This window comes from Oxyura jamaicensis, chromosome 5, assembly GCF_011077185.1.
Source record: "Oxyura jamaicensis isolate SHBP4307 breed ruddy duck chromosome 5, BPBGC_Ojam_1.0, whole genome shotgun sequence".
Classification (NCBI taxonomy): domain Eukaryota; kingdom Metazoa; phylum Chordata; class Aves; order Anseriformes; family Anatidae; genus Oxyura; species Oxyura jamaicensis.
This window is the reverse complement of record NC_048897.1, coordinates 61,566,298-61,682,347: the sequence shown is the minus strand read 5'-3', so window position 1 is coordinate 61,682,347 and position 116,050 is coordinate 61,566,298. Positions and strand designations below refer to the sequence as shown.

Here is a 116,050-nt window from a genome sequence, read left to right as displayed (position 1 = left end):
GGGGGGGGGGAGCGCGCGGGGAGCCGTTGGTGGGGCGCGCGGCGGCCGTTAACGACCTGCGGGGGCGGCCGTTGGCGGGCAGGTGCGGGCCGCGCCGGGCACCGGTCTCCTCAGCGGGGCTGCCGCGCTCGGCGGCCGCTGCCCCGGGACCCCGCACCGGCAGCGCTCTGCGCGCACCTGAGGGCGCGGAGCCGCCGCCCCGGTGCCTCGCCGCGGTTCCCGCGGCCGCCAGGAGTTAGAGGGACGCGAACGCTTTCTGCAGCCGGCAGCTGCCGCGGCACCTCGGGGCGCGCGTTGTGGCTGAGGGAGAGGTGAATGCAGTGATTGTAACCGGGAGAGGTGCTGGCCAGAAAGCCATCCCCGCTGCTCGAAGTGGCCGACGATCGAAGTCGTCACCTTGTGGCGATACTCCCGCAATTCATCCGGCTACTTTAGGAGCCGCTTTCTGGACCTGTGTGGGGTGCTGCTTCTGCAACTCGCCCTCTTCGTTGGCCGCTGGAAATCTTTCTGTTTCTGCATTTGAACTCTCCCCTGCTGAATGAAAGACTTCTGCTGCCCGTAACTTCTCTCCCTCCTCTTCTGTCTATGCCTCTTCGTCTCCAGGACTTCTTCCTATTGGTGTTTCTCTTTCCCCTCACTTCCTCTGCTCTGAAGCTTCCGCATGGATTTTTTCCTTCGGTGTGCTGTGCTATGTGATGGCTGGCCAGGTGACTTGGCAATGCTGCTCAACAGATGTTATTTTTGTATTTAAAAATAATAATAAAAGAGGCATTGTTAATAGGTTACACATCCATTTAATGGTAAGTCAGTCTTTTAATGTGTTGGGGGTTGGTGACTTGGAAACTTCATTATTTCTGTAAACTCCCCTTGTTAGTTTCAGAAACATTGCGCTTCCTAAGGGTGATACTGTGGATGTGATCGGGATCTCTTTCGGTATTAGTTTTGTTAACCAGAAAGATGAACAGTGTCTCTTCTCTCCTCAATAGTTCTGCAAAGAGATATACTCATAGCTCCTTCTGGGGTAGACAAATCTCTGTAAAACTTCATCGGCTAAATCTTATGGGGGGTCTAGCCCATAATAGATTAATGTAGATGCATTTATAAGTGAGCACAAAAGCTTTGTACAAGCTTATCTGAATTGCATACGGATATATTCATGTGCAGGTACAGCCATTGTACAGGTTTAAGTCTAGATACCTTGTCTGCGTGTTTTTGTCTTGGATTGCAAAGTGATGATACGTGTGCGCTTGTAGCCCTTTACCATCTAGTCTGTGAAACATACAGGACTTATGCCCTATTCTCCATCTTCTGGCATCCTTTTTTGAATTTGGTGTCTTCTCACAGATGTGGATGAATGTGCCCTGGGGCTTGATGACTGCCATCCAGATGCTATATGTCAAAATACCCCGAAGCTGTACAAGTGCATGTGCAAAGTGGGTTACACTGGCGAAGGGAAGAAATGTGAAGGTAAAATGATAGAATTGCTCTGCTCTGCTTTGTCTCAGTAGTTGCACCTCCATGCCTTCCTGCAAGGTCCTGAAGTGTTCTTTGGAACTGATGGAATTAGCATGGGAAGGGCAGGCCCATAGGAGGAACAGTTTCTTGTCTCTGTAAAGCAAAGATAAAGGCAAATGTCAGCTAGGATACTGGGACTGAAATCTTGCTTTCATAAAAATGTTCAGGAGGTCCCACGTGCTACTGTGCATGAGATAGGCTGGTCAGCACCAAGCGTCCCTCACCTTGGCCAGCTTGGGACAAGGCCTTGGCCAAGTATATGGGACTCATTCAACTTCTGTTTGCAGCTAGATTGGTACCCAGAAATAGGAGGCTTTGATGCTTTACTGTAGTCCTTACTTGCTGCTTATGACTTTGGGTTTTACAGTATACCAGGTACTGGTGAAGGTGCTGACCTGCAGGTTTAGGAGCTGCTCACAATGTAATTGCTGGAGGAACACAGGGACGACATTACGAGGTTGAAACAGTGATATGTTGTTATTATCAATTTCTAATCCCCTCTAGCAAGCTAAAGAGGGGGAAAGAAATATTGTAATATGCAAATGTGTAGCCACTGAAAAATTTCCTGCCAGCAGCATAGAGGTGGAACATGGTCTTTATGAGCAATTTCCCAAATGGTGCCATATTTTCTTCTTTAATTTTTTGCTGTTCTGAAGTGGATTACCCAAGTTACATGTATCTTAGATGTTTTTTGACTACTTCAAAGATCTTGGTGTGAGCGATACCAGGCAGCACAGAGTTCTACAGAAGAATTGTGTGAAGGTGTTCATATGGGCTTTTAGTCAACTTGAATTCTGCCTTGACAAGGCCAGACAATGACCTGTTGATACTAACTTTCTTATTTTTACTTCGTGTGCTTTTGTACTGTCACCTTTTGATCATGTCATCTTACTTTTGTCTGTTGCAGAGAACCTAAAAAAATAATCTGTGACTACTGACTGACTGTTTTTAGACAGGAGCTTTACCACCACCCCTCCCACATCATGTGGTGGCCTTTTAAGGATGGTATCACTAAAATTTAACGGGATATTACATGTGAAAACATGAGATATTTCTGAGAAGACAAAGCAGAAAAATAAGAAGTAATGCCTTAAAGCATAGGGGACGATTTGTTTTTCAGGCTGATCTTAAAATCAAAACATCTGATTGATTTTCTCAGTTAAAAAATCAAAAGAGAAACAATTGCATGGCTTTTCACCTAGTAATACCACTTGGTCTAATCATTAGTTTGTTTAATCAGCAGCCTTAAAAACCTTAGGCTGTAAGGTAAAGCTATGTGGGAATCTCAGGGTATTTTGTCACTCTTTGGAAACATTTAGCAAGCAGTGCGTTAAGTGTTGCCTATTTGCAAGACAATGACGATCGAGGACAACAGTTGCTGTTCACAGTTACACGCTCTCATCACGCAGTGTCTATAACACTCAAGCAAGCATCCATCATGTTGACTTTTGCTTTATTCCTTAGACATTGATGAATGTGATAACGACTTCAATGGAGGCTGTGTCCACGAGTGTTTCAACATTCCGGGAAATTACCGCTGCACTTGCTACGACGGCTTTATGTTGGCTCACGACGGCCACAACTGCTTGGGTAAGTGTGCTTGTGAACGTTGCGAGCGGGAATGCTGTAACATTTGAACTGCGTTCCTGGGAAATGCGTGGTCATCTCTTGCGCTTAACCAACTCGGCTGCAGGAGAAGGTCACCTATGAGACGGGGAATTCCAGGCGCCGATGCGCCACCCCAGTGTGATGCTTTCCCCATCTGAGTGAGGGTCGTTGCGCTTTCACCGTTTGAGGGCAGTTGTGCTACTCTGTTTCCATTAAGTGCTTTGGATTAAAATGTGTGAAGTGGCGCCTATTATTATACTAAATGGCTTTCCCTAAAAGAACATGTGCTGTCACTGTCTTTTCTGTTCCGAAATTAGCTTAGAGTCAATTCTCTCGTGTGTTTCTTTACCTAGAAATCTTTTCTCTTGCATGTCGAGGTCTAGAAAGTGTGGGCTTCTCACTCTTTCCATGTCTGAGACCTTCCTGACATGCAAGCTATAAGGAAAGGGCGCACAATTAGGGCTGTGCAGTTGCTGTGTATGACAGAGGGGCGTTGACGTTCAGAGGGCCTAAACAAAATGCTCAGGGTTTCCCTGGGTAGTTAATGCGAAGCAAAGTACACAACCCTGGAAACACGTTCACTCTGGGCAGCGCTCCCTTGACCCTGCACGCTCTCTCTCTACACCATGGGGTGAGGGGAAAGAAACTGTCACGTTTGATTTTTCAGAGATAGCTCACTTTTTTCTCCTCTTCTGCACATCGTGTGTGGCAGACTTCCATGCCAGTATCAGTCAGAGGAAACTTGCTCCCACAGCAGAATTTTAAGACTCCCGTTGGCTTGGCTGGGTTATTTCCCACTAGTGTACGGCAGACAGGGAGGGGGGCAGACCATCCCTGGGCTCTATCTTCTTCTGGGTCAGATTAGAAAAGCTCTGGAGTCTCCAATGGGGATCGTGTTGTTTTACCTGCTGTGAGCCTGGTGCATGCTCACAGATTAACTTTGTTATGGTGTAGATGGAGGAGAGATTGAAGTCACCAAGTTCCAAGTATTTCACTGAAGAAAATAGAGAGGGAAGCAAACTATTTGCTGATGCTTTAACATATTGAGGACATCTTATTTTTACTCTGGTGCCTTTGTGTGATCACACAGTGGAGTTCAGCTGAGGTTATTAGGAAGTGAAGCTAACACACTGCCTCTTATAATGCCACCAAAGGGTGCGTTAACTTAGTATCCAGTAGCCCCTCTAGAACATAATTCCACTGACTTGTTTGGGATCAGTAAGACAGACCGAACATAGACCAAAATCTACCACCTGTTACATTACAGGGAAGCTACTCAGTATTACATGGCAGACTTTTTAAAATAAAATATCATTGACATACAGTGAAGTTTTTACTACTGACCAGCCATTTTTTGAGATATGACGTAAACTTTAAATAAATATTTTGGTATGCAGCAGCAAATGGGATCACATCTTCTCTTAATCTGTTTATTTACTGTCTTCACACCACGGTTGCTCTCCTTTCACACTCATTTTTGAAGATCTCAGCTGTGTGCCTGGGTTTTAGCCAAATAGACAATTACTTGTTGGAAAGAGATGATATTTTGTAATCTTTCCAAGGTCCGCAAGGCAGAAACATCTGCTGGAGTTCAAATCTGTAGTACTGAAGGCTCATGGTGGCTGTTTATTCACGATTGTTTGCACATTCACATCACTGTAGCTCTGTAAAATACTCAGCTTCTCTGTGATGGAGATATGTCAGCCGCTCTTGTTGCTATGAGCAGGTCACATTCTTTTGCATCCCATTGGCTTACTCATTGCCTCCAGTAGAAATTAAATCTGGTGTAATGCCACATTATGCTTTTTACTAAAAGCCTTTCTTTTTCCCTATTTTTTGGAAGGCAGCTGTTTTATGCCACAAATGCTAAAGTGTTAAATTAAAAACATTGTACTGTTATCACAGGAACAATGAACAGAACAGGGAGCAAATATAGTGTTCCATTTGAACTTGCAAATGAGACTAGTGCTTTCCCTAAGCAATGTTTTGTCTTGCTTAATTTTTTTCTAAGGTACTGAGCATTTTTGCTTCCTGTTCAAACTGGCATTTGAAACACTGGAGAATTAGGGTAAGAAAATTATTTGCTGGTAGAGGTTACAAAAGTCTGCAGCAATTGAAGGATAAAATTCAGAAGAACTGGAGGTTGGGATGAACGTCCTGTGTTCAGAGGCATACCTGAAGGTTTTTCTACTCTTTGTTTTTCTTGGCTATCTTGAAAATTGAACGTTTCTATATTCTCTGGTATTGTGGAAGCTCTACATATTGCAAAATCAACACTGAACCTATTTCCAGAACTCCTGCTCTTGTCCTTTACTGTGGTCAAGCAACATGACAGCAGCCTTGATGGTAAGTGATGATGACCTAGAGTTGAGGGAGGAGGAGAATAAATCAAACCGAGCATCAGGACATGTGATGTATGACTTGCGACTAGAGCAAAAGCAAGGAGGAAGAGGAGGAAGGTTTTATATTTAAGCCAAACTTATTGTGAACTTGGTGTTTTTCTTGTTCCAACCTTGCTTCGGAATGGGGATCTTACTGAAAGACACCATATATTGCTTGGGTGGGTTTGGAACCAAAGCTGTATACCATGGAGCAAGACAGGACCAGGCATGGATGCTCAACCTAGATGTAAATGCACTAGGTTGCTTAGTGGTAGTACTCTCTGGCTGCTCTGAGAGGCAGTGTATGTTTTCCTATGTGGAGTAGGGAGCTGAGGCAGTGTGTGTTCTCCTACATGGAGCGTGGGCCTAGTGCAGGTACCCTGCTTCTGTCTTCCCTGAAGTTGCTCTGCCTTCTTGTTTAGTTGGCCAGAATTTTCTGGGAGCCCTGCGACTGACTGGGCAAACTGCAAACAGGGGAAGAGGGGGGAGCAAAAATACACTTCTTCGAGGCTGACAGAACGACGGGCTAGCCCAGGCTGAGCTGCCTGGGTGGTTACCTGCTGGGCAGGGACCTGTGGGCTGTACTGTATATTGAGCAGCTAGCACAAATAGCTAGCTGTCTTGGTGTCAATTTGTAGTGGTGATTTTCATATGGGGCAGGTACAAAGCTGATCTCGTTCTCTGTCTTTCAGATACAGATGAATGCACGTTCAACAATGGTGGTTGCCAGCACATTTGTGTCAACACTGTGGGGAGCTATGAATGTCGCTGTAAGGAAGGATTCTTTCTAAGTGACAACCAGCACACATGCATCCACCGCTCAGAAGGTACTGGCTGCTTCCCTCCAGGCACCAAGCAGGAGTTTTTGACAGAAGCTCACTGCAAACTCTCTATAGCAGATTCAAAAGTATTTTTAGTTTGATTTTTTTGAGGCTGTGAAGTATCTTGAAGTCCTCTTTTAAAAGGAACAGTGTGTCAGGATCTTCTAAGTGACTTTGAAGACTCTTTGCATCCCTTCTGCCCCTTTGATCCCACCTGTATGTCTGCAGCGTTATGCTTTTTAAAGGCTGTGCTGCTATACTCCCAGTGTACTTTATGCTCTGTTGTGCAGCTGACCTGTGTCCTGACCCAGGAAATGGCAATAAACTGAGGGACAGTGAGCTCTGACAATTTCCACTGACTTCAGTTACAAGGCAATACCTACATTACCTCTAGGTACCTTTTAGATTCCCTGTGCAATGTTTAGGTTTCAGCTAAGAGATTTATTGTTTGTCAGCCCCAAAGGTATTCAAATAGTGCTCTTTGTTTTGAGTGAAACCTTTATGAAACGACCTTTAAAAGATCTGAGAGCCTTGGATGTCTAATTAGACATTGGGTTGAACAACATTATTTTGGATGCCCTTGGGGAATACTTTAAAGTGGTTACTCAGATCAGGGAGTTGTCCATTGAGCTGTACAGTGAATATCTTACTAAGAAGTATTTAAGGCTGCAAAGCTTTCTTTAATCTAAGGCTTATCGTTGGCATGACTATAAGAGGAATCTGAGCATGAATAAACAAATCTCACTTTAAAATTCCCCATACTGAAGAGATCAGCATTTATAGACATATATGGCCATCCAGAGATGAGTGCACTGAGGTGGCTGTCATCTGACGTAGCTGAACTGATCTTTTGTTTGAATTATGAATCTGTATTCTCAGCTTCTCTGGTACTGTGCTTGGTCTCATGGAGATCTGGTGATACATGGTGATTTCTCAGGCTGTTGCTCAGCTTGCTACTGCAGCAGGCTGCAATGGCAGGGCAAGGTTTTTCCCTTCATGTTTCCTTGCCAGCAGTGATGTGTGTTTGTGTGCATGGATGATGAATCCAAGAAAGAAGATCAGTTGTTTTAACTTCTCGTCTTGTCTGATGCCAAGGGAAGAAAAGCTTCCAACTCTTCTCATTTGCTACTTCTTGTGTACGCTAAACTCTCCTGAACTAACAGCAGCAGCATATCCTGTTATTAATAATTATACCTTTGGAGTTCTTGATACTGAAATACAGAAGTCTTGTTTGTGTTTTTTAAAGCCATTTTTTTCGTGTCATCGCTCTGTTTGTTTACCTCCCTCCCCTTCCCACATTACTGTGAAGAAGCACTTCATGGAATTCCCCACTTTTTTTTTTTTTTTTTTTTTTTTTTTCTTGGTGAGCAGGTCTGTTTTAAGCCAAATCTCATTGTTGTCTCTTTCCCCTCACTTTGTTCTCCTCTTTTCTGATCCTTGCTAGGTCTCTGACTAAGTACTTATCTCTCTGTATATCCCTTAAGTCCTCTCTCAAGGCATCACAGCATGGATCTAAACATTGCTGCCTAGCCCACCTATTGGGTTTAATTTTTTATCTGTAATATAAGGCAGAATTTCCTTCCCTGTCTCTCAGCTCAGTTAAGAGTGCACACTCTTCTTAGTGGTCTGCAATATTGGCCTTTACGTGCACAGAAAAAGAGTGAGCTGGAGTTGGGATTGGAAAAATACAGAGGCTTGAGGATGTTGTATTCCTTCAGATGACCGGTGTAACAGGGAAGTCTCTGACTCACCTGCCCTTCCAAGTCTATTTACTCTTATTTTCTGAGTTCTCTGTCACCTACTCCAGGACAGTAATGTAGGACTCAAGGTGAGGTAGCTATTAGAGGAGAGTTTGATAATTAAAGCTGATTTTCATTTGATATGATTGTGTTGGTCTGGAGCACAAGGATCCTCTGAGGTTCTTGGTGGTTCTGCCTAGCTTTTGCTTGAATCACATGAACTCTGTGTCTGTGCACAACCATAATCTTTCCTGGACTGTCTGCTTTGAATGAGCTATTTTTCATCTCTATGTGGGAAAATGGATTAACTTCGGGATGCTGTTGATCTGGCTGACAGGGCAGCATTGCACATCTTGTTTCATTTTCAGCATATAAGAGAATTTGGACAATTTGAATGAAAATGTAGAATTTTCACTAGTAAATTTGCAGCACATCTTGTAGCTGCTATTGCTATCGATGACGAATCTTGCCACTTTTTCCTGTGGTATTTCACAGGGTCATAGCTATCTACTTTTTGTGCTGAGTCAGTGGGGGTTAATTGGACCTGTGTTTTGAAGGCCACATCTGAAACCACTGTACAGACCTGAAAGCTTGTGCACAAGTGACCATGTTAGCTATTGCTTTTAGGTCCCTTCTTTCTGTGGAGAGGCAGTGATAATTAGAAAGTTTTTTGGAAATTTCTGCCTTAATGCAGAGCTGTAGAAAGCATGCAAATGGTCAAAAACATGCCTGGGAGGTCCTGTTCTGTCTGTGCTGATGCTTTTTGCAGTTCTAGGGGACTGCCTCTGAGAATCAGGTTGTTCTTCATACAGTTGCCTCCCCTCCCATCCCCACTCTGTCCTACTGAGTGTCTTCCTGGAATTGCCCTAAATGGAGCCTTAGTGTTCTTAGCAAATTGGTGCTGATGTCCAACATTTACTGTGAAGAAGAATACAAAGATGTAAACGATGATACATGTAAGCAATGAATTTAATGTGCCCCGACAGAAAAATACTGAACGGGCTTTTTGCCTGTGTGTTGCTAATGATAGAAATGCTCCTGTTTCATGGAGGTTTGCTGGGTAACATTCCAAATGTCCCGGTATCTAGAAGGACTGCTCCGGCTTGGGGTCCAGACAGGCACTGGATTCTGTTGTCTTGTCAAAGCACAAGATGAGATTTGACCAAAATTGCTTTGAGGTTTGGGTCTGTACCATGATCTGCCATTAGAACAGCTCTGGAACAGTGTGGCCCAGGAGACCTTGTGTCTGTGACAGAGTTTGAAGTCAATCAGCACTTATGGTTTTACGGCCATTTCTGTAGTAGATCGTTATAAAATGGGGCCAAATGGAAGGTACAATTTTCTACTAGCCCTGGAAATATGCAGCAAGCTTCATAGTAAACGCTAAAAGGTATGAATGTATTGCTCTCTATGAAATGCTCTCTTTCAGGTCATCTGGATTTTGATGGGTTTGGTCACGTACTTTGTTACACAATAGGTACTCTGTTACTTTAATAACATGCCCTCATTTGGAAAGTGCATTTTTAGCTTTCTGTGGAGACCTGATGGAACTCTGCTTATTCAGAACTGATCATTTCATCATGTTCATCACTGAACAACTCACCATTTACACCATTTGTCTGATGTCAGTGAACTTTACCAAAGTACCTGCTTGAACGGTTTTCCCTTTGGTAGCTCAATAGACACAGACAAACAAACAACAAACTTTAACAGAAACTAAGCTGCTAATTCTCTTAATGCTGTCGAACAATGCTGAGCTAACAGACCAAATCATACTGCATATGTAAGAACAGAAAAGTCACAAAAACACAAGAGTTAATAAGGCTAATTTGTAGTCTCATGGGTTGTCCCATTCCTTGACTGACAGCACAATAGTGGATGACAGCTTTCATGTGGGCTCCTTGGGCTGTGTCTGTGTGCTGCAGGATCTGCAGCGTTCTTGTTCTGTTAGACTTCTACAGGGTCCTCACTGTGGGAAAGGAATGGAAAAGACAGTAGAGCAGAATGATTCAGGTTCTGCAACATCTATTCTTTTGCTACTTAAATCTTTCTTAACAGAGAAAGGGTACTGTAATTTGTGCTTCAGATAGCCAAAACAGCTGTGTGCAGAGCAAGAACCTAACTGAAGTGTAATGGAATAATGGTTAGGAGCTGACCTCTGATTGCCACTGACTGCCGACACAATGTTTCCTGTTTCCTTTAGGTATGAGGCTGCAAAAGGTGCTGCATAAATTCTAAAAATATGTAGGCTATGAAATTGTTCATGCTGACCATTTCTGGCAACATGTTCACCCTTTTCATTTCTCTGGTAGTGCATTTGATCGTGAGTAGAAGTCCCCTGAGTTAATGTGGTATCGGACCTTCAGTGGGATAAGCCCTAGCAGCTGAAGTATGCACTGAGTCTTCTCCAAGTGTTCTTGCCAAGAAAAAAGAACATTTTGGTGTAATGTGTTGTCTTATAAAAGCTAAATACACCAAGGCAGAACATTTGATGCATTTGGTGGCAAAAATGTGTTCTCAGAATAACCAAGGAGAGTATTCATTTTTTTTCCTCTCATTTGTGCAGCAACATAGAAAATTTCAGCAAAACTCCGATGTTCTGGTAACTCAGCCAGCTGACATGTAGTTTTAAGTTGTGGGCATACAAAATGGGTTACAATCTTGCCAATGGCCCTGGCATTGATTTAGCTGACCGAGGGTTAAGGTGAAAAAGCCTTTGCAATAGTTCTAGGAACACTTCCTACCTGTTTAATTGACTTGAACCTTTTGCAGAGGCCAGACAAAACGCTATGGCAGTCACTGAGAGCTAGTGCATGAACAGCTTGTAACTGTCAGAGACAAAAATGGTGCAATGTTTTTTATGAGGTGCACCAAAAGGAAGAAAGTCACTAGTGGTGCCTTGCTTTTTCTTTTGGTTTCAGCAGACACCGGCACCGAGTTCTGTCCAGCTGAGAGGTGCGCAGAAGTACAGAACAGTGTGTTAATTCCCAGTGGGGTTATTTTGAAAGAGATTTGTTGAAATCTGAAAAACATGAAAACAAAATAGTTGACAAGAAAGACCTGACATACAGCATAGGTACCACTTACATGTTTACCTGGTCCTTACTTGGTGATTGCTGAGGTAGATTGTGACTTTGACAATCTGCTTTGTAGACCAGTAATTGAAATGGGGATGCCATTTTTTTCTGTCATCCTAGACATTCCTGTGTCTGGTGGATAAGCAGAGAATTAATGTCACTTTAAGCTTTCATCTTGTCAGGTACCAGCCAGCTTGTGTTTTTTATAAAAGGTTTTATAAATACTGATATAAAATGAGAGCATGGGATGAGAATGCAGATGCTCTAGAAATCTATTGATGTTGCTTTTTGAGCTTGCAGTCAAAGAACGTGGGCACAGAAAAGATTATAGCTGGAGAAGCCTTGGGGGCCACTGGCTTTGCAGGATGGGGCTTTCTGCGTTTCTAGTCTTTAAGCTCATACATTTTATTCTAATGCTGTGGAGCCTTCCCAGAAGTAGCAGGCTGTTGGCTGTGTGTATATTGGACTAATCTTATTTGACTGTTGCCTGCCCACAGAGATGCCGAGGATGCTGATGCTCTTGCACTTGTCCTGTTTTGCAGAAGGCATGAGCTGCATGAATAAAGATCATGGCTGTGCCCACATCTGCAGAGAAACACCCAAAGGAGGGGTTGCCTGTGAATGCCGACCAGGATTTGAGCTGTCCAAGAACCAGAGGAGCTGCATTTGTATGCAATGTTCTGCATATGCTTATGGTTTCCAAAAGTGAACAAATAGTGCTCTGTTTGCAGTGATATGGGATTTGATATGTTACAACTAAGCTGGGATGACATGCCTAAACTCTGAGCATTTGAGCCAAACTAGAATCAATGACTTTGCAGGACACTATTGCACAGATCTGCTGTTTGTTTAAAAAAATAAAAAAATCTGTACTCCAGGAGTTGTACCATTATTTGGAAGCTCAGCTTCCCAAGAGAGCAGTGCATTGTTTCAGTCTCTCAGAATTTCTGAGGAAGGGGATGTGATAGGAAAGTGTATTGGGTAGCCAAATGGAGACAAAATTGGACACTTTCTTTCAAAGATGCTAGAAGTACTTGTGAGATCTAACATATATTTTCTTCCTAGTAACATGTAATCATGGAAATGGTGGCTGTCAACATACATGTGATGATGCTGATAATGGACCTATTTGTGGGTGTCACCCCAAGTACATCATGCATATGGATGGGAAAACCTGTCTGGGTCAGTACGCAGAGTAGTAGTTTTCTGTTGATGACTAACTTGAGTGTGGTTTGACATTGCTGTGTGTGTATGACTAATACTCCTCTTAATAGCAGAGCTAGAAAACACCAAGGAATCCCAAACTAAGAAACCTCCTAGTACACAAGTGAGTTTGCTGGGTCCAGATGACTTATGCTTCCATATATAGGTATCTACCTCATACTACTGCAGCCTGTAATTAGTGCTGGTCCCTCTGAAGCACAAGGCTTGTAACCAACCAAAGAATATTTCCTTCTTTCTAGGACATTTTAGATTCAGTTTTTTGTATAGCATGAGCCAGAGAGTGTAACCAAGCAGTGCATGCATTAAAACCAGAACTCTGAATTCAATTAGAGTGCAGTTTTTGTAAGGCAGTTACCCAGTAAAGAAAGCACTTAAGACTTATAAACTCTTCCAGTCTCTGGAAGACTTTGTTGCCTGATGATTGAAATCAAATGCTCAGGCATAACTGCCTGTCCTTGCATTAGTCTGTGATAGATGATGACAGTGTGCTCTTAACAGAGCAGTTTATGACAGTTCAATTAGTTCTTTCATCTTGTTACTCTTCACCACATCAGTAGTGCATTTTCTGTTTCATTAATCTTGAGAATATTGAAACGAGTAGGAGTTGTAAGGAAGCAACAAAAGCAAAATATTCTCATGGTTTTGACTGAAGGTTCTTCGTGGCTTTCTTTTTTCCTTTTCTTTTTAAATTTTATTTCTGCCTAGTTAGCTCCAACTGTCTCTGATAATTTAGTGCATGATGTATCTGTTTGCATTTCTGTATATACTGAATATCAGATGAGATTTCTGGTCAAGGCACCTTTGCTCATTTTCTTTTTTCATGTTCCTTACAGAGAGGGAAGAGGCTGCTGTTGAAATTCCTGAGGGAAACACTACAGCAGGAGCTGATGTGGACAAGAGGGTGAAGCGACGGTTGCTCATGGGTAAAAGTGCTTATCCAAAATAATTTTGCTGTTTGCTCAAACCTTTTACATTGAAGAATTATTTTTTAATATAACCATCGTAGTTCTGGACTGAATTCTTCCTGAGATGCCCCACTCCCTTTTTGGGAAAGAATATTATTCCATAATGTATAAGAAACTGCATGTTGCTTGTGATTTTTCAGTAATTGTGGAAAGCATGAGGAACTTGTCCTCAAAGTACCATGTTTCCATGGTTCTACTTCATGTTTCATGGTTCTACAGTACAATCGTTTCTGTACTACAGCTTTATCTGAGTGACTGTGGAGGAAATAGAATTTTACCTGCTTCTCTTGAACTGAAAGTACACTTGTGCATGGAAGAGAACTGGCTCCAGTGATGGGTTACACCTAGAAGAGCATAGTGAGCATAGGCCCATTTTGCCAACGCATGTATTTAGCAGTTGCTCATGTATATCAGGCTAAATGTGGCAGAACAGTGTGCTTGGAACTGTACCTTGTATCATCATGTGATGTTTCTTACCATTACAATGTCTCTGAGTGAACTTTACATATTTATTGTTGGCTAGAAACATGTGCAGTTAATAATGGTGGCTGTGATCGTACGTGTAAGGATACATCTACTGGAGTTCACTGCAGCTGTCCTGTTGGATTCACACTCCAGTTTGATGGGAAGACATGTAAAGGTGAGTTTTGTACTCATGGACACGTGTGTTGTAGCACCGTGCTGTAAGGTACTCATCTCCTAATGAAAGTAACGCAGTGTTCAGAGGAAAGCTGGTATGCGTAATGTGATCTGAGAAGCAGTGCAGCCAGGAGAGATGCATGGCTTCCTTGTAAGAACGTTCCGGTGTATCATATGCAGAAATCTCTGCTACTCTGCCCTCCCTCCTCACCACTTTCCATTCCCTCACCAAGATGGTCTCATTTTTGAGAGCTGAGAAGAAGCAATACAAGTAGGGCTGTGGTGTAGTAGAGTTCAGTACCGGGAAATGTAGGCTTGTCGTTTCTTAAAAGCATGCACTCCCATATTTGACTATATTACCCCCAGTCAACTGGGTGCTATAGATATTTGTAAGTAAATATCAGAATGTAATTCAGAGAATACTGAGTAGAATTATTTACGCTGGTCCAAGCAGCTCTAAGGGTAATTAGAGTACTGGCAAGGAGAAAAGGGATGTTTAGGTAATACATTAGAACATATTTTCCTATAATTAAATATTCAGACTGTTCTGCTAGGCAAAAATGATGGAATCCCCATGCCTGAGTCAATTAATATTAGATAACTCATTTTAATGTTGGCATGAAAAGGACAGGATAGTTCAGGAAGTCTATTCTGTCTGAGATTTCTTCAGGTCTTAGGAAGAGGGAACTCAGATTTTTTTTTTTTTTAAAAAAAACCTAAAGCTTCTTAGAGAATGTTGAAGTCAAAATGTTTCCAAACAAAACTTAGGGAAAAGGTCTTGTGTGAATACTCAAATGTAGATGAAAGCAAATGAGCACAATCATGGGGTAGAATGGGCCAGATCATTCTTAAGATCTAGACCTGAACTTCCTCAAGATTTGTAGCAGACTTGTTATGTTTTGTTTCTGGGATTCTCCAGCCAATTGGGGATGATTATTTTCTGTCTTTATCAGTGAAAGTATGTTGAATATATTTTGTTTACTCACTGAAGTTTTATTATTATTTTTACAGATATTGACGAATGTCAATCTAATAATGGAGGCTGCGATCATTTCTGTAAAAACACTGTTGGCAGTTTTGATTGCAGCTGCAGAAAAGGATTTAAATTATTAACAGATGAGAAGTCTTGTCAAGGTATGTGCACTGGAGAGGCAATAAAAGGAGAACAAATCAGCATGGCTTGGACATCTACTACAATGATGAAGTGATAATGGACTCCAGAATTTCCATGCCTTGTGTTTTTGTGTGTGTGTTTATTTCTGAAGCAGCTGTTAAGTTAATACAGTTGTCTTGATACTATTGTAGGAGGTGTGTTTAGTGTCATAGTGGGATATTAATCTGGAAGCAATGCAGATAGCATCATATTAAAAATCTCTTGATGAAGATAATGCTTTTCCCCCCCCCCTTCTATTAATGATCTTAAAATAACTTACAGGGAGAAATGGAACTAATATCTCTACATCCATCTTAATGACTATTTCACCATTGCAGCAAAATTATTTTTTGCTTAATGGGACATTTAAATGCTACAGGTTCTTTATTTAAAGAAAAAAAGTAAGACAAGTCATCTGATCTGTGAAGTCAGAGGCTTGTAGGCATAGACCAGAATAACTATTTCCTAGACCATTATAGAAACATTTGATCTTTAGGAAGACATAAATTTCTACTGTGAGATTTACAGAACATATTTGCTTTCTTGTATAATAGTGTGTACATACAGATTGAGCAGCCTTGTTTAGGCTGGTTAAGTACATTAAAAAGTAATGATTGAAATGGTCTCTGTGGCTTTGGCAAAGCTACAGTATGAAACAACGTAAAATGGATCTGTGAGCTGGGCAAATGAATAATTCTGGTTCTGTTTCCTAGACAACTATTTGACATTTGATGATTACTTTCAGAAAACTGAACTGAGCAACAGAAAAGAAATTTCATCTGGATTTTTGGCATGTTCTTGTCCTTTTTAGGTTAGATATAGGACATACCAAACTTACTATAAAACTAAAGGATTTTCAAGATTTTTTTAAATGGAATTGGTTATGAGTTTATTTTAAAGATTTATATCTCCCTTTTGTTTCTGTCACTCCTGTAACTTTCCCTAGATTGTTTCAAAAGCGGTACCTTGAAGTGCACCCTAGACCTTAATGAAAAAAAGTGTGACGTTATGTGTCAATGATGTTGATAGGAACTTTTTTTATATCTGGGAACATTCCTATATAGCATGTTGAATGTACTGTCACAGAAGTTTTAGGTGCTTTTAATGATAAGCCAACTTTTATTAAAGAAATAAGAGTTTCTGGCAGCATTTTTTTTCCTTCAAAGCAGAGAAGTAATGTCTTTTAAACATAATAGTAAAAACGCAGCAGTAGTTTTCATATTTGCCAAGAGAAAGCTTGTTTGGCAAACTAATTGGTCTCTTAGAAGTTGTCATTTCTTATGTTGCATTATTTGCTTCAAAAGAATTTGCTTAGTTTACTTAAACCTGCACATCTCTCTGTTCAACTTTATCTCATAAGTGCTTCCTTTTTAGGCTGAAAGATACTAATGCATCCCTTTAAAACTTGCAGACATTGATGAATGCTCTTTTGAACGGACATGTGATCACACGTGCATCAATCATCCAGGCACTTTTGAGTGTACTTGTAACAAAGGATACGCTCTCTATGGCTTCACACACTGTGGAGGTGAGTTATAAAACAATACTGCAGGCCACACTGGTAGAGTGCTATTGCCACAGGTCTAGTTAGTGTCTGTGTAGGACATGAGCCTATGTATATGCATAAGGTGTTTACAGTAAATTTAACTCTACTGTAATAAGGAGACACAGCAAAAGTGAAAACTAACCCAGCTCACTTCTGTCTTTGCTCAAATTATTTTCCCTTCCCAGCTGGCATTCAGAAAGCACCTGTGACTATTAGAACAAACAGATGCATTTTGCACCTAGATGTGAAAGGCGTGATTTGACCGATTTTTTCATGTGCAAAAGTCTCATTGACTTCAATGAATAGTGAGTTGAATAGGACTTTAAGAACAGGATGCTCTGGATGATTTTGAAAATTACAGTTCTGCACGTTATCCTTGTGCATATTGCAGATTGTTATATGATATAGATGGGAGCTTTATCTGATGCAGTACCATTAGTTTACATTGGCCAAGAATGATATTCCTAAATATTTTACTACTTTACTACACAAAAAGTTCAAGAAAAGAGAGGAAAAAAAGAGGAAGATATTGACAGAAGCTTAGTGCGTGTCAAGTGTTAATATTTCTGTAACAAATTCCCAGATTTACCCCAAGGAAGTATGAATAACTGGACATTAAATAGAAATAAATCTATTTTATATAAGCTCTAGGCAAGACCTTGCTGTTTGCATATGCTCATTTAATTCTAAGACCAATTTATTTCTTAGGCAAAATGAGCGCACTTGAATTTGCAGATAACAATTCAGAGGTCTCTGCATGCCTGATCTGTTCTAACGTCTGCCTCTAGAAAGCCTGAGGAGAAGATTAAAGGGCTACATCATCACTGTGTTTTGTACTACTAAACAGGGAAACCTATCTGAGTGAATAGGGAGTAACACTGTTCATGTGTTCCACTTGCCAAAGGAAGTATTCCTGAATTTCTTTTGGTCACCAATGAGGGAACAGAACTGCAATTTATCTTTTGGGTGCTAATTTTCTCTTCGTACCATATTCTTGTTCAGATGTTAATCCTTATACCACAGTAACTCCTTCATTTGCTGACAATTGTCACAGCTGGTAGGTGTACTGAGCATACACTTTCTGAGCTATATGGAAGAAGGCACTAAGTACTGGAGATAATAGGATGCTATTGCCTGCATAATCCTACCAAAAAGTCAGTTAAAATTAAGGATTCGAGCTGATTTTGTAGTATCTTAGGCAGTAGTACCAATTTTAATGTGTTCCCTTCTTTTTTCATCATTCTTCTGTTGCTCATTCCTACTCCTGCTATCTCAGTTCTGCTAGTAGCATGTTTTTTCTCCTGAAACCAGCTCAATTTTGTTGTCTATTTCACAGCATTTTCTCCAAATGATTATCTATGTCAAGGGGGCAAAAAGTTGTAGGAGAAAGCACTGACAAGTACTCCAATTACCTCTGAGAAAAGCGTACATAAAATGGGATACCTTCAGTTGCACAAACTTTCTGGGACTCGCTGAGTCTCATAAGGGCTTCCTTGGTGGTAGCTTTGTAGGTTTACATGTAATTGCCATAAAGCTGACGGAGACAAGCAGCTATCAGGGTGGATCTGGGAAGCAGAGACATTGAACTTTGCATTTCCCTTTGTTGACATTCATGAGATTCCTGTCACCCTATTTCTCCAGCCTGTCGAGGTCCCTCTGAATAGTGGAACAAACATCTGGTGTATCAGCCACTCCTCCCAGTTTTGTATCAGCTGCAAACTTGCTGAGGATGAACTCTTGTTCCATCATCCAGGTTTAATGAAAAGGATAAATAGCCTTGGCCCCAGCATTGACCCCTGTGGTACACCATTGGTGAATGGCCTGCAGTTGGACTTTGCGTTACTGTTTACAACGCTTTCACCCCAGAAATTCAGTCAAAGATCCGAAAGTTTTCCTGGAAGTAGTAAGGGAGGGAACTGCCATTTATTGCTGTTCAGCAGAGCTCGGGCTGGCACAGTGGAAAGTGTATTCTGCATCAGCAAACGAGAGTGCACCAAAGGCAGTATGTTGTGTTGTTGGTAGTTTCTCCACCTCTTGGCGATTACTGGGCTAGGCTAGGCCTATGAAATTGGATAATTGACTATGGGATTGTGGTGATTCAGTGGTGTTATTTGCACGCTTGCACACTTACTGTTCTATAATAGACGTATCTACCTGAGCATTTTAGAGGGTTGGTCATTGTAAATCTTGTCCACATCACCTGTCTTTATTTCAAAATGGAAATATTAATTAACTAGATGCAGTTCAATGCAGACTTGATTTGGTGGTCTTTTCTTTAACTTGTTAACATATTGTTGAGGCTGGAGATTTTTTTTCTAATACGTCATTCAAGGACATACCTAACATCTCCTTTCCCACAACATTTGATTTTGACACTCCTTGAAGGATTTCCATGGAAAACAAAACTATTTCAAGGTGGGTTTCCAGATGGCATTCCAAAGACCTTTTCTAGACCCTAAGAGGTATTTTTGTACAAATTTATCTAGTTGTATTAGTCAGAATGCAGAACTTTGTTAAAAGTTACTTTTTAAAACTATTTTTACCTTTCCTCTATAGACATTAATGAATGTAGCATCAACAATGGTGGTTGCCAACAGCTGTGTGTGAACACACTGGGAGACTATGAATGCCTGTGTCACTCTAACTACAAATTACACTGGAATAAAAAGGATTGTGTTGGTAAGGTACCTAGCAGATACATTACTACTCCTAAAGTGTTTGAAGGTCACATGGTTGTACTCAAATTTGAAACCTTGATCTGTCCAGTTAAGTGGTATGAGTCAATGTTCTCTGTATTCTGCTTTACTTTTTAATCAGACATGATGGTACTGAAGTTTAAACTGGTAAAAACAAACCAAAACCAAAAAAAAAAAAAACAAAAACAAAAAAACAGGAGATACTTTGAGGGACTTTGATGTTCTTTCCTCTGCTTTTATCTATGTCTTTTTGTTTCCCTGCATGAGAGTTTGCTGATGATCATGGTGGGATCCTCCAGTGGTTTGATTTTGCTTCCTTTTCTGTCTAAAGAGCATATTAATTGCATGGGTGCTCTCTGGTACCATCTACATAAGAAGCTGCATGACATTTTCTTAGTATTGCATATGTAGATGTTTTATTTCTCCCATGAGTATTTGTTTTATCCTATTTAGAAATAAAGGGGCCTTTGCCTGCTAATGTGTCACCCAAGGTATTGCTGCAGTGTATTAAGAGTGGTGGGAGTGATAGATGCCTCTTAAGCTGCCCTTCGGATGTTCAGGTAGTTTCTGGTAAGTCAAAAAACCCACAGCCTACAACCAAACCAAAACGAACAACAACATCCCAAACCCAACAACAAATCAGAAAAACAAAACCAAACCCGTGAGCATTTGATTCCATAGAGAGTGCAAGAGTAGCAAAGCTTGTAACCCTTGTGGAAGCCCCAAGAAGTAGACAATCAACAGGGCCATTCCTCTTTCACTATACATAAAGAACCATATCCCTGTCAGAATTCCAGGAAGCCCCCCTTTTCATATCCTTTATAGACACTCTACCCTCAGATTCCCTTCTCATGACAACTGTCTTTTTGAAGCTGGAGAGGACAGGGCAGAATTCTCTGTGCTCCTTGGGCCATTCCTTAATTGGCCCTGAGAGCTGCTGCTGAATGGCACGAAGGCATTCCAGCCCTGCATGGGGTCTGAGCTTCTGCCTGCACAGCCTTTCCACCCCTCAGGATACAGCATGCAGATTCATCTGGTGCTTCTTAGACAGATGATTCTTTTCTTCCTGAACCCTTTAGATTGCTTATGAAAAGACAAACTTGAATGTGGAGTACTTTATGAATAACATAATTGAAAAAGGTGAAGATGATGCAGATCAACAAATGAATGTCTTTTAAACTACGGGGATCTTCAGTCTGTACACAAAGCCTATGTCTTTACTGTCTGTATGGTCTGTCTGTTAGGAACACAAGATGCTTACACCCTCACCTGTGGCAGCTCATCTCAACTTAAGAAAAATCAGCAAAATACAAATGCATCTACTTGGCTGGGTAATTAGATTTACTGTTGCATGATTTGACTGATTTCTTTCATTGGATAACTGTGAAATAAGGGTATCCTGTTGGCTTTCCTTCTATTTTTCCTCCCCATTTTACTCCCTCTGTTTTTCCTTCCTCTTTTTCATGATTACAGCAGAAAATTCCCCTTGTACTGCTTCATCAGCATCACCCAGACTAAAACTTAAGAATAATGGAAGAGAAAAGGATCAGTAGTGAGATGAACAGCAAGACTAGGAGTGTCATGACTCATTTTAGACATCCAAATTGGGCAGTGTTGGCAACTTACAGGTTCTATGTTGAGTTGTTGGTCAGTGGAGTTTAGAAAGCATTTGAAGCTAAAGAGATAAAAGGTACTATTTTATATAAACGTAAGCCACTTTTCTGAATCTTCTTGACGTGAAGTATCTCTTTTGATTTCAGCCAACATTTATTTGATTTTACACAGAAGCACATCTGGATTTGATCTCTGTCCATATTTGAAATCTATCACACTTTGTTCCCATTCCAATTGTGAACTAACTTCACACCAGGAAGCTGGCATCTCTTTAGGTCTCCTGTGATGACCACTTTTCACTTGTATATATACACATTTTTTGGATAACATCATTATGATGTCATATTAGTGTAATCCAATTTTTCTACTCCTTTTTTAACATAACATTTCATTGTTTCTTCCTGAAGATATTTCAGCCATCAAGATAAGCGTAACCTTTAAATTAAATGAAGGAAAATGTAGTTTGAAAAAGACTGAGATGTTTCAAGAAGGTCTGGAACAGATGATACCAGGTATGAATATAAAAATGCAGGTAAGCAGGTTAGAGCCATAGCTCAGGGGTTATAAAGTGCTTTCCTGATATGAAGTGTACCATAAATAAAGCTTAGAGAGCTGCAGACTTTCTTCCCCTTATTAGCCTCATGAATCATACTCCTTCCCAGCCATGGTTCCTGTAGTACTTGCTTCAGGTGACAGGACTTCCCTGTGACAACCTAAGAGTTTGCTACGAAGGTCCTTTTTATTTTTATTTATTTGTATGACTGCCAGTAAATTCTCAGTAAAATCAAATGTACTTTTTGTTCTTTTCAATTCTTTCTCTCTCTCTCTCTCTCTCTCTCTCTCTCTCTCTCTCTCTCTCTCTGGGCCTCTTATGATGCCTTGTTGCTAAAGGGTTATTCATCTTTTCTGTTCTCTTCCTCTTATACTTCAGCAGCCCCAGATGGTGAGGTCAGCATCTGTTCCAAGACAAAGTATAGTCTGAGAATTTACAAAGTCAGCAGGAAAGGAGGAATATACTTGAAAAAAAAAAGTTACTAAATAATACTGTGAATCAGCATGTCAGTTTGTTTGTCCTTAGAAGAGTAACCGTGATAAACTATGCTAGATACTCCAAAGAGTATATGATCCAGAACCAGAGCTTATTCTGGATCTTTGTTGGGTTTTCTGTTTGTTTGTTTTTCCAATTTTTTTCCAAATTGTTTCCTCATTGAAACCCTGAAAATGGTCTCCAAATGTCCTTTAGGTGCAGCCATGACTTAATTTAAACACCCTTATAAGATAACGTGTTTTTAACGTGGTTTGTATGAATGCAGGTTTTTTTCCCTCAGGTGGTCTGTCTGGTGCAGGCAGCATCATGATTTTAAGATGCTTTGCATAGTGCGGATGCGATTCAGTGGCAGCTAGCAAAATCCAGGAGAAGCAGGCTGAGCACTGCAGCCAAGCTCTAATCCTAGCAGCAAATCATGCCTCTGACCCACTGCAGCTGCAGGGTTTTCACCTGACAGTACGTCCATAGGTGCACTGGAATCATGATTCTATGCGAGGGTACACAAGCTGAGAAACTGGACAAACTGTTTACTGGCAAGTGGAGTGAATCGCTTGCTCCCCTTGACATTTCTGTGACAAAATATGCACTGAATACTAGTGAATATCTAATAACGTAGCTGGCCAAGCTTTTGCTTCCTTTAATTTTGTTCATACAGAGAGACATAATTCACTAATGGAGAGCTTCCACTATGTAAACCTAACATGCAGCTCCGGCAAGAAAGTTCATGGAGCCGTCAGTAGACTGCCAGCAACTAGAGAGATTTTTATCACTGTGGACTTTGAGCTTGAAACAAACCAAAAGGAGGTGACAGGTTGGTTGGAAAATAATCCAAGGTGCGCTTTGAAGCTTCTTACCGTTTGCTCTTTTCTGTATTTTTCACTTCTTCATTTATGCAAAATTATAATAAAAAGTATCTCCTGTTTTGGAAGTTAATTTTGCTGCTTCAAAAAGAGTTGAGAGATGGGAAAATTTTCTAAGATGTAATATATGTCTAAGAAGTAATATATGTCTATAATGTCTATGGATTAAAGTCTTCCGGTCTGATGAATTTTCTTGAAGCCTGATAGTGTTGTCATTAAGGATTTCTGACTTGTCCAAAGAAGTTACTTTCTCACTGATTGGCACTGACATTTTGCATTGGGCAGACTTTTGTGTATGGTCACTAATAGCAGATTTCACCCTTGGTACTTTTCAGATACATGTGATGTACGCTGTGCACGAAAAAAGACTGAAAAGAGATTTCGTAAAACCATTCGAACTTTACGGAAGACAGTCAACAGGGACCAATTCCGTGTTCGTGTCTCTGGCATGGACCACGAAGTGGCCAGAAAATCTCTCAAGCTGTCAGAGCCACAGCAGTCATGTGGTGTAGGACAGATGCATGTGGGCAACAGATGTGGTAAGTAAATGTAAATTAGGAACAAACCATCACGTGTTTTGGTTTTGCTCAGGTCTGGTGAGCATGGAGGGGATCATGGGAAGCTTCTCCAGGAGAGAGGAGGGCTGTGTGTGATGGAATTGAGTTAGCTGTTTGCGCTACTGGTATGTGCCTCTCTCTATTTTTGACAATTGCTGTATTATAATACAGCAGAGTAGAATAAGGGCTCAGTAAGCACTTTGATATGGGTGACACAAAGTGTAAAGTAAACTCAAAGGCAGAAAACTTGGGGTGTTAACATCAGACATCACTGCCTTGAGATCACCACATTTAATATCTAGTGTAACACTGTGCTTCTGAACTCGTGAACGTTTCTTTCTTGCTTGTTCCAAATAAAAAGCTAAGCAGAATTTGATATGGTCACAATTCTCTTTACTGATTGAGCTCTGAGTCTTCATGATAAAGTTCTAACTTCATGCAGAGAAGGGATTTTCTAGGCCAGTACAGAGGAAAATCTTAATTATCATGGCACTAAAGTGCACCACCATAGTGCAGCCCACAATAAACCCATCTAAATCACAAAAGTTAAGGAGAAGGGTCAGATGTTATCTTAACCAGGGACCTAACAACCGTGACAGCTAATTCAGGCTGCACAGGGTATGTAGCATGTAAGTGGTTTTGTGAATCGGCAAGCCTTTAAAATGCTTGTCAGGGTGAATTAGTACATCTTCCAGCAGCAACACATTGAGGCTTAGAATAGATTTTCAAATTCTGTTTTGTTAACTCTAGAAACTTGGATTCATAAAACAGAAAAATGAATGTTTGAAACATCTGTGCGAGCAAGCAGGCATAAGGAATTATTCAGGAATTCTGTCAGAAAAAGCTGTAAGTTTTTATATTTTTTGTAGCATAATAAGTCTACAAAACTTCAGAGATTTCATGAAGCTGTGTTTACATTGGTATTTTCAAACTGTTGTATCTGCTGTTGAAGGAGTTGTCTGAAAAATGTTATCTCAGTCCATTGTACAGAGCACAGTATGCTTTCAAGCCCATTTGTAATTTTGAAAAAAACAGCAATGAGTAAGCTAAAAAATAGTACAGGTAAAGGAGACAATTTTTTCTCTGGGTCTATTTGCTTTCATTGTCAACTAATGTGAGTTGCAATTAGGAAATGGACCAACAAGAAAATGATGAAAAATATTTTTAGGTAGCCACAGAGCCAATTTATTCTCTTATTACAAATGAACAGCTTATGTGGCATTTTTGTCTAGTTCAGAGAGAAAGACAGCTTTTGGAGAATGCCTGGAAAGCTTGAAGGTCAGCACAAATAACCTGTCTATGGCAGAAGCGATCAGAGACACTGAGCGTATGAAGAGAACTGTTTGGAAGAGAAACTTGTAAAAGTCCAGATTCTTCTTTTGCTGAGATGGGTGCCACAGTTGACCCTAAACATCTTAACAAGTACTGGTGGGAGCAGTGGATCTAGTAAGCTATGATTACCAGCGGGTATCATGCCTTGTGGTTCGACTTGCTTATGGCTGAAAAGATGTAATTGCCAAATGAGGCTTAATTTTTTTAGCTGAAGTATTAAGACTATATCCTAGGGCAGGTTTGCTGTGATCAAACAGGATGGAACTTCCACCACACTTCTTACTTGCATAGATGCTAACGTCTTTCTCCTCCACTTTAATGTTCCTCACTTATTTGCATTAAACTTACAGAAACTTAATACCTTTAAAACTTCTGTACATCCTTTGTCAAATTGCTGGAAGCTGGATAGAAAGTTCACTGGTTGCTGAGGGCACATAAAAGTACACATAGAAGCAGCACGATTACATACGCCTCATTTCGTTAGAAAAACTGATTGTCCCAGTGTGTATGGTAAAGGCAGCACCGGGTGGCTGCTGCTGCTGCTCTGACTGCTAGTCAGAAGGAGCTAAGAAATAGACTGGGGAGATGAGAGTGGAGTGGGAACAGTGGAAGAAGAGGAAGAAGCTAGCTCAGGGATGTGTGTGGAAGAGCAGGACTTTTTCGTTTTGTTTTGATCTGATTGTTTTGCAGAGCTGCTGAAAACTTCTGGACAGGTGTGGCCTTGTTTATCTAGACTTGCTAATGATTCTGGTGAGAAAGACTCCATAGCAAGATATACCAGGTCAGCATATGGACTCAGTGCAGCTGGTGGATGTGGGCTCAGGACAGGCAGAGAACTGTGGCAAAAGGATTTTGCTCAGTCTGACCAGAGGAGCAGAAAACAGTGAGAGGGAAAAAGTAAGTCTAAGAACTTACAAATCTTCTGTGATGCAGATAGTAGGTGAAGTGCAGGTTTCAGTCTACTTTTTTCAAGTATGTTTTTTAAAGCAAAATACTTGGAATTTAGCTAGGTTAGGTATAGTTTTATTGATTCAGACAGTCTTGGACAGACCCTCTTTCTGTGGTGGACTTCTACTGGTACAGCACTGTCTGAAACGTTAGTTGTATTTTAGCAGTGTAAAAGGAGAAGTCTTGCACATGCTCTAACAGCTTTTATATAAATAACTGGCCTGAAATCGAAGCAGGAAGCTAAACTGCATTTGGTTTGCACTTTTGGTGAAGTAGTATTTTTCCTGATTTCCCTGCTTTAACTCCTAGTGACTACAGTGGGACACACCGCTGAATAAAAGATCTAGAGAGGCAGCAGGACCAGATTAGGCATGATTTCATCAGTTAGGCAGTTCATCGTCCTGCATAGGCTGAATGGTTGCAATGCGTGTCTGCTGTTCTTTAAGCATTTGTTGATAGTAAAAGGGAATTCACAGTGGATTCCAAGCAGTGGTGTATTTTATTTCAAGTTTGCTGTTTACCGTAAAGTTCTGTATGAAATTTTCTGATGCCTTTGAGGTCCAAATGTTGTATTTGCCTACCTTGTGATGTGTGAACTCCATGCCAATACATTTAGTATTGGCTCACATTGTTTCATTCTCTGAAGTCCTGAGAATGACTTCCATGGAGCAGCTTGCAGTAGCTCTCTATTAATGTATATCACAGGAAATGCATGCAGCAAAATGGAAACTTCATCAACCTTTCCAGAGAATTCTGGATTCTTATAGCAGGGATATGATCTTTCCACACTGAAATAAATCTTATCTTAAAAAATACGCATATTTAGAATGATGATGCTTCAAGGCTGGGCCATCTGAGGATGCTGGAAAATCTATGTGCTACTTTGAGAGGAGAAGATTTATCTTGGGGAGAATGCAATTTCATTCATTAATCTTGTCTACAGGTAGTCATTCTCCAGTATGAGCTAGACTTTAGACAGGTATAACAGCCAAAGACCAACTGTTTAAATACTGACAATTCCTTTTCAGAATCTGCTTTACTACTAACATACATGTTGAAAGAGGAGAAATAGATACCTACTGGGGCCCTTTGCCCACAGACATTTGCCACTAAGGGAGAAGCAACAAGCAAGTTGTGTGCATCACTTAAAATGCTGTCATATGTTGATCATGCCTCAGGGAGCTGAAAGTACACCTTGCTCTGTTCGGTATTTTTTGTGTTAGATACATGAATATTTTAATACATGAAGGGAGGCAAACAGAAATAACATTCTCTGAACTTGCTGTATACAAAGGCATACGAGCATGCCCTTGCTGCAGAGTTACAAATGGATTCATCCATTCATGGAGCTGTAATTTACGAGAACAATAAACAGAAGAGCAGCAATAGTATAGGTGCTGCTCTGATGTAAATGCTGAGCAGTTTTACCTTGTGTGAGAGGTGTTGATGCATTTCATTGCTCAGTAGTTATCCCCTTAGTTTAGAGGATGCAAATAAAATATTAATATTCCATACAAACTAGTCTTATTAAAGTTTAGATATGGTATGATACTGGCGTTACAGAAGTACATAAAAACATACTGAAACAGAAAATCAAAATGCTGCCAGGCTTTGCAATTCTCACAATTAGTTGTATTTCCACACAACAGAGAACTGTAAGTCACATTTTTTGTTTTTATAAAACTGACAAGAAAAAATAAATTATCAAATGGGAGAGGGTGCTATCTGTATGATACTGTGCTTGCAGCCATGGATTTAAGACACAAATCCTTAAGATGTGTAACCATAACATGTAATCTGAGTGTGTGAACTGCTAAAATACAGTAACTTAAAGGACACTGCTTCAGAATTGTTTTGCATGAGTTGTTGGTCATTATCCTTATAAAGTCAAGGCATGAATCTTAAGAAAATGGTAAAATGGTGGATCTTGACCTCTTTTATAACGTTCACCTTCTTAGCCACCGTGATACTACAGCATTTGTCTAGAGGAGCAAATACTCAAAGGCTACTGTGTTGAAAGGAGAGGAAGAGCCTTTAAGTGTCTTTGTAACTGTTAATCCTTGTTCCCTGTGCCCCCTTCTTTTCTTTTCTTGTTTTTGCATCAGAAAAGCTTTCACTTTTTTCCTCTTTTTTCTAAAACAGCTGCATGAGATTCAAGACTTTTTTTTTTTTTTTTTTTTTTTTTTTAATGGACAATGAAGACAGACAAAGACAGTGGCAGCAGAAATCAAGTCTACTAGAGGCAATTGGTTCTTTTGTTCATTTGGAGAAAAACAATCAGGTTTCTGAAAAAAGAGCCAAGACAGCCAGTGGAATTCTGATTTAATGATTATTTGCAAAACTTCAGATCTTGTTTTGAGTGGGTATTTCCCATGTGTCAAGAAAGACCAGTTTCTAGTTTTTTGAAACAAGGCCCATAAACATTTTTAGTTTCGCTTAACCAAGTGCTGTGACAGAAGTTTGAACTCTTAAGGTTTTGGTGGTGGTGGTTTTGTTTGTTTGTTCTGTTTTTATTATGCTGTAACTGTTGTTTTGTTTTCTGAGAGGGTTCATTTGTGTCGTTCTAATTTCATGCACAATCCTATGGCTTTCTGTGGGATGATTTCTGCCTTTACGCTGTCCCTATAATTAATGGTAATATAACTGAGCCTATTGGCACAGTAATTGAGCCTAACACAAGGTCTGTTTGTTATGATAAACTGGGTCCTGGTGGGTGCTGTGAGCTTTTAAACATGCTTTCCTCATTACCTCTGCTCTGTGCTTGAGTTGGGATTATAGATGAGCAGTCTGTGTTTGGAACTTCTCTAAGTCCCCTCTCTGGAGAAGAACTGGGAGCCGTTTACAGGGAATGTGTTTTTGGCTCAAATTGTACTGCTTAGAAAAGCTTGGTGATGTAGTCATGTAAAAGAAACCAACATATTTCTTTGTTGTTTATACGAGATCTGTATCCTACAAACCAAAAGCCCATGGACACACAGGCCAATTGCTTGTCTACTTGGACTCCTCTGCTAGTCTGGTTTGCCTCCTGCAGGCTGCTGCTGCCTGAACACAGATTCTTACTTTTAAGCAGTAATTCCTGCTGAAAGAGACAGGTAGACATCACATGGCTTTGTTTCTATGTTGGACCAGCCTGTTCTTTCCTCCCCATAATCCTTTACTACTGGGCTTCTCTCTCTTCAAGCTAGTTTACAACTGTAGGCCACCGCTCTACAAAGCTTATTAAAGTTGGTTTTGGATACCCCATTACAGTGTTGGTGGGGTACCTTAGCTGGACTTCTCTTTTTCCCTTGCTGTTTTCTTTTGGGAGTTGGCACCTTTTAGGAAAATCAAAATTAAATTCTTGAATTGATCTGTACAGGTCAAACAGAAACATTTTATTTTGGCCCAGGCTGACTTTATGCAGGTCTGCCTTTCACTGTCTTGTTCCTGTGTTTCTTTGTGGGCACTGTCACAGTCACAGATACAGTTCCTGCTGAACTGGCACAGTGCACCACAGGGGCACCCTGTGCAGGTTAAAGATAGCAGGGAAGCAGCTTAAGTGTAGCTCCTGTGCTGCTTAATGGGCCTGAGGTTAACACCAACAAAGCTGAAATGAAATGTCAGCCTTCTTTGTGCCACAGAAACTGCCAAATTGCAGAAGTTCTGACACCTGGTCATCTGTAATGCCTTATGCAAATGTAGTCCTTGTATCACCTTGTACTTCAGGTAGTAGTTTAGCTGCTTGACCACCTAATTTGGCTTTGAGCCCACAAACTCAAAATGTTAGTGACCCGATATTTTTTCTTGTTGCTAGTTAGCTGCAGTGTGGGATCATACTATGATGGGGAACGAGAAAGCTGTGTTTTATGCCCTAATGGAACTTACCAGGATGAGGAAGGACAAATAACTTGTGACTCTTGCCCCAGTCCTCAGAATCCTGGAAACCAAAAATTAGCTGGAGCTCACAGTGTGTCTCAATGTGGAGGTAAGGCACAGAAACAGACCATCCGATGCTTCTGCCCCTTCTTTCTCTTGCTCTTAGAGTTCAGTTGCACAATGCCTGAAAAAATACCCCATGTTCAGTGTCTGAGTGATGTCCTAGTAGAACTTCTAGTGCTTGTCTACTTGATGTGAATTTCCAAAAATTGCAGATTTTGCAAAATAATTCTAAAACATTTAGATCACTTCAATTTTATTCCACAGGGAGCTTTTCAATTTTACAACATGAGCTTTCAAGGCAAGTGAGATGCAGATGGTAAAGCAGTCGAGAGATCTGATGGCATAGATTCTCAAATGTAACATTTTCACATAATGGTGATTAAAATGATGGGGGAAAAGGTTAAGTGAGCAGAGCAAAGGGCAGACAGCCCCTAGTGAGGCCACTTGGAGGATCAATTGACCATAGCTCTTTTGCGGGGAAGGAGATTTGCACTGATCTTTTTGTTGCTTCTAGGTTCCTAAAATAGGTAGCTGCCTTTCAGAATCACCTCTACTAACCTTGATTGTGTTTCCTTGTTGCAGAATTGTAAACAGTCTTTCTTTAGTTTACTAGGATTGCTACAGTGAAAGCCTTAATTCGTTCATGTTTGTCAAGTTGCACAAACAGTACAGAGATGAGTGTTCTGTAGAAATGTTTATAAAATGAAGAAAGACTTGAAAAGCTTGGGAGCAAATGAATGTGTGTACTTCTGAAAGCAAAAGTGATGTGTGGTGGAAAAAGTTAGAATCAAGAGCTAAGATGGTCTCATTCCTCACTAGCTGTCATTGATAAGCTACAGAACATTGCTTAATTCAGCTGTATTTTATTTTTAAGTTGAGGAGGAACACTCACTATTCCACTCAGTGGATCAGCAGTAAACAAACTTCTTCATCATTGATCATGGCCGGTAGTTAATACCCTGCTTGTTGTTAGTCATATGTCCTGAAATGAAGCCAAGGCCAATTTAGCTTCCTAACAAAACAGCTATTCACTGGGTGATTTATTGGAGCTATAAACTAAAACTAACAGTTTATTATCGTAACAGGTCTTTAAAAGGACAGAATTTTTCAGTGCAGCTGAACAACTGCAACACTATTTTGTACTTTCCAGAGCAGGGCAATTATTAAATATTGGCACTGAAATTAGTTCTTTTGTGAATAGTTTGAAAAACAGATATTTTTTTCAGATATCCATAAATACCCCTGGGTTTGTTAGTTAATATTAGGGTGTGCTGAAGTAAAACCAATCTGAATGAGTTAATGCTATCCGTGCACCATACAGAACACAGTAATCTAGCGCACGGATAATCGTTATCCAAGACTGGGAGAAATGGCAAGAATATTTTTGCTTTAAAGGTCTTGGAGATATGCTTGATGTTTATTGAGTTTGCACAGTTCCTTGTGACTGAAGTCTTAGGACAATTCAGTAACATTAATGGCTATGAAGTATGACGATTCACCAATTACTAAGATTAAAATACTTGTAGAATTTTGGAAGTACACTTTTGATGACTTAATTTCAGTACTTTTTTTTTTTTTTTTTTTTCTTGGGGGGGGGGGGGAGAGGGCAAGAGTTATTTAGCTAGAAAGAGGAGCTAATCACTACATTTCCACTCTGTACAGATTAACAGAGAGTACTTGACAGGCTTTGTGTCCAGTGCATCCTTGCAATAAAGTGTGAAATCCATTCCAGTTGACAGAAGAGCTCACCAGCACTAGAGGTTATCAGTACTTATTTAAAGTTTACGGAGTGCAGTGTATTTATCTATTTATCAGAGTTATGTATTTATCAGAGTTTTATCTGTTGTTTGCATTCAGTTCTGAAACCCAGGCCCACGCTTCCCAAATAAAGAAGAAATCATTTGCATCATGGGGTTTTAGGTCCTGTGCAGGCTTGCTAACATATCTTCACATATAATGTACATGTTGAAGCAAGTGTGTTCTTCCTCCTCTAGATCAGTGCTCACCAGGTGAATATTCCCCTGATGGCTTTAAACCCTGTCTGCCATGTCCCCTTGGAACATTCCAGCCTGAAGCTGGTCGAGTATCCTGCTTTCCCTGTGGAGGAGGACTAATGACAAAACACACCAGTGCATCCTTGTTTCAGGACTGCGAGACCAGAGGTAAGATCATGAACTGTAAGATCATGAACATGTAAAGATATGATGAACTGTAATGCTCTGAGGGAAAAGCTGCTTCTGCTGCTACAAGTGGGGTGTTCTAAGGGTTGTTTTCCTTCCCAGGGTCTCCTTCCAGGGGTGTAATAGTTGGCTGGCCTGGCCCAGCTGCAAGGAAGCTCAATAAAGCCTCAAGTCTTTTTCTAACTGATTTTTGTATAATTCTTAAGGAGGGACTGAGAGATGCATAGAAGATGTTCAGTGAAGTGATTGATCTGTGAAGAGCTATGTAAAGGAATGACAAGGGAAAAAAAGTCTCAAGAAAAAATCAATGGCTTCTTCATGTTCATAATGGTTTGAAGCCTAAAAACTAAGTAAAAAAACATCATTTAATTTAACTGTGCAGTACCTCAGATGGTCCTCTAAACTTGACTGCAATAGATCTCTGGTCAACCAGCTCCAAAGGTTTTCCTCACAGAAGTGAAAATCAGGAGGGGAAATGAGACCTCTAAGAATGAAGAAATTTCTTGTTAACATTTTAATTATCTAAGAAGAAAAAAAAAAGAAAGAGCTATGAAGCTGTGTTTGAAAACACTGATAAAGTATGTGCCAATGGAGAGAGAGGAAGTGTTAATCAGTATAGGGGTTTACTCAATGTATTAAAGCATGGATAAATAATATCTCATATCAAAATAACCATGCAGAAAAAGTAAAGTGTTAATAGAAAATCTATTGTGATCAAGTAGAAATAAAGGATAAAAATAAGATCATGATGCAAGCATTTGGTGGTGATTTGGATAAAGAGATCTCTCTCATGTCAGTATGTCTATTATTGAGAATCACAATATAATAGACAAATCTTGCCGTATGCTTGAAGAATTTATACTACTGGTAGTAACGTGGTAGTTAGCAGGTTTCTTCAGCAAAGAGTCACTGAATCCACAAATAGTTAATACTTTCATACTTAATTTTGTGAAGTTACAGTGCTAAAAATGGTCAAAAAACCCTTGGATCAAGATAAGAGGAACTGATTTCAGTTTCACTTAACACAAACGAATATAGGTCTGTAAATGAGGTTCAGTTTTCAAATAAGAATTGAGAATCAAGGAATTTTTTGTATTAACTGGAATGAATAGCTCAGGGATTTGCTGTGTAAGAGGCCAAATGAGATCTGAAATCACAGGTGCAAGAACAATTTGGAATTTGTATCTGAAGTGTTTGGATTAGGTGGCGGGGGTGGAGCATGTAGGGAAGGACTCCAGACTGAGCTAGGTAAATACAAATCTTAACAACAGTACTTATTTGGGAGTAAGCAGAGACTGAAGGGGATAGGGGGGAAAGAAGGGACTGTACAACGTAAAAACAATGTAGAAAACTACATTTGAAAGGTAACGTAGTATATCATTTAGAAATCAAGCTGAGAATGGTAAAGTTGCCAAGCAAGGTAGAAGGAATAGGAAAAGATTTTCATTAGTTCCACAAAGAAACTAGGTGGGGATAGAGTTGAGAGCAAAGGTAATATATGGCTCTTGCTCTTGACTCCTTTCTGTTAGGTATCAGTACAAATGATGATGGTCTTAGGATAGCTAAGCAAAATTAAGTGAGAAGAGCGTACTAGGGACATAAGGAAGGTGTCTGGAGTTCTGTATTCTTATACTGCAGTGAGAGGAGAAAAGCTTCCTACCTGTGTTCTGGGGAACAAGAATAAGGAGTTGCAAGTCTGTTAGGAAGGACTTTTTTCCCTAACTCATGTCTAAAACCCCCATGCAATCTTTTACATTTATAAAAGCATTTGTAAATCAGAGTGGGGTCTAATTTTGGTGATGCAGGAGGTACTTGCAGGTCTGGGTGATATCTTACATGTCTAGGTTTTGTGATGATTTGAGTGACGTGATGAAATAAAGTAACAAGAGATCTGGTGGAGGTGGCTGTACCCTGAGTCATGACCTGCTGTTGTAAGACAGTGTAATCATGCAAGGGGAAGGCAAGATACCTGTATAGTCGCTGCTATTGATGCAACAAGCCAGCTGTAGAGGGCAAAAGTTTTCAGCCTCTGCTTTTGGTGAACTGATCACAGTGGTACACTGGCATGTGGCTGCAATGCCAGTGCTGCTTGGCGTAAGTAGCGATGAAGAAAGGATGAACCTGCTGTTCATCTTACATGTAAATATTGGTGTCTAGACCATTTGGTAAGACGCTATTTTGCATAGTGTTATGCTTTCAAAATCATGCTGGTTATACTCAGTCCCCCATACCCCTATATCTTTTGTTACTGCTTCCACACAGAACTACTCTACAGTACTGCATTTGGGATGTTTGGACTTGCACAGAGTGACCGTGTAAATTAAAATCTGTTCATTTACCTCTGCTTTACTGCTCTAGTAGTTTAAAAATATGAGAACTCTGTTATTAAAATTAGAATAGGTCCTATAGAAATGCATAAAATTACTTTGTAATATATTACTGCCACTTTTTTTTTTTTTTTTTTTTTTTAACTGTGCTGCCTGTTTGAATACCCTTCAGTTCAGTGTTCACCTGGCCATTTTTATAATACTACAACTCATCGGTGTATTCGCTGTATAGTTGGGACGTACCAACCTGAATTTGGACAAAATTTCTGCATTTCGTGCCCTGGAAACACCACTACAGATTTTGATGGGTCCACAAATATAACACAGTGCAAAAGTAAGTATAGCAAGATGATCATGATCATTTGTTATAAATGAAAAGACCGGGCCATTAATATTCCAAGTGGCCCTAAGGGCAAAATTTAGCTTTGCTCCAGGGAGCTTGGAGAGAAGGCAGTGTGCTGCCCACTTGCATCTCATCCCACATGACTTATTGAAGTTCATGGGAGACCATTTCTGCAAACTGGTTTCATCATTCTTTTTAAGGTAAGTGATGATTGTGTCTTGCCAGTTGGTACTCAGTCACTCTGGTCTTGCTATTAAATCCTCTCTTCAGAGATATAGCAGACCAATTTGTGTTCTCAGCATCCTAATTTCTTTCCTTTCTATAAAAGGAATTGAAGTTGGTTCACAAAACTTTACTACGTCTAGTGAGCATTTCCTGTTAATAACAACCTCTGAAAGAGGCAATTACAAAAAGAGCCACTGTTCTAGGTTATGGTAGCTGTAGTATGGGAAGTTGAGGGTAAATTAGAAAGGGAGGCAGAGAAGCAACTTCTCAGAAGAACCTCAGACATGTATAAACACACATATATATACACTTACATGCACATATTTATACATGTTTCTGGGGGCGGCATGTGTCTCTTGTAGAGACTCTGCTCCCTGAGCATGTCACACCCACACACTGCTGCTAGGATTCTGTAGTGCTTAGACCCGTGTGGCCACACAGAGTTGGGGAGTGCAGGAAAAGAACCCTGCATGGGGCACAGCCTCTCTAACTGCTGGGGTGCTGATCTGTGAAAGGAAAAGGCCTGCTCTACTCCCTGTTTGTGTTGCTGCAGACATGGTACTTGAGCATTACACAGCAGACTCCAGTTAGACTTCAGCTGATACTTTTACAAACAAACAAAAACACACACACAAAACCCAAAACCCATCCTGTCTGGTACAAGCAAGTGGACCATCCTTGCTTGACCACTTTTATGACATTTTACAAGTGCTCTGCTACTTGGCTATGGCTTGGTTGACCTGCTGTGTTAACAGGGAATAATTTATATTTTTATTTCTTAAAGTTGATTAAACCATAAAGGCAGAAGCAGGCAGCAATGTGAATTGAAACTGGCAAAGTACCTGCCTCAGATGCAAATAGAAGTTTGTGTGCATGTACTATTTCTCACAGTGTCTGTAGAAAGAGCTGAAGGATACCCTCACTTTGCCTAGTCCTGTATATTGTATTGCTTTTTTAGATAGGCAGTGTGGAGGTGAACTGGGAGATTACACTGGATATATTGAATCACCAAACTATCCTGGGGACTATCCTGCAAACGCTGAATGTACCTGGAACATTAACCCACCCCCAAAACGCCGTATTCTAATTGTGGTTCCTGAGATATTTCTACCAATAGAAGATGAGTGTGGAGACTACTTGGTGATGCGAAAAAGCTGTAAGTGTAAAATACCTACTGAGGCATATGGTTTCTATCTCAATATTCAACACAGGCTTCTCGTATGCATTGCTCTTTGCAAAAACTAAATGTACCACAGCTGTCCTGTGCTTAAGAGTAGCGATTTCTTTTAATGCCAAATTGAGAAATTCTGTTTGGCAATGCTGCTCAGTTGAAACGAGGTTGCAAGGCTATAATGTGTCAGTGAACTCTGAGAGAAATGTTCTTAAGGACTGGTCGAAGGTTCAAGTGAACTAGTCATGAATTACATGAAGCAATGCTAGCCTGGATTAGGAAAGAAGGAATGCTTGCTAGTCTGTACAGGTGTTTGGTCTGTGAATAAACAGCTTCAGTTTCTAGTATAAGCACATCTTTCAAGCAGTAGACTGTTTTCTAGAGTAAGGGAAATATTCAGGGACCGAAAAGTCAGTCGTTGATGTCCTGCCATCTACTGATGGCCTGCCACATTGAGGAGTTTTTCCTTTTTTTTTTTTTTTTTTCTTTAAAAAAAAAAAGAGCATGTATTTCTTGTTGCACTAGTTTAACATATTTTCTAAATATTAATTAGTGTGAAGTATTGTCAGATAACTGCCTATTGTGTGTTTTCTTTGAAAGCTTCCTCCAATTCAGTGACCACCTACGAAACCTGTCAAACCTACGAACGCCCTATAGCTTTCACTTCTAGGTCTAAGAAGCTGTGGATCCAGTTCAAGTCAAACGAAGGGAACAGTGCCAAAGGATTCCAGGTTCCTTACGTAACGTATGATGGTAAGTAGATGTGAACAGCTGAGCATATGTGGACTAGTGCAGCTGTAGCAGCGCAGAACTCCTTGTGGGCTCCTTGACCCCGCTAAGAAGCAGGGTAACCCAGCACTCTCAGCAGTGTCACTATCAGACTGCTTCCAGTAGCTGTTTTCATTTATAGATAGTTTAAGGATCTCTCAATTTCACTGCAGTCTTAAGTGCAATCATATTTCCAGTCTTCCACAGACCTAAACAAACAGCTGGGATTCTGGGCTCTGACTTGAAAAGGAAAAATGCAGAACTCAGAGCCTGCATCTGGTTTTATGCATCTTTATGCCTTCCCAATTTTGAGTTACTTCAGGTGGCATATTGCCCCTGCTTATGAATTGGGCAGAGCCCAAGTGCTTCTGTGATGTATCATGTCACCGCTACCAGCTGTAATCTAGTATCAGAGCTATTTTGTTCAGGCCAGGCCCCTTGAGGTGTTCACCCCCACAGAGTTCTGTGGACTGTAAGTTCTGGGAATTGATCTGCAAAGCTGTTGAGAGTAGAGACTTTACTACAGAATAAAACCTCTCAAAAATGGTGCTTCCTGCACTATAGCATTTGACCCTTTCTGGAAAACCTTTGTGAAACATGCTTACTTGACCCACTATTTCCAGGTCATTCTGTGCATGCAGGCCAGTGTTCTGTCATGCCTACAAGCTGTGTTAACCATGCATATTAATGCTTATATTCTTAGAGCTATCTCCCCCTAAAGTTAAAACAAAGGTAGGGAAGCTCCAACCACCAGGTTTTAGAATGGTATTTTGAGGGCCAGGCAGACTGGAGGTTGCATTGCTACTGCAAATAGTCTGTAGGGGAAGGGAGGAGAGTTCCACAGTCTTAGAGCAAGGATGGTACTTGTGTTGCAGTGGGAACAACAGTGCAGGAACTGATCTGGGATATTTGCTGGCATTGAGTCTTTTGCTCCTGAATCTCACAGGCTGACTTAGAAATGTGTTTGTGAAGTAGTGGCGGGTGTAGTGGAGGAGGAAAATATCTATATTTGAAACTCATGTCCTTCTGGCTTCTTTTCAACTGTCATTGTCAGAGTCACTGGGGAAAGACTGGAGCTGAGGCTTTGCCCCTCAGCATGAGCCATGTGAAAGTAATGTGGAGCATTTCTGTTCACACTAGGGTAATTGTGGAGGAATAGCCCTCCATGGTGGTCTGCAGAGTTTCATCAAGAGCAGATCATTTTTCAGGGAACACCACTCCTTTTGAAGCTTTTCAAATTTGGATTGACCAGGGGAGTTGCCTTTTAAGAAAGCTTCCTCTTACTTTTTTTTTTTTTTTTCTCTTGTAGAAAGGAGTCAAGAATGGGTAGTATTTACAGAAGTTTCAGCAGTGTGGCTGAATTAAAGCAGGCTACTCCGTTACAATGTGTGCTACAATCCTAGGTGCATTTTAATTTCTTTTAATTTTGACAGATGAATGCAGAACAGCTCAGCAGAGTAAACTTTGTTTTCATAGTACACAGTATTTGCCGTTTATTTACAGAAAAGTACTTGGAATACATTCTAACTGCTAATATGAGAGCCAGATACTATTGGTTCTTCTGGGGGTAGGGCTTTCATGTTTAACCAAGGGAGGTATTGAATATGTAAGTGAAATGAACCTGCAAATGACTCTCTTGTGCATTCTCAATAGAGGATTACCAAGAACTAATAGAAGACATCGTTCGGGATGGTAGACTTTATGCATCTGAAAATCATCAAGAAATACTCAAGGTATATTCCTTCCACTAAAATGTTGCTTTTGATTCAAAGTAACACTATTATGTGCTAGTGAGGTTGCCTCCTGCTCTGCATCTGTTCTGCTCCTTGGTGCAGTACACACATGCTACTTCAGGGAAGTGGTGAATAAGCACATCCTGACTGTGCTGAGCAGTGGATTAGAAACCCTTTGCCCAGGGATATTAAAGGTGGATCAGACCTTCTAAGATAATCTACAGCTTTTTATGATAAAGGTAGCCCCTTGGACCTAATGTCAGCTGTGCTGGCAGGAGTCAGTGAGCAAACTGAGGGATGTGGGATTGGAGAAGTACTTGGTGCTGCTACTCATGTCCCATAGATTTACAAGGGCTTTTCCTTCTTGTGTGAAAAATCTCTTGGTGGATTTCACTTGGTTCAACCTTGGTTAGGAGATAGTCAAATAGGCAAGATGAGTGGATGTCATTTCAAGCATACTTTTCTTTTGCTGATTATTGGCTCCAGGGTGTTGTTTTTTGTTTGTTTGTTTGTTTGTGTTTGTTTTTCTTTGCTGTTCTTGGAAGTATGAGAAAGAAAGAAATCCTGGCACTACTAAAACCAAATGTGAAATTCCAGTGAATTCCCTGGGGCCTGAATGTCAATGTCAGCCTTGCTCTGCTAGTCTGAACTCTTGAGACATTTTTACTTGAGAAGTAAAATGCCCATAACCTTTTGTCAGTTGACTGGTCATTAGACTTTGGTGATACTGACCCTAATTACTCTGTGGAATTACTGTAAAAAATCTGCTTTCCTTTTTCTAGGATAAGAAGTTGATAAAAGCATTGTTTGATGTGTTGGCGCATCCACAAAACTACTTCAAGTACACAGCCCAAGAGTCAAGAGAGATGTTTCCAAGATCCTTCATTCGGCTGCTGCGCTCCAAAGTTTCCAGATTTTTGAGGCCTTACAAATAGCTGGCACTGTACTTAAAATACTAACAAGTCATTGGTATGCACAGAGGGGTTGTGGTAGGTGGGCCTACTTTCTGTGCTTTACACACTGGCAGAGAGAACTCTGAGGAAGCTTGCCAGCTGTGTTCTTGGCAGAGTTTGGCTTTCTTAGCTAATATAAATATTTTGGTGAACAGAATTTTGATTCCTCTCCAGATAATACCTTTTGGGTACCAAGGATACTTCATGGGTCTGTGAATTAGAGACTAGCCATATTTTCTGTAACTGAATGGTGCCAAGCAGAAGTTTGTAGAGCTCTACCCTGTTGTTTCATCGGTAACTCTAAAAGTTAATGAGGACAGACAGGCTAAGTGGTGTGGTTTTGGTTGAACTCTAGGCTGCCGTTAATGCATATTACCTCAACAAAGCTGGGATCATGTTCAGTCTCACTGGAAGTGGGAACAAATTTGATGTCTCTCTTAACCTTTGTTACAGAGGAAATTCATAACTAAGATTGAAATGGTTTTAACCCAAGCCAGTGAATCTGAGAATTGCACATGTATTTTTTTCTTTGAATGATGTGTTGTATGAGGCATATGGATGAATAAGCAAAGGGTTGAATATTGGGTTGAATGCTCTGCATCTGTATCCCGTTGTGTTCATGCTAATGACACCTACTGCTTTAAATGGAATGATAGCAGGGCACCACAGAAATGGAAAGCAGACCCTGACGCTCTGGATGCTTCTATTATGGGCTGACTGCAAATGCTTCAACAGAACAGATTCTCAGCTAAATCCCAGTGCTCTCTGTGTGCATAGCCCTGGGACAGCATGACACATTGGCTTTTCCAAGTAGTACAAAATTCTGTCCCGAGCACTTGCAAGTTGAACATGCATGCACCATTTTAAATGCAGGCTTTGGATAGATTATGTTCTTGTACATCATGGTTTAAAACTGTATAAGGTCCTTATATGAGCCCCAATCCTCCTGTCCCTTATCTTGTTTGAGCACCTTGCAGTGACCATGTTAGGCAGAGAAGGGCTGCTTTCCCTTTCTTGTTGGAGAGAAGTGGATGTGCAAAGATATTCCTCAATCAGACCATAGCCATAGAAGCCATCTACAGCAAAATGCCATCTTAAGATTTCCAAACTCTGGGTTCTTTTCCTCCGGTTGTGTTTCTCATTTGAGGCAAGGGTATTCTGAAAGGGAGAACTATGTCAGTCAGAATGTTTTTTGTTTTCTTAGTTCTTTTCTGTCCACATTTTTGTTACATCACTGTTCTCTGGCAATGCAAACCATTTCCTCAGCATAAGATGTCTTCTGGGCATTCTGTCTTGAAGGGAGATAGCCCCAGTCCCACTCCTTTGGAGGTGGACCTGTATGTTCCTGGGTTGGTCCCTGGCAGTGCTCTGAGGGGCCCAGTGGCCGCTGATCTTCTGTGTGTCCCCTCAGGAAAGGTACTGAAATGTTGCAGTGTAGCCAGGATGAATGCTCCCTCTTTTAGATGTGGGCTTGTATCTGCCTGCGTTTCATTACATTGGTATGTGGTATTTAACTGTTGTATGTGAATAATACCATATCCACAGTGTGACAGATGAAACTCCCATGCAGAACCTGGGTTTGAATCTTTTGCCTGCATTGATAGTGGTAAATGAGCATTACCAAATACATCCTTTCTGAACTGTTGTGCTGTGAGAGCCCCGTTCTGTGGCACATGAGACTGCAGCCTGTCACGTGGTAAGGACACATCTTGATCATGGTGTGATGGAAAGGGGCAGTGGCCTTATGCCACTGACCCTGTGGTGCTCTTAGTACTGCCTGGAGGGACTTAGCATGGTGTCATGGAAGGAAAATGGAAATTGCTGCAAAGAGGGAGAGCTGTGTCCTTGCTGGCTCTACTGGGGCTCCTGCCGTGGCTCAGGTGTTGCCTGTGTGTGCCTTTTCCATGAATGGGACTGCCAGACCTGCCAAAGGGAGAGCAAAAGAGGTTGGGAGATGAGTAGGGAGGCAGGGGGTAGATCAGCAGAAGGGAGGAAAGGAACGCAGCTCTGTGTGCTTTTCTGGCTGCTATGTTTTGTCCTGAGCAGGCTCCCCTGCTGCCCATGCCAGGAGGGAGAACAGCAGCTACCTAGAATAAGGTATGAGACAGCGTGGTCAGTGAGGAGGGGCTAAGGGATGCCAAGACAAAAGGAAGAACGATGGGAAAGGCTTGCTACCTCTGGGGTAAAAGTGTGCTGTTGAGGTGAGATAGAAGTGAGGCATTTCAATATAGCTTCCCCTTGGCTGAAAAGCCCTCTTCTTCTTTACTGTTCAGGGCTTTGCATGCCAGACGCAGCATGTCAGTGAGTTGTGGTGACCCACCAACCATCTCTGTATGGTAACAGAACACTTTGACGTGAGTGAGATGCTGCAGTGCTGCCCTGGGTGCATGGGTGAGTTAGAGGCCTGCTGGTGGGGCACAGGAGGAAAGGAATGTGATGTGCCAGCTTCTGGGCACCTTCACCAAGCCCAGCAGCATGGATCTGTTGTGGTCTGGGGGCTCTCTGACAAGAGGCATAAGCCAGTTCTTGCTGAATTCCCTCACAAGAAGGCTACAGATCAGTTTCACGTTGCTGAGTGGCATGCAAATCAGAGCGATTGCTTTCAGCAAGGGTTCAAGAAAACAAAATAATGTTTTCAGACTTCCAGATATTGTTCATTGGTGAAATTGGACTTTCCTGCTCTGCATATGAGTTACCAACATGAGCTCTGGGTTTGTTCCACTGCACTTCATCTTGTTAGCTACACTGATGTTTTTGCTCTGCACAGCTGCTCTGGGACCAATGTCTCACCTCTGGTCTGTACAGAGAATCTCAGCTTTGCTTCTTTGTTGCCCCCATGTGCATGGGGCATTTTCTTTGCTGTCTGCAGAAGCTTCAGGCACGTAGAAGCAGAGGAGCATATCAATGTGGTGTATGGTCCAAGACTAAGCAGAAGAACCTGCCCTTTCTTGAGGAAAAATCCTTTTTGTTCCATAGCTGTGTTCATTTTCTACATAAAAAGTAAATGATTTGGAAGCACTTCTGTTACCTGATGTTATAAATGAAAATTCTCCCTTTTACTTTAGATCCTGTGTATGCAGTAGAAAGTAGAGAGGGAATTTTAGCTATCTTAAATATTGGGAAGAGTGGTAACTTACAGAATGTTACAACATTTGGCATTCTAATTTCGTAGCAATGGTAGTGGCTCTGTAGAAATCTGGGTTTCTACTTTCTGTATGGTTGTAGACATGTTATTTTTTGGAAAGAACACAAAATGTTTAACCTTATAAAACAGGATTTAACTGTTTGAAATAATTAGCATTAACTGGATGACGTAACGTCACCTACATGAGATATTCATAAGGATCTTTTCTTCATTGTAAATTAATGTAAAATGTTTCAGATTTAGTATTGATAAGAGAAATAAACCAGTGGCCTTTTAGTTGCATGAAAACATTGGGTAATATTTTTAGTTGTCTTTGCTGTGTTAAACAATAGTTTTGTAACAAAATGAAAGGTTGTGCAGCAAGTTATCACATTCCAGGTAGACTTTGTGTCCTGGGAACATCTGCTTACCATAGCGTTCTGTTTTCTGTAGTATATTATTAGCCTGCATCTTTACCACACAAGTACATGATTCTTTGTGTATTTAGTGGTGCACGTATTTCTGGCTGGTGTAAGGCCCAGAATTATCTTGGTATTAATTCTAATAATTATGCTAAAAACAACTCCTGTACAATGAGCTGGAATCAACTGGCCTGCTGTGACTGTCTGTATCAAGACAGAGTAAACTGCCTAAAGTAACTCCTCAATATTTTATTACTTAGTAGATAAATCTGATTATTTTCTAAAACTTGTTCGAACTTAAAAATAAAAAGGTGAAAACCGGTGTTAAGACACAAGTTTCCAGAATATCTTTGACTACACCCTTGTTTCATTAGAGCTTTTCATTAAATTCACTGTTCTTATAATAAATAGATCATATGAAATTACAAATGACTTGTTTACTAATATTTCAATACTATTTTTCTATATTTGTTTGTGATATTACATTGAGATTATTAGTTATACTCAAACTATCCAAATATTTTAGAAAAATAATCCTAATGTTGTCTTATTAATATGTTCAATTGTTTGTTTGATCCTCAGCTTCCTTTGATCACAGCACAAGGACTGATTTTTTTAAAGAAATTTAACTATTTGGGTTTGTTTGGTGCAGTTTTGGAAGATACAACTATATATTTCAGCTGTTAGCTGTAGGAAGCTGATTCCAGTTGAAGTGAAAAGACAGCAAAGTAAATGATGTACAAGAATACAGAGGTCATGGTATGATGACTCCAGGCTAATCACAACCAAAACCAGTGTCATTCAAATATTCTGCATGATGTTGTGAATGCTGGCATATGCTAGGTAGCAGTGATGGACACATGAGGGCTCAGACAGCCACCAGGGCAGGGAACATCGATATGAACCACCTAGCAAATTCTTAGAAGAGTGGAGCTGAAATTCTGACTGGGACCTCTGGATGTTTGCATAATGGCAATAAATTTTAACGGAATATAGAGAACAAGATCTGAAGCTTATTTAAATCCAAGGAATCAGAAGAGGTGTGATGCGGGTAAGCAGGAAGGAATAATATTATAATAATCCTTGGGAAGAGAATGTAAGGAAAGTGGTCTGCAAATATTTCTGCATTAAATAAACTTAGAAATGCAAATGTTTTTTATCATTTATATAGATGACATCCTGTAAATGTAATAGATGCTGAATGTAAAACCTGTTACGACTTAAATGTACATAGACTTCCTATCTTCCTTTTCATAATGCCCCATTCAAACTTTGCATGTGTAAGGCTGTTGCTAGAGGAGTCAGATGAGTACTTTTAAAGAACCTGAGCCAAACTGAAGGCAGGTACAAGTAGGTTTGCTTCTAGGCATCCCTTGAGCCAGAGATCTTGCTGCTGCCCATTTAGTTTGAACAGTTCTTTTGCTTGTAGGACAGATTTTCGTGCTCTTTTGTGGAGCTCTACTTTCTACAACATATATCCTGCTGTTGCTGTAAAACACCTATGAGTAGCGATGCAAGTATAGCACCTGGGGGGAAAACAGGAGTTAGTGTTCAGGGGACAGATTCCACCTTCAGAAGGTAAGTTCATCCAGTTTATCTCCAAGTCAGTGCAAATTCTGTGTGACTTTCTGTATGTTGCTCTTTTAAGGTGGTTTAGTAAAGTATTTTAATTTTTTTTTTTTTTTTTTTTTTTTAAAAAGGCGAAACTTCCTAGTCAAGTATGTATTTGTCACTAAAGCTGTTGTTCTGATTAAACACTGTGAATAGTAATAAAGTTTTTTTGAGGTGTTTGTAGCAAAGCCTGTTTAGTACACAACATAAAAGAATAAGCTAGGAGCACAACCTTGAAATCTTTTTCCTTACTGAATGTGTCTACAAATACAGAATTTATTAAGGAAACTCCTTCACACTAGCTGGCTGCTATATTTGATCTAACACAACTGAAGCCTGCTTTTTTGCTGGAACGTTTTTCTTCTGTAGACTTACAGATGTGGATTTTAATTACGTGCTATGAAGTATCCTATCTGTGGTGATTCTGAGGTTCAGGAAATGAGGGCTGCATAGTTTTAAGGTGAGAGAAAGTTACACTAGAAACAGAAACATTCTGAAACAGTCACTTGAGATGCAATTTGTTGTTTTTTCTTAGATCAAGTATTTCATACTTTACCAAGATCACTATGAATATCCGTGAGATGTTTAAGTATAGTGTACATTTATGCTTGACCAGGCTAGAGAAAGTTTCATCTGTGCCTGAATTTAATACAGCAGTGGCAGCCTGAACATGTTTTGTGCATTCTCTCCCACTTGCTGCGCTAGAAGAAATGGAACAAAATACTAAACATGGACAGGAGCCTGAGACATGAATTGAATGGAGAATCTTTATCCAGAAATAAATTCTGGAGTTGGAAGAATGTAGAGGTATGTTAAACATACACATACATAGTGTGTGTTCTTGTGTGAGTGTTCGGTGTACATATCCATTTGATGAGAATAAGGTGGATGAAACAGCTGTCATGAAAGCAGCCCACACAAATGCAATTTATGACAGGGAAAAAATCAGTGAATTAAAAAAAAAAAAAAAAAAAAGGCGACAAGCTGGTCTGGGGTGCAAACTTGGGAGGAGTGGTTTGCTGTCAGAGTGGGTGCAGCAGGCTTTATGTGTGGGAGCCTCCCGTGCCCTGTCCTGGCAGCAGGCTGCTGTTCTGGGGTGACGCAGGAGGCCCTGCGTGAGTGTGGGCAGGGCTGGCCAGCCCAGAGGGGCTCCCCACAGCCCTGCACTTGGTGCGGGGTGTGTGTGCTGGCTGCGGGTGCAGGCAAAAGTCTGCCTAGGCAAGAATGTGAAAAGCCTACAAGACAAATACAGGAGCTTTACAGGTGTGTAAAAGGGCCTGTGGGGCAGGGAGCAGGCAGCATAGGGCAAGGGCATGATGCTGCTGGCCAGTGTTGCAGCTGAGGAACCTGCTGGCTTGTCCTTGGTGTGCTGGCAGCCCCCAGGGGCTGCTGTAGGACCTGCAAGGCTCTGGGTGCGTTATTTTGCAGATTTCTGTACGTAACTATTTCCTGGCCCACAAACACACGGGAAAGAGTTGGGGTTAAACGAAAGAGCAAAAGAAATGTCAGACACACCTTACACTTGCATTTGGGGAGGTACTGAACGTCCTTTAGTAATGCACTGTTAGCTGTCAGTGTGGCACAGCAGGGAGCCAGGGAGTTCGCTCTGGATTTACAGCCAGGGTGAGGAGTTGTCACTGCATTGGCACTAGTATCCACTTCACACCCTCTTCATGACCAGGAGCTACACGTGTCCTGTCACCAGTTGAAAGGCCTGTTACAAAATGCCAGCTGTCTGCTGGAGGTGCTGCCTGGAGCAAAATCCAGAACTGCTTGATCTAAATGAGCTAGCCATGAATAGCAGCTTGGGGTGAGACTGGAGATCATGATTTATCTGGGATTTAATGTGGAAATTCAGAAAACTGGGAATTTGGACTTTGCCATAAGACAAGCCTGTGTAAGACACAACCCTGCTCATGAATTAGGGTGCCTCTCCCTGCCACCCCCCTGTTAGCTGTGACTGCTGTCATGCTTGGTGTGAGGGGTTGTGTGGAAAAGCAGGGAGGTACCAATTAGTAAAAACAGGATTGGCAGAAAAGTGCTCAGGGGGGCCTTTCTGGCTTACATAGCATAACTACTGTGCCCTGGCTCCCGTAGGTGCTAATTCTCTCAGCAAACTTACAAAAATAAAACCCTGAAAAGGCTCATCCATGCTGAGAACAGCAACTTCATTCAGTGGAAGGAAACTTAGGTCTAGGAACTGTGTGCTTAACACTGCAGGCATTGCTGTCTTCCTCGGCTAGTCCAGAGAGCCCCGCAGCCAGTGCCTGTAGCATTGGGTGGACACGGCAGTTCTGAAATACCTGCCCTGGCTCTGTACAGACACACATCCAACATGACCGTTTGCTCTTGGCCCATAGCTCTCTTGCCTAGCAGGATGTGTTTCTACGTGCAATAATGTAGCAGTAAAATTTGATCCTGCTGCAGTTCTGACTTAGGATGTTGTAAGCATGTGCTCTGGCACACCTTCATTTAACAAGCTACAGCCTTGTGTCTCCCTCAAACACTTCTATGGGTCCATTATTGCCTGGCATTTTCAGAGAATAAGGAGGGTTTTGGGGAGCTCTGAGATTGAGGCATGAGTTGTAGTGGCCTGTATGAAGCTGCTGTTGCTGGGGGTGCTAGCCTGCTGCAGCGCCCTGTGCTGTCTATCCTGTTTGTGCCATTCATGCCATGGGAATCAGGGCCGTGCCAGCCCTGTGGACTGTGGTACCATCCACAGTGCTCCCCACGAGATGGCAGCATGTTGCCCAAAAAAAAAAAAAAAAAAAAGGTAAAACCCGTGCTGACAGTGATAGGTCTTGTTTTTGATGTAGGTGTTCTGTAGCTGAAACGTGGGGACTTTGTTACTACAGCAGTTCATGGTGTGCTTTTGACTTCTTGCACAGATCTGTGAGTGCAACAAGGAAAAGCATCTTGCTGTCTTGGGCTAGCTCTAGCGGCTCTGGTGGAATCTAAAAGATTATTTCCTTATCCACTGAAAGCTCTCTGCAAGGCACATGCCCCTAAGCGTGAAATGTTCTGAGTAACTGTAACAGAAGCTTCCAGGTAGCTGTTCTGAGGGCATTGTCACCGAGAGCCAGTTCAGATTTTCTTCACTTACCAGCTCTTGGTTCCAACCAGTGCAACCAGTCAAACTTTCTGGAGAAGAGGGATTGATTTTGTAAGTGAGCTTATATTTTTGCATTATTTCATATTTTTACAAAATGCAAATGTGGGGCCTGGAAAGACCCATGCCACTGGGCCAGATATTGCCACTCCTTCAGATTGCAGTGGGAGGAGACCCTCTTCTGAACCAAACTCTTAGTCAGAGCCATTCCTTTCCTTTTCCAAATCACCAACAAGAAAATGTGCAGGTTGCAAGTTGTTGATTCCCAGGTAGAATAAACCTCAGAGGAAGCTGGAGGAAATAGACAGTGAATGTGTAAATTCAGTTTGTATTAATTCTGAGAACAGTAAGAGATTCTGGCACTCTGCCTGATCTGGGCAAAACCAAATTTCTCCAGTGACTCAGTTCTTACAGATGTCAGTAATGGACTTTGAACATTTGTCTTTGGGAATAATACAATTGTAAGTATAATCAGCTACTGATTTTACTGATTTCATCCCTCTTTTCAGGGGAGGTTGCTCAGTTTGATCACAGCTTGACTTATATCCGTGGTGGGACAGATGATCTTGTGGTGAATGATACCCAAGGTAGGGCAGAAATACTTCAAAGCACTGGTGATCAGTAGCAGTGCGCATGCTCTTGCTGTCCTAGGGAGCTGGCTTCCTTTACTGATGCAGTGTGAGCTGAACTATCTTTCAGTTCACTAGACTTGAAGGTGGAGATATTTAACCAAACCACAACATGGCAAACACAACCTCTGTGTTGGGAGAGTTACATTGAAGTACTGTTGACGATTCTGTGCATTAGCAAATATTAGCACCGAGTATCCAGTAACATGTCTCACTAAATCTTACTGGTTATGAGCTGCTGCAATTTTGCATGGGCACTGTGGAGGGGGATACAATGGTAGCTCACTTATACTTGCAGCACTTGAGAGTGTAGGAGTCTTGGCTTCATAAAATAAACATAACAGCGCCACAGAGGTGAGAGATCCTGTGTTTGACTAACACTGTGGTGACCTCCTCTCTAATGCTGATATAAATCATATTTTTATCTTAAATGGATACTGTAAAATACCTTAAGCTTTTTTTTTTTTTTTTTGTCTTGAAGTTATAAAATAAAGTTGTTTAGATAAAAGTGATGAACTCAGGACTTAAATACTTTTTAACTTCCAGATTGTCTTTATTTTGGGTAATAATAAAATTTATTCCTTTGAGAAATTAAAGCACTCCAATCCAGAGTTCATTGATTTTTGCTCTGTTGGGAAATTAGAGGAATTCCAGGCTTGATAAAGAACCTGTATAAACAACCAGCTCCCTCTCCCATCCTCTTCCTCTCTTCTGCAGAAGGGAGTGCAAAGTTGTCTTTGGTATGAGCTCCATAGGAAGGTGGAAATACTTGTCAAATGAAATCTCTCTAAGAATACTTCTTCAATTGGTAGAGGCAGAAGGGGTTCACAGTCAGTCATTTAAAACATGTAGTAAGAATGTTCCTTGGTGAATCCCACATTGGCATCAGTTGAAATAAGCACCTGTTTCTAGGGCTTTTGCAAAAGAGCTCAGAAAATCTAATTCTGTTTAACTTGCTTGTTTTATCACTGGAGATACCCTGTCATTTTTGTCACAGTCACCTGGCAAACCGAGTATGGATAGAGGAATTAAAAAAAAAAAAAAAGGCAATAAAATAATAATAAAGCAATTCTGTTTCAGAGCTGACCTGTACTAGTCCTGTTCCAAAAACAGTGATTGAAAAACATATATATATATGTATATATATATATATATTTTTGCTTGCTTGCTTTTAAATTATGTCCTGAGATTTGTATTCTCCAGGAGGCATATTTCACAGATCTTGCCTGAGGAGTTCCCCCTCCCTCTCCCTGCGCACTGCTGTTTGGGAATGATAGCATCCAAAGCATCTAGAATGAGAATACCTTCGCAGCAGATTTATACTTAGGCAGAGGAAAACTCTCTAGTTGGGGAAAAAAAAAAAAAAAAAAAAAAAAAAAAAAAAAAAAAAAAAAAAAAAAGGAAAGCTTTTAAAAGATTTGCATAGGTCCTTTCAGGACTAAGCTCCCCCGTGTGGCAGGGGGCTTCCAAATACCCTGTGCTTAACCCCGGCTGGACGCTTCGGTGCTCATTCTAAACCAGTCACCCGAAGACAAGAGACGTAAGATCCCTTCTGCTATATAAGCTGCTATGCTTTTCATATGATGTTTCTATTTAGACCTCCTTTATCTACACACATCCACCAGGTCAAGTTTCAACAATGACTTCAGTCCTGTCATTAGCCAGTGAGGGCAGAGTACTGAGTCTGTGGCCTCAAACACTTCCATAGCAACATTTATTTATTTTTTATCCTGGAGTCAGCATGCATTTCAAACCGATGAAGAAACGGGGTTACAGGGAGGATAACCCTGGATATAACCATCTTAGCTAGCAGGAAGTGGGGCACTTTTCAGATCACAATAGAAAATGAATTTGAGGTAGTTTTCTCCTGGTCCGTTGTGGTCACCTCGCCATCATCTCAGTTGTTTCTGAGAATAATTTATTAGTTTGGAAAGAAAGGAAGAGGGATAAAATGACAAACTGTTGTTCCATGTTTGCAGAAATCTATGGGTAAATATTTAAAACTTCTTGCTGCCAAGTTAGAATCGGTTTAGTAAACTACTTCCATGACTGTAGCTAGGCATAGATGCCATTCTGGGGTGTCATGTATCTCCACTAATGTTCAAGGTGTTGACTCAAGGAAAAATTTGGCCGGCTGCCTTATGACTAATTAGCCACACAGATCTAAAAGCAAACACTGATCTAATAAGTTTCCCAGGGTAATGTATACATTAAGCACTGAAAAGGCTTCGCTTCAGTACCATTGCTCTAACAAACATCCCATGAGGTTTTGTATGCATACTGATATTTCGTGTTCAAAGGAGTAAGTTTTCTCCATGCTGGGAAGGAGTTTGGCCCAGAGAGCCATCTGCTTGAAATCCCCCTTCAGCAAAGTATTTAAGCAGGTGCTTTAACTGCGTTGGTGGATAGAAATGGATTGCTGTATCAAAGTATTTAGATCAAGAATGGACTCCTTTGTGTCCACAAAACACTGAAAGATTGCTGGCTGCTAGCATAAGCGGAGCTTTGTAATGGCTGCTGTGCAGACCCTTTGTCCCTCAGGCTGAAGAAAGTGAGAAAACTGCTGACTGGGTAAGGACAATACGTGGGGGTGAAAAGAACACCACATCTCTGTTGGAGCAAATTCTGTGCAGTTCCTGCTCTTGCAACAGCTGTTTAGCAGCATCTTAGATACTGGGATGTTTAGGTGTCAATGGCTAATGACAGGGAAAGCATCTCACAGCTCCCTTGATGTGAGGAGTCTGTGGCCCCTTTGTTAGGGGTGGCTGTGAATTCTGTCAAGAAGTCAGCAGAAGCAGACTCAGCAAAATAATGCAGCAGATTTAGAAGGCTCAGTCCAGTCACTCCCCTTAGGTGCAGTCTGAAGCTCTGGATGTTACAGGGTGTTGTCAGGCTTTGCCTTGTCCAGGTGCTCTGCGGGAAGAGAAGCTAAATCTGGCTATTGCATGACATCTCTTGTTGATTCTAGGATGAGCCAGGGAATCTTAAACACATTGCACGACTGTAAATACGACCTTAGCAGAACCCAGCTGTGAGCCTTTTTCACCTGCAACTGGATATACCTTTCCCTTCTGACGCTCAGTGCTGCAGGTAGACAGCCTGAGGCTTGAAGGCAGTGCCTGAGAGGGTTGCCACAGAAGGTGTTGCTTCATTGTCTTCTGTGCTTTTCCACCCTCCCGGTATTCCTGATGCTCCTGGGGAAAGCTGTTAGGCCTCATATACTCCTATGCCCACAATGGTTGTACAAAGCTGCTCCTGGGCTCCTGCAGCCTGCTTGTGCCAGGTGCCTCACTGTGCGACACAGAGTGTCTCCTCCTGGCCCTCTGAGTCAGTGTCTTGTCCTGCCAGGCCCTTCCTTTCAGGGAGGCTCCCTGTTGAATCTCAGCGGTTGCTGCCAGACCAAAACAGAACTTGATGCAAAGTAAAGAAGAGCAGCGCCCTCTTCCTCCCGTCTTTCAGGGCTCAGAAAGCTCCTTCGGCAAATCTTCAGCAGCAGTGACATTCCTACGTGCCCTGGCTCTGCTGCTCCTTGGTCTCTGTGAGTTAGAAAAGGAGAGAGAATATCGTGTTTGTGTAGTGTGAAATGACTTGCACAGGTTTAGCCTTGACAAGATCCCTCCTATATCTTTAATGACCTGAATATAAAATTTACGGCGTGGAAAGCCCCAGCAGCAGAGGAAGCCATCAGCACACAAGCTGCCTTTTGCAGGGCAGGAGGGGAAGTGAAATCCACTGAGATTTGGGAAGTATGAATGATGTAGTTATGGTTGGCACTTTGAAATATATATGTAGCTTACTTCAAAATAAATATTTGCAGTTCAACTCCAGCATATATGTGGGAGGGTGAGAGCTAGCATGTACTGGTATTTCTTAAAATTAACCATTTCGAAAGTTTTGTGCTGGAATAATCCTATTGCACAGAACAAACAGAGTTTAGTGTAATACATGCCAGGGAGAAGTGTCACCTGCCCTTCTACATCCACCATTTCCTGCCCAGGTAGAGTTCCTGAAGAAAGCTGTGCAAGGGAGATTAAGGGAGAGAAAGATGAGAACGTCCTTTTGCTTGGAAGATGCAGGTGAGGAAAGTTCTCTTGTGTTTTCAGCTCCATGAAAAACTTTGAAAGACACACTAGCTGTACCTGCATCCAACCTTTTGATAAAAGGCAATTTTTAAGTCTCCAAGTTATTCTAGTCATTTGTCTGAAAGGGCTAGAGCTGACCCTTATACAGATGCGTTATTGGACAGAGTAATTTATTTTTCTACAGTAATTATTGTGGCTTCATTTTCTTGAGCTCTCTCCAGTCCCTCTTCTGGAAATTCTTTCCTGTAGAGTTTTGTCTTTGTCCTGGGTTTTATATATATATATATACATATATATATATATATATATATATATATTTCTGGGACTCATGTCTGGTTTTCTGTTGCTGTTTAATTATACATCTTTATCTGTTTCTTATTCTGAGTTTTCTGGGACATCTCTGCATCTCTTCAGGATATGTTGGCAAGTACTAAAAATCATTTCTTTTAAAGATAAGATGAGAAATCAGAAAAAAAGAGGGGGGGGGAGGGGGGGAAGGACCAGGATTGACTGACCCACTTTCCGCTTTGCTGATTTGCTCTTTATTTTTCATTGAGGGAGGAGATGAAATGAAGGTGTAAACAACCTCAGCAGCTCTTCTTTCCTTAGACTGGTTAGCCTGCAAGCATGACTGGGTAGCATGCCAATAAAGCGTGGCTGTAAAGTGGGGTATAAAATTCCTGGTGTTTAGCTCAGTGAGTTTACATCAAATGTAAAGTAAAGCCTATCTGCAGGCAGGACCAGTGTCACTCCATCTTGCAGGGAGGATGGCAGATGAGCTCAGAGATGATGGCAGATGGCAGATAAGTGCGGACTGTCCTCTGCCCTGCCTTGGAGGGGGCTTGTGCTACTGTTCAGCACCACCTTCTCGTGCCCCAGTGGCCATATTGAGAGGTCAGGGAGGGCACTATTTCCTCATGTTTTCTCCTTGCAGCAGCTTTGGATGCTGAGAACAAAAGCACCCCTGTCCTCGGCTTTGCTGGGCCAACAGATATCTTGGGCAGAGGGGAGGGCCTGTGAGGCAGCCTTGCCGGTAGCCTCTGGGGCCATTTGCCTTCAGCCTCCAGCATGTGCTGTCTTCAGTGCGTGCTGTCTGTCCGTGCCGGCAGCGGTGAGTAGCACAGCTTAGTGGCAGAGCCATCCTGTCCTGGAAAGCAGGGCCAGCGCCCCCCAGCTTGGAGGGGTTTTGCTCCTTTTGAAGCCTCTTGCTGACATCAGCCTTGATGCTGTGTTGCGCAGAGATGTGTGCACGCTGCTCTGGGGTCAGGAAAGGGCAAGAAAGGTATTTTAGTCAGTTGGGCTTTTCCTGAGTGAGAGGCAATGGTCATGTGCGGACCTGCCTCCAGCGAGCAGGATGAGCGTTTTGCTGAAGTGTGCTCTGGTTCAGAGGCACTGGGAGGGAGCAATCCATAGCCCTGGCTAATCTGTTGCAAGCAAATAACCAACTCAGAAGTTAACCACTGGTTACAAGGTATCCAAACTGAACTACTATTTTACTGTGGATCTTAAGTAGCATGAGCAGATGATAAGCTGCTGCTCCAACTGTCCTCTTTCCCACCATTAGAAATCAGGGTGGGAATTAGGACCTTTATTTCACTTATTACCCTTATTACGGCAGGTTTTCTTCTCATCTGTTGGCATAAGGTGCATTTATAACACACAGTGGAAGTGAAATTGTAATACTCGAACAAAATGCTTGTTTGCTAAATTAATACCCAGCCTGTAGCATTGGAACTGTAGCGTGTGGGCTGCTTTCAATGCTCCACCTGCTCTTGCTGCTTTACTCTTCTTGCCATAAACCAGAGCTGATGGGGCGTTTGCTAGTAAACCAGACAGAGTGCCACTCCACCACGGAGCTTTTATATTACAATCATCTCCTGGTTTCAGTGGAAGTCCTTTGGTTTTCTTGTGTGCTTCGTTCCTTTTGGGAGAGCTCAAATGTAGTCATACATCTTTATTTAATCAGGTGAATAAGTGTCAAATAGTTCCCAAGGTGAAAAATAAGGTGCTTTTGTCCTCTCAGGCATGTTTGCTCATAGTGGAACAATGGTCCCGTTGCATAATGAACCAAGTCAGCACGGGAGAAAAAAATTATATCCCCCTTCAATCTGTCAGCCTCATTATCCTTCTGCACACAGAGCGCTCAGTAAATGCCTGAGTTGGCTCATGCGTAATGGCCTTTTTGTGAGGCTGTGAAATAATGGGCTTGCGTTTTTGTGCATTTTGCACTCTCATCTGATTTTTCCTCTCTGCGAGGTCGTGTGAGGAGGGGCTGAGCACAGCTGGGCCGGCTGTGGCTACAGAGCTCAGGTGCAAATGCCTGTCCACAGCACGTGCCTGCTCTGGCATCAACGCAGCCTGGTTGGTGCTGACATCTGCCCTGCTCCAGGCATGGCTCCGCACCAGCACAGCTCCTGTGTGCCAGCCTGTGGGGGCCACATGGTCCGCGCATTGCTGTCGGTGACCTCCCTGCATGGGTGCTGCTATCAGCCTCCAGTGTCCTCATATTGGCTGAGCTCTAAGGTTAAAATGCATCAAGGTAAAGGAGGAGGCAGCTGGTTCTGCACTGTCTGCACTGGCCCCATTGAGCAAGGGTTGAGGCGAGAAGACAGGGCTGGCTGCAGCTCGCAGATGCTGAGGCCAGATTCTGCCTGGCCCCTTCCCCGCTCAGGGCTTTGCAGCAGCCCCCAGATGAGGAGGAGCTGGTGAGAAGCTGTGGTGTCATGACTTAAAGCCACTCTGCCTGCTTGGCCTTTTCATTAGTTGTAATTTTGTTTAGTTTTGTTTAGTTTTCCACTGTACCTCAGTTCCTGCAAGAAGAATGTCTTTCCCTGGTTGTTTTCAGGGGGACTGGTCTCCTCTCTCTTTCCCCCACCTTAATTTTGGTCTCTTTCTGAAGTCTTTTTCCCTGGGTTCCCCTTTCCTTTCTTGTGCTTGGCTGCCAGGGACAGGAGTGTTTTTCCAAAGCTGGCCAAATGCCGGTGATGTCTCTGTGAGCAGCAAGTGTGAGCCTGGGCTGCATCAGTGGAGAGAGGAAAGTCGCCCTCGGGAGCTGTGGTTCCTCCTGAGAGTTCGAAGTGCCCTGGAAGTCAGGCTTGACATAAAGCCTGGGCTAAGCTCTGCTTTTCTTGTGCATGCTTGCTATCACATCAAAGGTGTCCTTTAGTTTAACAAAACCCAATCCCACATGGGATGTTTCCAGAGCTGTACTGTATCTACTGAGACAGGGCTGTATTTTCTTGTGCAACTTCTCTTTGCAACAAATAGCTTGAAAGGTTCACATGAATGTCTGCTTGCTGAGCTGCAGTGTCTGGGCCCTTCTGAAAAAACAACAACAACAACAACAAAACAAACAACAACAACAAAAAAATTAAAATGTTTCTGGTGAATTCTTGCACCGTGCAGGACCACATTGGTGCTGGGCAGCTGTCATCAGCTGTGATGCTTCAAACACCGGCTTTGGGCCAAAAGGCTGTGCTGCAGAGGCCGCCTGGGAGCTGCGCTGGCTCTCAGGGCTGCTGGCAGCCCTGTCAGAGCACTGGCACTCTCTTTTCTGCTAGTGATGCTGCTGGGGGTTTTGAGAGTCACTGGCGTGTCTGAAGGCTGATGCCTGCCTGCCTTTTTCCTGGATCAAGCCCATTTAAATCAGACTGGTTCCGCTTGTGAGAGTCACCACGCAAGATGTTTCCTTGACTAAGATCGGTTCCAGGCACGGGAGCAGTGCCGGAGGCAGGCGCCTGCGGCTAATCTTGCTTTCAGGAGAGCCAGCGAGGAGGAACAGTGCTCATTATTCCCTTAGAGTGAGCCTGAGCTCACCCGCGTTGTTTGTGCAATGCACTGCAATGAGCCTCACCCCTCCTTTACTACGCGGCGCTGGCTGGAGTACCTGCTGGTCTCCCAACGTCACGAGGCTTCGCTTATAAAGCACAGGCAGTAGATCTTCCCCCTGCTCTGTCTCTCCAAGAGGCGCATCTTTGAGAAGCAAGCTCTACGCAGGCAGAAAGATGTTTTATTCAGGTATTCTGACAGAGCCGAGTAGAAAAGAAGTGGAGATAAGGGAAGCTGCATCTCTCCGCCAGCAGAGGAGGATGAAGCAGGCGGTTCAGTTTATTCACAAGGATTCTGCAGATCTCCTTCCTCTGGATGGGCTGAAGAAACTGGGGACTTCGAAAGATACTGTAAGGTTTATTGTGTTTACTGACAGCAAATGATAAGATTTAAGAAGCTGATAAGGCAGGGTCTTTTTTTTTTTTCCATGCTATTTTACTGTTAAGAGAATGAGTTGGCTGCTTGTGGAAATAAGTAGAAATTGATATAATAATGAGGCTTTTGTATGTAAAGGAAAGGAACTGGAGATATGATGTTATGGATCACATGAGGTTGCTGTTTGCTAGTAGGTGCTTTCACATGTCTGGCACTTACATCTAAGAGCTTTTTTTTTTTTTTTTTCATTTATACAAATGTCAGAAAATTGGATACTGCTTTCTATACAAAAATCCTCTCAGAATCAGAGTAAATCAAAATGGCTTCATATAATACATACATACGTACACGTTTGTGATGCAGATGTGTGCCTAACATGATCACAAAAGATTCAGTGAAGTACAGCCAGCAGTACTTCAAAATATACAGCTGTCAAGATTGGACTTTAAAGGCTTATGCATATCTGGTAATTTTTACAAATAAACTTAATGCTAGGTTTTAAATATATACATATGTAATGAACCATGTGATCCTGCAGCTGACACACAATATCCTCCATTTCTAGGGCTGGAGAGCTCTTTTAAATAATGTGCACAAACGTTTGAGCTTTCTTTATTGGGAAAAAATACTTAAACGTAATAGCAAAAGTTCTAATGTAAGAAGCAAAGTCTAGAAATTATACCTTACTGGGGAAATCTTTTATTTATTTTTTCCCCTCAGTTTTTGCAAAATTCTTGCACTTTGTAAGATTTCGTATTTGCTTTTTTCAATGGTTGATACAGGTTTGTTGAAAAATATCAGTCTATTTTTAGTGAGTTAATTGTGTTCTATCACAGCCTTCCTGCTCTGCTGGCTTAGGGTCAGCTTTGTCTGGGTGAGATAAGTGGAGTGAGCTTGCCGTTCTCTGCATTGTGCACAAAAATGATTTTTTTTTAACATCCCAAATGTTTTGCAGTTTTAGGCAGCCACATCTCTTGGCTGGGGAAAGGCTTGGAAGGAGCTTTGCTAAGTCACCATCAAACTGTGGTTATCTGTTAGGGAGCGACAAAGTGACTTTCAGAGCATGCTGGCATGGTTATCACTGTGATCTGCAGGGACTAAATAACTTGGCATGGCTTGAGTGGGGCAGAAAACCAGGGGTTTCCCCTCTGCCCAGGTGAGGGAGACAACAGGTAGCAGAGACAAGGGTCAATACTGAGACTTCAGCTGAGAGCTGAGGTCCTTTTTCCCACAGCATTGAGGGCCAGGCTTGGCCTCAGCACCGTGGGCAGAGCATGGGGCTCCTCAGCATGCCCCCCAGACACAGAAAAATCACCTGAGGTTTTGTCCTCACTCCCATGCCAGTGGCAGCCGCACGTGCAGCATTGTCTGTTGCTCCCCCGGCAGCCTCTGGAAGGAGGGTCCCCACAGGGGTCCCTCTGCAGGGCTGTGCTAACCCCATGCATGGCCTCTTGCCCCCAGCTGGCCAGGCAGCCTCAGCTCATGTGGTGCAGTGTGGCTGGGGATGGGCTAAGACTTCTGGTGGTGTGTGGGCAGCACTAGGGCGCTCCCTGTTTGCTGGCACCTAGCAGGGACCATCTTTTGGTCTTGGCAAGCCCAAAACCTGCAGCCCGCACCACAGGGCTAGGCCAGGGGCGGCAGCTGCTGTGGTCACAGCAGAGCCCCGGCTTTGGTGTCAGCGCAGAGAGGCACTGCTTCCCATGTGCACTGTGGGGCTCGGAGAGGTGGGGCCCTTGGTGCTCCCTCACCAGCCCTGAGGCGGCACGTGGCTCCTGATCCCCCCCAGGACAAGGAAGGGGCAGAGCATGGTGGAGGAGAGCTGCCTGGCCCCGGCTCCCCTGGCTGCGGCGGGTCTCCAGCCAGGATGGGATGGGAGCCCAGCTGGCGTGGGCTGCCCTGCTGCAAAACCACCTTGTCCCTACACCACAGCAGGGGACAGCTGACACGTGGCCAGGGATCACTTTGGCCACAGCCTCCCGCTTCATGGGACAGATGAGAAGTCCATCAAGAGACAGCACTGGCAAGTGCTCAGGACCATTCCCAGAGCCCCAGAGAAGACACCAGGTCATTCTGCTGCCATGAACTTCACAGCTGTTGCAGTGGGTCATGTCACAGCGACAGAACACGGCCAGCACTGCACAGTGCCAGGGCAGCAGCGAGCACCACCCTGAGAGGACCTACTGAGTCTTCCCAGTGGTGTAGCTGCTCGGGTGCCACAGGAATCCTCCCCGGGAGCAGGAGGTTGTACATCTCTGAGACTGGGGAAGCACAACAGCCTCTGACACGCGTCTTGCTCTGGTGCTGCTTTGGGAAGGTGGGACCCCCCACCTCGGCACAGCCTCGAACAGCATAGATAGGAGGCCCAGGGCATCAGGAGTCCTTGCTCAGGACATCTGCGCATCCTTCTTTTTGAAAAGCCACATGTCTCCTAACAAAGCAGCATACTTACATGTTTAAAATCGTGTGACAGCTGTGCTGACGTAGGTGGAACAGTTTTTGATGTGACTGACATTATTAATGCAGGGTTTCCTGCAGGGGTTTTCCATCAGCCTCAGCAGGAGAAAAGAGGAGATAATGGCTCCTCAGATTTGGGGATGGGTGGTGAGGACAGAGCCTGTCTCCAGGGTGACTGCTTTCAGTGGCAGCTGGCAGTGACTTCTCTTGTTTTGGGGATAAATCCTTTTCCTATTGACTGCATCCCGGGCTGCCCCCCCCGGCGGTGCTGTGTGCATGCAGGGGGGCACATCACAGGGTGCCTGGCCACCTCCAGCTGCTGTGCTCTCACTCCTTTGAAGCCTGTGCTCTCCTGATGATGCCCTGCGTGGGCAGGTTTGTGTTCCCCAGTAAATACTTGTTGTAATTGTCTGTATCAAGCCCCATATTTTTTAGGTTGTTACTCTGGTTTGAACCAAACTCTTCTAGCTCCTTTCTCCCTTTATGTATTTCACTTTCTTTATATAATACGAGACCAAACCATAGCTTACCATGTTGGTTTGACAAACACACAGCTGGGTACATGGTTATGAGCAGGAACTGGGTTTGTTTTGATGCTTTGCTATTAGCCGCCTCTCCAAAGCTCAGGAGACTGGCACAAGATGGTCAGTAGCTGGGATTTGGGCCTCCCAGTGCAGTAACCATGAGCTGTTGCCTGAGGAGGACGCTGTGTGCTGCCCGCTGCCACATCCTCCCTGTGCTCAGCATTGCTCTCACCAGCTCGGGGGGTGCTGCATTTTCCACCAAGCAACGAAGGTTGACGAACCAGGCTCTGACTTGGCACCCATCACAAGCCTTCCACTTGATGCAAGGAATTTCACCCAGGAGAGGCTGTGACTGCCTCTGTGGGGGGAGATGGAGGCGCTGGGGGTGGAAAGATGTGCTGTGAGGCCCTGGTGTCCCCTCCAGCAGCACTGCTGGGTGCTGCAGCAGGCGGGCCGGGGTGCTGGGGCTCTGCTGCCCTGCAGATTCTCTGTTCCCTGGAGGGGGGAAGCACTTTGTGCCCTTCCCACCAGATTGGCACAGCACCAAATTCCCTCGCTGCTCTTTGTGCATCACATCCTTGATTTGTCTGGATTTGGTTTATGGGGTGAAAATCCACTGGCAGCAGTGCACAGAGGCAAAATGGAGATGACCATGAGGGAGTGTGCCCAATCTTGTGTATTTCCTGTGGGGCTGCAGGTGGGGAAATGCAGGCTTGGCTTCCAAACAGAGCGCTGGGGACGGGTGGCCCAGCAACTCACAACCTGGGGAGAGGGAAAGGCAAGGAACATCAGAAGAAAATATGGGCAGGAAAAGTTGCTTTTCTAGTATCTTGTGTAATTTATTTTGCTGCCACACTACGCTGAGTTTTTCCTCACTGCCCTTTCAACATGTGTAGGTTATTTACTGATTTACAGCCCATCTGCTTTTTGTCCAAGAGGCACTAGCTAATTCTGACACCGGAGATTTCTGCCTTCCCACGGAGCTTAGCAGAAGCTGGTAGCTTCCTCCTCGCTTGGGGGGAAAGCACAGAGGCCGCAGGCCCCAGGGCCAGGCACACAGATTTACCTATGTGCGAGGCAAGTGTCTGAGCCCTCCTGATCATCAGCAGTGATCCAGTTGATTTCAAGCACGGACATCATGATTCAGCTGACCCAGATAGTCGCCTCCTTTTAGGGTGAGTGTTAAATGGTGATTAATTGGTGTTGACAAAGGCTCCATTGCCTAAAGTGGGACCTCGGAGATGCACCTCCCAGGCAGGTGTCTACGTTTTGATCCCCAAACCTGCACACCGAATATTGGGCTTTGGAGGAGGCAAAAGCCTGTGCAGCATGGCACACCCTTCAGGGCATGACAGCTGCCTGCAGGAGGTCCCCTACTGCTGGGAGAACGGGGTACCTGCTCCAGGTCAGGCTGTGCAAGAGCCTCAGCGCTACGTGCACTTTCTTGTTCGGAGACCTGACTGCTGCCTGGACACACAGGGCGTGCAGGTGAGCAGAAGGCATCTCTTGTCCCATGACTTGATGCTCAAGAAGAGGCTGCTGATAGAATTTGAATGAGGGATGCAAAGAAGAGAGAGAATGTGGTTATTTCATGGGAGGAGCTCTGTTGGTATTTTAAAACCTTCCCCCCCACTATCTAGGCACAAAAGAGAGGGTGAACCTTGTGAGATTGGTTAGGGACAGGGAGGAGCTGGCATCTGCCCTGACTTTCAGCTCTCACCTGAGAGAGGCTGTTGTGACAGGTCTTGTTATCCCCTGATCTAGAGGCTAATATAGTGAGAAACCTGCCAGGGAAATGCAGACTGGGAGCTGCGGTGTGTACTTGTGTATCAGTTAGAGAGGAAGAGAACGGACTGATTATTTGCATTTTTGACAGACAGTGGTAAATAGGTTCAGCAATACCTGGTGTCTCCATTCATTTCTTCTAGTTTTCTACTTCGACTTTTTTAGAAAATTGCAGGTTTTTGCACAGTCTCAGGGATGGAAAGGGAGATATTTTATGAAAAAAAGGCTTGTTTGGAATGTCCATTTTTCTGAACAGTAGCAGGATTATTTATTTTTTCTTTTGCTATTGCAATTTAATAGTAGGAAAGACTATTTTTTTCCACTTGCATGGTGGTATGTAACATTTTATTCTCTTATAAAACTCCCATCAGTTTTGTGTGATGTGTAGAAAGACAGTACCCAATAACCTGGATTACTGTGCACATTGGTCCTGACTGTTCTGCCAACCTGAGCTGAAGAGAGAGCACTGCTGGTTTCCAGATCCCTCACTGAAGAGGTTTTCCCAATTTCCCTTCCATAAATGGTCTGCTTGCAGTTTTCCAGCAAAATGTGCGTTTGCAAATGTCCCCTAGCACATTATCTGTTTACCAAGTATGTATCCATCGCTTGAGTCATCTCTCTGACTAACATCCCTCACTCTGTTGCACACGAGAGTCGAGAAATACAAGTTAAAGCAAACTAATGAATAGTCTGAGACAGAATGGTGCTACGGGGAACCTTTCAACCCCCTTTTGCCAGATTATTTATGTACCGGAGCACAAGTAAGCAACATTTGCCAACACTTGTCTCCTCCCTCCCCACGCCCCCAAAGGCAGGATGCGCTGCAGCTTCTGAAAGAAGGAGCATCAGTAAGAGATGGTCCTGTGTGGGTTGGTAAAGGTTTGCTGAATGCTAGATTTTTTTCATTATGGTTATGGATCCCATTATGGTTATGGATCCCATATAGGAGTCATAAAACCAGGGCCTGAGAAAACCCATACATGTAACTGATTAATGATCTGTAGGTGAACTTGTAGTGAATTTTTTTTTTTTTAGGTTGAAACCAAGGATAGATGACAGCCAAACTAGCAATGATGAGTGCAAAGGTGACTTACTCTTCTCCAGGGTGTCCTTTCAAAGAGCTTTGGCAATGTAATTTAGGCCAGGCACATCGGGAGTGCCTCCTGACTGTTCTGGTTTATGACCGACCACACAGAAATTCCTGTCGGTCCTAGATACAGTGGACCGGGGCTGGCTGTGAGTTAGTGACCAGTATATGATAGGCAGACTTCCATCCAGCTGGGAACTTCATCTATTTTTCTCCAGCCCACCCCCGTTTGTTGTTTGATGCTGTGAAGCATGTATTACCCTTTACATTTGCCTGCCACACAGTCCTTCCAACGTGTGTCTGTGTGCCAGGCAAGTGTAAAGGCTAATCGAGATGTGCCATCTACTGTCTTGCATTTTTGCTTGGATGTGGAGCCTTCAAGGTGATGACAGTGCTAATTGTGCTCCTATTGCTTCCACCCCCTGTAAGAGAGCACTCGCTTCTGAATCGCTTTCCCCATCCCTCACCATGGGGTCTGTACCATTAATAGTGGAGCAAGTCTGCCTACCTTTGGTTAGGTAATGCTGGTTCCTGCAGTTTAGTCTCATGGATCCTGTTGGGAGAACGGCAGTTCACCAGTGCAGTGATGGATCTTTCTTACTGCATGAAGGAGGTGGCGTATTTTAGAATCTGATTTTTCCCTGTCCCTGGGAGCACAGCCACGTTCTCTCCTTTGCCCAGGATGTGCTCTCAGGTGTGCCAGCCAGACACAGCACCTGCAGCCGAAAATGATTGTGACATTTTACTTCAAGTGACAAGTTGTATGCAGAAGAACACTGAAAAGTGTGGGGAAAAAAGGAGACTACGTGTCCCAGTGGCCACTGATATCTACTGTGTATACCTGGTTTTATTACTCACGTCCAGCTGAACTGCCAATGCTCTGCCTAAAGCAGGACGTGAAGTACCAACACGGCTTCAGTTATTTTAGGATGATGCCAAGTTGCATTAGCCTTCTGTAAGTGCAGTTATTTAACATCTTGTCCAGAATATTTTTAAAGATGAGGCATTTTATGCGAGGCTGCATGCTGACTAGCTTGGAGGACTACAGCACAAGGTTTTCAAAATTATCCCAGTCGTGCTGGTAATCCCTTCAGAACTAGGGGTTTGCTGCTTTAGATGCCTTTGCAGACACATGAGTGTATTTAATATGAATGCAAGAAATCCAAGAATGAGACAGTAAAAAGCTCTTACTGCAGACAAACTAAATTCACAAGAAAAGGTCGGGGGGCAGGGAGGGGAAGCTTAGCCAGGCAGAGAAATGAGCAGATAATCAAGTAGAGTCATTTCACCTCCAGCAGCATGTGTGCATCCATCCATGACTAGCATTAAATATAAAAAGGCTTTTGGGAAAGCAGTCGGAGGAGATAGGGAGAGGCAACATGCTTCTCACAGAGAAAATGGAAATGACACAGAAAGCGAGAAGCAGCCATACAGTGCATGGGGACTTGTAGGGGTAAACTTACCTCAGGTGGTGTTACCACTCCCTCTCCTCTCCTTTCTCTCCCATGGCATGACACCTAGGACTTGTCCCACTTACCTTAGCTACAAATGGACGAATACATGCAGTCTGGAGATCAGGGGAAATTTTCCAGTCATCCTGAGAGAAGACTTCGGGGCAGCCCTCCCATGAGATCAGTGCTGGCCCAGGGGCACCAAAGGATCGTGCAGCAGGCTGGCAGTGCGTGTCACTTTGTAGCTTTCCACTGACTTCACCCTGCTCTCTTTTTGTGTTTCCTTAAAGCAACCACACAATATCCTGCAGAGACGCTTAATGGAGACAAATTTATCAAAGCTGCGAAGCAGCCGGGGCAGCTGGTCTCCGAAGAGTGACATCTCAGCACAGACCAATAAGCTGAATCAAACCAAACTGGGCAGCTCAAGGAAAGTGGAGGATGAGGAGCTCATAGTGGTGAGCTGCCAGGTAATATTCCACAGCCTTCTGTTTTTTTTTTTTTTTTTTTTTTTTTTTTTTTTCCCCTCTCCAGATTTTGTTTTTGACAGCCTCACACAATGTTCTTGTTTTCCTTGTTTCTTGATTAGGGATGTTAGCTTAAGGCATTATTTTGACAAAACCCTGTTTAGTTCTAGAAGAAAAAAGCAGTCATTTTCAGCAGTGAAATAAAAACCTATTGCTATTTAGCAGCCATCTCCGCCTACGTGAGTAATGGCACCAGCTCTGCATCAGCAGAGCTTCGCAGCAGCCTTAGAGGGGGATGCGTACAGCTCATGTGTTGCCCAGGGCTGCACTGCTCTGGTGCCCTCACAGCCCTGGGGCTGCCATGGCATGAACACCCAAATATCACAGAGAAAGCTGGTCTGATGGAAGCCTTCCCTTGGACATCAGGCTGTAGAGAGTAGCAAGGCTGGGGGAGCACACTGAAACGCTGAGGAGTTGTCAAATCTCTGGCAAATCCCTGTGCTCACAGCCTGTCTGTTTTCCTTAAGTGCCATCCATCTTTCCTTTCCCCTAAAGTAATTCCACATTTCTTCTCTTACCCCATACTCTCATTTTTCTTGCTCCTAAGCATCCTCTCATACCACGCAGCAGGTCTAGCAGCTAATCTCACCTACAGGGTGCCGAGGAGATGCCAACCCCTCAGTACCCAGCACCACGTTATTTAGTAGCCCCAGCTTTTTCAAAAAGCAGTTTAACAGCTGGCTCCCAGGTACCGGGATGGACGAGGTGATGTGGTAAGGCTGGTGCTCCTGCGGGTCTTGTGCATGTGGTAGAGCGTGCCCTGAGACACAGCTTGGAGGGGACAAGGAAGGTATGGGCAGGTGTAAGGGAAACACTGGTGCTTCTGCGTTCCTCCTTCCCTCCCACATGTTGTCTCCCATCTCTGCTTGCTCCTCACAGTGCGCCGGGAAGGAGCTGAAGGCCGTGGTGGACACCGGCTCGCAGCACAACCTGATGTCGTCCGCCTGCTTGGACAGGCTGGGGTAAATGTCCGCTCCGGTGGGCTGGGCTTTGTTCTGCGGAAACGCGTGGCGCCTGGCAGTGCTTCGTGGGGCTGGGGCTTTGCTTCCAAGTGGCGCTGGTCAAGATGAAAGGCGGTGCTTTGGCTGAGCACTTGAATTTTTTCAGCGCCTGTTTGTCGTTGTGTTTCTGGTGAAACACAAATTGTCTCTTGCCTTCAGTGTCCTTGGAGGAAAGTGAAGTCCCCAGAGCCCAGCTCAGCTCTGTGGGGCTGCACTGCAGAGCATGGACCTTGCTGCTGGCTGCATTTACTCCAGCGCAGGTTATAAAGCATCTGTTCGGTGATGTACAGGTGCGTGCTCTAAAGGAGGTGTCCGGCGCTACTTGCAATAGCAGACTGCTCCCTGCTGAAGGGAAGGGAAATAGATGTTAAAGAACTGACTGAGCCATTCAAAGCAAAACCCCTGCTGATCTCTGGGGAATGGAATCAGGCATCCGTTCACAGGGCATCAAGGAGCTTTTGGCCATGAATTCCTATGCAGGCACTGCTTTTTATTGCGAACTTGCAACAATTATGCAAGAACTACTACTACAAACTGTGAAGCAACTCAGCCTAGTTCATGGATTATAACAGTGTGTGTGGAGGGGTTTCATCCTGCAAGGTATTACACTGGCTGCTCAACACGTCCTAGCTGCAGTGTCCTAGTGACAGTCTGTATGCTGCCCATGTCACACATGCTGGTCCTGTGCATTTTTTTCTGCAACACTGCTCAGCTTCAGGAACCATGCCTAGGGACTGACCCTGGCAGGACCCGGCTCGAGCTGGCAGGCACCAGCAGGACTGCCTTTCCACCGGCTTCTTGCAGCTCCCTTGCTGTTTGTGTTTGCAGTGACAAAAGCTAAAGCCAGATTAACCAAGCAGCTTAAAAAACGGGGCTTTGATGCCCGGCTTTTTCTGCCTTCTCCGTGGTAGGCCCTGTGCAACAACAGGCACTGCTCTGGCACGTTTTACTTCAAAGCAGTCCAGTGCATGTGGCAATGATAAAACATCAGTTTTGTTTAAATTCAGCCCTGGAAAGCAGTGGGGAAGAGACTTGCTGAGCGTGCTTGTTCCTGCTGGGGCTGAAGGGCCTCGTAGGATGCTCTGCCGAATGCTGCTGCCCGCAGGTCAGGCTCGGGGGCTCTGGGGTTGGGTTCCTGCTGCCCCTTTTGGGGTCTCGGCAGAATGCATGTGCCTGGGGCACAGGCTTTTTAAAAATCTGTGTGTTGTCATTGTGCCTTTTGAGGTCTTTCTCTTGCCTTTAAGGATAGCTCTCAGGTCCCTGCAGTGCAAGAAACCATCCTCGGGTGTAGGACTGAACAGCAAGGCTGTGCTTGGGGCTTATGGAGGGGAACAGCGACACAAGCCTGCACGTCTTCCCTCAAGTTGCTAAAGAAGCCGCTGGGAAATGCCTACCCCAGAACAGTTCTGGGGCAGAACGAGCCAGCTCAGGGTCAAGGAGCTAATAAACTTCTTGATGTGCTCCTGACAGCATTTTCAAGGCCAGTCTCTAAGTAAAGAGTCAGAGGGGATCCAGACTGTTCTCTTTGCTTCCTCTCCTGGTCTTTGTACTTGTGCTGAATGATGTGGGCAATCCTAACCTCAGCACGGGCATCTCTGCCTCTTTGAATAGACGAAAATAAATCCGGCTTTTACCTGAAAGAGACATTACTGCCTGGCTGGTTTTCCATTAGATTCTAGTTCACTTTAAAAGATGTATTAAAGCTAAATAATTAATCAGCATTGTCAGAATAGTTCTTGGAGTACAGGCAGAAGAAATTACTGTACTTGAGATATTTGTGGCACCTTTTTTTCTTTTCTCGGGCTGAATGTGATTTATATGTCACAGCTTCCTCTGAAGAGAGCCAGCAGTAGTGTCTGCTAATAAGCAAGCATTGCACACATTGCCCTAGCTGTAAGGCATGGAGACAAAATGTTGTTATCTCAGCTGATGGAAGTCAACGTAGAGCATCACTTGCTTCCTCCAACACTAAATTAGAAGCAATTTTAGATCAGGAGCTTTCTAAGTCTTGGGGAAATGTAGAACAAAAGATTCCTCAGGTAAAAAGAACTCACAAGTCGTGAGTTACCTTCAGAGTTCACTTCAAACAAGGCCTGACTCAACCCCATGGCTGCATCTTGGGATTGTGCTATGAACTGAAGTGGGTATGAGCTGCTGACTACACACAGAGCATCACAGAAAACCTGCCAAGAAAGCAGCTTCTGTTAGCAGCCTGGTAATATGAACAAGCTAAGAGCACTTCAAGTCTGAGTACCCTTCAAATGCAGAAATGCAGTTTGCTCCTTCCCGGATGGGCTGAACTGTGGCTGTTTGATGTCAGAAGTGTTTTCAACATGCAGGTTAAAGGAACACCTTGAAGCACTTCCCAGTGAGGAGGAGACAATTTCATTACCACACAACGAGAGGGTCATCGGCCAAATTGACCATCTGGTCCTGACAGTGGGAGCGGTCCGCGTGGAGTGCGCTGCGCTCGTCGTGGGTGAGTGCTCCTCCGATGCTTTGGGTGTGAGCTCCACTGGGGGTACCCTGAGGGAAGGCTTTGAAACTCCATGAAACACATGAAAATTCAAATGGAGTTACTTCTGTTCTTGATATTGTGTCACATTAATTCCTGGATTGATACTCTGGGCTGAATGCTCACGTGCAGACCGGCCACAGCAAGTTGGAGGGAGGCTGGCCACGGACCTTGACCTCCATGGTCTGTGCTCAGCCGTTTGGCTGGGCAGTGGGTGCGGGAGGGAGGGAGGGAGGATCTGCTCAGCTGGGCTGTGCTGATAGATAGCATCAAGCTTGCTCTCAGCCCTGTCGGTGGCATGTCCGTGTCTCCCTTGCCTTTCCTCATTTACCTATGTTCCCCTCCAGAGTAATTCAGTCCCTTCATAGCTTGGGTTTTGTTTAGCAGAGCAGCCATCAAGGAAGGCTGTAGGTACTTTACAGGAAGCCATGGGAGATCATTTGAATGCATAAATCCAAATGTTCCTGTTTTTCAGAAGACAATGAGAAATCCTTCTCCTTTGGCCTGCAGACTCTGAAATCCCTGAAGGTAAAAGTTTTCTTGTAGGGCTTTTACCCATGCTGGAGAAGCTGGGACCATGTGAATTGCAACTTTCCCTCTTACATGAAGACGTTTATTCTTTACAGTGTGTCATAAACATGGAGAAGCACCATCTTGTTCTGGGGAAGACGGACAGGGAAGAAATCCCATTCGTGGACAGCATCGGCGCTGGGATGGGAGAGCAGTAAGTTTGCTGTGCAGCGGGGCTGCGTGGGGCTGCTGGCGGGCAGTGCCACGCGGCCGGGCTGCACGGGGGCAGGCAGACCCTTACTGCAGGTGAGATGGAGCTCAGTGGCACAAGCAGAAACTGTTTTTGTTGACTCGTTGAGTTTTGAAGCAGAGCCCCTGGATTTTTCAGAAGCCTTTTTCAGCTTCTGCTTTTTCTCTGGTAAACGTTGCACAGTAAGGGGGATGTCTGCAAAAATCATGCTTAGGGAAATACCTCAGAAAATGTACTGAGGTCATTAGGAGGACTCCTTGAGCATTGCTTTTTGAGAGCATTCCCAAACAAACATTTTTCTGGAAAATATTTGCAAAGTAAGGCAAACAAATCCACATGACTCTTTTTAAAAGTGAGGGAGAGAGAGATCCTGCCTGGAGATAATGGCGTTGCCTCTTCTTCCTGCTTTGACCTTGGCTGCTGTTGCTCCTTCAGTTTTAAATCCCCACAGGAAGACAGTGCTGCCCGCTCTGGTACTTCCTTAATGCATGCAGTAACTCCCTGATGTGTCCTGGGGGCAAATGTTTGCTGACAGCATGAGAAAACATCTTCAGCAAATTACGTAGGGCTGTACCTTCTCTAGCTGCCCATCGTGACCAACCACAGTTATTTCAGAAGCCCTCAAGGGGCCTGGGCAAGGGGCCAAGTGGCTCAGGGGCCTACTCTAAGCAAAGGGGGGTCCTGGGTGACCCAGACATCAGGTATGTGATGGATGGGCGCAAATATGGGCACTTGATGGCTGGCTGGGCACCTCTCTGTTACCCTGCAGCACGCTCCCCTGGGGACGGGAGCGCACAGGCAGCCCATGACACCCGCTGTCCATGGCACGTGCTCCTGCCGCAGGGCTTGTTGCCAGCACAGGAGGGACATGGTGCCCTGCACAGCACCACAGGGACAAGGCGCTGCAGGGTGAAACACGGGCTGTTTTCCCTGTCTCCTTTGAAATACAAATGAGAGAGGCTTCTTGTAGCTCTGCCACAACTGCAGCTATGAATTATTTCTTGCTACTGCGTTCAAGGCTATATTTTTTTCCATGTAACTATTCCAATTAAATACATTTTCCTTCCTGTTTCAGCACTTCGGAGGCATAAAGAGAAACTGAAATGCTGTCCCTACACAAGAGCTTGACATCAAAGAAATTCTGTGCAGCTGTTCGAGATGAAACAGCAACGCACTGCTTTGAAAACATTTATACTAGGCTACGGCTTAAGTATAGCTAAATGAAATCTGTTCAGTAGCCAGTAACTTAGAGATATTGTCATGTTTATCTATGGGTTTTGAGAAACAAACGTGTGCTTATTTTCTGGACTTTTCTATATAGTGTTCTCTTTATTACGAACAGTTGGGAAAACCTTATGAATTTCTTCTGATGAGAAAAATAATTTTTATAGTGGCCTCATAAGAGTAATTGTATTTAGCTGTGATTAGAGGCTATCAGAATGAAATTTTTATTAATGATTTTTCCAGAAGCTAAGCATTTATATGCACTTAATTGATATTGCCACATTAAAATGGCCATTACCAGGAAGTTACTCAGAGTAAAATAACAACACTAATACCATCTACGAATTACAGTTCATCCTGTTAGCCATAGTATTGTTGCTGTGTAATTGGGGACGCAACTGCTGGCTTGATGAGAAAGAGCAATTACAAAATGATTCATGGGTTAGGCTCCCCCTTGGGTGGCGTGGCGGCAGCACAGAATGGGCGGTCGAAAGGGCTCCCAGGCTGACCTTCACAGCCGCCTGCTCGCCGTGGGAGGCGTCCTCCGGCAAGTGGTGCCAGGGCTCACCCTCTCCAGGAAAGTCCCCAGAGAGCTCTTGGCTGTCTCCCTAGAGGGAATAGGCAGGAAAATTAATCACTATATTGTGCCAAAAAGAAACAAATGAGCGCACAATTGTATTGTCGGGTATGAGAGCAGACATAGAGCCTTATTGCTCTATTAGGAATCACATGCCCTCAGAGCACCCTTGCTTTTCCCCTGCTGCCAGGACTGGTCCCTTGGCTCTGCACCAGCAGCACCGGGGCTCCGTACCTGTGTGGGGGTTGGACTCCGGTTGTATTTAATGATGCTGTCAGGAATGCCACAATTTTTTATCTATTTACAAATCACCGGGGATTTAAAGTACAACACTAACCTTGTCCACCCTCAGGGCAAGTGGGAATTTTCAGTGGGATAAGCACCTCATTTGGCATTGCTATCCTGGAGCAGCAAGGTTTCAACTTCACATGCTGCTTGCTTGCAGACCAGAACAAATGTACGGTACTGCGTGGAGGAACCTGACCTTGTACAAAAGCAGCTTTCTAGATTGTTAAAAGCTAATTGGAATTAATTAGTCATCTGCTGAAGGGGCATCTTTGAAATTCAGAGTAATACCCTTGTGATGTTCTGTACCCACTGATTTAGAATCACAGAACTGTAGGGGTTAGAAGGGACCTCAAGAGATCATCGGGTCCAGCCTCCCTGACAAAGCAGGTTCCTTAGAGCAGGCTGCCCAGGTAGGCGTCCAGACGGGCCTTGAATATCTCCAGAGAAGGAGACCCCACAGCCTCCCTGGGCAGCCTGTTCCAGTGCTCCGTCACCCTCACCGTGAAGAAGTTCTTTCGCATGTTGGTGCGGAACTTCCTGGGCTCGATTTTGTGGCCATTGCCCCTTGTCCTGTGCCCACAAAGCACTGAAAAGAGGTTGGCCAAATCCCTCTGTCTCCCACACTTAAGATACTTGTAAACATTGGTAAGATCCCCTCTCAGTCTTCTCTTCTCCAGGCTGAACAGACCCAGGTCTCTCAGCCTTTCCTCACAGGGGAGATGCTCCAGGCCCCGTATCATCTTTGCGGCCCTCCGCTGCACTCTTCCCAGGAGATCCCTGTCTTTTTTGTGCCGGGGAGCCCAGAACTGGACACAGTACTCCAGGTGAGGCCTGACCAGGGCAGAGTAGAGGGGGAGGATCACCTCCCTTGACCTGCTGGCCACGCTCCTTTTAATGCACGGCAGGATCCCGTTGGCCCTCTTGGCCACGAGGGCACACTGCTGGCTCATGATGCCGGATGGCAAGCCCACGGCAGCCAGGTTTGCAATAGCCAGCGGTGAGCTGTGGGAGAGCAGCTCCTGCAGCATGTGCCTGAGCACGAGGTCTGGAGCCCGGCCTGTGCGCCAGTTTTAGCCCATGCTCAGTGACCCAGCTTATGCCTGCAATGGTGTCAAAGCTGGAGCTTTATTTCCTGCAGTGGGCTTGAACCTCTTTGCGATACTGAGTATTACTATCAAATCTGGAGTATCTGAATTTTGAGCTATTTTCTATTTTGGTGTTAAGTTTCAGTGCTTTCTCTACATATAGTATTTTATATAATACAGCTATATGTATATACATACAGGGTTGAGCTGCCTAGAGCAGTCCCACTGATGTGTTGTAGAGAGATTTCACTAAATATGAAATATATTTGATTATTTTATAAGCTATGAGTTTGGTATTTTGGTACTTCTTTCTGTGCTTATTGCTGTGCTAAATGTCAAATTAAATCTAAATAAAGTTTAATTGTTATTGCTGTTTATTTCCTTGTATCCTGGATATGCCAATTACTTGTTTTCAGTGCACTTATCTACTGAGAATAGGAGTTCATTTAAATCTTTACCCTGATGGGGCTCTACGGTGCTTTTGTGATTGTCAGGAATTGATTTCACGCTGTACAGAGACTGGCAGCTGAGACGCACTAAGTAAGCAGGCTAAATGGCACGCAGCATGCTCGTGGTAAAATGCGAGCATTTGGAATCGCAGCCGTTTATTACTGTGCATCTCCCTCCTAAGGGATGCATGAAAGCCAGCTTGTGCTGTTTGAGATTTGCCCTTTGAAAAGATGAGATTGCTTCTGCCATGTTTATCTAGCTCACTGGGGCAGTACAAGCCGGTTTAGTGGAATATGGATGAGCCTAAACTTTATGAGACCAGGAAACGGAAGCGATCAGAGCAGAAGACACCGGGTCAGTCACGGTGCCTCTCTGAGTGCCAGGTTCCAGGTTCCCTGGGTGCTTGCTCCTGCTCACCTTCAGTACCCGTGAGGCAACCTCTCCCCTGCTGCCTCGTGGTGAGGGGCCGGGAGCAGAGAAGAGGGCAGTGCCTGGGATGAGATGGACTCAGGAGATGAAAAGTCATTTGTGAGGGAATGTTATGAGAAGCCCCTGGGGCAGAGGGTTTTGTAGCTGCCCAGGACCCTGTGCCAGGCAGCTGGGAGACTCATGCATGGCCAGGTCACATTGCTGGGACTCTGCAGCAGGGCAGAATGCAAGCCCTCCCTCCCATTGTTGCCCTAGCCCCTGGGAGGGGATGGGGCTGACAAGGGAAAGGAAGATGTGCAGCGTGAGCTGCAGGGCAGCTGTTTTGCTTTGTGGGGCTCCAGGTGTGCAGACAGGCCTGCCCCTTGCCCCAGGGCTGGTGAGCAGCTGCAGCTCTGCCATGGCTGTTCGCTAGGACCATGTCATTTCCCCACCACTCCGTGCCTCCCCTTATGCCCCCAGGCACCAACAGGCCTCCCCAGCCCTATGCTGAGTGTCCCCCGGCTGCTAGGGCTGAATCCTGCCTGCAGTCCTTGAGAAAAGGGCTGTGCCAGGAGGGGGGATGGAGGTCGGGAGCCAAGAGGCCAAGCTCTAGCTCTCAGTGCCAAGAGGAGCTGCATGTGTCGCAGAGCAGTGTTGCTGGGTCACAGGGCAGCAGCTCAGATCTCTGCAGCCATGTAAATAAGCATTTCTTTCATAAAATACCTTTCTGTTTGTGTTGCCAGAAGTAGCCCCCTTCTTAATTGAAGACTGTTTTTGCAGTGCTCTGGAGAAGCATCAGTCCCCTTATGCTACAACCTGGACATTAAAAGCAGGAAAAAAAATCTTTTTTGAGGAAATTGATAGGAAGGGGCATTATCAAATGGCTTGTGCCACAGCTAGCAGATGCTGTCACACTGTAACTACCTTCCAGGTAAGGCCAAGTACGATGTGCTCCCTGAGCAGCCTAAGGGAAAATGGCCAAGGCCAATTGCTCCTTGGCCAAAGGGCTCCACAATGCTGGTGCTCACCTGATGCTTCTAAACATTTTCCATGGAGATAAATCTCTGCTTCTCTCCGTTATCTCCCAGGCTGGTGGTGGCCCGAAGGCCGGCATAGGAAGGAGCACGCGTCTGTGCAGGGCTGCCAGCACCACACGTGCACCTGGGAGACTGGCGAGGGGCGGTGGGACAAACGCCTCGCTCCTTCGCCCTGCACTCCCTTCCTCGCCGTGTCAGTGCAGAGCAGGTACGGTGCCCAGCACCCAGCTTAATACTTTCTGGCCTGGCTGCACCACACAGCGCTACGGAGAGCGATGCCTGGGATGCTGCTGTAGCACGTCCTGTGATCGCAGTGGAAACGCTGCGGGTGCTGCTGGAGCCAGCCCTACAGTAACATTATTCACAGGCGTTTTATATCCTGCTGAGCTCCACCAACAGATTCTTTTTTGTAGCCTCTGCCAGCAGAACAGCCGATGAGCCGAAACCTGCCGGGGTGTTTCTCCACAACTATCTGCAGGGTAATCTGTTATCTAACAGTTCTCTGGGGAGGCCCTTTTTATAGGCTTTTCTATTATTGTTTTGCTGATGATAATGTGATGCTCAACATGTTGTGAAAACAAAGCTGATTTGAGTGTCTCAGAAGCAAATAACCAGATGACATTTCAACACAAACATATGTCTTAGGGCTGTACTTTGCTTGGTTTGTTTTATGGGGCGAGCATCAGTTTAGGTCTATGTTCTTTATCACCTGCTGGCTTAAAAGGTGGAGGGATAGCACTGGGTTTCTGTCAGGTGAAAGGCCCTGAAACACCAGGGCTCACATGGGATACACTGGTTTCTAATTCCAGTATGAAAGACTGGCTAACTTCAGCTTCACATATTTTGCGCACCACTGTTTGGCTTTTCACCTTTATTTTTTTTTTCACCTTTCCCTCGAAAGCCGGTTCCTGGTTCCTGACAGGCAGTATTGCTTCCCGATTTCCGCAGTCAACCCTGGGCTGTGCAGCAATGGTGCTAGTGCAGCCATGTGCTGATCCCTTCCTCCTCTATTAATAACTACATTGCTGATGAAAGATTAAGCCTCTTAGAGACAACGCTGTAGGTATCGGTGACATTTCACTAGAGATGGTATTGCTGAAAAGGCAATTGATTTAATGATTTTGTTACTAGAGTGGTGCTGCCACTTCCCCAGGATGAGACTTCATCGTTCTCAAAGTGGGAGTGAAAGCAGTCAATAACCTAAAAATACCGTGAGTTCAGAAATAACAGGATGTCACACCAGCAGGGGAACCAGTTGGGGAACGCTCCTGAGTCTTCCTTTTTTAATGTGGCAGGATGGGTATCTGGGTTTCGTGAGAGCCACCCACCAGGATACGCAGCTGAACTCTCCAGAAAACCACCTTGGCTCACACAAGAGAAAGGTGTGAAGATGCACGCTCATTAAACGTAACCCCCCCCAGGCACCCTAGAAAGAGGTGTCATGTCTGCAGGAGCCCTTTTCAGCCCTGCACACATCACCTCTGCTGCTCATGCATTCCCATGTGTGAGACCTGGACCCAGGCAGCTGCAACCCCTCCGTGCTCTACCGAACCAGCGGGCACAAGGGGCCGCTGGCGGCAGCCCCTAACCGCAGTGCACAACTGGCCACTGCATTTCCCAGGCTGTGCCGGCTGGAGAGCATCTTAATGGCAATGCCGTTAGTGGAAATGGGCTGCTGAAGTGAAATAGCCATACTGAGAATGATGTTCTCATGAGAAAAGAAAAAAAATGTTACTAGAAACTCCAGTCCTCTGTTCCTCCACAAAGAGCAAGGGCAGTTACCAGGCCCTCAACAGCTGGAAAACACACCGACTCATGGGGAACACACGAACTCGAGGCCAAGCAGGCTCCATGTGAGAAACTGTGCCACAGCAGGCAGCTCTGGCTATTCATTTAAAAAATATATACATTTGGGAGTGAATCACCAGTCTTCCCTGCGTCAAAAAATGTTTCAAACCACCTGAGCAAAGTGAAGTCTGTCATGAATGCACTGGGCCTAGTGACCTGCTTTTATTCAGGCCAGCAGGGATCAGGACACTGTAGAAATGGTCAGGATTTTGTTGGTGTGGAGAGAGCAGGAGAACTACCCTGTGCAGGGGTGGAGAGGGAAGGAAAACGCCTTAAAGGGGGGCAAAACATGACTTAAAGCTGGTGCAACAGGGAAACAGGTCTTGATGGTGCGGGTGAGTGTGACTCTGGTAAAGCAGGGCTGCTGTGCACTGTGCCCCTTTGGCATGCTGGTTCAGTGCGTTTAAAGAATAAATCTGTGGATTTTAAACTCCTTACTCATCGAGAGCTTCTCGACTGGAAGCATCATGATGCCTCTTGGTTTAGGCTTCCGTGACATAATTAGGGTTGACTTTTCAGGCTTACAGAAGGCAAAAATGAGATTTTGTTCCTCCAGAAGGAGACGGCCATGTCGTTTTAAGAACAAATTACATATGAAGGCTAATGAGCTTGATATTTACAGTTTAGCATTTCCCTAGATAAATTTGTTCCAAGTGAGATCACATTTTGTTGTAAGGAAGCTTCTGCATAGCAGCCCTGTCTGCCTATTGCTTTGTGTGCTGTGCCGTGAAGGTCATGAGCCACTTTCCAGAGTCCTGTACAGTGCCTTCCAATTAAGTAATGAGGGAAGCAAAGATCATGCATAGGGGTTAGCTGTGAGGGCTGAGCCGCCTCTCAGTGGGCTCTTTGTGGCCCAGGTCAATGTTTTCACAGCCGGGAAAAGCCTCGTGGGGGCGGCTCCTGGGGGAGTTTGCTGCAGAGCACCGCTTTCGCCAGGGGAAATGCTGTTGTCTGCTCAGCGCAGAGGAGCTCTGGAAAGGTCACGCTAACAAGGGGAAGGACACCACGCAGGCAAGGAGTTTATTTCCTCCTCCAGGGTTAAAGCCTGGCTAAATAACTTGCTGCCTGCCCGTGCTGTGGGCACAGGCCGTGGCTGACAGGCTGGGGGAAGGACAGGGGGCGGGATGTGGCCATCAGCTGTGTGCCCTGCTGCAGGAGCTCCCACACCGCCTGTGCTACGCCTGTGCTACGAAGGTGGCGTGGGGCTGCACGGCACAGCAGGGCAGCACGTGCCATTCCCCAGGGGCAGGCAGATGAAGAGAGAAAGGCAAGGCTTGGTTTGATAGGGGGTGGCTGTTTCTCTTCAGTGTTATTTGGGTGACACTTACCTCTCCGCAATCTCCCCCCTCTCCTGCTAGGCTCGTTTCCCACCCTGAGGAGCGGCCCCTGGCAGGAGAGCATCTGACACCTGTGGTGGGCTTCCCGTGCAAGTGCCACCATCCTGAGAACTCCAGCCAAAGACGCTATCGAGGTGTCAGCATGGTGCCAGAGAAGGTTGGACCATGACCCAGCATGGGGAGGGCACCAGCATAAGCGGATTAACTGACTTGGTTAGGGCTGCTCCTGCTCAGTGAGAGAAGCAGAGCTCACAGCTCTGCCACACAGCCTCTGCATGGTCACCTTGCAGCTTTTCCTTCCTGTGCTATTGGAAATCCAAGCACTGTCTACGTAGTTATCATAAAAAGGGAAAAGGGGTTCACTTGTACCTATTCAGAGAGCAACCGAATACAGCTCAATAAAACCCACCTGGGGAAAGTACCATGTAATGAATCCCCACAGCCTGAACAGAGGAGGATTAATAGGATGCTTTCATTCAAAAATTGTATTAGAGCATGCTGATTTCTTTGAGCCTGCATCAGCTCCCTGTGCTTCCGCTCACTGCCATCCTGAATTGAATTAAGGTGATCCAGATGCATCCTATTGCTTTAGGAGAGAACGTGTCTAATTGCTTTCCTGAGCGTCACAGGTAACTCAGGCAAGACAGGCCAGATACAGGAAGTTTAAAGCCAAATCCGCAGTGATGCGAACTGCCACATCACTCTGTCACAGCCACTCTGAAGCCAGGGGCTATCCCCATGGGCCTGGTGCAGGCGTTTGGTGCATGGCTTTGGAGGAGAAAGGCTTAGGACTCTGCCACAGAGCAAAGGGATACAATGCACCGACCAGGAGACGGGACTGTGGAATGGCTGCAGTTATGCACAACGAAGTCTTCAAGTGCTGTCCACAGTCTTGAACTTCTTTCACTCTTTTAGGCTTTCTTAATTTTTAACAACACATCTGCAACTAACAGGGTTTCTGCGTTTCCCCACTACTTGCACATCAGTGAACTATAAACAGAAGCGGTGATTGGGTAAGCAAACAAACCAACCCCAAAATGCACACACACAAACAAATAAATCGTTAATTGTAGAGCCTAAAAGCTCCTGCCAGGGCTCCTGTACATTAAGCATGATATAAACACAACTGACTCAGGCTCCAGCTTTTGAGGCTGATGAGATAAAATTAGGGCAACATGGCTAGCGAAGAAGGCAAACATGAGGGCAAAAATAAGGAAACAAAGAGGCTTGAGAAGAAATATCTGCATGCAAAAACAATCCAGCTGAGAGTGGTGTCGATACTTAACCATACCCTCTCCTGTGTGCAGAATGGTGCCTTCCAGAAAGTGCATCCCAGCTGCATTTGGGTGCGGATATAAGAAACCTCCCAAGGAGTCTTGCTCAGAATGAACTACCTCGCTGTAATTTCCACTTTACAGGGAGACAAACAAGCCTGCGCATTTAGCAGAATCTCCTGTGTGTGTTTATTGACTTCCCCGGAGACCATGGGTGCTGTTCAGCACTGCTAAACTGTAGACTGTCCCAAATCACTTCCAAAAAAAGTTCCGCCACTCCGTCCAGAAAAGGCTCCAAATTTTGATCTTTGTCTTGATGCCACGAAGCTCCCTACTGCTCTTGATTTAGCGGAAGTGGGTGCTCTCATCAGGCAGAGGAAGACAAGAAGCACATGATGTACTGTGCTCTCTGGAGACTGCTAATGATGTTTGATTAATTTTCATTATCAGCATGAACAATCTTTGGACTTTCTCTGCATCTGTCTTATTTAGAGTTGTCTTGTCTTTCTTAGCTAAGTGGCAGCTCCTGCAGACAGCGATCTAATTGTTCCTCAGTACCTGCTTGAAGCAGTTGAACTTGAAGATGGAGCTTGTACAATTTGTTGTACGTATGATTTGGTCGTTGAGGCTCAGATCAAAAAAAAATGGAATAGCAGATTAGCCAGTAACTGCATTAAGTGGAAGGTAATGCGCAGGCTAATGCAGAGCTCACAGAGAGGTTAGGGGCTGAGCAAAACTGTGTAATGGAGTGAGTCAAAGTGTACGTGTTGTAGTCAGCAAGTAGCAGGAGGGACAGCCTTTGAGCTTGGGCACCCAGAACTAACAACATACAAACTGCTTTCTCTCTCCTCAGTCACAGCAGCCAGGGCACGATGCTGGCGGTGGAGTCACATGCCCAGGACAGGTTACGTGCTGTCACCTAAGGGCCTTCCGTATCCTCTGATGCAGAGCAGGAAGCACCTTGTGCTGAGCTGTAAGTGGCGAGGCCAGCTCCACAGCTGGGGTTGAGCCAGGCTTCCGAGTCACCTGAGGAGGGGATGGTGACAGAGAGGTGCGAGGTGGAGGATGCTCAGAGGACTGTGGTGGGAGGCAGCGTGCAGAGGGTCTGGCTTGCTGACGCAGCTGCAATGCCCTGTTACAGGCACGCTCTGCTCCAGGACAGCGGGCACAGTACGGCAGCCCATCGCTCACTCCTTGGGTGCAGACAATCGGTTCCCTTTCCTTCCTGGGATTACAGCACGCATCTGTAGAACGAAATACTGAGTAACAGAGAGTGGTACAGTCAGAGCCACAGGGCCCTATGACATAAGAAAAGTAAAATGATCTTAAAATCTGTACCAGAAAATTGTTTTAAAATATTAAAATTATTAAACTTTAAAAAAATAATAATATAATCTTCTAACACACTACAGTACTGCATGGGGCTGGCAGCCAGGATATTGCTCACTTTTCTCTGCTGCCTCCCAGATTCAATGCCCTGAACTCATCTGTATGTTCCTCACCATCCTTCCCCTGCACAGCCAAGAGAGAGAACCGCTGGCTTGACCAACCTGTGTTGGCCCTTTGGGCTCCTGTTGCACTTACAAAGGCCCTCACCCCAGCACTGTTTTTGGAATGATGCTCGCCCCTAACAAAACCAGACCTTCCTCTCCACTATAATTTGTCCCAGCAAGTCACTGCCACCTACTACACAAAATCAGGAGTTAGTTGGAGTGCTGTTGTATTGAAATTCACTTCAGCATACATGAAGAAACAGGCACACTGTACCCAGAACTAACGAAAGCAAATTCAGTCCCTTGAGCAAAACCAGAAGTCATTCCCGATTACCTTACAAAGTAGCAGCACACAGCACAAATCAGCAAACTAAACCCAGCCATCCTCCCAGTGTTTGGGTGGTGGGGAGCTTAAGATTTTAATTTCTGATAATCAAAACACCGCTCTTTCGGATGGACTTTTTTTTCCCCCATGTAAACCAGTTTTTGTTAATTGGAAGAAGCGGGATTGTCAGGGGTTGGAAGTCGCTCTCTGGGCACGGCTGTCAGACGTAATGAAGCAGTCGGGGAAGGCTGGCAGGGAGCTGCTCCGCAGTGTTGTCATGGGAACGGTGCAACTAGGGCATCCTTGTCTTCTGCACAAGCTCTGGCAATGTGGTAGCACAAAACTGATGTTGTTCAGCAGGGCTGGGAGGGCCAGCTATTAGGTTCTCCCTAGTAGAGATCTAATCTGAATGAAATCCGAAGGCCAGAGTCTCCATTTGTGGGAAAATGGTGGCGCTCCTTTAGAGCTGATTGAAGGAAGACTTCAAGCCAACCGAGTGAGCACCTAGACGTGGCCCTCAGAGGGAAAGGACTGACATTAAAAGTATGTGGTGGAGCCACAATCTCACCTAAGAACCCTTTGAAACACGGTCATGTTAAAGAGCAGTTACTGAGGTCCTTGTTTACTTGGATGATTTCACTTGGTTTTCACTGTCTGTGCACATTTTAACAGCCTGTTAATTTGGCATTCATAATGGTTAATGGCAGTAAACATACACTCCCCTGCACAGGTCTACGTATACGGAATTATTAGAAATTTCTTCATGCCTATACAAAATACCTTGTGTGACAGCGTAGTTGCTAGGATAAGCAATGGTTAAGAAGAGTTTCCTGGCTGACGAAGAATGCAGAGATTCCTGCTCTTGCAGTAATACAAAAAACTGATCATATAAATGTTACACCAGAGTTCAGTGAAATAGAATAATATGCAATAGTCTCAGACTAGATCTGAGAAAGAGTGAAAATACTAACTGAAAAAAAAAGGGAAAAAGCTAAACACAATTCATTGCCTTCAAGCTTTCATTTTAGTTGCCCAGGTCTGCAGACAAAGTAAAGAGCTCCTAATTAAAGCAGGCGTCTGTAGTGTAACCACACTGCTGCTGCTGTCCCGGGCCAGCAAGATGCTGAGCGTATGTTCCTCATTTCCTATTGACACTGAAGTGTGAATGAGGGGCCCACATCCATCCAGGGCTTGCTTGGTGCGTGCTTTGGGAAAGTGACCAAAAACAGCAGGCAAGGGAAGAAAATGGAGCCAACATATGGAGGGTTCCCAGTTTACTTGTTGAGGTTATTGATTAAAGCCCCTCTACTTAGCAACAAGTTTGAGAAAAGTCATGATAAACATTCCCACAAGAAGGCCTCTAACTGCATTGTCATCTTAGCCTTACGTTGCCTTTCATACACGTCTTGCTGGCTGTGGAGTTCCCATGCATGCTGCAGCAAAGATTTAAATGCAATGGCCAGCACTGGGCAGAGCATGTGCTGGATTTGTAGTGACTTCGCTTTTAGTGCTGATCCAGTTGAATCCAAAATAGCACAGATTCATTAGAGTAATCCCAGTGTATTACTCTGTATGGGTAAGAAGCTGTGGTTCATTTTGGGGCATGGTCGCCTCCTGCACACGTAGCTCTGGTGAAAGCTCTTCTGCATGCCTCTCCTGAGAAGAGGGGGCCAATACAAAGTGTATGGAGTGGTGCTGACCTTGTCTCTCATGGCTGACCCATGCTGGTTGCCTGCAGTCCCGATGCTGGGTGTGGTGCAGGCTGTTCAGGAAGTTTGGATTAAATAATCCCAGTGTATTACTCTGTATGGGTAAGAAACTGTGGTTCATTTTGGGGCATGGTCTCCTCCTGCACATGTAGCTCTGGTGAAAGCTCTTCTTCATGCTTCAAGGGCTGAAGTCTGAGTCATGGACAGAGATTGCAGATAACCAGCTGAAGCCCCCTTCTCACCCACAAGCCGATATTCCTTGTGTTTGCAGCACTTCTCCTTTGCTGAGGGAAGGGCCATGCACCAGTAATTACACTGGTAAGAGCACAACCTGTGTCACTAACTGAAATTACTGGCAGAACGCTGCACGATCCCCATGTGTGTGATACGGGGAGCCAGCTGCTGATAACAAAATGCTCTTGTGTGCATGAGCACAGACTAACCTTGTATTAATAGAGAAGGACCTTGAACTCTTACAGCCCGCAGAAAAATCAAGTGGATTCACTGGAACAGAAAGATAAAATAGATGCAGAGCTCTTTCAGCGCTTCCCTCCATTTGCTTCATATCATAAATATCAAATCAAATATAGAAATGCAGAAGTAAACACAATTTGCCCAGTCTGTCCTTTCCATATGCATATATTTATGCTGTGAAAGGTTTTACATAACTTCTACCAGCAGACTGCAAAATAATGCCTCCATTATGAAGGGAAGCCACCAGCCATTACATTGCATTACTGTACCATAATGGGTCTCTGAGATGAACTATATTTGGAAAGCTTGCTTTTATTGTAAACCTGCTGCCCCATCTACCCACTGGCATTGATTTCTCTTTGTATTCTGCAGAGACCGCAGACCATTAGACCAGAATATCAGCTAACCTGAGCAAAGCCACAGAGGTTTTGGCCCCAGTCAGAAACTCGTGAGACAAAGTTGTGCTGTGTGTTTTAAAGAGACTCAGCACCAGTGACAGACAATATTCAAATGGATGCTGATGACCAACCTGCTGACAGGTGAATTTCTCATTAGCCTAGAGCAACTGACATTGTAATTAATTGCTTCCCACGCTTCTTTGCTGAGTAAAGGCTCCTGTAACAAGTACTGACTTTTTTTTTTTTTAATTGAATATGGGGAATAGAAGAAATCTGTATTTATTTTATTTTTCTTTCTGTGCGAATGTTACAATGCTCTCATGTTGGCAATGATTGCAACAGTGCTGATTCAATTACTTATTTACATAATCCCTTCAGATTCATTTTTTATATAACTGATGATACTGAAAAGATTTCCTAGCTGAGGAAAGCAAGCAGGCCAGTTCTGAAAATGAACAGGCTGAACTGACATAAGAAGATTGTAATTTGCATTAGTAAGAAATCATCACACTGTAAATGATAAAAATTAACATAAATACTGACTACTCTACCTGCCCTGAGGAGCATTCAGTGACACTAAGTGTCCATTCACCTGCAGTGTGAAACAAACACTGCACCCATTGCTTGGCACAGCCGAGACCAATTTTATTATCGCTTAATGCATAAAATTATTTTATAGGTCAAAGTTTTTAAAATATTCTTATTTGAATGTGAATGAGTGCAGCACAGTAAGGAGCAAAAACACGGCTTCGTGTATTGTTTGCTATGGGGATGATGCAGGTCTGGAAAGGATCCTGCAACGGGAAAGGAAGAGCAAATACTCTGCACGTACGCTGCCGGGAAACACAAAGCTCTGTATTAAGTATTTCTGTAAGATGACTGAGCAGAAAAGATATGTCCCTGGAGCAAACCTCTGAAGCAGAGCCTTGAAATTATCAAAGGGAGTGCCAGTAGCTGTTGGGGTGAGGGCTAGCTGTGGAGTCTTGATGATGAAGACAAATATGACAGAAGCTACGAATTATAAAAAGCCTACTTGTAATTCAGCATAGTGTATGAATAGGTAAGTGTAATGTTTAGCTTAAAGAGGCCAGCTCATTGTTGCAACTCTCAAAACAGATCTTATTATTAAAGCACATTTTATGTTAAGAAATTAAAAAAAAAAAAAAGATGTGAGAGCTCATATCCATTAACTTGAAGAGGGTTTATCTGGTAAGGGCTCAGTAAGGAGTGCAGGAAGCAGACTACACTCCACTAATGCTCAGACTCCACAGATAAACGTTTGAGAGCTCTCTTGAAGATAGAAACCTATCCTCATCCCTTCTGGAAGATTACATAGCTGAAAAGCAGCTGCAAATAGGGCTGTTACTGTCAGGGCAATCTTTTTTTTTTTTTTTTTTTCTTTGTTTCCCTGAAAATCACCCTTTCTTTACATTTCTAACTTTTCTTTTACAGTGATTTAACAGCATTGCTTCTGATACTGGTATGCTGAAAAATAAATTTAAAGAAAAACTGGAAAAAATCTAAATAGTACAAGAAAAACTTACAGTACTTTTTTTTTTTTTTTTTTTTTTTTTTTTTTTTCTTATAATATGTCCAGCAGTTTTGCTTACTAATTCAAGGCTTACTGAAAGCACAGAGTTTTCTAGAAGAAAAGCTTTTTACTCCCTGCTGCACCAAGAGCCCGAGGAAGCTGCCAGACAGGTCTTGAAGGTCCCAAAAGCTGTTTCAGCCATCAAAAGTAGGATTTTTATTGACTATGTGTTAGAAATCTTTGAGCATGTTAGAGGTGTTCCATATGCATTGATGCCTCTGAAGCTGCACATTATTTACATCAGCTTAAAACTTGATCCATGATTTTCTAAATATTCAGCATGATTTTCAGCTCAGCAGTTGATTTGCCGCTCACGGACTGTGAGCGTGGGTGGTTAAGAAGACAGAGAGCCACCTTCATGATTCAAAACACTTTCATTGTAGCTACAATCATTAAAAAGAATAACTGTTTGGCTAATCCTGAAATCCGATGTGTGCTTGTTATACAACTTGAGAGGAAATTTTATCTGAATTTTAAATAAAAGTGTTTTTTTGTGTTTCCACAGTAACTCAAGCTCATTCACCAAGATGCCTGATGCACTGTTAGCATTAGACAATTTAACTGTGTTAAAACAAAGTATAATAGTACAATTGAGGAGTAAACTATATGTAAAAGATTATTTTAGTTCCTATGAAATCACAGCAACTTACTGGAGGCTGGGGAAGGAGAGAGAGGACATAACAACTTTTCACAAAGGACTGTATTGCTACTTAGTTTAGGACAGCAAATGAATGTAAGAAAGATACAAAACAACAGGCAAGGGGATGGGGACATGAAAATTAGCTAAAACATGTGGTCTGCTATTCCTCTGTGAAATGTGCCAAGGAATCTGAAATAAATGTGAGTGGGTTCCATGACTCAGCACTGGCTCCTGTGCAAGAGGCAAGCTGAATTCAGTCAGCAGCATCAGATATTTTTTGGAGTTTTTCTACCCAAGTAGGGAAAACTTCAAAATTGCTTCATCTCCAGGTCTCAAGGGATCGCAGCTGAAAATGCTGCTTCTCAAGAGCATTTACGTCCCTTCTGAAGAAAGGTTAACACTGATCTTGGATGGAAATAATTCACGAGCACGTGAAAAACAGGGAACATTGCTGTATTTCAGTAAAATTTCCTCAGAAGAGTATCTACATATAAAGTAAGTTAAGACTCATATTGGTCTTGTGTGTTTAGTTATGGAAAAAAATAGTCATCTGTAACTTGAATGTCTCATTTAGAATGCCACTTTTTATCACTTTCAACGCAAGTTAATACTTTTGTGGTTTTGTGTCCCTATAATGTGCTTTATAGGAACGAGTAATACGAGCTTTATTCTTAGGCTTAGCTTTAACAGAACCAATTTAGCGAATTTTGCAATTTGTCAGAGGCTGTTTAAACAAGGAAAATATTCTCGGTGCCATTGACTGGCATGCGTGGATACAAGTTTTACATGTTTGAAGAGAGGAAGGAGCTAGGATAACGGGTATGAGTTATGTTACACGTGATCCATATGTTCTCTGTCACCAAGAGATCTGTGTTTCCTCACTCTCCGCTCCAGAAACTATGGGGAAAGTTATTCAGACAAAAAAAAATCCTGCGGTAGGCATTACAGAAAATGTTGCCTGTGTCTGTTGACCTATGCAAAATGGTTTCCTCACTTACTCTGGAAAGCATCCAGTACGTTTGTTGGAAGGGATTATTCTGACACATTGCTGGCAGGTTGTCACGCTGTCAAACTCTACATGGTGATGACATTTGACTTGTTAAGAATACATAAACAGTATTTAGATTTTAGGCTCGTAATCATGATTTGCTCCGAATCCTAAGAGATGGAATGCCCAGGCGTCTGCATGACACATGGTTTGGGTTTCGTTTCCTACCAATAACTGAGTCAAATGCCCTCCATGCTCCAAAAGCCTGGGTAATCTTGGGTGCAGCTGGGGCTGGTACACCAAAAGGCTGGTCTGTCATAGGCAGACCTCAGGGTTGAGTGCTTCCTTCTTCGTGTAACGAGGGGCACAATATGGCAACACCTTTACCTCCGCCATCTTAAGTAACAAGAGGTACAATATGGCAACTCCACCACCTCACCATCATAAGTTCTAAGGACCACAACATGGCAACCCTTCCACCTCTGCCATCTTAGGTAACAAGGGGTACAATATGGCAACCCCCACCACCTCCACCATCTTAGGTAAAAAGTGGCACATAAGGACCACCTCCCATCTCCACCTTCTTAGGTTTAATGTGGCACAACATGGCAGCCCCTCCACCTCCGCCATTTTAGGTAACAGGGTGCACAACATGGCAACCCTTCACCTCCATCTTAGGTAACAAGGGGCACAATATGGCAGCCTCTCCACCCACATCATCTTAGGTAAATGGTGGGACATCAGGGCCACCCTCCCATCTCCAACATTTTAGGTAAAAAGTGGCTCAACCTGGCAACCCTTTGACCTCTGACATGTTAAGTAGTAAGGGGCACAACATGGCAACCCCTCCACATCTGCCATCTTAGGTAACAAGGTACAAAACATAGCAACCCCCCCACCTCCGCCATTTTAGGTAACAAGGGGCACAATATGGCAACTCCCATCACCTCCACCATCTTTGGTAAAATGTGGCACTTCAGGGCCTCCCCCCGTTTTCCAGCATCTTAGGAAAAATGTAGCACATCAGGGCCACCTCCCATATCCACCATCTTAGGTAAAACGTGGCACAAAATGGCAACCCCCACCTCCAACATCTTAGGCAACAAGGTGCGTAACATGGCAACCCTTCCACCTCTGGAAGGCTGGACATCAGGAGGAGGTTCTTCACCGAGATGGTGGTTGCGCACTGGAACAGGCTCCCCAGTGAAGTAGTCACTTCACCGAGCCTGTCTGAATTTAAGAAGAAATTGGACTGTGCACTTAGTCACATGGTCTAAACTTTTGGGTAGATCTGCGCGGTGCCAGGAGTTGGACTTGATGATCCTTATGGGTCCGTCCAACTCGGGATATTCTCTGATTCTCTGATTCTGATTCTCTGCCACCTTAGGTAACAAGGGGCAAAATATGGCAACCTCTGCACTCCCAACATCTTAGGTATAAAGTGGCACATCAGGGCCACCTGTCATCTCCACCATCTTAGGTTAAACATGGCACAACACGGCAACCCTTCCACCTCCTCCATTTTAGGTAACAAGGGGCACAATATGGAAACTCCCACCACCTCCACCATTTCAGGTAACAAGGGGGCACAATATGGCAATTCCCACCACCTCCAACATCTTATGTAGAAGGTGGCACATCAGGGCCACCCCCCCATCTCTACTATCTTAGGTAACAAGAGGGTACAACATGGCAACCCCCCCACCTCCGCCATTTTATGTAACAAGGGAAAAAGATGGCAACTCCCACCACCTCCACCATCTTAGGTAAAACGTGGCACGTCATGGTCAGCCTCCCATTTATACCATCTTAGGTAAAAAGTGGTACAACATGGCAACCCTTCAACCTCCACCATCTTACGTACTACGGGGCACAACATGGCAACCACCCTTCCTCTGCCATCTTCGGTGGCACATCAGGGCCACTCTCCCCCCCACCTCTGCTGTTTTAGGTAGCAAGGGGGTACAACGTGTCAGCCCCTGCCACCTGCACGTGTTTGGTGTGCTAAGCACAGAGGGCAGAAGGCTGGCTCAGTGGGCTCCGCGACACCATGCTTTATAAAGACTGAGACGTTGCTCTGTGTCCCCTCTCGCACCACATTGTTCTGTGCTGAGGATGCCTTATGTGGTGCTTGTGAAAATGCTGGCCAAAGGAAGACCCTTGGGCATCTCCATCCCCCTCATCAGACACAGGTAAATTTACATGGGAGTGCTTCTGGGAGAACGTGTACTCGTGGTTTGAAATTAAAACAGCTTAAATCTATACTTTAAAAAAATTTAAAAAAATCTCGTATATATTTTAGCCCTGGCTGTGCTTCCTGTTACTAAAAATCCTGGTTCTCGCGTACAGCAGACATCGCTTTTTAAACGCGGCATCGCTCCCCGTCCCCCTCGCCCCGGAACCCCCCGGAACCCCCCGCAGCCGCCGCAGTTCCGCGCCGGGCCGGGAGAGCCCCCGGACGCCGCCCGCCGTGGGCCGGCCGGAAGGCGGAAGTGATGGCGGCGGCGCGGCGGGGCTAGGCGGCGGCGGCGGGGAGCGGAGCGGGGCCCCGGGCCCGACATGGCGGGCGGCGGCGGGGGCTGGCTGCGCCTCTGCTGGCTGCTGGCCGCGCTGGCGGGGCTGGGCGCGCAGGCCAAGGTGAGCGCAGGGAGCGGCGCGGGGCCGCAGTTGCTGGCGGTTCCCGGCGGGGCGGCGCGGCGCCGGGAAGGCCGCGGCGGAGCTGTGTAGGGCGCTGTGTAGGGCTCCTGCTGGCCGGCTGAGGGAGAGCGCCTTGGTTCTTACTAGCGAGACTCATACCTGCTGTCAGAGCGCCTCTGTGGCTGGTCTTTCTCCTTTTTCACGGTAACTTGCTATTCGAGTTTTCTGCGGCAAGGCCGGAGACGACTTGTGTGTAGCGTGGTCAAGGTTTTCCTGCTGCCCTACCCGCGTTTGGGGTTACTCTGACTTGATCGTGCGGTACTGGAGCTTGTTGACAATATTTCTTCAGGAATTATTTTGTTTCGCTGTCAGGAGTTGCCTTGAACTGAAGAGAAGCTAGGTGTAACTGTTGTCTCTTCTTTACAAGCGTCTGTCATTTTTCAGATTCACTTTGCCTTTGTTTGGAATTCCAGCTTTGTACTTCTCTCTCTCCTGCACTGTATCCTGCTGCTCTTTCAGACAAGAGGACCTCAGGTTGTGCTAGCCTGTCAAGTAGTTTTCCTTGCTAAGCTATTCTTGTTGCAGTCAGCGATGACAGAATTACCCGCAGAAGTTTCTTTGCCAACCCTCACTTGGGATTAATACCCTTTCAAGAATTTCTTGTTTTAAGCTCATCATGATGTACACTGCTGTCTTCCTAAATTGAATAGTTAAGTGTATCAACATAAGTAACTTGTAAATGTGTGGTAATTCATAAAAACAAGAGCAAGCATGGTTTTTCTTGTGAAGAATGTATTGTATTTGCTGTCAAAAACGTGTTACTTGACAAATTATTACGTGTGTTACTTCTATGTCAGTAACTGTGAAAGGCAGCTATTAAACGTGAAAGAAATCCTGAGTTAGACTATTCAAAGATACCTGCAAGTACTTTGTGTTGAACATTTCATGTATTTCATAAACATAATGCTTTCTGTGCTCTGCCCTATTGTTCTGCATATGATGATTTGGTCTAAGCGTGTTGTTTTCTTTACAGAATTCTGAGGATGTCCGATGTAAATGCATCTGCCCTCCTTACAAAGACCACTCGGGCCATATATACAACAAAAACGTTTCACAGAAAGACTGGTGAGTTTGTAATCAGAAATTATAGAGAATTTTAGTGGTTAAAGATGTGTTCTGCTGGGATTGTATGTCAGCGTCCTGTAGTGATGCCAGGAGAAATTACATTTCTTGCCTAACGTACTGAGCCTTTACATTTAAAAGTATTCTGGAATTCAGCCGTAGCAAGGGACAAGGCTTGAAATCCTTAATTTTTCTCTGTCTTCTATTTCGGTTCGCTTGGTTACATTCCTGTTTATTTATCGTAGAAGGGAAAAGGGGTGTTTTAATTTGAGTTCAGTGATAAGAAATTGCATCGTGGTGAGGAAGCATGTGCATGGAACTAGGACTCAGAAGCATTCTCTCTTCTTTCCTCTTGAAACCTGTACTATCATACAGGGACTGTTTTGGAGGTTTGTTCCTCGGAGTCACAGCCAAAGAATGCAGTTATATGAGATGGCCTGAGCCATCTAATAGCCCATGCTTCCTGCGAGAAAGAGAAGTATTGCTTTTCTGTGTCACAACAATGTGCTCTATTTTAGTGTTTAGGCCAGCTATGGCATTTGCCAGACCTCTTTGAGCTGAGGACTGTTGTGCATGGCCAGGGTTGAGGGGCTGGGGAGGAAAGAGGGATGGCAGTCATTTATTAAGAATTTTTTGGAGTTGCATATTTTGAAGTTGCATTGATGTCTGACGTACTCAGGAATTCTTGTATCAACCTATAAAAATGAGAGATACATTTTGATATGTCGACTCTTCTTCAGAAACATTAAGAATGAATAAACAACTTTCCAGTCTGAGTAGCAGAGGGTTAGCAACTTGCTTATGAAATTCTCATGCCCCTTAGTAGTCCTGCTGAAATAGTTAGGAATAAAGTTAGTGATACAAATGTGTACAGAGCCATGCCTTAACTTAATGAAATTACTTACAGAAGAATTGTAAGATACATTGCTGTAAATTTCAATCTCAGCTAATGAACACAGAATGTACTGTCTAGGCTAAAGTGTTACTTTGTCCCGTATGATTACCTTAACAACATTAGGCCTACTATGACAAATTAAGTTGCAATAACGAGACATACCGAGGGAATTGCATCTGCAGCAGGCATTTCAGAGCAGCACCATTACTGGTTTTATTGTTTATTACTCCTCTGCAAACGGAAATAGATTTTTTTTTCACTGGGTAGTGTTAGTGTTTGTCTTACTAGCAGAAAAGACCCCGTTTCCCTTTAGATCAAGAGTGGCAGTGACTGAAGGAAAAGTTACCTTTGAACGCTTCGCTAATTTTATGGTGACAGATACTGATGCTTACAGAATCTCAGAAGTCTGTGTTCCTATCTTAAATCCCATTTTGTTGAGATGATTTCTTAAGAGACCACCTGGTAACATGTTACGGTTTTGATCCTCTATTTGAGATGCTTTCTCGCTGCTTTTAAAAGGCTTGATTGGTGGTTCGTGTACAATGAGATTGACAAATTTGGTGCTATACTTGGCTTCTGCATCTTGCAAGTGACTTGTTACTGCGTAGAACAGGGTGGTTTACCCCATCCTTTGGGCATTTAGATCAGTCACTAATGACACAAGAGCCAGATCAATGTTGAGTGTCTCTGTGAATTACGTACAGTATGATGATGGCTTACTGCCTGCTTGTCCAGACATAAAAAAAAACAAAATAACTTATAGTGTTGAACCTGGAGCCTGCCTCATGATATTCTTATTTAGGTGTTTCATTTCTTTCAGTGGAGTTGTCTGTTCTTCCCACCTTGCAGACTAGCAAACGGGGCCTTGTGCTAACATCGGTATGGGCTGACAGTGCTCCGGCACCACTAAAAGCATTCACCATTCTAGCCATGGAACTATTTCAGGCAATCCAGTCCTGATGAATGATGCACTCGAAAAGTGTAGTGATGTGTTTGCAAGTCGGTGGTATTGAGTGAAATAACCAGTGTGTTGGCATGTCATGTACCAGAGGCTGACTGCCGTGGTAGTCATGAACGTGGTGGGAGGGAAGACACCCTGTCTGCTAGTTGGATCCACTGGAAATCTGAGCAGAAGCTGCACTTCTGACTAGCCTAGCCTCCTCGATGCTGTTACTGGGGGTACAGGGGAGAATGTGATAAGGCAGAGGCAGTTGAGTGGGATCATCCTTTAGAAAAGGATCAGCCTTTTCCACTTGAAACACTGAACTAGAGAAAAAGCTTGCTGATGCTAATATATATTTCCAGTAACAAACTTCCTACTGTACCTAAGCAAAATGCAGGCTTTATTCTATACTGAAGCAGCATATTGCTGTAAACTTTCAATCTCATGAGATCATAACTTGTCTTTTTTGGCTTTGCATCCTAAGTACTGTGCTCCTTTGCAGAGGAGATTGTGATTCTAATGACAAAGAAAAAGAAAAAATAATCCCTCCACTCCTTTCCAGAGACTGTGACATGACACTCAACAGTTCTAGTTACGAAGAAGAAATACAAACAAAACCGAAGGCATGAACCGGTATCTGGCCATGTGGATTTGCAGCATTTTAATTTAGCCCAGTGCAGTGTTAAATCGTAGGCTGCTGCTGTCGTATCAGGCATTTTGTTTCATTACCTGCTTCTGACTCTGCTAACATTGGGTTGACAGGGATGAAAGCGAAACATGCTTTTGTTCCTTAAGTGCTTTGCGGAGAGCCTAGAATATTAACTGAACAACCAACCTGAGTCATCAAAAAGATCAAAATTGTCAGTTATTGGTGGAAGGAGTCATCTCATGGCAACTGGATTTTCGCGCTGTGGGATGGAATGTCTGTAATATTGCCAACCACAATTTTTGGCATGAGAAATGTCTTACATTTTGTAATCTTAAAGTAGATTTTCCCATACAGTTCCAGTGCTTAAAACTGAATGCTATTTATTCAGTATCTCGTTGCTTAAAGGAACAACTCATCTGACAATGAATTTCATTTAATGCCTGTAAGACCCAGTGTTAAGAAGAAAGAGCTGCTGTTCATGCACACCAAGGAGAGGTTAATCTTCTTTTAGATACTGGAAGACCAGAATAAAGCTCTTTAAGTATGAAGAAGAAGAGTGCATGATAGTTGGAATTTAGTTTAATCTGAGATGTCAGTGTCAAATGATGCATGTGTGTGGGATTCTAATCCTTGGATTTGACATGCTGACAGCTTTATTTCCAGTCAAAATATTGTATTCAGTTACAAGGATCGTAAAAACTTGTTTAGCAACTTGTCAATGGCTGAATTTCTTGTTTAAGTAAAATAATAGCAGAGTAATTATTTTAAAAAAATATCTTGGACATCTATAATTTAGAACAGCTGTACGTAAGCAAAGGTGAATTCTCAGCCAACGTAACGGGTCTGCACGGATCTGAAGACGTGTGAACTGCCTACATAGGGGCAAAGTAAGGTAAAACCAACTCAGAAATGACTGAGCAGTTCCTGTCTTTCTCCAGTGACTGTCTTCATGTGGTTGAGCCTATGCCTGTCCCTGGACCTGATGTAGAAGCATATTGTTTACGTTGCGAATGCAAATATGAAGAGAGAAGCTCTGTCACAATTAAGGTAAACAATGTCATTCTGTTGGTATTTGTTAAATCCTTTAACTGATTAGTAAATATATCTCTGGTCTTTTACAGGAACACCCTTTATGAAGGGAAAACTTTCCTAAAGCAGTCTAAGGCTTATTTATTTTTCTTGGTAGTTGTTCATGATTTGTTTTGAGCAATAACAATAATATCAAGCTATAGCAGAAGGAGCAGGCTCACAAACCTTTATCAAATATCTCCAGTTTTGAAATTAAGCTTTATACCTTGATGGAATTCGGAGTGTTCTGGGATATTTTGCCAAGCTTTGCGCTTTATATTTTTGTTACTGTTTTAGAGGGTCTCTTACTATTCAGCTATCTTGCTTGATACAAATATCTTGGCAAGCTACAAAGAGCAAAATCAATCATGTTTGCTCTAGCAGGGGATTTCTTTATTCACATTCTCATCCTGCTAGAACCACTGAGCCTTAGTCTGGGTGAATACATTACGTAGTGCATCTTCTCTCCTATTATATTTCTTTTCAGTGTTCTAGAATTTTGTTGCTTTTTCTCCTTTCCATTTTTCTTACTGGCCTCTGTGACTGTTTGCAGTCTAACCGTGCAGATGTGTGCTAGAGAATGGAGGCAATGCAGGAACCCCTAAGTCTGTGACCCTAGTTTAATGCTCCTTAGGAACAGTGGTCTGATTGAGGTGAGATAACGCCAAATTATTTTAAGAGTGATAACGCAGGATTTTAGCAAGGCCTCATTAAGAGAAACTTTATTTCAAACTAATTTGTCTGTCTGTCCCAAAACTGTAATGCCAATTTAATAAATTGATGGCTCTTCTCTGTTCATGGGTTTTAAGTCATGTGGTGACACCACTAAAGGCCAACAGGGTCATCACAAGCTTTGTCTGTACTGTTCCTTCGGTCCTTGCAGCCTACTGAGAGATTGTGGAGGTAACGGCACAGCTCTGGCATAAATTGTTTGTGTCATGCAGGTTACAATCATCATATACCTGTCTATTTTGGGCCTACTTCTTCTCTACATGGTGTACCTTACGCTGGTGGAACCTATCCTGAAGAGACGTCTCTTTGGACATTCACAGCTCATCCAGAGTGATGAAGACATTGGGGTGAGTTCACCTGACTGCTTGTATGTTGGGGTTAACGTGAAGACTGGAATGATCAATTGTTACATAACTGTTTGGGGTGAACAGCTTTTTTTGCATGGCACTATAAATTCCTTTTCCTGAAGGGAGAGGATGGTCTTCACAGGGGTCAGAAACCTGTATGATGACTGTGGAAGCCGCTATTTCATTTTTCACTGGGCTAAAAAGTAGTCACGAGGACTGCTTTTGTTACCCTGCCTCTATACACAGACTCTGTCCTAACCGAAGGAACGGAGGAATGGAAGTAAGCTCATATAGGAGGTATGAATTCTGGAATGTTGATGATCAATACGGTCTTCCTAGAGATCGAATTTTATACAAATTGGCTACAAAAGCAAAGTGTACGCTGAGGGGTTACACTGAGTGGTTACATCTTCTGTTGCTCTGGTTTGGATTTCTTGATGCTAAAAATTCAAGAAGGAATAATTGTAACAAAGGAATATAGTGACTGATGCTGAAATAATTTCACATTACAACTGAGAACTAGAATGCGGTAATACATCCTCACAGATCAGAGCAGCCTTTTTCATGAGGAAAAGGAGAGCGTTCCATCAATGGCAAATGAGAGGGCATAATTTTCTGTCTCTTTCTGCCCTTCCCCATCTTCAGCACACTGTTTTTGGCTTCAAATAAAAGTGGAACAAAATTTTCTTTAGTATCACTGCAGGAAGGGAGTGCAAGAACTTATGGAACTTTGTGTTGGAAACTGTGAGACGCTTTAGTATAGGGAAGACTGGTGTGAGTAGGTTATTTTTGTCTTGAGGAGGGACTTAGAGTAGTATGAAAATACAGACTCTCGCTCTCTAACTGTATGTAGTTCTGTGAAGCTGTTGAATCGACATGCTTGGGAAAGTTATTGCCATAAAGTAATGTGGGGAAAAATATTCTAACCAGCAGCGGTTGGTGGTTAAACGTCAGTGTTGAACCACATGAAATGCTAAAACAGTGCTCAAGTCTCAGCATCAATGCACTTTTTATACTGAGCCCTTAAGCAGCACTGTTTCTACTGGTAAAGTACACATCAGATGTGGCATAACCTTAGAAAAAATGCCTGAAACCAAACCCAGTCTGTGAAACGGGAAGACTTTCCATCTGCTTAACCTAAGTCTTTCAGCAGACACGAGCACTTCATAGTAAGGACTGTTGAAATAAATGGGAGCTAATCAGAAAGATTAGCATTTATTAGTGTCTTACAATAGAATCCTTAAGGATGGTTTTGTCATTCCTTCAAGATAATAGCCTGTATTAGCTCTGCCACCGTTATGTGCTTTGATTTCACAACAAAGATATGTGATTACCCAAACTTCACCTAATGTTCTTTGAACAAGAGCTTATTCTGACAGAGGTATGCTATCGTTATTGTGTCCCACTGTTTCTGCACTTCCCCACATACTATATGGAGCCATGCTCTGTATGCGCTGACATCTGAATATTTTCCCAGTCACCTGTAGGAGGTTGTTAACCTTTTTTGGAAAGGAGAGGTTTGAATGAGCCTTTTTTCTGCCTGCATACAGAAAGTTGGGCAGATCCCTATTTGAATTAAATGAACATGTGCTGTATGTTATACCTGAAACAAAGAGTTTTTATTTTATACCTTAGATAAAGCGTTTTAATTCCTCTAAATCTGGGCTAGAATTCTGAGTGAAGGTGGAGGGAGGACATGAAATAAATGCAGTGGCAGAGCTCGCGTTAACTGCAGAATGAGATTATCTTGAATTCTGGGTCCACCTTAATCAATTTTATGTTTTGCTGTAATTTACTGTGACTATTAAGTGTGCTTGTGGAGTCACTGGTACTTATAACTGCAGCAGTGCTTGGAACAAAAAGCACTTAACCTTCTTGCTTAGTTCATGTTACTCATTTCACATTGTCCCATCTGTGACAGTGCATGTGAAATAAGTGAAGGTCATTCGTGGCTTAGCCCTTTCCTTGCCTTTCCTCTTGCAAGTTCTTCAAATATTCATCCTTGTCTTGCTCTGGAAATATCACCTGCATTGATTTTGTTGCTCAATTTTGAGCTAATGTGCTTGCTTTTTCTTATTGCCCGTTGGTGGCAGTGGCAACTAGTAAATGTAAGCCACTTTGAGAGACCTCTTTGCTTTCAAATTATTTTTTCCTCATGGTTTTTTTACATAGAAATTGACAGTAGCTAGCCTTTGAGCTGAGATCTTTATCAGACTAGCCAGTACCATCTAGCTTATTGAATGCTCTCCATTCCTCTATTTTATGGTGGAAGTGTGTTGCTCTTGTGATTTTGTTTCCCTGTGAATGAAGTGATCTCTAATCTTTAAACTTACCATTCTAGGTAACCATTCCAGCTGCACAATCTTTTATGTAAGGTCATAGCTCTTTGGGTCAGGGATCATCTCTTGCTGTGTTTTACTGTATTTCCTAGCCCCGAGAGGGCTCTGTGTGGCTTTGGGACTTGTAGATGTTAGTTTAATGGATGATCTTTGTACTGCTAAGAATTATCACTGAGCTACTATGCGCAGAATCGTGTCACAAATACAGTACCCACTCATGCAGACATCTTCAAAAGCATACTGGAACAACAACAACAAAAATTATATGAGGTTTATATGCACCAAAGGGCAATCAGTTATTTAACATGGGACAGAGTTTTGTTATTTTTTTCATTATGCATTTTATACATGATGCTTTCTGACACAGCTTTAGAACCATGACTTTGTCCAAAACATCTTGATAACCAAATAAGTTCAATTCCAACTCCTACTATTTATAACCTGATTTTATTTACTAGTAGAAAATATGTCTTTGCAGGTACTGTTGGAAAACAGAGAGAGTAAATATTAAACAAGCCCTCAGTTATTGTTGAGCTCTGTCACTTAACCAGCTGTATTTACACTTTACTTTTGGACAGCTTGGTACAATGGCTTTGGTTTGGTAAACACTGGAGTGTGTTGGTTTTACAAAGGATCTTTGTGTGAACATCCTGAACCGCCTTACAGTAACAGGCCGAGAAGTGGCAGTGAGCTGACGGTCTAATTCACCGTTCAAGTGCAGTTAAATGAAGTGCTTGCATGATGTTAACAGGAGGTTCCTGGCATCTGGGTCTGCTCTAGATTTCTGTCCCCAACAGCTAATAATGGATGCAAGACTGGTTTGAGTGTGCAACGAAGAAATCCGTGGATGTTACTTTGAATGAGATGTTGAAGAACTAATGGTCTAACTAATGATTTTTTCATTCCAGGATCACCAGCCTTTTGCAAATGCTCATGATGTGCTGGCTCGTTCTCGGAGCCGCGCCAATGTATTGAACAAAGTGGAATATGCCCAACAACGCTGGAAGTTGCAGGTCCAAGAGCAACGCAAATCTGTTTTTGACCGTCATGTTGTGCTGAGTTAATTGTCTCTCAGTAGTAACTCCAAGGAAGTAAAGCAGACTGATTGAAAGAACTGACTTATGTCTTCCTGATCCTACCACTTCAAATGGGTTTCCATAACTGGTTCGTTACGGATTTGAAAAAATAAAAATAGTGCTTAAACTTTGAAAGAGTGTACTGGAGTGGAAGCAATTAAAAAAGTTAATCAGAAGCTAAAAACCTTTGCATTTTCAAATGGCTCTTACTGATAAAACTGAAAAGAAATCAAACCCTGAGGTAGCTTTGTTTGCCACTGTGGTACCTTATTCACAGTTGTGACTTTATGGTGATTTTTAACTATATATTTATCTCTACTACTTATGTGGTTAAAAAGTACCTGGGAACAGTTACTACTTACAACTCACTAATCACTTTATGTAAAGCCTTTTGTAAATATACTTGGATTTTTTTTCTGCTGACTAATGCTAGGTACTAGAAATCTAAATCTTGCAGTGTAGTTTTCACATCAGAGAATGAACTCCTGATTGGTTGTATTCATCATTTGGTTTCTTGCACTCATACTTTCAAGATGCTTGTATGTCAAGTGATGTTGGCAGATTTAAGGCAAAACTGAAATGGACACTGACTCTTTGAGCTGCATACTTGAATTACTGTGATGTAGATAAACTCAAATGCAGTGCACATCAAGACAGTGTTGGCATTTTGTTCTATTTTGCTTTAATAGTTTAATATATTGTATGCGTATGGTATCTCTTTAAAACAATCTTCTCCCTTTCTTTTCATGGGTAAAGTCTCAGGAGATATATGATGAAATATTTATTATAAAAATCTTGATGCGCTTATCTGGGTTGATGGTGTAAGGCACGTACTTTCTTGAGCACCTGTCATCTTGGGAGTGAGGTGTATTTTTTTATCTGTGATTCTGTACTCATTTCTCTTAAGAGGTATACAGTTGCTAGATGACTAACTTTCATATATCCCCTTTGGAATGTAACAATTAAAATGGATTTTTGAAAAACAGATGCACGTTATCTGTATGTCATCATTTTTCTCCCTCATTACCCTGCATGTAGGTTCCACGTATAACAGCGCTTACCTGAAAATGCTCCAAAGTAGGAATATGAACTTATTCAGTGCTCAGATAAGGGACATGGCTCACCAAATTGCTAATTGAAAGAAGTTTTTAATTCCTGGCTCAAATTTAGCTAGGCATGTGTAGCTATGCTATTGTATTATAACAATTTTCATTTCCAGTGTTGAAGGAAATGGTAACATGGAACAGTGTTGCATATTGCCAGGTACAGTTTTGGCTTTCTTAATTGACAGACACGGGAACAGAGTAGCATGGAAAATAGACTACTTGTATGTGTAACTCAAGGGAAGAAATGTAGTTGCCCCCTAACAACATTTGCATTGACTACAGCTCTTTGGCAGATTCGCTAAGGGAATTTCCCCAAATGACAGGTATGATGAAGATTAAATTTGAGGGTATTAAGCTAACTGTGAGTTCTCACCTCTAATCTGGAGACAAATCCATCACAAATTTCTTCAAAATAAGTGCTTGTTTTCTGCACTTAAAGTGGAAGCTATGAAAATGTGTGTTTATGCATTGACATTCTAGCTAAAATGTAATACTTGTACCAAGTATCAAAAACTTACATAGTGATGTTAACATGAGATAATACCTGCTTGAAAGAGCTCTAGGCAAAAGTGCTATGGAACATCTTTGTCTGGGCTTCCTGACTCCTGGCTTTTGCCTGGAGAGTAATAACAAAGGCCAGTGCAGCGCATTGCTGTTCCCTTTTAACCCCCAAGAGGGTATCTGAGCAGTTTCTTTGCCCCAGAGAGCATAAAAATGTGGGCATAAGGGCTAATGCTTGGGCTCAGTGTTGAGGGCTTGAGATAGAAAAGCAGAAGAGTACTTAAAAGTGCTTGAAATAAAGCAGATATTGTGAGATGACCATAAAATGTAATATTAATTTAATCCATACTCTTACTGAAATTTCTGTGTTCGTTGTAATGGTAGGTATTTAACTAAATTCTAGCTGATTGTTTTAATTAGTAATGTGTGATATTCCAATAAATGAAAATACTACTTTAGTAAACGGCAATAGTATGCATATAGGAAGTAAACAAAGTACATTCCTCTTTTACAAGTGATCCTGTTTTGTTCAATACAGTTTCAAAATTCCTAGTCCCTAGTGCCAAGTCTTGTTGTCATCATAGCTATGGTGTGGGTGGAAAAGACAAACCAGAAATGAGCAGATCTAACTGTAAGCTACTTTGCATGTTGTCAATTGGCTATAAATTGCAGGAGTCATCGACTCAGCGGAACAAGCTTCGTAATTCAGGTAAGAGACTTGCATATTGCTGTATGCAGCAACAGATCTTCACTGAATATCAGTGTTTCTGTAGATCACTTCTATCAGCTAGTCAGTGCTTCTGTAGCTTTCTAATGAGTTGTGTTTAATATGATCACTTATTGCATTAAGATATAAGAAAACTGGAATGTTAACTTTTTTTTCAGGTATTACTCATCAGTCTTAAAATTAGCACATCTTATTTCCTTGGATTTTACTTTCATCTGAAGATCGGTGAGTCTCTAGTCTAATTGGAAGATGATTTTAATGCCTGAGTTTTGCACTATGCGCAGACAGTAAGTCAACAGATAACTGTTTAATGCTATTATACAGTAGAAGTGTCACTACTAAGCAACAAATGCTGCAACTATCTCACCGTGAGGGGCTGTGTCGGTTTTGCGTTCTTGCTGTATAGTTGTTTTGCTATAAATGTCTTTTTATTTTTTTGTGATGTAAAGGGCTTTTTCATTCTGACAATGTTTTTAAGTTGCTACAGTACAAAATTTTTAAGAGTAACTCAACTTGTGTTAGTAGAAAAGGGCAAGGTGACTGTACTGCTTTCATTTTCTGAGTGTATATATTCGTCTCTGATCTTTCAGCATGTTTATTAATTTAAAATGAATCTGTGCATACTATCAGCCTGCCTACAGAAATACCTGTTTAAGATGCATGTGACTTTCTGTCTTGTCTAACAGCATGCTATAAATGAATTCTTAACTCACAGCATTTCTGTAGTGAGATCCATTTTCGTTAGAAAAACAGATGACAATGAATACGGATGTATTTTGATGGAGTATGTTGTTAGAATAGGTTCATGAGCGAAAGTTCCCTATTAAAAGTGGCAGGTGTGAAATTATTGGAAAACATTAAAATATCTCTGTATCCTTGTGAAGGATGAAGAGAATCCAACTACTGTTCCAGAACTGTGCTCTGAGCATTGGAAGCTTTGCAAGGTTTTTGTGAGTAGTGGAATCTAGATGTTTCTAGTAACCGAGTTAATGTTCATGTGTTTTTTCTGTTACAGTGCAACATGATCTAAGTATTTCAGAAAGCGATGTATAGATGGGGAAGAGGGTGGCAAATAAGGAGCGTTTTTGGATAGGTTTGTGTTGGCAAGTACTGCTTGCAGTCGGTGAGGATGGATCATAATAAATCTCTAAACTTTTTCTAAAACTTTTATGAAGAGAGGACTTAATACATGACAGACATAAAATTAAGACTGAGATCCCTCCTTCCCTGGTAAGTTTTGTGTCTAGTCAAGATAGTGCAGTGAGTGAGACATCAACTGAATAGAGAAGAAAACTGTTTTGTCTTTGAACGCTTTTTGGTGTGGGTGGGGAGACTGCTACGGGAATTATCAACAGAACTTTTTTAAGGAGGATTGGGTGGAGAGAATGCCTTTGGTGTTGGCCTGGTTTGTCTGTTGTCTGTAAAGATACAAGTTTTGGTGGATTCGAAGCAAGCTAGACTTACGTGGGGTTCGTAAAGGTAGATCTTTAGTTCTAAAGCTGAGAGGAAAGGAGACTGTTTGCTGGGTCCTTTAGGAAGTTTTAGTGGCCTTTTTTCTTAAAACCTTAAAATTACTGAGTGTTGGTAAGTCCAGGTGAGTAGTTCTTTCTCTTGTTCAGTATGAGTTGTTTAAACTGTTGTGTAATTATGCACTTCCAGGTTAAATGCAGAACCTGATGGATGGCAAAAGCTATGGTAACGTCATGGACAAGTTGTCCATCTGTACTGACACTCAGTGCATACAGCTCACCAGGCCTTTCTGTGCAGACCCATTGGTCACGTTTCACGTGTACCCAGAAGCACCAAACCAGGTCACTTGCTCTGAAGATCTGTCATTCTTTCCTTTCATGTCTGAGCATCTCATCACGGAGAACTTCTACAGTGAGCCGAGCGGCTTTTCCTACCAAGTGCCCCATTCCAGTTACAACAGAAGTGAGTACTCGTGTGGGCCAGCTTTCATCAGAAAGAGGAATGAGAGGGAAAGACAGAGGGTTAAATGTGTCAATGAAGGCTACGCTAAACTGAGGCATCACCTGCCCAAGGAATACATAGAGAAACGGCTTAGCAAAGTAGAGACGCTCCGTGCTGCAATAAAATACATTAGCTACCTGCAGTCTGTTCTGTACAGTGATTCTGTGGCGACGGAAAAGAACGTCATCGAGCCAAGTCAAGCACCTAAAACAATTCACAAATAAAACCAGTGTTTGAAGACTATCTAAACTGTTCCTAACCAAGCAAAAGGTACCCTGTCTTGGAACCTGATAGCTACTACTGTAATTGTTAATTAAATGAACATTCCTGGAGCATCTAGGAGCAGATCGTAATACACATCAGTATCAACCCACAGAAAGGAGTTTTAATTTCGTGGATACCAACTGCACTCAGGGTTGAAAAATCTCATCTGAAAGATAATTCATGGAAATGGGAAATCACATCTAAATTGTTACCAATCCAAAAATATACATGTGAAGTAACTGTATGTATTGTCACAGACTGCATGCTTTAAAATAAAATACAGTCTTTCCACTGATGAGACTGAGATTCCTTTCATAGTCTGTAATGTTCCTGGTTTGCTCTCATGTGCACGTTGAAAGAATTTTTCTCTAATTGCCAGTGTTTCTCTTACAAAGCAAAGAGGTCTTCTTAAAGGTTCCCAGGAATGGTGTTAGAAGCCATTAGAAAGGATAACTTACTTTAAAAGAATAACTTAGTCTTTGCCTGTCCCCCGGTCTCTTTCTCTGTATTATTTGGTGTTTTCAGCTAATTGGTCTAGAACGGGTTTATGTGAAGATGGTGATTATCTTGTAATTAGCAAAGCGATCTTAACGTTTGCTGTATGTCAGGGAGTTGTATTGATACTAACAATTCAGCTGGCAGCATGAGAGCAGTTCATCTCTGGGTTCAGCAGAACACAGAGAAAATGGTTACAGACTTTGTAAGTGCTGTCAGTATCCTTGTCCTTAATTGCAGTCATCTCCTCTGTTCCCATGTTTTAATAGCAGCTAATGCAAAAATGCCTGCTGAATGCAATTAACTCTTGTCTCTGTGGAGCATGGTGGGAAATACTGGCACAAGGTGTTAATGGAGAAAATAAAGGTTAGGGATCACAGTAGAGATTAGCAGGAAGATCTCTGCATCATACTTGGGCATTTTTCGATATGTGCTTTGCAGGAAAAGGGGAGAATTCACTAATTCTCCCCTTTAACTGTGAAAAGGAAAAGTTTGTGAAAGTGATTTGATCTCAGTTTGTCTCAGTTTCAGCCCTTCTGTCCTCATGTCAAACCAGTATATTTGTCATCTCCCGTGGTGGTTTCTCTGAGTCTGCTCTGTAGCTTTGTATGATGTGATTTTTTTGCCATACAATAGTACACAAAGGGACTGGAGGACGCTTTGCCCATTTATAATCCCTTCTCTGCCTCTGCAGGCTTTCACTGCAGTATCTAGATCAGCAGAACTGCGTTCAGGAGTACAAAGCTGAGCAAGTAAGTGGCAGGCAAATGGTTAGCTCTGTAGTTGGGTTGCAGCTGTTTTTAGCTGGTCAGGTCAGCACGTCAGTTCCTGGTGGTAACGACGCTGGCAACCTTCTTAGCAACTGGAAAACGCTGGCAGCAAATGTTTCTTGCATCGACCAGGGAAAAGGGCAAGGTTTGTGCATCGGGACTGAATTCAAATTGACACGACTGTGCTATCAGTAGCTGGTAAGTTTGAAACACTGCTGGGTTCAAGGTCCTGGAACTATCCAGGAAATCTCATAGAACACAACACAGTTGCCTCGGTACATAAACTGGGGACCTGGTTCTCCTCAGCAGTGACTGCTCTGAGAAGCGGTACACCAGGCTTGAAAGTCGAAGCGGTGTTTGCGTTTCTTTGGAAAATATTGCCGACTGCGGTTGGCTTTGTCTTATAATAGGGCGGTGCGTGTGTGTAGTTGTGAAATATGTGAGTATAGTGTGTTGATTTGCTCTTCTAGGGACACATTTTGCAGCAGTTAATTTACTTTGTGCGGGTTTTGAAATGATACGTAATAAGAGTTTGTAGAAACTCCCCCAAAACGTTCTCTGTTCGTATCTCAGTAACATTTAAATATTTTTCTAAGTGCCTGATATGAAAGCCTAAACTGTATTCTATAAGGGAAATTAGGCGCTCGAAGTTTATATATCCCTGACTCTCCATTGCAGATTTTACCCTCAGCATGCTGAAAGTTTCTAAGCCAAAAAAAAAAAAGCAAAAACGAACCTTGTCTAATAAATCTCAGATTATCAGAGAGAGCATCGCGCCGTGTATCTCACTGTGACAGCCTCCGAGTCGTTATCACTTGTCAAATCTAAGCATCTCATTCTTTCGTGTGGCAAGCCATAATCCTGCTGTTATAAAACATGACAGGACAGCTGAAAGATCAAAATATTTCCTCTTCGTACATCACTATAAATAAAGCAAGTAACAGGCAACTGTATTCTAGCATTACATTCAAAAGCTGTCAGGGCTGCTTGACTACGAAGCCTTCAGATGCAGTTTCTGTTTTAGCTTGTGCGGCAGGTGAGGTTTGGCTGTGTCTGTGCACAAGGAAGCTTTAAAGGAGAGTGTAGGTGTTAGAAAACAGCAAAATGACAGAGGGGAACAAAAGCTGGAGCTAGGTGAGGACACTGTTTTCCTTGCGGTTTTCACAGCGTTGCTAGTTGCCCTGGGTGTTTGTGTCCCTTTGTCGGGTAGGGGTTTGAGTGACTAAATCCCACGGAGATCAGTAATAAGGGGTCATCTGATCAAACACCAGGCCGGATACTTTGAATTCATTCCCTTTTTTTTTTGTGGTAATAATTCGTAAAAATGACTGAGTTCTTAACATACACCAGAAAGCAATTGCTTGGGGTTGGAAAATGCCAATGTATTGTCTCTTCTCAGCTACCAACAGATCGTGATTTAGGCTTGCAGGTAGCTGCTTTTCCACAAATGGCTCATTCAAAAGGGTTCCAGCCTGTGGATCACAGATGCTGCGGTGTGATGCCAGCTCTGGACAAACTCCCGTGCTTCAGGGTCATCCCTGCTGTCAGCCCCTGCTGGAGGAGCTCTTTGGCGGCGCATCCCACCTGGGTCACCAAGCCCCCTGCCCCCCAGAGGTAAAATTAAGTTCTTGTTTCAGTCTGTGATCCGTTCTTTTTTTTTGTGATCTCTGAACAGGTTGGAATGCGTCAGGTTAATATATCAGCAACCTCAGCATCATTTGTGTTCTCCCCTCCCTCGTGCTGGCAGTCTTTAGATGGTATTAACTGAAATGGTTTGCTGCTCTGGGAGATTTTGGAAGGCAAAGCCTGGAGTAAAACTGCTATCAGAGAAACAGACCTTTAACGTTGTTTGGATAAATAAAAGCATTTTGCGTTAGCAGTGATCTTCTGTGAGATGGTTCTAATGCTTTGTGACAGGGAATTATTTTTCCTGCTTTGAACTTAAATCTGCTATTTCAGCCAGCAGAATTACTTTTCTGCCTTTTCTGTTGTTTCTTGGATTCCCCAGGACAAACTATCAGCTACCGTGCTCTTGAGTACATCTGAACTGTGTTTTGCGCTGGAGAGGTATCCTGCCTCTTGCCTTAAGAGTTGTGTCGACGTGCCATGCAAACAGCAAAGCTGCTAGTGCAGGTTATTCTTGCCCAGCATATTTCTAGCTCCCTTCCTCTAAATCCCAAATCAAAGAGAATTGGGGAAGTCAGGCACTTTTTTTTTGTCCAAGAGTGAGGGTTTTTCTCAGCACAGGCAAGTTTTCTGTTTCCTTCCACACGCTTGGACCTCTGAGAGTGTTATAAAATGAGGCGCAGTGATCCAGTTCCTACAAGATTTCTTTTTCCTGACCTACAGTAGCTGTTTTCTCTCACTGCTGACCCATTTTCTTTTATTCAAGGTGCCAGCGGATTGACCACTGCCTCCCATCCCCTGGCCCAGCGTGGAGGAGGCTGAGCATATCAGGGAGATCAGCGGGCTTAGACAGGAATGTCCCTGTTCTGGTGAGAGGGGAACAGGATGGATTTTATTACCGGGGTACAGTGAAAGAGGAGATGGAGGTGAGTGCTGTGCTGTAGTCATGTGGGTATGTGTGACTGGGTGTGTGCTGTCAGAGTCCACCCTGTTCACCTGCAGGAAGCAGCTGGGCCATCTGCTGAACTCCGACGAGCTGGGTGAAGTCAGTGTGACTGCAGCACACCCCTCTGTGTGTGGCAAAGACCAGTCTTGTCTTGGCACACCACCTGGGTTTTGTGTAGCCATTCTGTTCCATTTCAGCTGCTGCGTGAATTAGAGAACAGATCACAGGATCAGCTTAGGCTCATGATTGTGCTGGTTCATGAAGCTCCTAATACGCATGATTCCAGGCTGTCCTCGTCTGCTGCTTTCGTGGCATGCTGGCTGAGCATTTTGCATGCAGTACGGCCTCAGACATCAATAATATTGATGGTGATCAGATCCTTGCGCTGCTCAGCATCCTTTACCAAGCCTGTTTCTAGAAGTGATCAGACTTGGGTCAGGGATCGTCATCTTGTACAGAAGATGGGTGCCCACCCACCTTTGTACACAGACGAGCAGCTGCTATATGTCTAAAGAGGTCCCAGATACGTTGCTTTCTCAGACTTCATAAAGATCTCACATGCCTTCACCAGGTGAGTTGTACCAGGTGTGCTGGGAGCCTTGGCCCATCACGTTGCTCCAATGCAAAGCTCAGTTAAAGGATCTTTGCCTTTAAACCCAAGGTTTATTCCAAACAGTACTTTCTTTCTGAGAAGCTTGTTTTTTTGCCTCTCCTGGAGCATCCAAGCATCCCAGACCCCTTGCATCTTGGTGAGGGCTGCCTTGCTGCGCACCTTGCAGGAGCAGCCCTCCATCTCTGCTGGAGCAAATCGAGCCAGATTTGGATGGTGTCAGCGTTGTTGTGACCAACGTACCGGCTACTGTTGTGTGTAGACACAGAACCATCAACAGTGCAGGAAAAGTGTTAGTGTATTATGTACACACTTGCAGCTTGAGTCAGCCACAGACCAGTGGCACGGTGCCTTTTCAGAAATGTCAGTGAAAGCTTTAATTCATTAGTTTGTTAGCATTTCAAACTTAACAGAAAAAAGTCTGTTCTTTCTCAAGAACAGGGAGGTGCCTCGTTTCATTGTTGATGGAAGGTGTCTTGACAGGCCTTAGCTTACAAGAAAATGAAGTTTTCCAACAGCTTCCCGCAGAAGCAGTGAGTTAATGTTGTATGTAACGAGGAAGGACTTGGGCATGCATAAAGAACAGGTCGGAACAGCTTCGCTGTCCCTGGCGTAAGCAGTGTGGTTTGTGAAATCCAGTTGTGCTCTACCTATAGGATTTTTGGCAGGGATGGATACAGGTCCTAGCTGTAGTGAATCCGTACACATGCTTCACTCAGCCTGCTTTGTAGGGAGCCTCCTGGCACTTTTTATCTCTGTCTTAATTCAGAATTAAAACCACGCCCAAGTTGAGGCTTGCTTGGTGCTCTGACCTAGCCACACAGCCACAGGAAGGCTGCTGCTGAAGGTTATGTGACCTGCCACATTTCAGTGGGTTTTTCAGAGGAACTGTTTTGTTCCTGGTAACAGAATGAAAGAGGACTGTTCCTGGTAGAGTTTGCCGAACCATTTCAGTCACTTGGAAGGCATCCAGTCGGCATGCAAAAAACAGTGAAGGATGACATCCTGGAATATACGAATGGTATGAAGCACTCCTTACTCCCTGGAGACAAAGTGCTGGCGCCTTGGGAACCAGATACGGGGAGGTATGGCCCAGGAACTGTCCTCACGGGCATTGAGACAAGGGACCCCTTACGAGGTAAGAAAGATACTGCCCTTATCTGGCTTGCCTCGCTCGGGAACACAGACTGCTGGGATAAACTCTGTTGTGATGCTATAGACAGAGAACTCAGAGCGCACACTACACTTTAGCATTGCTTAAGGCTTCCAGGAGGTGATGTAGCTGATGTGATCAGTATGTAACCTCGCCGGTCTGACCCTAAGGAAGTTGTGACCCATAAAAATGTCACCTTCCGTATCCACTGATCGGTTATTTCCTGTATGCTCAGACAAGGCTGTGTCTGTTGTGTGAAGGACAATGGCATTTTCCTGAGAGATCTAAATGTGGTAACTCTCAGGAAGCATCCATCTGTGCTAGAGTGCTCATGCTTGTACTGAGGGTACATCCTGAGGGTGATCTTACCGCCCAAGCATGGCATTTCAACAGCTCATTCGTTTTCCCATGTCTGACAGGCTCTGCTGACTTCTCAAAATACTGGTAAGATGTCCTCAGGGTGTTACTGCTATCTTTGGCAGCAACAACAAAGGTAACTCAGCTGTTGACGTGTTCATTTGATGAAAAACTGGAAGGAAAGATGCTGCCAGGCCCGTTGCCACACTGAAGGTGCCCCTAGCTGCCCACTCTACTCTCCACAAAGTTATGGTGAGGTGTCACAGTAAGAGGCGATAGCTGATCCCGCCACTGGCGTGCGTAGAAAGCATGCATAAAGCTGGAAAGCCTGAGCTGTCTGTGTGCACCCTGGGCAGAACAGCTGCTTACAGCTGCTTGCTTTTTCTCTCAACAGCCTCAGAAGATGAAGAAATTACGGTCCAGTTCTGGAATGACAAGAAAGTGAAACTCCCTCTAGGTGTAGCTCTGTGGATCCCTCCTAGCCTGTGTGGGAGAATTGTAGAGATGATCCACATGCCCTTCACCAGCAGGTTAAGGCCCAGAGCAAGTCCTGACACTAATTCTTGTATTTTTTCCTGCAGTCCTAAAACAGCCCTGATTTCTGTTTGTGCTGTACACAGTTTTGCTAAGCACAGCTTGCTCTGCTCACCCTGCTGGCCACTTTTCCGCTATCATTGTGGTTGTATGTGCTGTTCATCAGCCTGTGTCAGGTGCATCTGCTGCTGCCATCCCTGTTCTGATGCCTGGTGGCCTCTTCCACCCAGGTCTCTGGTCTTTCAGAGAAAACCTGAAGAGGTAGAGCCCAGCAGCAAATCCTCTCCACACCTTTTAGAACTGGAAGGTCTGAAACAAGGAGAATCAGCAGCTGTGGCAGCTTCTTCCCCTTGTGATTCAGAGTGTGATGTGGAGTCGTTCCTAACTAAGAGTGATGTTGTGGACAGTGCTGTTAACACAGACTCCAGCCATCCTGAGAAGCCCAGGTTAGAAGAATCCGCAGAACCCAAGTGGAAATACTGGAAAAGGAGCCAGTGCAAGTCCCAACCCAGTAATTCAGGTACTTTTTAACATCTGTAAAGGGAAGAAGCAGCCAGAGGGAAATAACCAGCGTGTTCTGTGCCCCCTTCGTATGGGCAGTCACTTAGCCTGTAGTTGATAATAAGGATTGTACATTTGCCTATCAGCCTCTGATCCAAAATTCCCTCCTTTGCAACATTACAGCTCCCTCCTCTTGCACGCTAGCTTCTTTTGGTAACTTGTCTAATGGAAAACTACCAGAACAATGAATCTCATGTGGAAGCACAGACACCCCTCGTTGAGTTTCTTCCCCAGCGTTTTCATGTGACTTTTTTGATGCTAACATGTTCCTTAACCTGCATAGCTAATCTGTGCAGAATAATCACCTGAAAGAATTCCTTTCAGGTTTAGTTAAGTGTGTTTCCCTCTCTTCTTAAATGAATGATCAGAGCTTTAGTTCTGGTTTCACTGTTCGTAAGGCTAAGATACAATTTTACTCCCCCCAGAAATCACCAGTTGCAGCAGCACATGTACAAAGGGCAAGCTGGAATCCAAAGCCATCTCTGTTGTGGACGTGTTCCATGTTGCACTGGCTAGCTGGAGTGTCCCTGAAAACAGACAGTTCTGACAGTGTGAAAACAGAACAAACGATAGCTTATGTACAACGGCTCCTAGATTCAATCTGGAAGAGTGCTGGGCTCTTCTAGTAAGTCCTGTTACTCACGACCTCTGTCTCAGAAAGATAAAAATCAGTATTTTAAACAGTCTTTACCAAGTATCTTCTCTTCCTAGCGAGAAGCAAGCAGTTTAAACTGCCGATTACTGCTGTAAAGGTTGGGGATAGGCAAACTGCATCACAACCAAGACAAAGGACCAACAGCCTTCTTTTTTAGGCTTGGTTTCTTTTCTACAGTGGTCCCCTCCTGCTTTAGAAAAACTTGGAAAAAAATCAGTTAGAACATGAATACCAAACAAGGCAGGCAGAGAAGAGGAATAAAAAAGCTTGCAGGAAGAAGGGGAAGATGAAAAAATAGCAGGATGAACAGAAACACTACTCTGCACATGAGCACCATCGGTACAAGTAATCAGAAATAACATGTACATAAATATAAAACTAAAAAAAAACACATGTACTTAATAAAAATACTTAAGCACTTAAATAAAAAATGTCCTTAAAATGCTACCGTAATTTAAACATACTAAACTTGCATGATTAGGAGGAGATTAATCTGTTAATGATCTGTCTTAGTGAGCAGAGAATACACTGGAATATATTTTGTTTTTTTCCAATGTTTTATGCATTAATTTTTAGCAGAAGCCTACTACTTAACTGTATTTTTCATATTTTATTATTTAAACAATCATAATATACGCACATTATACACTTTAGTAATTAATTTCCTAGGAATTAGGAATTTTAATGCCAATACAGAACTCCAGACAGACATGCTCTGAGTTAGCCAAATGTCATATTTGTGCAGTGGTGACATACTTGGCCTTTTGGTAAAACTAGAAAGAAACCAGAGTGGCTTCATTCTAGCTCAAAACCAGCAGCGTGAATCACAGTAGTGGACACAACTTGATAATACAGAGTATAATGGCATACTTTTCTTCCTGTAAAACAGCCTTTAGTGTTTTTTAAGACATGTTACATTTCTAGAAGTTGTGTTGCTACTCCTTGAGATAGCTGAAGCAGAATTTTGTCTTACAACACAGACTGCACCAGTAAGTTGCAACAAACAAGTGAAGCTAGAGATGAGGCTTTAGAGATGCTGTCTGCAGGGCTAATGCCCTCCCTCTGTAGTCAAAAAACAAAAAAACCCTCTAACTTCCAAAGGAGCAAAGTTTAGTCACAGCTTAAAAGCTCCTGAAAATCCTTTGGTCTTATTGTAACACTTTTGTATTTCAACAGTGAAGTTTGTACTATTATAAATGACACCATTATCAAAGCTACATGAGGCAGAGGTATATCTATCTTAGAGCCAGGAAAGCCGAAGTTACAGGCACACTGATGCTGCTTATTTTTTTTAAAAATAGACTACCAAGGGAATTGTTTTCTGTCTTCCAGGAGGAAGGTTTTGTGGCATCATGAAAAAAAAGGTGTAAAAGAGTGAGAAAGAAGACGGAGTCTGATGATAAACACAAAACAACTTGCACAGGAGAGGACAAGCTTGACCATACAGACAGATACAGAGAGGACAGAGAAAAAAACAGCAAAGAGCTCGCTTACAACAAAGCAGAGAGAGATGTGATAAATCAGAACCCAATAAATAAATGTACAGCTGATGAAGTTCAAGAGCTGAAATTTCAGGTAAACTGCTTACACTATAGCAGTGTTATATTTATTGAGCAAATAAACGTTCTGATTTAGGCACTTTCTCGATGGAATATGGATAACTATTATTTTAATAACTGAGAAATTATTTCTACCTACCTGGAATTTCAGCATTCTCATTCTTTACTCTAGGGCTAGGCTTGTGTTATATTAAGTCCCTAATTATTTGGATGTGAAATCTTTACAGTTCTGGAGAGATCAGGTAAACTACTATTAGCACTAAAAGCCTGAATAGATGCAAAGCAAGAGTCTGTTAAACCTCCGATTTATCTACAGTCCTCTGGAGATAGCCAAAAGAATTCAGCATAGCAAATTCTCTTTGTAGGAAGCCAGAAGGAATGGAGAAACAATACAAGCTGACAGCCAAAAATATTTTTTTCAGGCTTAAAGCAGAAGAGAAAGTAAAGGATATGAAGATAGAGACAGCAAAATTCTCAGAGGTTCAGCATTTAAGCCACATAATTTTATATTCTCCTCCAAGATTAACTGAAACTAGTTTACAGCTGAAACAGTGGAAACCATTAGCTACAAAAAGATAACAGATCTCTAATTCTAACTGTGGAATCTGATCCTTCGGAGCTCACCCAGTGAGTTGTGCTAGTGGGATCGTTCATGTTTAAATAATATGAATTTGGAAATAAACTGCAGCATGCAGGCGCTCAGCAGTACTTTTCCCCTGCAGGAAATAGGAGACAGTCCATGTTATCGTACTTTCTACGGAAAAAGGCAGCTAAGTGATATTTAGTCTAGGGAAGAGCCTGCAAAGAGACAGGATTTGAAGTCTGTCAGTAGTTTCTGCCTGTGAAAGCATCTGACACATATCCAAGCACCTTCCTGAGGTGGGGTCCTAGATAGCCAATTTCATTGGCATTTTATTTCTTTATCAGAATAATAAATATTCTGCTGGGGGGGGATGCAGTTTGAGCCAGATGTGCAGCAGCTCTAAAATCAGTGCCAGCCCCCAGAAGCTGGTATGTACATCTCTACTCACACCACAGGGATCTTGCTCTTTGTGGCCGTGAATGTGACGTGGACTTTCTGTCTGAGGGTAATATAAACTGTCATCACAAAGACTAAAGCCTGTATTTATTCCACTGATTGTATCTTTAATTGTTTAAAATGGAGGAGCCCGGAATTACACAGTCACATAATTGGAATTAAGGCAAACAATGTACAAATACTTATCAAATCAGTGTACAAAGTATGCTGTATATAATTGCATTAAGTAGAAAACAGATGTACAGGCCATAAAAATATAGTCCCAAAGAAGATACTACTAAAGTGCTAACATGAACAAGTAATGTGTAGTTCATTACATGCTTTAAAAAAACCCTAGTATTTTATTCCCATGATCACCAGCGAACATCATAGAACAAAAGTTAAATCAATACTTTGTCCTGCGCTGATGTCCACCACGTGGGTTTGTTTCACCATGTCCTCTGAGGTTGCGGTGATAGAATAGGTGCCAGGAGAAACTTCAATGTAGATGTCTTTGGAAGCTTTCCTGGTCTGTAGGGGTGGGGAGGGGAGGATAAACAAACGTCATTACTATTTAGTTATCTTGAACTTCCCATAAAAATATAAATTTTGAATTTGGGTGAAAATATTTAATCTGCTATATAAACATTAACTTTTTTTTTCAAAGTACACAGGCAATATACAGACCAAACTGCAAAATGTTTCTGTTCATACAAAAATTAGCGAATGTCATATTCAAAGTATTTAATCTATCGATTTAATCAATGGAAATAATCAACATGCTGTAACTTCTTCCTCAGAAAACTGAAAGCTTGACAACCTAAACAATTTTGAACATAAACATGGGAGTCATCTATACACCAGGATACTCTCATCAATTTGTACTGTGGTACAGATTCCGTGTTTCTCATCTTTTGTGGCTTAGAAGTTCCCAAAATTGATTTGGTGAGGTGTTTGGCTTTGAAAAATAAGGTTTTCTTCTCCTGGGCGAACAGGAGTCTCCAGAAAGACTGCATCAGGGCCAAGCATAGCTGGCTAAGCAACTGCTGCATGCATGTGTTGCTTGCCTTTTCTCAGCGTTGGAAATGTGTCGGGAGCACAAATGAGGTGTGAGTGGAGGATGGATGGATTATTGCTGCTGATGCAAATCACAACAGCCTAAGATTATTCACAATGTTTTGACATTTTGTATCAGTCCAAACCATTAAGCAGACTTAACTAGTTATGTGCCAGAATGTGGTTTATAATTAATTGCGCGCGTCTCTGTCCATGCTATTGCCCATCTATACATGCATTGGGATTATGAACACATTGCTGATTAATCTGTGCCATCACAAGATCTCCACACCTGACTGTCAATTTTAACCTGCTTGATGCAAAATGCTAAGGAAATGCTATATCTCAGTTTAAAAACAAAGTATTCTGTAAACTTACGCGCTGATGGCAAGTTCTAGCTCGACTGGATTCTACTGTGGATGCATTTTTCTGGAAAGAAAAAGATGCTGCTTTCTAATGATATCCTCACAGAATGCAAATTTAGCCCCTGAGAGGGGAGATGCTCTAAATCTGTTAAACATTTCCCTCCACAAAATGACTGAAATGATGCTGATTGCTGCCACGAGAATTTACTCTGCCCTCCCGCCCTGCCCAGCCAAAGACTCCGATCAGTCCACGTTTTCATGTGCCCATGATGTCAAACCACATAAATTCATGTAAGCGAGTGTCACAGATGTTGGATGGACTAAGTTGTCCCATGGTAAGGGAAGGAATAATCTTTAATTAAAATAAATTCCCGCTTACCTCTTCTTTAGAGGGCTCGAACTCTTTTTCCCCTGCTTGCCTGCTGTGATATCTGCAGATGTGTTTGACTTCATGCTCTTTGCATCTCCAGGCGGGCACCAATCTATAGTACTTCTGGACAGCAATTGGAACAGAGAATATTATATGGAGAAGCATCACAGCCGTGCTGACAACAACTCCAGATTTACAATTAAAACTGGAACTGCACATTTACTGATGTTCTGTATTAATCAGCTGGCTTAATCTCATGTGAGGATGAAAATAGTACCCAGATGTCCAAAGGACACCTGCCTTCTGGTGCAAAACTGTCAGCTCTGTTTTCAGGCGCTTGTCTCCCTTGTCCCTATGTTGGGACTCTGTCACCTCAGAACTGAACTCATGAAAAGAGCCAGATCTGGAATTGGTATTGCCATAAGCCACGCAGGAAAATACTGAGAACAGAAGTCTGCTTTAAATTTTTCTCTGTGTAGAGCAGCACTTTATTTCAAGCAGCTGTCTGACTGGGATCCACAATTTCGAATACTCTGAGGGCAAGGACTTGAGTTAGTTATTATACAATTAGATCACTCTCTCTATTTAAAGGCCACACAACGCTCCCATTTCCTTGCCTTTGTGCTAGCAAACAGAGGGGTTAAGAATTGCTTAGCCTAGAAATGCTCATTGCTTGGGCACTCTGCTTACGAGACAGATGGACTGCGGTCAGATTCCACTCTCAGGTGAGAGTTGTGTTCACTAAATGACAAGTTTCTTTAAAAGGCTGCAGCAATATCAATTGCTTTTTTGTCCAGAACAAATCCAAATGCTCTGGAAACATCTAACTTCAAGGAAGGCTGGTGGAAGAAGCCATAGTTTATGGGTCCTTAATAGGATGTATATGCGAGGTAAGAGATGTTGCAGGGTATGTGCACAAACAGCGCTGTAAAAGCAGAGGACACGTTAGTACTGAAAAAAGAGCTGGTGAAGTGCCTTAAGTGCCTTCAGGGCCGGTAACCTGCAGCAGAGCAGTTTGGGGAATTGCAGCAGCACAGCAGTCCTCTGGCCCTGCAGTAAAGGTACCTGCATCTTCCTGCTGTGAGCGTTTGCATGCAGCTCTGCTGCCATCTGCTGTCACCACAGGGCTCAGCGCAGGGTTACTTTTTCATCATAGGAAACAAAAATGTTTCAAAGTAACGATTTTTGTCGTGCTTGCGTTTTCCTCCGGGCTGAGCGTGCGGACCGCACGTGAGGCCAACAGCAGGCCTCGTCTCCAGCTCCGTTGCGCCTTATTCCCCGAGGTCACGGACGGATCGGTGTGACTGCTGCTGCTGCTGTGGTTTCTGTGGAGCGGCGGCCCGGTGCCCAGCGAGCGGCCCGGTAAGGCATGAGGGGACACTTCGGCCCCTCAGTCACTGCGCGACTCACCCCAGATGTAGCGCTCAATCGTCAGCGCTCGGAGGCGTTCTGCTGGGGATTTTTATCTGCCCTTGGTAAGCTTTGCCCATGCACTCGTGGGTCCGGGAACCCCCCCCCCGCCTCAGCGGAGGGTGTCGGCGTGGCTGCGGGAGTAACCGCTGCGGCTCCCGGCCCAGCCCTCCCGGCACCCGGCTCCTCTCCGCGCCCCCCGCACCTCGCACTCCGCCGCCGCTCGGCCCACGAGGCTCGCGAGGGACGCGAAGGCCGCGCCGAGGCGCTCCGGGTCCCCCCGCTGCGGCGGCGGGAGGCCGCTGCCCGCTTCCCGCTCCTCCTCCGGCTCCTGCCGCCGCCGCCGCCGCGCCCGCTCCAGCACGGCGCGCGCCAGCCCCGCCGTCCGCGCTCCGGCCATCCCGCCGCCGCCGCGCG

General features: G+C 43.5%; 5 protein-coding genes and 2 long non-coding RNA genes across 13 annotated transcripts; 5 read left to right on the top strand and 2 right to left on the bottom strand.

The window, feature by feature from the left end:
* Positions 1-1,343: 1,343 nt before the first annotated feature.
* SCUBE2 (signal peptide, CUB domain and EGF like domain containing 2) lies at positions 1,344-41,357 on the top strand. The gene is made up of 22 exons (XM_035328114.1): positions 1,344-1,467; positions 2,980-3,105; positions 6,197-6,331; positions 11,684-11,809; positions 12,207-12,323; positions 13,199-13,288; positions 13,854-13,970; positions 14,981-15,103; positions 16,534-16,650; positions 19,225-19,347; positions 19,818-19,934; positions 20,609-20,695; positions 21,386-21,490; positions 22,682-22,837; positions 23,222-23,425; positions 29,517-29,687; positions 31,636-31,803; positions 34,321-34,482; positions 35,675-35,872; positions 36,488-36,640; positions 38,309-38,388; positions 39,171-41,357. The coding sequence occupies exons 1-22, from the start codon at positions 1,425-1,427 to the stop codon at positions 39,321-39,323; spliced, it is 2,871 nt and encodes a 956-aa protein (XP_035184005.1). The 5' UTR covers positions 1,344-1,424; the 3' UTR covers positions 39,324-41,357.
* Positions 41,358-44,607: 3,250 nt separating this feature from the next.
* LOC118168052 lies at positions 44,608-45,443 on the top strand. Its single transcript, XR_004751338.1, has 2 exons — positions 44,608-44,958; positions 45,207-45,443. It is a non-coding gene; the product is annotated as an uncharacterized LOC118168052 (long non-coding RNA).
* A 10,452-nt stretch (positions 45,444-55,895) lies between these two features.
* Positions 55,896-70,181, top strand: NRIP3 (nuclear receptor interacting protein 3). Its single transcript, XM_035328692.1, has 7 exons — positions 55,896-56,496; positions 64,113-64,292; positions 65,229-65,311; positions 67,690-67,829; positions 68,341-68,393; positions 68,492-68,589; positions 69,701-70,181. Exons 1-7 carry the CDS (start codon positions 56,323-56,325, stop codon positions 69,714-69,716), a joined length of 744 nt encoding a protein of 247 aa, XP_035184583.1. The 5' UTR covers positions 55,896-56,322; the 3' UTR covers positions 69,717-70,181.
* A 7,748-nt stretch (positions 70,182-77,929) lies between these two features.
* On the bottom strand, positions 77,930-88,995 carry LOC118168357. Its single transcript, XR_004751507.1, has 2 exons — positions 88,568-88,995; positions 77,930-79,397 (listed from the first exon to the last, which is right to left on the bottom strand). It is a non-coding gene; the product is annotated as an uncharacterized LOC118168357 (long non-coding RNA).
* Positions 88,298-98,564, top strand: TMEM9B (TMEM9 domain family member B). Its single transcript, XM_035328693.1, has 5 exons — positions 88,298-88,408; positions 89,442-89,533; positions 92,956-93,064; positions 94,030-94,164; positions 97,412-98,564. Exons 1-5 carry the CDS (start codon positions 88,331-88,333, stop codon positions 97,565-97,567), a joined length of 570 nt encoding a protein of 189 aa, XP_035184584.1. The 5' UTR covers positions 88,298-88,330; the 3' UTR covers positions 97,568-98,564.
* Positions 98,565-98,713: 149 nt separating this feature from the next.
* C5H11orf16 (chromosome 5 C11orf16 homolog) lies at positions 98,714-111,547 on the top strand. 7 transcript variants are annotated; one of them, XM_035328685.1, is made up of 9 exons: positions 98,714-99,898; positions 100,065-100,138; positions 101,573-101,845; positions 104,835-105,027; positions 105,806-105,965; positions 107,505-107,733; positions 108,500-109,159; positions 109,626-109,753; positions 109,973-110,727. In XM_035328685.1, the coding sequence occupies exons 3-8, from the start codon at positions 101,578-101,580 to the stop codon at positions 109,745-109,747; spliced, it is 1,632 nt and encodes a 543-aa protein (XP_035184576.1). In that variant the 5' UTR covers positions 98,714-99,898; positions 100,065-100,138; positions 101,573-101,577; the 3' UTR covers positions 109,748-109,753; positions 109,973-110,727. The 7 variants fall into 7 exon arrangements, with proteins under 7 accessions (XP_035184576.1, XP_035184575.1, XP_035184579.1 ...); XM_035328684.1 differs by having other exon boundaries at positions 98,714-100,138; positions 109,626-109,748; positions 109,972-110,727; XM_035328687.1 differs by lacking the exons at positions 98,714-99,898; positions 100,065-100,138 and adding an exon at positions 100,457-100,863.
* Positions 111,548-112,535: 988 nt separating this feature from the next.
* AKIP1 (A-kinase interacting protein 1) lies at positions 112,536-116,033 on the bottom strand. Its single transcript, XM_035327648.1, has 4 exons — positions 115,839-116,033; positions 114,233-114,346; positions 113,867-113,917; positions 112,536-112,963 (listed from the first exon to the last, which is right to left on the bottom strand). Exons 1-4 carry the CDS (start codon positions 116,031-116,033, stop codon positions 112,820-112,822), a joined length of 504 nt encoding a protein of 167 aa, XP_035183539.1. The 3' UTR covers positions 112,536-112,819.
* Positions 116,034-116,050: the final 17 nt, after the last annotated feature.

What these genes read in the sequence shown, in the direction of transcription:
- SCUBE2 (XM_035328114.1), top strand. Translation starts at nt 1,425, where the DNA reads ATGTGCAAAGTGGGTTACACTGGCGAAGGGAAGAAATGTGAAG. An exon ending in GAAGCGACGGTTGCTCATGG is followed by an intron (nt 13,289 to 13,853) that starts GTAAAAGTGCTT and finishes ATTGTTGGCTAG; the next exon opens with AAACATGTGCAGTTAATAAT. An exon ending in CTTGGTGATGCGAAAAAGCT is followed by an intron (nt 35,873 to 36,487) that starts GTAAGTGTAAAA and finishes TTTCTTTGAAAG; the next exon opens with CTTCCTCCAATTCAGTGACC.
- NRIP3 (XM_035328692.1), top strand. Translation starts at nt 56,323, where the DNA reads ATGTTTTATTCAGGTATTCTGACAGAGCCGAGTAGAAAAGAAGTGGAG. An exon ending in TGGGGACTTCGAAAGATACT is followed by an intron (nt 56,497 to 64,112) that starts GTAAGGTTTATT and finishes GTTTCCTTAAAG; the next exon opens with CAACCACACAATATCCTGCA. An exon ending in AGACTCTGAAATCCCTGAAG is followed by an intron (nt 68,394 to 68,491) that starts GTAAAAGTTTTC and finishes TATTCTTTACAG; the next exon opens with TGTGTCATAAACATGGAGAA.
- TMEM9B (XM_035328693.1), top strand. Translation starts at nt 88,331, where the DNA reads ATGGCGGGCGGCGGCGGGGGCTGGCTGCGCCTCTGCTGGCTGCTGGCC. An exon ending in GAAGCTCTGTCACAATTAAG is followed by an intron (nt 93,065 to 94,029) that starts GTAAACAATGTC and finishes TGTGTCATGCAG; the next exon opens with GTTACAATCATCATATACCT. An exon ending in AGAGTGATGAAGACATTGGG is followed by an intron (nt 94,165 to 97,411) that starts GTGAGTTCACCT and finishes TTTTCATTCCAG; the next exon opens with GATCACCAGCCTTTTGCAAA.
- C5H11orf16 (XM_035328685.1), top strand. Translation starts at nt 101,578, where the DNA reads ATGCAGAACCTGATGGATGGCAAAAGCTATGGTAACGTCATGGACAAG. An exon ending in CAGTGAAAGAGGAGATGGAG is followed by an intron (nt 105,966 to 107,504) that starts GTGAGTGCTGTG and finishes TCCTGGTAACAG; the next exon opens with AATGAAAGAGGACTGTTCCT. An exon ending in GACAAGGGACCCCTTACGAG is followed by an intron (nt 107,734 to 108,499) that starts GTAAGAAAGATA and finishes TTCTCTCAACAG; the next exon opens with CCTCAGAAGATGAAGAAATT.
- AKIP1 (XM_035327648.1), bottom strand. Translation starts at nt 116,033, where the DNA reads ATGGCCGGAGCGCGGACGGCGGGGCTGGCGCGCGCCGTGCTGGAGCGG. An exon ending in GAGCGGCGGCGGAGTGCGAG is followed by an intron (nt 114,347 to 115,838) that starts GTGCGGGGGGCG and finishes ATTGCTGTCCAG; the next exon opens with AAGTACTATAGATTGGTGCC. An exon ending in TCGAGCCCTCTAAAGAAGAG is followed by an intron (nt 113,918 to 114,232) that starts GTAAGCGGGAAT and finishes TTTTCTTTCCAG; the next exon opens with AAAAATGCATCCACAGTAGA.